Genomic DNA, 144,179 nt, shown 5'->3' on the forward strand with positions numbered 1-144,179 from the left:
TGCGAAAACACCCGTGTGCTTAGATTTAGGTGCACGTTAAAGAACCCCAGGTGGTCGAAATTTCCGGAGTCCCCCACTACGGCGTGCCTCATAATCAGAAAGTGGTTTTGGCACGTTAAACCCCATAATTTAATTTTTGAAAAGCACCACAAAAATATGCGCGTTTTGTTTTTTGCAGGTAGGCGTTGAGTTTATTTTGATGCTGTTTAAATGTAGCCCAATCATCTGAGCTGCACGAACTTATAAACCTTGGAAGAGTTTATCTTTTTCTCTTATCGTCTTTGTACACTCTGTAGTCATCCACGGCTTACACGAATTACACGCGTTCTTTATCTCTTTCCGGGGAAACGATTCGGCATAAGCTTCTGCAAACTTAAGAATAAAAATGTTATACGCCTCAGCTGATGTCTTCGCTCGAGTTACGGTATCCCAATTTATCAAAAACAATCTTTTCCGAAAGTTGTCTAAACTGTGTTAATTAATGTTCTGTACCGTTCTAATGGATCAGCAATAATTAACGCCGCATTTGCGAGGCTTAATGAATAAAAATATTGGAAGGTAATCACTGATATGGGAAGAAATAGCTCCGGCTATAACTGTCCGCTGGCTGGTTGGTTAAAAAAAAGGTCAATCAATGTATTCGTCGATTCTATGGTGCGCGTGGCGTCGTAAATAACATTAGTAAATCCATTTGAGTGTAGAACTGTTTTAAAGTTGTGCGTCATAATTGAGGATTGTAACATGTTTAAACTGAAATCAACCACCTAGAACAAGCATATCCTGTTTTTGGTTTACATAATCAAACAAAGATTCCATTGAGAGAACGAAGTTATCCTAGGCGATAATCTACTGCTAAGTTTTTGGCAGACAAAAGAAGGCATTCGATGTCATCTGTGATACAGGCCATTTCATAGAGCAATTCACATTCAATATTATCTTTCATGTGCATTAAAACACCACCAACATGTCTGATTGTTCTTTTAACATAAAAAAAAAAACATTGTAATTTGCACGTTTGATGACGTCACTATGTTAACATGAGTCGATAAAACGAAAACTTGAATCTATCGAAAAGAGCTCAAAGGTTATCTTCTTTATTTCTAGCTGATTGTGTGTTTAAATGAAAGAACGTCACTCTTTTGACACCATGAGAACTGAATATGTTGTCTACATCATCAGGCAGTATCGCCATTATTTAAAGAAAGACGAAAAAAGTACAGGCTTAATATGCGCGCCAGGTCACACAATGTTATCAATGTCGCGTTCACTTCGAATGTTGATCACATTGGATTGCTCATCTTTCCTTGCAAATATCTTGCCATCACTCGTCCACTCGAACTTACACTTTTGTGCCTTCTTTCTTTCAATGGTCATGCCCAGGAGTCTCTTTAATGCTGGACAAAGATGCTCATTAATTTATATGGAAGAGGAAGATGTGTGGCCGAGGTCTGACATTGATAGGCACATTTTTTTGGCTTTCTTGAGAAAGCTGTCACGATTGGCACGGCTTTTTAACTGAACAATTATGTTGGGAGGCTAAGGATTGTTGCGACCCTTGACCGTATGGCACACTTCGATTTCATCAGGCATCAGCAGTTCATTCACGAGAATGCCAACTTGACAAACAGTCTTTACTAGATCTTCATGATCTGCTTGCAGAATTCCTTTAACCTCCACATTGCACTTTCTGGAATACTGGTCGCTTCGTGTGATTCTCTGCTCCTGATCTTCCAACATCTTTTTCATACTTTTGCATTCGTTTGCTAGAGCAGCGTTTGCTTTCTTTAGCGCACAATATTCTTTTAGGAGTCGTTCATTCGCTTCCTTCCTTTCCTTATACATTTTGTCATAGGAAGAAATACGTTTCTTCATGTCTCTGAGTTCTTTTCTCGTCTCATTGAGTTCCTTTCCTAGGTCTCTTTCAATTTTCCCTTTTAATTCATGCAGTTGTTTCTTAAATTCTTCCCGGAGTCATCTAGACCAGGAACCATTCTACTTCAATCAGTGCAGTCGAACAAGAACATAGATCAGGCACAACATGCACAGATACTGGCGATAGCAAAGACAACAAGGATAAAAACAGAAAGAAAGAGGCTAATACAAGGGCGATCCAAATAGGTCGCGAAGCTTTGAGCGAAAAGCGGTTCAGTACAAATTGTCACCGACATCAGCAAGGGGGGTTATGGGAGCAGCGATTGAAGCGGGGCTAGTTTTGGAGGGAACAAACATTTGGAAAGAAAAAAGCGTTTTTAATTCAAGCGAGACACAGTAAGGTTCATTCAACGAAAATAAAATTCCTGGTAAATTTTACATATTGGTGGCTAGTTAAGAAAATACAAGTTTATTTAATTTTGTTATTATTAATAAATGCATTTCTTTTCAGCGCCCATCGTTACAGGGGGCGTTGACACCACTATCACTCGCAGAGCAATGGACGTCTTGAAATGAGCAGAAAGGCGCGCTCGTAAAGTTGACCTGTAGAAATACGCCCCCCTCATGCATTGTGCTTTTCTGCTTGTCGAAGTTCGTCTGAACTTGGTGACGCTGGTAGCTTCATCGCTTCTTAATCTGTTGTGTCAAAAGTAGTGAGTTACGACCGCCAGGTAATTGTGTATTGTTTTCGTACGACTGCGCTGGCCGACGGCATTGGCATCCGATGATAAAGTCCGCACTCTAGCCTAAAGGTTTCTTCGGCCTCCAAAGGAAGTATGTTCTGTGCAGGGTTGCGATTTCGACAGCTGTACGGCTGTCTTTTTTTTTTTTTCAGCACGGAAAGCATCGCTTTCCGCGCTGAAAGCTCGAAACGCCCATCATATCGAATGGCGGGGCACTTGACTATATAGCTCCAAAGGCAGGCCAACAAAAAAAATTTCGCGCTTTCGAAAACAAAATGACGTCACTTCTGCTTTTAAGGGACAATGCGTCACATTATATTTTTCTTCCGCCGGAAGTGTTCCCACCACATACAGATGGCGCTAAGCCCCATGGACCACCGATGGACCGCCATGTTTTGAACGTATGGGTTCCTATGGAAGCTTCGCTACCAGGTATATTTACCTTGGCTAATATATGTTAAAAAAGTACATCTTGCATAAACAGGTAGATAACTTTAACGAGTGCGCTTTCTCAGTTGCCCTGCTGCTTTCAAGTGGTCTGTCACAGCGATGCACCTTGCTTAAGTAGCCTTTTGACGATCCTTGTACCGACGTAGGCACCTGACGTCACAGTGGCCAGTAGGCAGTTTCCGCTCCGCTGGTGTTGATAGCTGAACAGCTGCTTCGTTGCATGAAAAGGAAGATATATTCCTGAATCACAGCGCTGGACATGCTCAGGAGGTTAATCACGTTACTTAACAAGAACTTTGCTAGGTATCAGGAATTTACTTACCTATGAATCGAGATGCATAGCATGCCAGCTCCACTATTCATCATCATCATCATCATGACAATCAGCATCATCATTAGCCTCTTCATGTTCACTGCAGGATGAAGGCCTCTCCCTGCGATCTCCAATTACACCTGTCCTGCGCCAACTGATTCCAACTTGCACACGCAAATTTCCTACTTGGGAGAGCTTGCCTACTGGTCGTCCTTTGTCGTTTCTCCAGTCTTTCTCACGTTATAATTTCTAATATCACTTATTTTCGCTTTGTTGATCAGCTTTGACAGTTCCGCGAATTCTATCTTATCTCTTGAGTTGGACACGGTTGTTCGTTGTCGTTTCTTTATTAGGTCCTCTGTTACTTTGGAGAGCTTGCCTACTGGTCGTTCTTTGTCGCTTCTTCATTAGGTCCTTTGTTACTTGGGAGAGCTTGGCTACTGGTGGCCTTGGTGCCTTGCCTCCCACTTTAACTGCGTTCTTTGTAGTTTGTTTATTAGGTCCTTTGTTACTTGGGAGAGCTTGCCTACTGGTGGCCTTGGTGCCTTGCCTCCCACTTTAACTGCGTTCTTTGTAGTTTGTTTATTAAGTCCTTTGTTACTTGGGAGAGCTTGCCTACTGGTGGCCTTGGTGCCTTGCCTCCCACTTTAACTGCGTTCTTTGTAGTTTGTTTATTAGGTCCTTTGTTACTTGGGAGAGCTTGCCTACTGGTGGCCTTGGTGCCTTGCCTCCCACTTTAACTGCGTCCTTTGTAGTTTGTTTATTAAGTCCTTTGTTACTTGGGAGAGCTTGCCTACTGGTGGCCTTGGTGCCTTGCCTCCCACTTTAACTGCGTTCTTTGTAGTTTGTTTATTAAGTCCTTTGTTACTTGGGAGAGCTTGCCTACTGGTGGCCTTGGTGCCTTGCCTCCCACTTTAACTGCGTTCTTTGTAGTTTGTTTATTAGGTACTTTGTTACTTGGGAGAGCTTGCCTACTGGTGGCCTTGGTGCCTTGCCTTCCACTTTAACTGCGTTCTTTGTAGTTTGTTTATTAGGTCCTTTGTTACTTGGGAGAGCTTGCCTACTGGTGGCCTTGGTGCCTTGCCTCCCACTTTAACTGCGTTCTTTTTAGTTTGTTTATTACGTCCTTTCTTACTTGGGAGAGCTTGCCTACTGGTGGCCTTGGTGCCTTGCCTCCCACTTTAACTGCGTTCTTTGTAGTTTGTTTATTAGGTCCTTTGTTACTTGGGAGAGCTTGCCTACTGGTGGCCTTGGTGCCTTGCCTCCCACTTTAACTGCGTTCTTTGTAGTTTGTTTATTAGGTACTTTGTTACTTGGGAGAGCTTGCCTACTGGTGGCCTTGGTGCCTTGCCTCCCACTTTAACTGCGTTCTTTGTAGTTTGTTTATTAGGTACTTTGTTACTTGGGAGAGCTTGCCTACTGGTGGCATTGGTGCCTTGCCACCCACTTTAACTGCGTTCTTAGTAGTTTGTTTATTAGGTCCTTTGTTACTTGGGAGAGCTTGCCTACTGGTGGCCTTGGTGCCTTGCCTCCCACTTTAACTGCGTTCTTTGTAGTTTGTTTATTAGGTCCTTTGTTACTTGGGAGAGCTTGCCTACTGGTGGCCTTGGTGCCTTGCCTCCCACTTTAACTGCGTTCTTTGTAGTTTGTTTATTAGGTCCTTTGTTACTTGGGAGAGCTTGCCTACTGGTGGCCTTGGTGCCTTGCCTCCCACTTTAACTGCGTTCTTTGTAGTTTGTTTATTAGGTCCTTTGTTACTTGGGAGAGCTTGCCTACTGGTGGCCTTGGTGCCTTGCCTCCCACTTCAATTGCGCCCTCTGAAGCCAGCCTCGTTATAGTTCCTTTGCCTTTCCTTTCCTTTCCTTTTCAGTGATAACGGTAAGCTCCCAGTCAAGAGCTCAGGATGTCTGCCGTATGAGATCCAACGCATTTTTATTCTTCTGTGAATTTCCTCCTCATGGTCAGGGCTCCCTGTGATTAGTTGACCTAAGTAAACGAACTCCTCCACAGACTCTAGAGGCTGCCTTGCCCGGCTATTGGTCATTATCTTTGTCTTCTGCATATTAGGTTTAAACCGCACTCTTACACTGTCTCTGTTAAGGTCCTCAATCATTTGTTGAAACTCACCTGCATTGTTGCTGAATAGAACAATATCATCTCAAACCGAAGGTTGTTGAGGTATTCGCCGTCGATCTTTACTCCTAAGCCTTCCCAGTTTAATAGCTTGAATATTTCTTCTAAGCACGCAGTGAATAACATTGGAGAGATTGTGCCTCCTTGTCTGACCCCTTTCTTTATATGTATATTTCCATTTTTCTTGTGTAGAACCAAGGTGGCTGTGGAATCTCTGTAGACATTTTGCACGGTATTTATGTAAGCGGTCTGTGCTCCTTGATTACGCAATGCCTCTATGACTGCTGGTATCTCTACTGAATCAAATGCTTTTTTCGTAATCTATGAAAGCCATATAGAGAGGCACATTGTACTCTGCGGATTTCTCAATAACCTGATTGATGACATGAATATGTGATCCATTGCAGAGTAACCTTTCCTGAAGCCCGCCTGTTCCCTTGGTTGACTAAAGTCCAGTGTTGCCCTTATTCTATTGGAGATTATTTTGGTAAATATTTTATATCATACTGGGAGTAAGCTAATGGGCCTATAATTTTTTAGTTCTTGAACAGCGCCCTTTTTGTGGGTTCGTATAATGTGTGCATTCTTCCAATTTTCTGGGACCTTAGCAGTCGATAGACACTTGGTATAGAGAGCCGCCAGTTTTCCTATCATTATCTCTCTTCCATATTTGATTAAATAAACTGTTATTCCATCCTCTCCTGCCGCTTTCCCCCGTTTCCTGCATTGCAAGGCCTTTCTGACCTCATCTCTAGCTATATAAGGAGTTTCAGTATACTGTTCATTATTGTTTCGAATAGAGTGCTCCTGAGTTCACTGGGTACTGTAAAGGTCAGCATAGAATTCTTCCGCTGCATTTACTATATCTTCGAGATTGCTGATGATGATCTTTGAGTGCATACATCCTGGTTTGTCCTATGCCAAGTTTCCTTCTCACTGATTTCAGACTGCGTCCATTGTTAACGGCTTCTCAAGTCTTTCTCACGATATAATTTCTAATATCACTTATTTTTCGCTTTGTTGATCAGTCTTGACCGTTCCGCGAATTTTATCTTATCTCTTGAGTTGGACACAGTCGACAGTCGTTCCTTGTCGTTTATTAGGTCCTTTGTTACTTGGGAGAGCTTGCCTACTGGTGGCCTTGGTACCTTGCCTCCCACTTCAATTGCTCCCTCTGAAGCAAGCCTCGTTATAATTTCATTCATTACCTCTATGTCATCGTCGTCATCTCTCTGTTCTGAGGCTGCAAATTTGTTCGCAAGTACCAGCCTAAATTTGTCTGCTTTTACCCTTACTGCCTCTAAGTTGAGCTGTTATTTCTTGACCAATTTAACTTTCTCTCTTCAAATTGAGGTGAATCCTACCCCTCACTAACCTATGATCAGTGCACTTTACCCTACCTATCACTTCTACATCCAGCAGTATGCTGGGATCAGCTGAAAGTATGAAGTCAATTTCATTTCTTGTTACACCATTAGGGTTTTTCCAGGTCCATTTTCTGTTGCTACATTTCCTGAAGAAAGTGTTCATTATTCTCAGTTTATTCTTTTCTGTGAATTCTACCAGCATCTCTCCTCTATCGTTTCTAGAATTGACACCATAGTTGCCAATTGCCTGTTCGCCCGCCTGCTTTTTCCCCACTTTCTTATTCAAGGGAACAGCAAATTAATATGTCAGCACCCGTAGCAACTTATTTCGTATACGGTCTGGAATATATCTTTTACCGATAGAATCTCTCTGAGAATGAATGAAAGGCTTTGTTCCCTCTGATGCTGTAGAAATCGCGAAGTTGTCCTAAATGCCAACGGGGTGCTCGGTTTATTAGTGGACTGTAGTTTGCTTAATGGAAATCTATTGCAAAGAAGGTATTGCTTACCAGTTTTCTTCCGGAAAAACAGGACGGGTATTCAATGGTTATGGCAGGCGGTTTCTCTGGTTTATCGTCAGCTCGGTAACTTAGGCCGATCCGCGCGACAGACAAAAGTGGGCAATGCACATCCCGTCGCTCGGCACACGTTCCGCGCGGTCACCGGCATCGACATCAAAAATGTCTTAAACCGGGAGCCCCGGTATTTATTGGAATAGTTTGTTGCATCACATCTATTGAAAAACACTATATGCTTTTGTTTTATTTTTACCAGTGCTTTCAATAATGAAAATGTATGAAGTTAGGAAAAGGCTCTCTGGTTAAACAGCCATTGTTGACAATGCGCGGATTAACCAGACTTTGTTTAGGAAATCTTGATGTGTTTAAATATTAATTCGCACCATTCATATAGTAAATAACAGGACATACTTCGTTCGGCTTGATTTCATGACATGTTCTTTTTCCTCAAAATGCGCTTTGAAGTCATTTCTATAAATAGTAGATTCAAAGTTTGTGTGTAGCTTGACAATGTCATGCAGGTATATGAAGGAGAAAGAGAATGCTATTTGTCTAGAATAAAATCAAATAGCTCTTAATAGCTTCTCAGCAGTACTCGAAATTTATAGTTCTATCTTTTCCAATAATATAGTACACTGCATGAGGTCGAAAGCTTCGTTCAATTCAAGTTATATTCTTTGTGTCATCGCAGAATCATTCTGGAGAAGTATTTATTTATTTATTTATTTATTTATTTATTAGTATACCCTCAATGCCCAGGGAGGGTTGCAGAGGGGGTGAGTACAATGTAAATAGAAAACAAAACGATGACAGGGATTGAAAGGAACAACATTACTTTCAACTACGTCAGGAAGTGTTCAGTAACTGCAGACTTGAACAACGCTTGGTCCTATGTGGCAGCTATGGAGTGCGGAAGGCGATTTCACTCTGTACTTGTCTTCGGAAGAAGAGAATGTAAAAAAATCTTTGGGCGGCTAAAGGTATGGCTGCTTCATTTGGGTAGTCCACACGTGATGAAAACTACGCAGGTTTTGAGACAAATTTCTGTTGAAGTGCTTGATTATTAGAGAAGATTTTACGAGAAAGCAAGGCGGGAATCTTTCTTCTCATTACCAGGTCTGGAAGGTCGAGAGTGCATTTTATGAATGTGGCACTGGCCGTACGAGTATAATTATTGAGTATAAATGTAGCTGAATGGTCCTGGACCAATTCTAAGGTGTCAGGTAACGTTCATTGAGTTGAGTCCCATACGACAGATACCTGGATTTTAAAGTGTGCTGGCGCTTGACGAAAGTTTCGGCGAAGGTAACCAGGAGAGCGACTAGCGTTGTCAGTAATGTACGTAATCTGAGAGCGCTAAGATAAATAATTCAATTTATTAACACCAATGTATCTAAGTACTAACCTGTTCTAATTTCGTTCCATTCAATATCATGGTTCTGAAGTGTTCGAAAAAAGCCAAATTTTCATAATTTCACGTTAAGGATTATTAGCGCAGTACTATGCCAGTCTGAGACGCGATTAAAGTCGGCTTTAAGAGGGTAGTTGTCGTTTTCGCTGGTTATTCTACGGTACAGGACGTAGTCGTCTGCAAAGAGTTTTATGAATGACCTTTTGTTACGAGGAAGGTCATGTATATTGCCTCCAGGTGTCACTAGCCAGCACCAAGAAAGAAGCGAAGACTGGGACGCGCACTGCAAGATGCGGGCGCTGAAGAAAGTGGAGAATGAGGACACGGGCCTTGGAGTATCCATGGCATCTTGTCCAGCTGCCTGGCTTGGCGACGCTGTCTACATATTGAAGTGTTGCTTCCTGACAATACATATATAAAAAAAGAGCGAAGTCCTAGGACTGAGCCTTAATGAACGCCAGATTTATCTGCACGGCGATGTCAGGAACAATCCTTAGCAATTACGCACCCATTGCGGTTAGTCAGGAAGCATTCTATCTATTTGACAATATTGGGGTCAATGTTCAGTGTGCTGAGCTTACGTAGTAATAGTTGGTGCGACACTTTATCAGAGTCTTTTGCGAATCATAGAAGCATACAATCAAGCGGATTTTTTTATTTAGTGAGATGACGCGTAAAAGACAGAAGCTGAGCTTCACACGAGTGGTGCTTGCGAAAGCCGTGCTGGAACCTGCTGAAGAATGAGTTTGATTAAAAAAAAATTTAGAATGTTAGAATATATTTCATGCTCGAGCATCTTACAGGGGATACTTGTTAAAGGGATTGGTCGATAGTTTAGCGCAGTGTTGATTACTGAATTTAAAGACGGGAATCACCTTCCAATCAGGTCGCAAAGTGTAGCACTGTAGAGACTGCATGAAAAGGTGCGACAAAATTATGAAAGAGTACACTTCAGTGTTCTTCAGAAATTTCACGTTTATCTCATCAGTGGCGCAGGCAGATGACAGCCTACTATTCCAGATTAAGTTAATAACTCCTTCAAACCCAAACACGAGAAAAACCATCGGTAAATATCCTGCTAGTGCAAAGCTATGACACCGAAACTGCACGTGAATCGAAAAAAAAAAAACATTCCCAAAAACGTCGCTAAGAACGGAACAGCATTCCGCGTTGGGCAATGCACGGCCATCGGAATCTGTAAGTGTTACGGCGGTGCATTTCGTCGGTTTAACTCTTTTCCAAAACTTGGATAGATTAGCAGAGAACAGCGAGGCAAGCGTAGTGGTGAGAGTCCCTCCTGCTGTTTTTGATAGACTAGCGATATGGGGAAAGAGCTTAGCGATAAACGTGCCAACGAGAAACACTGCTGCCGAGCTTTTCAGAACGAAAGAGGTATTTCTTGTTATTCGGAAACCCTTTCAGATCTGTTGTAAACCATGGCGTTCGCTGCTTTTTGAAGCGAAGCTTTGTTTGCTTCTTCCTTCGACTTCCCCGCTGATGCAGCTGCGGCTGTATTGTTCGCCGCGTCATCGGAGGGGTAGTTCAGAGCTTGTATGTACATTGTAGGAGTGTGGCATAGAAGAAAGCAGACGCGAGAAACTCGTTTAAACTTTGCGCCGCGGCGTATATGCGCCATACTCTCTGGAGATCCTTGGACGACACCGCCTTAGCCTCTTAACTGTAATCCGCGACCCCCTCAAAAACATTGAAGAAATTGCCGCGCTTAACTTTCTTCTAACGTGCAAGTCCAGAGGGAAGCTAGATAGAATGGTAGGGAGGAGCGGGGGAGAGGAGGCAGATAATGGGCAGGACCAACGCAGTCGCGAAACGAGTGAATAACAGCCTTACCACTCTCGCAGATCCAAAAAGGGGGGGGGGGTCGCATAGAGAAAAGGTGACGTGAGAAGTATAGGAAACGCTACTACAGTACAATTAGACACGAGAGCTGTTAAGGGGAAAAGGGATAAACATAAGGTTAAGGTACGGTGCGTTCCTGCTATTTCTGAAAAATAAACACCGCGCAACTTTTGCCAGGCGTGCAGAAGCAGAACCACATTAAAGCATGCCGCAAGGTCTCGGCGATGCTACGGAAGTGGGTGCACGTCAAATCGGTACTTCTGCGCTCCGTGGTAACTTTGCGGCAATGTTATTTCTCGAGGTCGCGGATTTCATCCTATCCGCGGTAGCCGTATTTCCACGGGAACGAAATAAAAACGCTCATGCACTCACATTTAGGGACACGTTAGGAGAACACCATGGTGTCAAAATTAATCAGGAGTTCGCTACTACGGAGTGCCTCAAAATCCGATTGTAGTTATGGCAACTATTGCCCCATAATTAAATGAAAGTGTAATAGTTCTGCCACGATGCGATGTGCAATCGGACGAAATGACAATGCTCAACCCTCTCAGAAGTTACGAACTATATGTGGCGCACAACAATGCTTCAAGAAAAGACTTGGCCCTGCGTGTTCTGTGTACTGGCAGACAAAGAACAGTGGTGCACGCAAGGCAACGTTTAAGATCAACTCGCCACTCACCTGTTGGACTGAAGGTTGTAGAAATTAAACATTGGCCGTCAACATCACCGCTAACTATAGTCAATTAAAGCAAACAGCAGAGGAAGCTTCGCTTGGATCGATTTCCACAGTGCGTGGGATCTGCATAATTTGTTGATATAACTTGTTATGGTACGTGCATCGATCAATGAAGCGACCTTTTGTTTAAAGATGCTCCAATTCTGCTTGGATGACTCGCCAGGAAAGCCAGGTGAATAATTAACAATAAATTGTTCAATTTCCTTATCTACTGCTGCATGGTAACATTCCTTGTAGTTTCTTGTTGTCTTAGTAACAGTAGTTCGGGGTGAACGGGTCCACGTTTAAGGTAAATTCAAGGCAGCAGTAGCCGTTAACACCAGGAAAGTCAGTCTTGCATACAGAAGTGTTACACATATTCAATTAGAAGTTTTTACCGAAGTATTGCCTCCTCAAACGGTGGAAGCGACAGCGGTTAAACCGGAAGCTACGTCTACGAATCGAGAAAATAACAGACGAAGCCAGAAATTACGCAAACGAGCTGACGCAGCAAAACTGGGTACAGTTTGGCACCTCGCTCAAGGGTACCCTGAGTACGGCGCAGACGTGGGCCATCCTACGTTGCCTGATCGAGCCCGACAAGGCGAAATCGACAACCAGTCGGACGCTCCTAGAAATCGCTCACAAGTTCCCCGGAAACGACCAGGATCTGATTGACACCCTAAAAACCAGATACCTTGGTAGCGACCCCATACAACCCTGCCTCCTAAAATATGAAGGAGAACCAAGACCAGAACTGGACGCTCCCATCACGGAGGAAGAGGTGTATGCCGCGGCACGAGCCTCACAGCGCAACACTGCTCCCGGAGTTGACAAAATCACCAATGCCATGATTAGAAACCTGAGCCCGATGCACATCCAGGACTTCACCGAATACCTAAACGAGGAACTCTGGAGCAAGGGCCACGTACCGAACGAGTGGAAACACGCGGAAATCGTGACCATTCCCAAACCCGGCAAGAAGCCCGCGATCGACGCCCTGCGTCCCATCTCGCTGACTTCGTGCCTCGGCAAGCTGTACGAGAGGGTCATCGAAACCCGCCTCCAACATTACAGAGGACGGTGACCTCTTCCCGCACACCATGCTTGGCTTCAGGCCGGGACTTTCTACGCAAGATGCGTTCCTAATCCTAAGGGAAGAAGTTCTTAAGGGCATCCCGAAGGGAGGAGAACATCTCCTGCTCGCACTCGACCTAAAAGGGGCCTTCGATAACATCTCTCACGAGGCCATTCTCAAGGGACTGAACGACATCAGCTGCGGGGAGCGCATCTTTAATTACGTTAAATCGTTCTTGACGGGCCGGACGGCAACCATCGGAATAGGCCAGACTCGATCGGATACGATCGACGTGCCGAACAAAGGAACACCGCAAGGGGCGATAATATCCCCGATTCTATTCAACGTCGCGATGCTAGCGCTGACCAAAGAGCTGCGGAAGATCCCCGACCTAGGTTACGCCCTGTACGCAGACGACATCACGCTCTGGGCCACCAAGGGCTCCCTAGCGCGAAAAGAGGCGACCCTTCAAGAGGCCGCGACGGCCGTGGAGAGATTTGCGGCAGCGAGCAGGATGCGTTGTGCGCCAGAAAAGTCCGAGGTGATCCGGGTGCACGGAGGAGGAATCTACAAGTCCCCCGGCCCTATCGACCTCTATCTTGAGGGCCAGAAGATCACGGAAGGCAATAAGACTAGGATTCTGGGTTTTTGGATCCAGAGCAACCTGAAAGCCTCGCACACCATCCAAACCCTAAGGTCTGCCACCAACCAGATCTCGCGGATTATAAAACGAATTACAAGAAGCCGCAAGGGCATGCGAGAAGAGGACACGCTTCGCCTCGTCCAGGCTCTGGTGATCAGCAGAATCACGTATAGCATGCCGTATCACTATCACTCGCTAAACAAACGCGACCGAAACAAGTCGATGCCATCATCAGAGGCGCGTACAAAACGGCCCTGGGTCTCCCTGTCACCACCTCAAACGAGAAGTTAGCTGCCCTCGGGATCCACAACACCTTCGCTGAGCTGTCGGACGCGGTTATGGCTTCGCAAAAGGCCAGACTACAGAACACGGCGGCGGGCAGAGCCATCCTCCACCGGACCGGAACGGCAACGGAGATCCGTGCCCTCGATGGGCAACGATCACTCCTGCCTGAGGTCAGAGGCAAGATCAAGGCGAACCCGATACCGAAGCACATGAGCCATGAACTCCATGAAGGACGACGCAAGGCTCGCGTTGACAGACAGCGCCGACAATTCAAGGGTGACCCCTACGTAACGTACGTGGACGTGGCGGCGTACCCTGTAGGGGGCCTCTTCGCGGTAGCCGCCGTGAACGGGAGAGACAACTCCTTGACTCTCGCGGCCTCCGTAAGGGCAGAGACCCCAGCTGCGGCTGAAACCATAGCTGCGGCGCTGGTAATAAAGCAAGAAGACAGGGTAGGCAGGGAAGTCCATGTCGTTGCCGACTCGCAACAGGCCTGCCGTAACTTTACCAACGGACGAACACCGCTGCTGGCGGCTCAGATTCTAGGCCCGAGGCTGCAAGAATACCATCAAATCACGTGGACGCCGGGCCACGCGGGTCTGGAGGGGAACGAGACGGCGAACGCCCTAGCTCGAGCGCTAATCAACCGAGCGGGGCAAGACGAATCGTCTCATCAATCCCCACCATTTACCTTCATGCCCCTGCCGTCCAATTACTGCGACCGACTCGAGATCCAGCGACTCAACCGCAGGATTTATCCTCCGCCTCACAGAAAGCTCAGCACTGAAGATGCCGTAGCTCTCCGACTTATTCAGACAAACACATTTCCTAACCTACACAAATACAGTAAAATGTTCCCACATACTTATCGCGGCATCTGCCCCTGGTGCGGCGACACACGCCCTACACTCTTCCACATCTCGTGGGGGTGCGGGGGCAAACCTCTACACTTAAAGACGCCTAGCACGTCATTTGAGCGGTGGGAGGTACAGCTGACCGGCGATACCCTGGTGGGACAAGAAGCTCTCGTCCAGCAAGTACGTCGAGCAGCCATGGCCAGTGGAGTCCTGGAATGAGGACACCACCCACTCGACCTCATAGCAACCACCTCGATGGTTCAAATAAATGTTTTTTTCTCTCTCTCTCTTGTTGTCTTAGTAACAGTAGTTCGGGGTGAACGGGTCCACGTTTAAGGTAAATTCAAGGCAGCAGTAGCCGCTAACACCAGGAAAGTCAGTCTTGCATACAGAAGTGTTACACATATTCAATTAGAAGTTTTTACCGAAGTATTGCCTCGATTTTTATTTGTGCACCCGCGAACTAACACGTTTGTCGAGAATACCATTCTTATTGGCTATGGTAAATGATTTTATTGTGTGTAATGGTACGCAAGTGTATAAGAGAAATAGGTCGTAAGCGCCAACGTAAACGTCTGGGACAACAGGGGTTTCCACAACGCAACATCTCTTGAGCAAAGTTTATTCAAAAGCCATTTAGGCAGCATAAAAGTTAAACGTACTCGAACTTTGAAGCATAAGGCTCATTAAAAGGTATTTTGTGAAATACAAAAGCTATACCAAAAGGGAGAATATATTCAAGGGCAGCGCAATCTAGTTCGGCATATTCGCCGCATACGCTTCAATCCTCCAGATGACGAACCACTGTAAGAAGAAAATAAGACGGAATGAGTTGCAACATCAACCTAACAGCCCATTGTGCTAACTAATCAGCAATTACAAATGTTTTTTCAGGCACTCTCTACGAGTAACAGAGCTGCAACAGGGGCTAGTTTGCTAGACAAGCTGCTTGAGTTGTAAAAAATGACTGATGAGGGACGACACAAGAAGACAGAGCAGGCCGATACGAAAAAGCAAAATTCGCCAGAACCGATGTCGTGATGACTGTCACTGGTAATGCGTTCGGCATTGAATAAACTTAGTGAACAAAGTAGCGTTGCCATCGAAACAAATTGTGGATGAGGCGTGTACTACAGAGAGACTCCTCGTTCGTGCTTCGCCACAAACACTCGGCGCCATGCAGCGCCGCCATCCCCAACGCAAAGCCTGTGTGTGGCGTCCAGAATGCATGGCACGCCGGTGCGTACGAATGCCGAGAATCGCGTTAAGGCCACGCTACACATACGCGTGCCAACGCGCTCAAGCTTGCGCCTCACGCATGCGCAAATGGTGCGGGACAGATCGTACGCATCGAAGTGCGTCGCGAGCACAGATATCTAAAGCCCAGGCAAGACGTATACGCCTGCGGACGCGCGCAAGCTGGTACCCACGCGCCCACGCATGCGCACGCGGTGCGGCACCATTCGTACGCGTCGAACCGCGGCGCGATCTCGGTGGACGGCGCCTACCTGTTATCGCGCACTTGGGCTCCCTCGCGTCGGCGCGCCTGTCTACGCAGCTACTGAGCGGGCGTTCAACTCAGTGAAGCAGATTTATATCACGCAAGAAAGTGCTTCTTGTCTTTTTCGGCTGACCATAACAGCTATAAAATATAACAATTACATTTATAGATATCTAATCATTTGGATCACCGTCAATAACAACGTACGAAGTACCGTCTGCCGAGGAACATGTGAGTCACCACAGTGAGCGCGCGCTGTCGCGCGTCTTTGTGCATGCAAACCGCCATTCCTCGCTAGGCGCGGCATGCTCAAGGCGCGTAGAGACGCGAGCTTGCCCGCCTACGCAAGCGTATGTGTGGTCTGGGCTTAACGTTTACGCACGCTAAGAAATAGCATTGTCCAAGATGGCGGCCCCCACTGCTCCCGCTTCAGCTTGAATTCTCGTGATGGCTACGTTCTCGCTCGCGTTGATCGCCATTAACTATTGAAATGAGCTTTGGTTTGCTCTAAACTCACCTGAACCGTTATTTATGAGTGCATAGCGCGTCCAATTTGTGAGATCGTTCTGCGATTCGGGCGCCCGTAGGCAAAACGCGACGCGTCCGCATTGCAGTAACCGGACTATGGCGGCTACAGGCATGGAAGAGTGACTACAGCACAACCCACTGGAACTCCAGACCTGCAAAGATATCCCGCGTCTATCGGAGCCGCTTGCGCCCTCTCTCGTTCAACCGTAGGCCGTTGATAACCTAGACCGTTTATAACCTGTTCCTCTGCTTCGCTGCGGTTGACTGGTGCGGCGTTGGAATTAGAACGGTGGCTGTTGTGTCGCGACGAAATGCTTACATAGCTGATGATATTTATGAGCACAGTGACAGTGACGTCACGTCTTTGAGCGGTCACTTTGCTCCAAAGCTGACTGCTCGAACCTGAAAAATGTCGGTGCGTGCAGTCCGTTGCTCTCCAAGATGGCATTAAATAGCAGCTTCTATTGGCTTTTTCACGCAGTAGCAAACCGCACAGATCTTGCATATTAAGACACATTGTTTATAAAGTTCATAAAGTTCACAACAGTTTTCTTTTATACATTGTAAAGTTCGCTTCAGCGCTCTTTAGATTCTGGAAACCGCCCTATGTTCGACGACAGAATGATTACCACGCATTTTAACTCTTAAAGCTGCGCGTGAGTATGTCGTGAATTGAAAAAGGGAATTGCGCACACCTCTTCACTGCGTTCGTACTGTCGCACCACCGTTGTGCTGCCGCCGCATCACGCAGAAGAGCTAGCTGTGATGTTTGAAAAGAGTTTCGTGAGACGAGGCTTGCAGTGTAGCACGTTTTAAACCACTCGGATCGCTTCTGCAAGCTTTCTACTCATCTAGGCATCCAACAATATTAAAGCAAGCTATGCTCACCGATTCTTGAAATAGACTCGATCAATTTCTTGCGTATATGGGTTACAGGAATGATTTGCGAATACTTTTAACAGATCCTCCGCCTTTCGCTAGAGCACACAGCGGTAAATCCCAATGTGATCTCTGAGATGACAAAATCTGTAATCACTTAAAGAAAAAGCTAGATTTTGATCTGTGATCTGTAGCCTTCGGTTTATGTAATGAGGAGATAAAGGCCTCTGTTATTGCATGTTTACCAGTTTGAAGCTTTGTTTGTTTGAAGCTTTGAAGTTTGTTTACCAGATATATTGAAGCTTCTCCGATGAAAAGGTTAGCGGCATGGTTAGCGGAAGCTCATCTCCGATGGCTAATGAGCTCAGTCTGCACCAGATAGCGGCGGTATTTCTGCTTCAGAGAAGATCAACAAGCACACTTGTTTCTTCGCTCTGAACTATAAATCATCATCATCATCATCAGCATCATCATCAGCATCAACATCATCAGCCTGGCTACGCCCACTGCAGGGCAAAGGCCTCTCCCATACTTCTCCAACTAACCCGGTCACGTGCTAATTGTGGCCATGTTGTCCCTGCAAACTTAATATCATCCGTCCACCTAACACTGCCGCCCCTGCTACGCTTCCCTTCTCTTGGAATCCAGTCCGTAACCCTTAATGAATATCGATTATCTTCCTTCCTCATTACATGCCCTGCCCATGCGCATTTCTTTTTCTTGATTTCAACTAAGGTGTCATTAACTCGCGTTTGCTCCCTCACCCAATCTGCTCTCTTCTTATCCCTTAACGTTACACGCACGATTATTTTTTCCATAGCTCGTTGCGTCGTCCTCAATTTAAGTAGAACCCTTTTAATAAACCTCCAGGTTTCTGCCCCGTACGTGAGTACTGGTAAGACACAGCTGTTATAAACTTTTCTCTTGAGGGATAATGGCAACCTGCTGTTCATGATCTGAGAATGTCTGCCAAATGCACCCCACCCCACTCCATTTTTATTCCTTCTGATTATTTCAATCTCATGATCCGGATTCGCGTTCACTACCTGCCCTAAGTAGATGTATTCCCTTACGACTTCCAGTGCCTCGCTACCTATCGTAAACTGCTGTTCTTTTCCGAGACTGTTAAAATTACTTTAGTTTTTTGCAGATTACTTTTTAGATCTACACTTCTGCTTTGCCTGTCCTGGTCAGTGAGCATGCTTTGCAGTTTGTCCCCTGAGTTACTAAGCAAGGTAATATCAGCGAATCGCAAGTTACTAAGGTATTCTCCATTAACTCATACCCAATTCTTCCCGATCCAGGTCTCTGAATACCTCTTGTAAACATGCTGTGAATAGCATTGGAGAGGTCGTATCTCCTTGCCTGACGCCCTTCTTTATTGGGATTTTGTTACTTTCTTTATGGACGACTACGGTGGAGCCACTATAGACATCTTTCAGTATATTTACATACGGCTCGTCCACACCCTGATTCCGTAATGCCTGCATGACTCCTGAGGTTTCGACTGAATTAAACGCTGTCTTGTAATCAATGAAAGCTGCATATAATGGTTTGGTATATTCCGCACATTTCTCTATCACCTCATTGATAGTGTGAATATGGTCTATTGTTGAGCAGCCTTTACGGAATCCTGCCGGGTCCTTTGGTTGGCAGAAGTCTAAGGTGTTCCTGATTCTATTTGCCATTACCTTAGTAAATACTTTGCAGGCAACGGACAGTAAGCTGATCGGTCTATAATTTTTCAAGTCTTTGGCGTCCCCTTTGTTATGGATTAGGATTATGTTAGCGTTCTTCCAAGATTCCGGTACGCTCGAGGTCATGAGGCATTGCGTATACAGAGTGGCCAGTTTTCTAGAACAATATGCCCACCATCCTTCAACAAGTCTGCTGTTACCTGATCCTCCCTAGCTGCCTTCCCTCTTTGCATAGCTCCCAAGGTTTTCGTTACTTCTTCCGACGTTACTTGTGGGAATATAAATTCCTCTAGACTATTCTCCCCTCCATTATCGTCGTGGGTGCCACTGGTGCGGTATAAATCTCTAAGAACTCCTCAGCGACTTGAACTATTTCATCCATATTAGTAGTGATATTTGCAGCTTTGTCTCTTAGCGCATACATCTGATTCTTGCCTATTCCAAGTTTCTTCTTCACTCTTTTAGGCTTCCTCCGTTCCTGAGAGCATGTTCAATCCTATTCATATTATATTTCCTTATGTCAGCCATCCTACTATTGTTGACCAAGTTGGAAAGTTCTGCCAGTTCATTAGAGGATTTCATACATTGGCGTTTCTTGATCAGATGTTTCGTTTCCTGCGATATCCTACCGGTATCCTGTCTAACGAAGTTGCCCCCGACTTCCATTGCACTCTCCTTAATGATGCCCATAAGATTGTCGTTCATTTATTCAACACTAAGGTCCTCTTCCTGAGTTAAAGCCAAATATCTACTCTGTAGCTTGATCTGGAATGCGTCCATTTTCCCTCTTACCGCTAACTCATCGATCAGCTTCGTATGTATCAGTTCCTTCCGTTCCCTCTTCAAGTCCAGGCTAATTCGACATCTTACCATCCTATGGTCACTGCAGCGCACCTTGCTGAGCACGTCCACATCTTGTATGATGCTAGGGTTAGCGTAGAGTATGAGGTCTATTTCATTTCTAGTCTCGCCATTCGGGCTCCTCCACGTCGACTTTCGGTTATTCCGCTCGCTGAAGAAGGTATTTATTATCGGCAAATTATTCTGTTCTGCAACCTCTACCAATAACTCTCCCCTGCTATTCCTAGAACCCATGCCATATTCCCCACTGACTTGTCTACAGCCTGCTTCTTGCCTACCGTGACACTGAGGTCGCCCATCACTATAGTGTATTTTGCTTTGACTTTACCCATTGCCGATTCCACGTCTTCATAGAAGCTTTCGACTTCCTGGTCATCATGACTGCAGGTAGGCGCGTGGACTTGTACGACCTTCAATTTGTACCTCTGATTAAGTTTCACAACGAGACCTGACACCCTCTCGTTAATGCTATAGAGTTCCTGTATGTTACCAGCTATGTCCTCATTAATCAGCAATTTGACTCCTAGTTCTCGTCTCTCCGGTAAGCCCCGGTAGCGTAGGACGTACCTACTGTTTAGCACTGTATATGCTTCATTTGTCCTCCTAACCTCACTGAGCCCTACTATATCCCATTTAATGCCCGCTAATTCCTCCAATAGGACTGCTAGACTCCCCTCACTAGATAACGTTCTAGCGTTAAACGTTTCCAGGTTCACATTCCAATGGCGGCCTGTGCGGATCCACAGATTCTTAGCCCGCTCTGCTGCGTCACTGGTCTGACCGCCGCCGTGGTCAGTTGCTTCGCAGCCGCCGGGGACTGAGGGCTGGGTTTTGATTCTTGTATTCATATTGAAGGTTGTGTCCAAGTACCAGTTGTGGTCACCGTTATCAGGCCGCACTCCTGGCCTGTTTATACAGTTTTATCAACACGCGGAATTTCTTTAATCGGGTGGGAGATTGCGCGGCACCGGGATTCGAGCCACGGTCCTGTTGCACGCGAGGCGGATGCTCTACGTCTATGCCATCGCTGCGCTACTGTAACTATAAATTACGGAGACCTAAAGCAGCACTGTGTTCAGCGCTGACAAAAACAGTAGTGAACACCACCTGTGGGCGAAGGATTCCTTTAGGAACAGTTCCCCAAGCGCGATTTCACCCATGTTGTATGCTAAGAAATGTTTACCAAAGATGCAGTAATGTCGTGCTTCCACTCGTGCATATAGTGTAACACCCGAGAAAATAGGAGAACCAATTTCTTGGGATTGTGCTCAGACAATGTGATTATGACCGCAAACCCTCGGAGAGATTAAAGCACCAAGCCGCCAAAGAACCCTGCGCAAATTGCGATGTCAATATTTCTGTGCCGGCGCTTGCGGAGCTTGTCATCGTGTGCGTGTTGAATCATGCTCGGTCACTTGATCTGGAAGTGGTAGGCTACACGGCTGCTGCATTTTCTCTTTCAGCAAAATTAGTCTTTAATATCACGTTGAGCAAAGCTTCCTTGGGTTTGCGTTCCCGCAGGTTAAGCTAAAGGTCTTGAAGGGGCGCACACCAAAATATCCCGCAAAGATGGTCGCTTTTAATGGCCGCAAACGCTATTACGAAACTGTCTATCTTCCTTAGAAAAATATGGGTGCTCGGGCTACCTCACAAAAGTACGTAACAATGTCTACCAAGGCGAAAATGTGAGTCATGTGGACGCGCGCTGGCGCGCGCCGTGTAGCTTCAAACCACCATTAATCACGAGGCGCGGGAAACGCAAGGCGCGCGGGCGCGAGCTTTCACGCGCCGGCATGCGTACGTGTAGTTGGAACCTTATGCGGCAGCCAGGCTTCTCTCGCTCGAGCCTCTTTCTGGGCATGCTGCGTCATCTAGTGGCGTAGCCAAGAAGTCCGCGCTTGGCATTGAGACGAGAATCGCGGCGCTCCAGTGGATGCGAAGGCTTAGTATTGTTCCCTCGTTTGCCGCGCACGCAGTGTCACATGGACAGTGACCCAAGTTGTCGAGAGGTCCATTAAAAAAAGTTGGGGGTTTTACGTGCCAGAAGCACGATCTGACTATCGGGCACGCCATAGTGGGGGATTTCGGAAATTTGGACCACCTGGGGATCTTTAACGTGCGCCTAAATCTAAGCACACAGGTGTTTTCGCATTGCGGCCCCATCGGAATGCGGCCGCCGTGGCCGGGATGCGATCCCGCGACTTCCTGCTTAGGAGCCCAAGGCAATATCCACTAAGCAACCGGGGCGCGTGGCGAGAGTTTTTTTACATAGCCAGTGTACCATGGCTTAGCTTGCTAAAGAATTGGCATGAAACTGTTGGGCAGCCTGCTAAAGCACATTAAACACATATTTATGACCTTAGTGTTATTTAGAACGGAAGACTAGGATGTTGTGATAAAATTGTGTCAAGCATAATTGATGGCGATGATTTATTGGTATCCGCTTTGAAAAGGAGGGGGGGGGGTGAGAAATAGTCACCTAGCTTGCTTGAGCTTCTCAAACATTCGATACACGTTTTTCATTCCAGAGTTTTTGTATGCATCTCGTTATTTTCTTTTATCGTACTCAAAAATTCTCTTTCTACCTTGTATCGCTACCTACGCCTGCAGCGGATCCGGGCCTATCAATCTCTTCCATGCGTTTTTTCCACAATACTCGAAACGTCTCTTGCTTATCTCGACTGCTATAAACAGTTGATGCTAAAGTCCATGTTAAGTCGAAGCTCTTCTGGAAGGTGTAGGTTGCCTATAGGTGTCACTGCGTGAATCCTTTCGCATTCCCTAAGGATGATCTGTGTGGTCTGCAGATTTTTGCTGCCGCATACACATGCCCCATCTAATTGCGAATGTTTGCTCCGGTATATTTTGTCCTTAGGCAACCAGCCGAGCCTCAAATAGCCACGCACTTCCCCTCATGTTGTCATATAGAGTTTCCCATTTAATTTCTTTATTCTCGTTCTTGTAAACCTCCATGGTGTTCTCGTTTCCATTCGGAGCGTTCGCAGGCGCCGGAGAGCCACGCTTCTCATCTCGGAGGCCACGGCGGACTTCTCGACAGCGTTCGCACGCACCGGCACGCCATGAATTTCGGAAGCCAAGCGCAGGCTTCGCGTTGGCGGCGCTAGATGGCGACGAGTGTTCTTAGGGAAGCGCGAAAAAGGAATCCCGCTGCAGTACACACCATATGCATGGCTCGTTTTAACCACGGCAATAGCTTGTGTCGCTTTGCTGGTTGAAGCACATTACCGTCGACAGTCATCGTTAAATAGGTTGCACTTCCTTTGTTATTTGCATCTAGAATACGGTGCACCATAACGTTCGTGACGCCTTGGCATAGTGGAACGGTCTTAGACCCCTATTCTTTGTTCACTGTCGACCTAATTCTAACCTCTGACAATGCACGAGATGAAGTATGCCTGAAGGGCAATCCGCGAACGGGCGGTGACTGCACAGAGTGCATAAAATATCACGTATAACGGTAACGTGTCAGATAAAGAGAATCTTCTCCCGTGCTAGACCTACAGTTAAAAAAAACAGAACTGTACGCACTTACGGCTTATCTTTGCCTGAAACCGTATATACCTATATCTTGCGCGCTTTCGTTTCTATAAAGCTTCGCTCTCACATTTTTCCTGTCAATAATGCCACGTAACGCTATTACGCCTACGCGGTTCATGACATGAATGTAGTGGGCGTGCCGTGGTAAAGAAGGACACGCTAAATTATGGCTATTTTTCGGGGACTAGATCAGCTCTGAAAGGTGCAAACTTCTTTTTGCGTGTACAGGCTGCATCACCTTGCCGTCGCACACGGCTGAGATGTGCGCGAGAGTGAGAGAAATAGAATGCACATTGATGTGCCGCATCATTCTCGCATTGATCTATCCCGGATATTCTACGCAATTTTGCTGCAGTACTCAGTATAATCTCTGCTGGAAACAAGAAAGTTGTGCTGGTTTGTGATATCACTAATAATTTATCGGACACGTACAACAACAGCACAATAACATATAGTGATTGATTTCTTGGTTTCGAGCTTGAGGCTCTAATTTCATCGCCTACGCCATTTTCACCCAATAAAAATGGTACTCTTCTTGACCACGCTTTAAGCAGTATCACACCAACACGACGCGCAGGCGTCATTGATGTGCTTATCACTGATCATCTTCCGGTACTTGTAATGCTCGCCTCAAAACTACCTCACTATAACACGTGCTATTTAATTCTAGGTTAAATCAGGGCAACTTTGTGAATATAATTGATAATACTGACTGGGCTTCCATTGGGAGTTTGCGTGATCCTGAAAGAGGACTAGAGAATTTCTGCTCCTTGTTGCTTAAAGCGGTGTAAGCTAACACTAAAACTCCCAAATGCAAAAAAAATGTTAAAATTACCGCATCATCCGTGGTTAACAAAAGGTTTGTTAAGTAGCATGCGAAAGGAAGATAATCTATACAGGAAAACTAAAAAAAAACAGCCATTCAATATGGGTCTAAAACATATGTATAAGAAATATAGTAAGCTCTTGAATAACCTTGTAAAACATCGAAGCGACTTTATTAAGAAAAACATTTTGTAAGACAAAAAAATAATAAGAAAAAATGGAAACTTTTCAATGACTTTCTGAATAGACCGCAGGTTAGTAGAATAATTTATAAAATAAATTATAAACCATAAAACTACAGTGGGGCATCTGGCATTGCTAACTCGTTTAGTGATTACTTCTATGAGATATACAATATTAAGCCTGCACCTTCATCGTATCCTCTTATTCGTTGTAACCACACATTTCTTTTCTCTTTCCTGTCACTTCTGACGAAGTGTGTTCTACAATTCTGCAACTATAAAAACTCTATCGTCGGGCTAGCTAACGTTTCTGCTTATCACTTAAAGCTCGTTGCTTCAAATATTGCGGAAGTATTAGGCAATATAATTAATCTCATATTAAAATGTGGTAGCTTCCCGTGCTCACTTAAGAAGGCCAAGTTAATCACAGTGCATAAAAAAGGTGATATTACAGAGGTCCAGAACTATCGCCCTACCTCTAGTCGGCCCTAAATTAGCAAAATTATTGAAAAATTATTTCTGGAATGTAATAACGAGTCCCTAGACAAATTTAAGTTACTAAAGCCTTGTCAATTTGGTTTTCGTGCAGGTAGTTCAACCAACTTAGCTTTAGTATCATAAGTCGTTTTCTTTAAGCCTTCCATCAACAACGGCGACTTCGCCGGTTCTGTATTTCTTGATTCTACTAAAGCTTTTGACACCGTTAATCATAACATTTTATTTACTAGACCAGAATCATTGGGTATAACTGGTCCACCTTTAACTTTTTCAAAAGATTACTTACATGATGGCGAACAATCAGTCTGCATACGTGGCATTTACTCAAATGTTAACGTCATTATGCAAGGGGTACCGCAGGGCTCAATACTTGGGCCTTCATTGTTTTGCATCTTCATTAATGTCTTACCCGATTGCACTAATCTTCCTAACATTGTCCTTTACGCTCGTGATACCACCATTTCCATCCCACATAAATTGTTAACAACGCTAATCACTAAAATGAACAACGAATTGACCAAAGTTATTCAATGGTGTTCTTTAAACAACCTTATTTTGAACCCGCTTAAAACTCTGTTCATGATTTTTAAATCATCTCAAAAAGTTCTCCCTTATCTACCGCAAGTATACACAGGCCATCATTTAATCTGAGCGACCAATTGTGTAACTTTCTTCGGCATAAAATTAGGCCTTAACTTGAAGATTAATAATCATGTTGCTTATGTTAGGCAAAAACTGTTTTTGTTGTAAGAGCTTTCAATAAATCTCGTCTATTTTCTTTTTCTGTTCACCCCTTATTGTCTTCATACTTTGCCTTCATCCATAGTCACCTTACATATTGCATAACTTCGTGGGGAATTACATATAACTGTCACCTCTCCTCCGTACAGCACATTCAGAACCAGGCCATTCGCAATATTACCAAGAGGTCTTTTTACCCTAATGCTGCTCCGTTCCTTCAGGCTAACTTCAGTCTTCCTATATGTGGCTTGTTGAAATTTCATTTACTTACCAGTCTATTTAAATTACTTAACAAACAGCTTGAGTTTAAATGAATAGACTCTAGGCTGTTCACAAATACCAATAGCACTAGGTTTGCCGATAATCACAACTTTCTATGACCTAAATGCAACACGACTTATGGCAAAATGAATTCCTCCTTCTCAGCGATTCAACTGCGGAATGACTTACCCCATGCTCTTATATAATCATCATCTTTGCATGCATTCACATATGAACTTAAAAATTCCATTCTGTATTACTAGTTGTCCTGATTAACTTACTTTGAATATAAAGTGCGTACTTCATTTGTTAAATTGGTTATAACAATTTACATTGTTAATGTGTGAGCATTTTTTCATTTCTTATGCATGACTCCTTGCATAAAAATTGAATGTATTCCTTTTCACTAGTTCGTTGACTTTTTATGTACTTATATATTACATAATTTTACATTGCTGTATTGATTAATTATTTTGTACCAATCATTTTGTTAACCGAAGGTCCCACTGCAGTCGTTTGACTTTGGCACCCCCTCCTGTATACTGTTAACAGCCAACTATGTATCTTGATAAAATAATGAACTGAAACTGAAACAGAGGAGCCCACTGGTTCGCGCCTCTCCAATACTTGTGGCCGCTATATCAGCTATCGCTGGTCCTGGGAGTCTGAGCTGGTCAGCGCAGTCTCCGAAGAGGAAGGTGAGCATGAAGAAATAGGGGGTTGGCCCATTGGCTATGGGCATTTCTAGGTGCAGTGATATACCGTGGGCTTTGCTTCGCAGTACCGACAGTGTGAGCGATACCATTTGCGGTGGAAGAGGTAAACATAAAGAGACGGGGAAATAATCTGTGGCTGTCGCAACGTTGGGCATGCCAACGTTAGCATCGTAACCTGTTGCTTGGTAAGCGCAGCCATTATCGCGAGGGTAAGCACATGACATCCCAAAAAACCCGCCGCTCGCGAGCTGCGTATACGCCTCTAGGAATGTGTTTCGCGCTACGTTGCTGTATGACTATACACACTCACAGGCTTCACAGCACGAAAGACCTGCGGGCGCTATTCTGTGCCTATTCTGTGCCTAAATGCACTATTTGTTTTCTAATACCGGTGTCACACGTAGATTTTAGATCGCGATCGGCATGATACGGATCGAAACTCTCGACTGCGACTGGCTTCTCGCGCATTTTGGGCAAAGAAGCCAATCGCGACCGCGAAATTCGATCCGGATCGGTCTTGATCGCGATCAAAAGTGCGCCATGTGACACCCGTATAAGTTGGACGCGACCTAAGTATGAGGAACGAAGTGTCATGGCACAGGGTAAAACCTACGCTGATAGTGCCTCTGAGTATTAGGAGGCGGTGGAGTTAGCACCGTTTATGAGCACACTGAAACATCAGCACGTCTGCACTCAGTACTCTACTTCAGAAAAGGTCACCCGTTTCAAGTGCGGGAGAGTCGTACGTTCCAGGGAAATGTGGGTCACTGCTCATATAGAGCGCAGCTACGCAAAATGGAAATCATCCATTGTCGAAATTACTAGGACAATATTAGTTTGAGCGCATGCTTACTTTGTAGGAGACTTCGATGAGCAGCACCATCAACATGATGGCCAATGCCATCTGCGAAAATACGAAACGGCAGTGTGTTTCTCAGCAAAACAAGCCTTGGATTCTCACATTAAGTTTTTCTTCATCCGTTCAATATTAGACCGCCTTTCTTTCCAGCAATATTAAAGCCAAGTGATTTTAGAAGTGGGGTCAAAGCCATCGCCGTGTAAATCGCCCCTATTGTGCGAAATTGACTCAGAGCGACAGGAAGTATCGGTACCATTATAGATAGATAGACGTCTGCGTCAAGCTCTCACTGTAAAAGTAAAGCATAAAAATATAAAAATAATTAAACAATCCGCATATCGAGATGTCAGCGCTGCGCCCTTAGCGATCAACACGATCGGTCGGGGACGCAGAGGCACATGGCTTGGTAGCCATGCTTCAGTGTTTGCATCCGGTGAGTGTTTATTGATATATTTGAAGTACTCTCAACGGCTCACGTCATTACAAATGGGAGTGAGCTTACAAGTACTTTAATAACATGCTGAACAGGGAACTGGGAAAAGATTAATAATCACGATCGTTAGACAAAAAGTGGTTTCATTCTGGCAGGGATGAAAGGCAAGAAAGATTTATTGCGCAACCTAGCACACGTACACTGAAATGCCTGGGTGCCACTGGTACCCATAGTTTCACAGAAACGTTGCTTTGCACGTGGGAAGACACGACACATAAAACAGCATCATGTAGCACATACCAGAACTCTCTCATTGTGCATTGTTAGTTTGTTACATCCGTAAATATCTGGACCGCAATTTGCCGAAATCCTTCGGCAAAGAACCATCATATGACTCTACCGCAAATGCCTCTTAGTACAAGAGCATAGATTGCGTTCAACGTAATTGTAGCAAACAAGGTCGTCGCTGCGGGTGAGCGTGTACTGAAGAAGCACACGAAGGGAAGATTCGAGAAGTGAACTGCACGTCGTTGACTTGTATTTTGGGTGAGAAAGGCAGCCGCAAGATAACAGAAGGAGAACAACCTAACGTTGGTGCCGAATTGCAATCCGGCACGCTAAGAGTGAATCAGAAGCCTCTTTTAACGCATTTCTGTTCGTAATAAAGCCAGAACACTGAGGCGTAAGCAGAAACAAAAATAGTGAAGCTCCCCGCATAACTTGGAGCAAAAAAATGTTCCGCAAATGATAAGGCCGAGTGCAACACCGAAGCCCAGTAACGGCATCTTAGATTCCGCACACAATATCTTTTAAAATCATAGTAGCCGATACACATTTACCAGGATCTGCTCCTTAGAATGCGGCCCCCTTTCCTTTTCTCCCAAGAAGGTAGCCTTCTTATTTAAAAGTAAAAGATTTTCTCCCCCAGTTAACACAGGCGTGGTGACTATTACTGAGTTTGCTTTAAATGTGAACGCACTTTCTATTATACTATTTTGTGCCCGTAATTCATGAACCTGGAAATCTCGCAGCCAGCATGTGTAGCGAATTGTGACAACAGGTTGAGAGGAGGGTGCACCACAGCACGTCTGCACCAGCGTTGCAACCGCTGCTGCTGGATTAGTGATATGGTGAATGGTATCAATGAAACGGTAAATGACTAGGCTGGCGCAGCGGTGTATTTTCACGTTTCTCAAAGCAAGAAGTAAACGCTCAAAACGCCGATTGTGTGATCTCTTTAAACAGCGGCCTTCACATTAGAGTTATAATGCCTGAAGCGGAAACGCGTAATGCATATTGTCGCTACGCTCCTTCGCAGGTATTATGTTCGATCTCACGTAAAAAGTAATTTCTTCCGTCACGTCGCTACGTGTAGGACTACAACCAAAGAAACTTACGACCCATTTGCTAGCTCGTTATACTGCTCGCAGAAATGCTCCTGTGCGCGGTGTCGTTTCTTCTGTTTGTTTACATACTTATCGTTTCACCCGGTAACGTCTCCATATATGAGTAAACCGGAGAGACATAATGTCTGTACTTCTCACAGACCCGTGGCCGTATGCATTGTTGAACACCTCCTACGAAGCCATGTTCAACTTTCAGCCCCGAATTCAGCTCCTATCCCTGCATGGCAACAAATCTTCTGCCCCACTTCCCTCCTCTTCCTTTCCCTCCATCACTGCCGACACAGACTGAAAGGCTTTAAGGCTAATGAAAGTACTATCGTTTTTACTTCGTCGATCATTTCGTCTCACGGGCTAAAATGAGCTATAGCTGACAAACTGCTCGAGTGCTATGAGCAGTCAGCATTCGCCATAGTAGTCACACTGCTGCTGCGGTGGAGGAGCGTGAATTTTGGCGGTCGTATGCGTAATATTTCCACAATCATGTGGGATGAGTCCACGGTGCCATTTTATTGTTTTATTTTAAGCATTCAGGAAACATTTGCGACCGCCATGACAGCTCACACGTTGCCCTCGCATTGGCTACGTAGTGACAGTGCCACAATAAATGCAGTTTTCATAGTAGTACTATAATAGCGGTTCCTCTATTTTAAATGTTCACTGAAGTTCCGTATACAGTAAAAAAGAAGATTGCTGATCTCACGCACTGTGGGAATCCATGTAAGCAAAGCTTTCTGTCCTGTTTGCTTTGATTCAGGATAATTAGCGGTGACGTTGGCAGCAAATGTGTAATTTCCTCAGCGTTCAATCTAATACAAGGTGGTTAAACGTTACTTTGCGTGCACCACTACTTTTTGTCTGCGTAGTCGACAGAATAAACAAGGAGACGTCCTTGCTTGAGGCGTTGTGCGTCATTTTACACAATATCTGAGAGGGTTAAGCATTATCGTTGCCTCCAATGGCACATGGCATCATCACAGAAGTGTTAAACTTCAATGGAATTATGCGGCTCTGCGTATTTCAATTAATTATTGTAAAATTGCATGATACATTCGCGGTCTGCGCTACGTTTCATTGCGTAGCAAAGACACTCCTGTTCCGCGAAATGCTTCTTTCGGTCCTGGGTGTCCTCGACGCTGAGCGCACGCTTTTGAGCCACTTTGCTGGCGCGTATTTCCGTGCTCCTTGTGTATACGCGACCAGCAGGCTGTTGAGACCCAGGTCCAAGCACTAGCTGTCTTCAGGCTATGGAGGATTGTAATTTTTACGCTAACACAGACGAGCACGCGAGCTCCACAGCTCAGCACCTTCATTTTTGTCGCATAGGAAAGCAAGCACAACACGTATCATACGCACAAACTACGCATCTCGGCCCGCAACTGCGCCGGCCGGGATACGCAGAGAGCATATATGCAAGCCCTGTAACAGCGCTTGCATGTAGGCTCCCTAGGGATGGATGGATGGATGGATGTTATGAGCGTCCCCTTTCGAACGGCGCAGTGGGTTGCGCCACCAAGCTCTTCCTATTATACTGCCTGATGTCCTACCTAGGTTAAACAATAAAAAATAAAAAAAAACGCTATGAACTCCCACAACCAAATTTTCTGATCCCCTATTGCGAACTGTGCTTTCGTACGTCTCCGTTTTCTGTCGTTTCCCTACTTTTTTTCCACCAGTCCCCCAATCGCCTGTTACTTAGGAATGCGCGGAGGCGAGCGCCATCTGCTGGCGTTACAAGCAACAAAGCGGCAAGACCATCGCAGCAGAGCCTGGAAAGTCGGGAGAAGAGTCAGCGAAAGCTTCGCTTTAATACATCTGAACTGCGTCATTTCATTGAAGGCTACTGAATGACTACTACTCGCAGTCACCGTACTTTATAGATAACCTTAGTGAGCACAACTGGAAAAATGAAACTTGTTTCACGAAATTACAACACGCCAACGATGGGCCAGAGCTTGTGCCAGTGCCTACGAGCTCACGGTACATTCAGACAATTGCTGTAACACAGCCTGGTTCTTTTAAGTCGTTAGCTGCAACGCTTAGCACAACCGTATAATTGGTTATTAGAGTAAGTGCAGGCTCAACCAATATGCGCCATCAATTAGCAAGGACCTGCGAACTTTAAACGTGTATAGAACAAGCACACACATATGCATTAAAGCGCGGTTAGCCATCAAATAGAATTAAGAAATCAATAAATATATAATCAGCGCTAAAATGTGCATCTACTTAACACAGAATGGATAACGTAATGCAAATCTTTAACTTACCGACAGAGCAAGCATTTCGACCAGAAGGTCAACCTGCAATGGAACAAACAATGAATAATATTAATCTCTAGAATTGCCTATACCAATAATAAGAGTAAAAAATTCACTATCATCATTGCATAAAGCTCAATACTGAACCGAGCAGTAATACTACTAAACTAATTGCACTGTCAACTTTGTGCCACTGCGCTGGCATCTCGCCTCGCCCTCTTTACCATCACCACTTAATTAAACCAACCATGAACGAGAACAATTTCTTGCTGCATGAAGCCTTTAAACTATTTTTCAATACTGCAACGACAAACTGTGCAAGAATGATTTTTAGTGCGAAATATGAAAAAAAATAGGTCAGTTCATCATATTACCATGGTATTTTAGCTAAACTTTGGCCTATTGGAAAAGTGAGGTTTAGTAATACAGTTGAAGACAAATGATGAGAAAACCGGCTATGAAGAATACGAAGTACAAAATATTTTTTTCATAAATACGAGTAGCATATGTAAGTGGAAGTGAGTACAGCATGCCTGTACTGGGTGTCACTAATATCATGCACCTAGTATGAAAGAAAGGGGACATTATTGTGCGCGAATAAAGCCTAGTGTATGTTGCTTACAAGCTTGTTGAGAAACCACCAGAATTTTTGTCGCAGTCATTAAATGAATAAATAAAGGCAAATCTTTGTTTTTTCCTGCGTTGTTTTACCTGTTCATCATCATCATAATCGTCATCACCATCATCAGCCTATTTTATGTCCACTGCAGGACGAAGACCTCTATCTGTGATCTCCAATTGCCCCTGTCCGGTGCCAACCGATTCCAGGTAGCGCCTGCGAATTTTTAAAATTTCGTCGCCCCACATACTCTTCTGCCATCCTCGACTCACTTCCCTTCTTTTGGCACCCATTCTGTAACCCTAATAGGCCACCGGTTATCTAACATATGCATTACATGAGCTGCCCAGCTCCATTTCTTTCTCTTAAAGTCAATTAGAATATCGGCAACCCCAGCTTACTACCTCATACACACCGCTCTCTTCCTGTCTCTTAACGTTATGTGCAACATTCTTCGTTCCATCGCTCTTTGCGCAGTCCTTAACTTGTTTTCGAGCTTCTTTGTCCGTCTCGAAGTTCCTGCCCCATATGTGAGCCCCATCGAAATGCATTGATTGTACATCTTTCTTTTTAATGATTGTGGTAAGCTTCTAGTCAGGATCAGAAAATCTCTGCCCAATGCGCTCCAACCCATTTTTATTCTTCTGTAAGTTTCCTTCTCATGATCAGGGTCCCCTGTTAGTGATTGACCTAGGTAAACGTACTCCTTCACAGACTGTAGAGGCTGACTGGCGATCCTGAACTCTTGTTCCCTCGCCTGGCTTTTAATCGTTATCTTTGTGTTCTGCATAATTATCTTCAACGTCTCTCTTAAGGCATCAATTGAACAGGGCTGGGCAGCATCGGAGATACATGGATCCAAGAAACTATCTTAGCAGGAAGCTTTACCTCGGGGGCTTCTATATAAATATATGGGAAATGAGAAATTGTTTTACTCTGCAACCACTGCACCAGATTTGCTGAGGTTTGTTGCATTTAAAAGAAAGAGGTAAAATCTAGTGAGTGCTGGTAGCGGTTATTTAGGCCGTCAAGATTTTAACAAGCGATGTCCAAAATTTTACATCTTATTAAAACAAAACTTTCAAGTTTGCAGCTTGGTAACTGAGCCATCAAAAATATATCACAACTCCGGAAGATCCATGAAGTAGTACATCTAAAACGAACAAACTGTATGTATTATACAAGGCTCTCGAATGTACCACTGATATGTAAACATGACTTTTTCGAAACCCTTGTAAACAATGTCAATAATTCACTTCAGGTCTGGATTGGTATATCACCCTTGCCCGCATAGTATGCTTTAGAGGATGCAGTGTACTGATCAGAGATATCTGTTCTTGGTGCAAAGCAACGGATTTGTAAACTTCTTGCTTCTATCGTTGTGAATCTTACTAGGATATGAAAATTCATGTTATAAAATTTCACCGACAAGTACGGTACTCTCTAATGAGAAATTTAAGCGCAGCTCTATACGTGTTTTCATTTCGCGAAATACTGAGGCAAATCATTTGAAAGAGACGTCTAGCAGAGTCGGCAATCGTCGAAAATCTGATCAATGGGTCACGCGCGTCGGATTTCTGCATGACTCGTCGAAGGTTCCAGTATAATCGCTGGTGCCGCTTGGCTTCCAGAAATAACTACAGAATTCGCGTCGCGCATTCAATGAGATTACAAAACAATCGCATACCATGACAATAGAAAAATGCGCGAACGAGACCAAACCAGCCCATCCAAACAAGCGCGAGCGAGGGCTGACGCGAGCAGACGATACTATGAAACAAGCGGTTCGGCTGAAACCAGATATCAGTACGCATATAGCGGTCGGGCGGGTCCTCATCAAACCAGTTTCCCGCGCGCACGTCACCGAAGGGGCCGCTGTCATTATTGTTCGCCGTTCGTGGCTCGCGTGTTTCATCTGTCGATCCGCGTTCGCTCTTTCATGCTTCGCTGTTGTGCTCGTTACCTCAGTTACTCCGTCGCTGATGCTCGGCCCAGGAACGGCCCATAAAGAGCTGCGCTCTAAAAATTCAGCCATTAAATCGAAATTCCGCTCCGAACAGTGACTAGGGTTTAATTTTTTTCTCACAAGTGCAAGGAATTTAATTAAACTAACCAAATGGTTCTCTCAGTAAAGAGTTTCTGCGTTTTAAGTGTATTTGAATTGGCGGAATTGGAATTGGGCCTGAGCTAAAGCTTCCTCTCAATACACTGTTTGCGTATGCATCTTGTAACTGCATATGTGGGTTCCAACAATTGTCTTCAGTGCTCTGAACCGTCATAAAGCGTCTCTATATTGGTTTCATTCTGTGCTGTTCTATATTGTCACGTGGTGGGGACGTTGAAGAACACAGTAGAACACTGTGAACGACTAAACTAAATTTTATTGGCACAAAACAGGCTACACTTATAGCATAACGATAGCGGCGAACACAGTCGGCGATCGTCGAAAATCTGATCAGCGGGTCAAGCGCGTCGGCTTTTATACAGCAGTCGTCGAATGTTCCAGACTAATCGTTCGGACCCCCGTGCCTTCCACAAAGTTCTACACCATTCGTGTCACGCGATGAAATGAGATAACTCAAGGTTCAGCAACAGCAGACAGCAGGGTAGAAGCATCGATAACTTTCCAGAAACTTCAGATACATGCAGGCGCGTCCCGCGCTTTGCGATTACATTCGTTGGGCGGCGAAACGTGGTCGCCTGATAAAGATAAGTACACGCGTCCTTACCCCCCTCTTAAAAAGCATCGACCCGATACTGCAAACAAACGAAAGTAATAAAGAAAAAGCACTGGTAGCAACGAAAACAACAAAAGAAGTTCGTCAGCGTTCGTAAAAGGGTTTAAGACGCACCACGTGGACCACTTCAGATCGTGCGCGGCGCCGCTGTGAATGCGAAATGCCGTCTGGACTCTCCATTTCGGCCGTTGCTGATTGTATGCAGCTGTACGAGCGAGGAGGAGACGAGTAGCCCTCGCCAATCATAGTCCAGTGCGCCAATACGTCGGATGACCTTGTAGGGTCCGAAATAGCGGCGCAATAGTTTCTCACTCAGTCCTCGTCGGCGTATCGGGGTCCAAACCCAAACACGGTCGCCGGGCTGGTACTCGACGAAGTGTCGTCGCAGGTTGTACATACATTCATTACATTATGGGGTTTTACGTGCCAAAACCACTTTCTGATTATTAGGCACGCCGTAGTGGAGGGCTCCGGAAATTTCGACCACCTGGGGTTCTTTAACGTGCACCTAAATCTAAGCACACGAGTGTTTTCGCATTTCGCCCCCATCGAAATGCGGCCGCCGTGGCCGGGATTCGATCCCGCGACCTCGTGCTCAGCAGCCTAACACCATAGCCACTGAGCAACCACGGCGGGTGTCGCAGGTTGTAGTGTCGGCTGTCGGTCCTCTGTTGGTTCTTGATCCGTAGGCGGGCGAGCTGTCGGGCTTCTTCGGCGCGCTGGAGATAGCTAGCGACGTCAACATTCTCTTCGTCAGTGACGTGGGGCAGCATGGCGTCAAGCGTCGTCGTCGGGTTCCTGCCGTAAACCAGCTTAAACGGCATGATCTGTGTAGTTTCTTGCACCGCCGTGTTGTAAGCGAAGGTTACATATGGCAGGACCGCGTCCCACGTCTTGTGCTCGACGTCGACGTACATTGCTAGCATGTCGGCGAGGGTCTTGTTCAGGCGTTCCGTGAGACCATTCGTCTGCGGATGGTAGGCAGTTGTCCTCCTGTGGCTTGTCTGGCTGTACTGCAGAATGGCTTGGACGAGCTCTGCTGTAAAAGCCGTTCCTCTGTCGGTGATGAGGACTTCTGGGGCACCATGTCGCAGCAGAATTTCGCCACTTCGGCTGCGCTGCCTTTTGGTAGAGCTTTAGTTTCAGCAAAGCGGGTGAGATAGTCCGTCGCCACGACGATCTACTTATTCCCGGATGTTGACATCGGAAACGGCCCCAACAAATCCATCCCAATCTGCTGGAATGGTCGGCGAGGACGTTCGATCGGCTGTAGTAATCCTGCTGGCCTTGTCGGTGGTGTCTTGCGTCGCTGACACTCTCGGCATGTCTTGACGTAATGGGCGACATCGGCGGTCAGACGCGGCCAGTAATACCTTTCCTGTATTCTCGACAGCGTCCGGGAGAATCCGAGGTGCCCAGCGGTGTGATCGTCGTGTAGGGCGTGCAGTATTTCTGGGCGCAGCGCTGACGGTACAACAAGAAGGTAGCTGGCGCAGACTGGTGAGAAGTTCTTCTTCACGAGCAGGTTGTTTTGTAGCGTGAACGAAGACAATCCACGCTTAAATGCCCTAGGGACAACGTCGGTGTGGCCTTGCAAATACTCGACTAGGGCTTTTAGCTCCGGGTCTCCTCGTTGCTGTTTGGCGAAGTCTTCCGCGCTTATTATTCCAAGGAAGGAGTCGTCATCCTCGTCATCTTGCGGCGGCGGGTCAATGGGGGCGCATGATAGGCAATCAGCATCTGAGTGTTTACGTCCAGACTTGTATGTTACAGTGATGTCGTATTCTCGTAGTCTGAGGCTCCACCGTGCCAGCCGTCCTGAAGGGTCCTTTAAGTTAGCTAGCCAACACAACGCGTGATGGTCGCTGACCACTTTGAATTGCCTGCCATATAGGTAAGGGCGAAATTTAGCTGTAGCCCAAACGATGGCGAGGCATTCTTTTTCGGTTGTAGAATAATTGCCTTCCGCTTTTGACAACGACCGGCTAGCGTAAGCTATCACGTGTTCATGACCATCTTTTCTCTGGACTAGGACGGCACCGAGGCCTAGGCTACTGGCGTCAGTGCGGATTTCGGTATCGGCGTGCTCGTCGAAGTGCGCAAGTACGGGCGGCGACTGCATGCGTCTTTTTAGTTCTTGAAACGCGTCGACCTGCGGCGTTTCCCATTTGAACTCGACGTCACATTTACTTAGCTGTGTCAGCGGCTCAGCGATGCGTGAAAAGTCCTTGACAAATCACCTGTAGTAGGCACACATGCCAAGAAATCTACGCACTGCCTTCTTGTCGGTGGGTTGCGGGAACTTTGCGATGGCAGCTGTCTTCTGCGGGTCAGGGCGGACTCCAGACTTGCTGATGACGTGGCTTGGAACAGAAGCTCATCGTAAGCGAAGCGGCACTTTTCTGGTTTCAGAGTGAGCCCTGATGACTTGATGGCCTCTAGTGCTGTGGCAAGCCGCCTAAGGGGATCGTCGAAATTTTTGGCGAATACAACGACGTCATCCAAGTAAACGTTCCATATGTTTCTTCCACTCTATCGCCGCTCTTCAGTATGTAGTTTCTCCATCCCAGGTTTTGTGCTTAACAGCCGTCCCTCTCTTGCTTTCGACGCGTTCATTAACGTAGTATTTAGTTTTTAGTTTCACTGGACAGTGCCACGCTTTCTACACGGTGAGTCCACCTTTTTCGAAAGTGGCTAACGTTTTTTTTTTTGTGTTTTCCCAATGCCCTCTGACGAGAATGTGAAAGACGAGTATGCTGTAAAATTTAAGCGATTAATCTTCCTGACCCGTTTGTGAGCAAATTTTTTGGAAACATTTACTGAAGAGCTGAGCGCTGCTAATAATAGCCGGCAGGTAATCTCATGTGGTGCTCTATCTGCGGTTACGTCATCTAACTTTTATTTGTATGACGGGCCCAAGGTGAAATCACGACGCGCGTTTTGCAAGACCGTTATCAGCACGTTCCACGTACTGTCCCACGTTGAATTTCAACCTTCACCTAAAGGGACACTAAAGAGAAGGATCATTTCCAATTTACTAGTAAATTAACAGTCTACATTACCAAAAACGCTCCTTTTATCTTGAAAAGAGGCTTGGCAAGATAGAAAATGCAAAGGAAAAAAGAAGCGAAAAACGAATCGTAACGTCGCCTTCAAGTTTCTGCACGGGATCACCGTGACGTCATGGGTTTTGACGGCGTCTGCAGGACCTATGTTGTTCAATAAAATCGGAATATATTGTGTTCTAAAGGCGCCATAGATTGAACATGGCAAGTTTCGGGGCCGTTTACTAGGTGAACGTACTCCAAATGCGAAAAAAAAAATACTTTGACACCCGTAGCATCGGAATAACGTATAAGCGCATAACTTTCTGTGGAAATTATTAAAAATTAAACGTCGGTCTTCATTTTCACTTTGAATAATCAACCTGTTATTGCGAAATTGAAGACCATGAAGGTTCCAAAGAATAATTGATCAGTGAACTGATTAATGTTTCTCGTTAGTGTCCGTTTAAAGTTAGGCGCACGTTGAGAACTGGTTGAACACTTCTGCAGAAAACCAAAGTAATGTTTAACAGTCTCGGAAGAGAACAACAGTTTACGATAGGTAGCGAGGCACTAGAAGTGGTAAGGCAATAGACGTCTACTTAGAGCAGGTGGTGACCGCCGATCCGGATCATGAGACAGAAATAATCAGATGAATAAGAATGGGCTGGGGTGTGTTTGGCAGGCATTCTCAGATCATGAACAGCAGGTTGCCATTATCCCTCAAGAGAAAAGTGTATAACAGCTGTGTCTTACCAGTAATCACCTACGGGACAGAAACCTGGAGGCTTACGAAAAGTGTTCTACTTAAATTGAGGACGACGCAACGAGCTATGGAAAGAAGAATGATGGGTGTAACGTTAAGGGATAAGAAAAGAGCAGATTGGGTGAGGGAACAAACGCGAGCTAATGACATCTTAGTTGAAATCAAGAAAAAGAAATGGGCATGGGCAGGACATGTAATGAGGAGGGAAGATAACCGATGTTCATTAAGGGTTACGGACTGGATTTCAAGAGAAGGGAAGCGTAGCAGGGGTTGGCAGAATGTTAGTTGGGTGGATGAGATTAAAAAGTTTGCAGGGACAACATGGCCACAATTAGTACATGACCGGGCTAGTTGGAGAAGTAAGGGAGAGGCCTTTGCCCTGCAGTGGGCGTAGCAAGGCTGATGATGATGATAATGATGATGATGAACACTTGTATAAACAGACTCTGGCGTTGTCAGGATGATGATGAATTGGTCATGGGAGTAACCCTTGCGAAAATCAGTGGCAGCCTATGACACATAGCTGGTTCTTTTATGTTTCCGTTATGTTGAAGTCTTTAGCACATTTATGCCTTGAGCTACATTTACTGCCGTTTACCGACGCCTGGGAGCAAAAAGTATATGGCGCAAAGTCTTGTTTATAAATATTCTTGTCCATAGGTCACGTGCAACCTGTTCAATACGCAATATGCAGACTAGGCACGGAAGTCTAATGTGGGACAATTACGAAACTATACAATCGAACACTTACCAGCGTAATACACTGAGTGCGTTGTATTAAAGATAAAGGTGGCATGAAAGAAAATTACTGACTGCGCAACGTATTTGCTTTGGTTTCTGCTGCACGTCCGGCCGACTCCACATAATATGGCGGAGTTGGGTTACGGGGCGGGGGGTATTCTGTGGGAGTCCACCTAGTGGACTCTCCATTTCGGCCGTTGCTGATTGTATGCAGCTGTACGAGCGAGGAGGAGACGAGTAGCCCTAGCCAATCAGCAGCGGCCGAAATGGACAGTCGACTAGGTGGACTCTTACAGAACACCCCCCGTGTACTGTGCTAGCACACCGAAAACAATTGTACGAGTGTGTAGAGCAAGCTTGAATGGACAGAGGTCTGCTGGCGGGAGATAAAAAAAATTTGCAAATAATCACCTGTAAGTTTGCAGCGGCCGCTGCAGCGCAGGTATAATGAGGAACTAACGAATGCATTAAGTATCTTACAATAGAAATGGCAAGTATCATGTGGGATACAATTAACCCACTGGTATGTTGTAACGGCATCTAAATGACTTATCGGTTCAGTATCTTGTATCAGTATCTTGTATCCCAAAACGGCAATGCGCCTTCCTTGGGACTCCCCACGAGGCAGCCCTTTCAACAGCAGCCGCCTAGACGGCGACGAGGCCCACTACCGACTGTGACGAGTAAAAAAAGAAGCTCATTTCGAGATGACGAGAAACGCCGCCCTCTCTGGAACTGGTAACATCCGCGAAGTCTAGTGCCATAACCCTGACAAGTTGACCCTCACGAGAGCAAGGAACCAGTGTCGAAGGCTTTCGTGGAAGGAGCGTCTGTGCCAGTTTCCAGATTGCCGCGTCCTTGCTTCGAAGGTTGAACATCAGAGGCAAAGTCGAACAAGGTGGTATGACCATGGGCGGAGTTCTGTGAAGAGTACGACCCCTCTAATTGGACGCATAAGGCCATCTGATTCCCCTGTGTAGTGAACTAGGGAAAATAACTGCTTGAAAAGTGTACACATCTGGTGCATTGAGGTGTGTGCTGATGTGTGGGGTCAGACATGAAGTGAGCTCAGACACCCAAATTGCCCACACCTGGATGGTGCTCCTATATCTGGAACCAGTTGGTAAATATGTAAAATAATACAATTTCTCATTTACTTCCACTTCCCGACTTCGTGTCTTCAGCAAGAGGCAACTCTCGGGGATACATACGACAACGGTGTGTTCCCGCTTAGCCAGCCGAAGGCGACACTCCGGTATAGCGCAGGAGAGCTACCATATTTTAAGCGGCCTGAAGGCATAGGCAAGCGATCCTCTGAGTGACACTCGAGTTTTAACCACGAACTCTAGAACTGTATCGCAACAGCACATGCACGCGTGGTCATACTGTAGCTAAATCTTCGCATAAAGATTCACAATTATAAGTATCGCTTGTCCCGTCCATCTATTCAACCTTTGGAGGCGCGTATTGCGCTTCACCGTTGTCAAATATACTTCACAAGCTAGTCCAAAAGTCAACTCTTTCAAATCTCCGATATGAATAGCTTGTCGAGGAAGTGTGCCACTCTGCCTAGTTGCGATATCACTGAGAAAATGTATGAACTATTACTAATTTTGTTTTTTTCCATATAAGAAGCTCGCCATTAATCCGTGAAATTGAATAATCGATTAGGACAAATAATGTTTTTTTCCGGTATAGATTTGCCAAGTAAACGCGATGATAGCCCCGAAAGTCTAGTCAATATCTACACGAAAACAGGTTGTCAGTCGGATTCAAACGCTCGTCTTATATATTACGGCGAGCACCAAGTGGTCGTATTAATTCAGTTTTCAAGTGGGGCTTTTTAGCCCCAGTTGTAATGTGACTTCATCATCATCATCATCATATCATCATCATCAGCCTGGTTACGCCCACTGCAGGGCAAAGGCCTCTCTTATACTTCTCCAACTACGCAAGTCATGTACTAATTGTGGCCATGTTGTCCCTGCAGACTTCTTAATCTCATCCGGCCAACTAACTTTCTGCCGCCTACTGCTACGCTTCCCTTCCCTTGGAATCCAGTCCGTAACACCTAATGACCATCGGTTATCTTCCCTCCTCATGACATGTCCTGCCCGTGCTCATTTCATTTTCTTAATTTCAACTAAGATGCCATTAACTCGCGTTTGTTCCCTCACCCAAACTGCTCTTTTTTATCTCTTAACTTTACACCCATCATTTTTATCCATAGCTCGTTGCGTCGTCCTCAATTTAAGTAGAACCCTTTTCATAAGCCTCCAGGTTTGTGCCCCGTACGTTAGTGTTGGCAAGACACAGCGGTTATACACTTCTTTCTTGAGGGATAATGGCAACCTGCTGTTCATGATCTGAGAATGCCTGCCAAACGCAGCCCAGCCCATTCTTATTCTTCTGATTATTTCAGTCTCATGATCAGATCCGCGGTCACTACCTGCCCTAAGTAGATGCATTCCCTTACCACTTCCAGGGCCTCGCTACTTATCGTAAACTGCTGTTCTCTCCCCCCCCCCCCCTCCCCGAGACTCTTAAGCATTAATTTAGCTTTCTGCAGATTAATTTGTCGACCAACCCTTCTGCTTTGCCTTTCGAGGTCAGTGAGCATGCATTGCAGTTGGTCGCCTGAGTTACTAAGCAAGGCAATATCATCCGTGTGACCTCGCCGCCAGGCAAAGTAAAAAAAAAAAAATTGGCAATTTTAAGCGTAAGGTCATAAGTCATTGTAGGTGCTAGCAATATTAGGAGTAGAAAATTGTTTGCTGTGCCAGGATGCAAAAGGAGTGCCCTAAAGACGTGATCGAGCCTTCCAAATGCGATAAAATAAGGTACCGAAAAATCGCAGGACATCCAAGCCCTCGTGAGATGTGAGTGCGAAAGCACTCAGTCCAATTAAACGCAGCTGGGCGCTTTTTCGAGTTTCGCGCTGGGAGTAACATTTTTGGAGTTTCGCTTCTGAGCATGTTATCGAATTTTGCGATTAAACTGGTGCGGTTTGTTTTTTTTCCATAGTTTCTGCGTCAGCATGCTGGCTGTAGACCGGAATCATTTTGACGATACTGCTCAGAAATCAACTGCATCGCTACTGCCGAGGTTGCGGCTGCCGACGATGTAGATGCTTCAGCTTCCGTAGCTATACGTGCTGCCCAAGCCAGTAAGCAGAAACCGCCTGCGGTGGCAATGCCGCATGCAGCTGATGTCGTGCGCGACAAGAGACCGAGGAAGCACCAGCTGCCAGCAACGACGGCAGGCGCGCGCACCAGCTAAGCCCAATAGGAGGTGAGAAAGAGAGACACGGACTTCGCACCGGCATCGCCGGCGAGAACCCGCCTCACTCCGGGGCCTCGTGCCCTGGTGACGTGATGTCGCACCGATGCCCTGTACCCTTACGTAACACCGGGCTCTCTAATTATGCATCAGGTGTTCCGTTCAGCCCTCTCTCTGCTCCGTCGAGGAACGCTCGTGAGGTGGCGTCGCAGCCGATGGGAATTAAAGTGCATGTAGCTGCTACAGACGCCGGCTTTTTCGCTCAATGGGCCATTTGAGCTTGCAGATCAAAAATTAGATATGTGGCTTTACGTGCCAAAACCACCATATGACCATGAGGCACGCCGTAGTGCGGGACTCCGGATTAATTTGGCAAGCTGGGTTTCGTTGAAGTGCACCCAATGCATGGTGCACAGCCGTTTGAATTCGTTAACATTCTTTGGGTCCTTCGCGCACTTCTCGGGGGTTCTGTTTGTATCTATCTTTCTAGCTAACCTTTTCTCCATTTTCCTGGGCTACTGGGTGGCTTGGTCGGATGGGTAGGGCATGGGGCTGCTGTGCTGAGGGAACAGCGTTCAAAACCAACCATCGGATTAACTTGAGTCACAGAGTACCTGGCAATGTGTACATACGTGCCACTCTTCAACAAACCTCTTTCATGCCGACATCGGTCACCGTAGATGCAGGACTGCGTAGGTTTGAAGAAACTCTTTGACGCCGACTTGGAGCGCTGGGTTCGGCCCACTTGAATGTCTAGCGTTACGTCACTGGGAATGTGCCGTTATATAATTGCTAAAAAAGATCCCGTAAATATGTGCTATACCGAGAGGAATCAAAGGAACGTCAGAAGAGTTGCTCAAGTACAGCCACCCGACACATTAGCCTAATGGGCCACAAATGCACTCGGTATGTTCCAGTTTTCAACGAACACTTTCACGCCATCGCTTTAGCGAGCTGCGCCATGAATGCACTGGGTATGTGCCACTCTTCAACAAATCTCTATCTACCGCACATGGAGATTTCATATTCTGCAGGCAGACACTCAATAACATCGCGAGCTCTGGGCACTACGTAGTAAGCAACAAAGAGCGCATATGTAAATTGTAAGACCAAAATAGCGAGAACGTGAAGAAAATTCACGAACACAAGCCATTTATGCGGAAATTATACAAGTGCTAAGATGATAGTATATATCCTTTCTTGCTTCCTGCTCGATGAACGCACTTTGGGAGATTTCTCTGAAACTCGGAAGCGAAACACCCCACAAGGCCATGCGGAAATACCCCCCGCGACATTCTAGTAAATAAACACTAGAGGGTCTCCTCTGAAGCCTAGTGACGGCTTCGGCCAGTGCACTGAAGAACTATAATCTCATAAAGTGGGGAACTGAAAGTTTCTTGAAGTGATTGCAAATAAGTGGTCACAGGCTTCGACTCTTCCACTTCCAACGACGGTCCTTTATGCCTCCCAAGTAAATGTAGGCCAGCACGCTTAAGAGGCCAGGATAACTTCAATTATGTTTTGCCATAATGGGAAGCAGGAATAAGAATGAGGTAATAGGAGAACATATATCGCATGTATTGCTTAAGTTTATCTCTTGAGAGTGTTTTGTTACATTTGGTACAAAACTCCAGCCAGCATGCTCAAGAAGGTCCGGTGGGTTTGAAGATGCTAGCAGGTGCGTAGTTCACATAGTGGGCAAGCTAGGTGTTGTGGTTTAGTCGGTTTCTGCTAACAGAACTATGTTCCTGCAATTCGGTACTTTGCGCAGCATTCGCGCCTTGGACTTTGAAGAGGTCTAGGAAGCTAGCGTTAATAAAGAAAACAACGCGGGGTCTGCTGCACTAGTGACACCCTGTGATCAGTAGGCTATTTTATTGTAGTGCAAATTGTTTATAAGCAGCGTTATACTTACTCCAGTTGTGGTAGTGTTCCGGCTATCGCCCGCCCCAACCTTTGATTCTTCTGATGGGAACTCCAGATTGGAACCAGTAGCCTGGAATGAACCAGTTTGCGATTACGATATAGCCACTGAACAGTTGCAAAAAGTTTAAGGAGCCGCACGAGTGGGCATGGTGTCTAACCTAACCTGAACTTAACCGAGAACTGGAGCTGTACCATTATGTTCTGCCGAATCGCGACCAGTGACCACCAATATATTCTAGTCCATCTTGGAACCAACCCCTACCTGGGATTTTTTCGCAGAACAGCTTCGAACTGGTTCAGCTGAACTGGTTCAGGCTGAGCACGGGGTCGTTGGTGAAGTTTTCCGAGAATAGACGGCGCTGTGCGAAGTAAGTTTGCTCGGAAGCACTCAAGTGGCTTGCCACAGCGATATCATCGGCTCACTAATCTCTGTGCGTGATCGGCATGCATTGCTGATGTATAGTAGGGAAAAATGCTGGTTGTGCTCAGGACATCTGGGAGGGGGAGGGGCTGTGTTTAGGCACAGTATACAGCGCACTGGTTGCTGGTTGTGCTGTCCGATAGACGGGTTGCTGTTTGCACTTCGGCCATCCGTGGTGTTTCTGCGGTAGGACTGAAGATTCGCGGAAATTTCCCGTGGCGTAGCGCAGAGGTGGTGCCTCAATGGATAAAGAGAAAGAGCGGGCGTTGATTTCCTCGCCAATTATTATGCGGCATCGCGGATTTATATTACAGTTGGCTCACTCTGCAGCGTTTAGATGACATTACTTTTAGTTTGTGAGTTAATTTGTGCCAACGCTTCGCAAAAAGAGTGGATGAAGATGTATCGTTATGGAGCGGCAAAAAGTTGCATTAGCCCGCAAGGTCCTGTCATCCCGTAAAAAAAATGTCTGGAAGTCTACCATATTCTGCTCGCTGTCCGCGCTACATACTTATCTAATTGTTTTTAGACGGCTTAAGGACATTTTATAATATTTTAACACAAATGAACTCCTTATTCTTCTAACTTTGGCTATGGCTGCGCACCTTAGGTAAATTATGTATGCGTTGAGTTGTTTCACGGCGAAGTTTATTTGTTCTCTCCAAATACTGCAGCAAGAAATTCATGTATTCCTCAAGGTGATGCGGGAAGTATTTGTAAAGTTGCGTTCCTTACTGCTCACTTTCGCGAAATGATGTTACGCGTTCACTTAGAACTTGGAGATTTACTTCACTTCTGCAAGAAAACGAGAACATAAGGCATATTATATCGTTTTCTAAAGGGCCAACATGTACCGGGAGCGCGGGAACGTTTGGCGGAATGCTGACGTAAATTTTTTTCCGTCCTCCTTATGTGGCTCTAATAGATAGATGCTGACCCCGAAGCTTTAATATCAAGTCTGATGTATTCGATCGTGCCAGAAATCCCTAACTAAATCCTCTTTTATTGTGACCTGTTGAAAACTTACGATAAAAGGAGCCCGGATTCAGGGTACTGAATTTGTTCACGAGGACTCCTCTACACGTCAAGAAAATCACATGTAGTAGTCACATGGTATGAGAAACTTCTGGGGCATGCGCCAGTAAGCCTGGTGAAGTGGTTGTAAACGACACAATAAATGTACCGCCCAAAACAGCTCGCACGCCACATAGGACATTTTTCCCTATATTTTACTTTCCACATTTTTCATTCGACACTCGATCCTCTGTACTGGATTCTTTCAAAATGCGCCAGCACCTTTTTTCTCAAATTCTCTCATTTACAGTATTCGGCCGTCTAAAGCTTTGAATGGGGTTTCGTGCGTTGAGTCGACCTGCGCATCAGTTGTACCACAAGAGCACCACACCCTTGCTTTCATGACATCTAGAAGGGCCTTTGCGAACAAACCCCACACCGAGAAGGGGCCTCTATTTGACTCTTTTCGAATTATACAAAGTACGTTCGATAAATGGAGGCGTTATAGCATAATTACATGACCACAGGCTATTGAACAAAACAAAAGTTGGAAGGCAATTTAACCTTCAGTTTAAGTGGATAAAAGCGAGTGTCTTCGTGGGCAAAGCTAGGGGTGAGAATGGGGTGTATGAGCCATATAATTTATTGTGAGTACCAGGCCGTAGCGACAAAGGCTGATCGGCGTCAAATAGAAGTTGATGAATAGAGTCCTCCTACCTTTTTGTCATCGCTTATCAACGCCAGCGTCATCCTCACAATTATCATCATCATACTATACTCCAGCAGCAGCAGCAGCAGCATTGCCATAATCAGCATCATCATATTCGTGATCATCATTATCCAGTCATCATTATCACCACAATCACTATCGGCACGACTTTCATAAGAAATTGTATGGTTCATCCTTATCTTGAGTTTTGCTTTATTTTGCAGACAATATCTTCATTGGGGAGTTACGGTTTGTCATCAGCAGCAGCAATCATTATGAGTTGGGTCACATTTTTAGACTGCACTTACGGTAGGGATCAGCCCACGAAATGGGCACAAGCTAGAAACAAACATACGTGATTCCGAAAAGCGGTTGTAGCACGCCAAGGTAGACATTGGATGCAATAAGATAAAACTATTCAAAACATTTGTGTTTTAATTCTGCAATAAGCCCTCCGCGATTGCTGAAAAATTTTTAGAGCCACCACCCACTGCGCCTGTCATTCCTGCGACGTCAAAAAAAGTCGCACTTTCGCCCGAAAAGCGAAGCATTGCTTGCGATAGGAAATTAGTACATACCTATACGAAGTAAGGCTAGCAGTTTTATCAGCTGTATAAACTTGTAGACATTCGCTTACTAACTAAATTAACAAATATAGAATGTGTAAGTGCCACTGAACGAGGACGTATAAAGAAAAAGACACACAGAGACAGCGCTGTCGCTGCGTGTCTATATCATGGATTCATACGAACTAGCAAGTCAACGTGTTTTAACTAAATGAACAAGCACGGTGTCACGGGTGCACAGGTGAACATGAACACATCTCGCTCGATGAGCGCGGAAACCCGCTTTCAAAATGCTGGAGTGAGGAATCGGGCGGCGGCAGTGGTCGAATTCACCTTCGTGCATCTCTTGCTTCAACGCAAATGAAACGTCAGAACACAGCTCATATAAAGCTACCGGCACTACGCCCACTTAGCAAACATCGCAGAGGGCTTTGAAGATGACGCCCGTGCGGGCGCGCACTTTGGTCACGTCGCAGATCGCTTTCAAGATACGGCGCCAGCACGGCCTCGCCCTACAGCAGCAGCCGTAGAGGAGTGCCCCCCCCCCCACCTCTCCGTCATCTCCCCCCCCCCCCCCGTGCCTCGTGCGCGACAGGAGAGGGTGCGTTTCAGGCCCGCCTTCCTCGCTGGAACACGCGAGATTGAGCCGAATTCGCCGGCTGACCCTCCCACGCTTTCACTCGCACGTACAACGTACGGCGAGCATCATCATCAGCATCATCAGCCTGGTTATGCCCATTGCAGGGCAAAGGCCTCTCCCATACTTCTCCAACTACGTAGAGCGTAGAGGTAGAACACCCGCCTCGCGTGCAAGAGGTCCGTGGTTTGAAAACCGGTGCCGCGCAATTTTCCACCGGATTAAAAGAAATCCGCGTGTTGATAAAATTGCATAAACAGGCCAGGAGTGTGGCCTGATCCCGGTGACCAGAACCGGTAACGCACTCCCTCACCAGAGCAGGATTGGCCACCCTGGTGCAGTACTTGGCCACAACCTCCTATATGAACACAACAATCAAACCCCGGCCCTCAGTCCCCAGCAGCTGCGAAGCAACTGACCACGGCGGCGCTGCAGAGGGTGCTAAGAATCTCTGGCTCAGGAGAGGCCGCCATTGGAATATGAACCTGGCAACGTTTAACGCTAGAACGTTATCTAGTGAGGCGAGTCTAGCAGTGCTATTGGAGGAATTAGAGGGCAGTAAATGGGATATAACAGGGCTCAGTGAAGTTAGGAGGCCAAAAGAAGCATATACAGTGCTAAAAAGCGGGCACGTCCTGTGCTACCGGCGCTTAGCGGAGAGACGAGAACTAGGAGTCGGATTCCTGATTAACAAGAACATAGCTGGTAACATACAGGAATTCTATAGCATTAACGAGAGAGTGGCAGGTCTTGTTGTGAACCTTAATAAGAGGTACAAAATGAAGGTTGTACAGGTCTACGCCCCTACATCCAGTCATGATGACCAGGAAGTCGAAAGCTTCTATGAAGACGTGGAATCGGCGTTGGGTAAAGTCAAAACAAAATACAGTATACTGAAGGGCGACTTCAATGCCAAGGTAGGCAAGAAGCAGGCTGGAGACAAGGCAGTAGGGGAATATGGCATAGGCACTAGGAATAGCAGGGGAGAGTTATTAGTAGAGTACGGTGAGCAGCGACAATTTTATTGCCCTTGATCTACCTCACGGCGACGGCAACGGCGACAGCAACGCCGACGGCAGAAATGCGCCTGGAGTGTTCGCATATTTACTATCGCTATTGTTCTTCATGGACTGGAGACCACTGGCCTTGGCGTTGCCGTGCTGGCGGAAAAGCTTCGCGCCCTTGTATTGGGTGGCTTGATGCTGTCGCTACAGTGGCCCCCCCTCTCACGTAGGCATCCAGGGCAGCGATGAGGCTGACGCCGTGGCAAAGGCTGCACAACATGCCACTGTACCAGTCAGTACCACTGTAACGGCCTTCGACTATGCAAGGCACACATTGCAGCGGGGCCCAACGCTCTCCCTCCCCTCCCACTTCCTGACCGCGGCCTCATAAGGCAGGAGCGGTCTCTCTTGCTGCGCCTGCGAATCGGCTGCTCCTTGACGGCATCCCGGAGGTACACCGAAACCCTGGATTCATCCGCGGCCTGCTCAGCATGCGGCGAGGATGAAATAATCTATCATTTACTTTGTTCCTGGCCCGCCTTCTCCAAAGAGAGGACTTCTGTTTACGTATCATTCCGACGCCTTGGACTACCGTCGGTCTCGATATCCAAGCTACTGTTTTCCGACAGGCATCACGGCTGCGTCTTCAGGCACTTTCATACGTCCCTGGAGGTTACGGGGTTGTCGTGTAAATTGTGAATGCACGGCATGCTTACCGCTGACAGCGGTACCTCACGGTACCACGCTGTGCTATCGCCATACCTTTTCTCGCTGTTCTGTCTTTTCTTTCTTTTTTATGTCCCCCTCCCCTTCCCCACGGCGCTGAGTCGTGCTCCCTAAAGGTGTAAGGAAAATAGTACCGCTTCCTATTCGCAATCACACCCTATGCGTTAGCCCGCACACCCTCGAATGCATTCACTCGCACGTGCAGCATACGGCGCGCTGCGACGATGTTATCGTCCTTGGTCTTTGTACGAAACCTCACCGCCACGGTGACGGCAACGCCGACGTCAGACAGGGCTTGTAGTGTCCATATAATTGCTATCGCAAAAACACCGCGAAAACGCCATATCTGTTATCAACACGTGTATTTGTTTACCGAATGACCGTGTTTCATCGTCTAGCAAATGTTATCGTTCAGCGCCGGACGTGCCTGCATGATCGGAAATTTCTGGAATGTTATCGATGATTTTACCCCAGTCTGTTGTCACCGAACCTTGTGTAATCTGATTGCATGCATGCGCGACGCGAGTTGTGTAGAACGTTCTGGAAGACACGCGGGCACCAGCGATTACTCTAGAACGTTCGATGGCTTATGTGTAAAAGCTGATGCGCTTGACCCGTTGAGCAGATTTTCGACGATTGCCGACTGTGTTCGGCGCTATCGCTGTGCTTTGAGTTTAGCCTATTTACGAGGGCAGTGGTTCGTCAAATAAAACACTAGTTTCGCCATTCACAGTTTTGCGACTTTCTTCACGGTCCCTACCACGTGACATCTGGTGGAGGTGCTAGTTCGTTTATGTACCGGACGCCCCCTACAAGCCGTGATCCAAGCCCATACCGCAAAGACAAAACCAACGTCGACCCGGATCACCGAGCAAGCCGCCGACTGCAGCAGCTGCCCGCGGAGCACGGACTTCTACCTGAGTCGACCAAGAAGATCATGTCCAAGACAATCCCAATGGCTGCCCCAGCATCGCCCATTCTGCTGCAGCAACCTCAGTTCCCGCCAACCTCCCATTGATCATGGACTGAAGATCCAGAATCCTGGTTGGAAACCTACAAACTAGTCGCGACTTTCAATACCTGGGACTCCGACGACAAGCTGCTCTATGTATACTTCGCCTTAGAAGACGCCGCCAGAACATGGTTTGCGAACCAGGAGTCAATGCTGACAACATGAAACCTGTTCCGTGGCGGCTTCCTGCGGACCTTTACCGTCGTGGGCAAGGATATGCCTGAGGAGAAGAAATTCGGTTCCTCATACGTAGGGTAAAACAGGAGCTCCTTCGCCGGGCTGACACACAACCCACCCAGGGCTGTTGCTGAATTTGTTTCCGAAGCCACCACCATTGAGAAGATGATTGATATAAAGACAAGGCAATATAACCGCCGAAACTATACCGATGTTCAAGCACTCGGCAGTGACGACGTGCGAGAGACAATCAGAGCGGTTGTTTGCAAAGAACTGCAGAAGCCCTTATCAAGGTCGCAGCCTCCAGTGACCTCAATCACCGATATCGCCAAAGAAGAGGTCCAGCGATCACTTGGGGTTACTGAAGTGCAACCACCATTGCCACAGCCCCAGCCGGAAGCGATTACATACCCCGCCGTCGCCCGTCACCAGATACCCCCTCGGCGCCTGCGCCAGGGCCCCATGACTCCACGATTCCATCGCCAGACGCCGCCGCCGCCGCCGCCACCCCGCCCACCTATCGACGAGCGAAACGCCTCGAGGAAGACAGACATTTGGCGCGCCCCCGACCATTGCTACCAATGCGGGGAAGCCAGTCACGTGTACCGCCGATGCCCATACGCGCCGCATCCACAGCTTGGGGAGCACCCTCGTGACAACGCGGATGACCTCGCCGCCACTCAGATGCCTCTCGACGACCGTCCCGTTCGGCATCACCAGGCCGCTACCTGTCGCCGCAACGACGACCATACGCTGGCCCAGCCAGGGGCCGATCTGCGAGCCCATATCCGGAATACTAAAAGTAGCAACCGATGGAGCTGTGGTTGCTGTTCGTCGAACTGACGAAGACCCTCCACCGCCGACAAAGACATATCAACGATACGCCGCCATCTCGGCGAATCCTAGAAGCAAAGAATGCGCAGACAAAAGAAGACCTGACGACGCGACGCTCCAGCCACACGTCAACACGACGCAGCCGTGAACCGACGCCGAGACCTAACCGCAACACAAGATTCGACGCGCTACTCGACGGCCACTGAATCACCGCCTTAGTGCACACAGCAGACGACTACTTCGTCATGAGTGGACCCATCGCCACCCAGTTGCATAAAGTTAAGACTGCATGAGAAGGCCTTCAAATTTGGACTGCTGGAGGACACCTCATTACGCCACCTGGAATCTGCATGGCAAGAATTACCATTCATGACCGTACCTACCCTTCCACCTTCGTTATCCTTTAACAGTGTTCACGAGACGCCATTTTCGGCATTGACTTCCTGAACCAACACGGCACAACAATGACCAGAAGTCAAAGTCAATAACGCTATCGAAGGTCAAGTGATACCGCCGGAGAGCGCTCGTAGTCACCGTGTCCTGCGTGTACTTGAGGACCAAGTCAGCATCGAGCCTCGCACCAGCATTGTCATCTTCGGCAGCGAAACACCCGCAGACGTAAAAGGCGTCATCGAAGGCGACCAAAGTCTACTGCGCCACCGTGAAATTTGCGTCGCAAGTGGGATCGCTTGGCTGCACAGAGGGAAAGCGAAAGTGATGTTGACGAACTTCAGCCAGCAGTTCAAGCACATCGACAAGGGCACTACGATCGCATACATCGAGGAAATTGAGGAAAGCAGCACTGCGTTTGCTCTCTCGGATTCTGCTGCATTTACCCCGATGACCATAGTTTCCGAACCAGCATTTGACATAAATCCAAGTCTTCACCTGAGTAAGCAGCCACTGCTCAGAATTCTTCTGCCGCGATACAACGACTGTAATTCGACGTCATCGAAGACTCGACAACACCAATTGCAAAGCATCGCTTAATAACTGAAGAGTGCGCTCGACCACTCCACCAGAGCCCTTACGGAGTTTCAACATGAGAACATGAAGCTATAAGTCAGCAGGTCGACGAAATGCTGCAAGACAACATCATCCAGCTGTCGAAAAGCCCACGGGGATCTCCTGTGGTCTGGGTGAAGGAAAAGGATGGAACCTTACGTTTCCGCGTTGATTATCGTCGACTCAACGAGATCACCAAGGAAGACTTAGGCCCCCTCCCACTGGTAGACGACGCACTGGATAGGCCTTGCAACGCAAACTACTTCTCGTGGATAGGTCTTAAGACTGGCTACTAGCAAATACAAGTCGATGAAAGAGATAGAGAAAAAACTCCCTCCATCATGCCAGACGGCCTCTACGAGTTCAAGGTTATGCCATTGTTCTGTGCTCGGCGCCCGCAACGTTCCAGCGCATGAGGGACGTGGTGTTAGCAGGGTTCAAGTGGCAGAACTGTCTTGTCTACTTGGATGTCGTCGTGCTCGCCCGGATTTTTGACGATCACTTTAAGCCGCTTGCCACAGTACTAGAGGTCATCAAGTCATCAGGACTCACTCTGAAGCTAGAAAAGTGCCGCTTCACTTAAGATGAGCTTCTATTCCTGGGCCACGTCATCAGCACCACTGGAGTCCACCCCGCCCAGCAGAAGACAGCTGCCTTCGCAAAGTTCCCGCAGCCCATCGACAACAAGGCAGTGCGTAGATTCCTTGGCATGTGTGCCTACTGCACGTGTTTGTAAAGGATTTTTCACGCATCGCTGAGCCGCTGACGCATGTAACTAAATCTGGTGTCGAGTTTCAAGTGGCAAACGCCGCAGGCCGACTCATTTCAAGAACTCAAACGACGCAGGCTGTCGTCACCGGTACTTGCGCACTCTGACGAGAAAGCCGATACAGAAAACCATACTGACGACAGTAGCCTAGGCCTCGGTGCCGTCCTAGTCCCGAGAAAAGAAGGACTTGAACGGGTGATGGCTGTCAAGAGCGGAAGGCAATTTTTCTACAACCGAGAAAGAATGCCTCGCCATCATTTGGGCTACAACAAAATTCCGCCATCACCTATATGGCGGGTCATTCAAAGTCGTCAGCGACCACCGGCATTGTGTTGGCTAGCGAATTTAAAGGACCCTTCAGGACACCTAGAGCGGTGGGGCCTCAGACTGCAAGAACATGACATCACTGCAATCTACAAGTCCGGACGAAACGCTCTGATGCCGGCTGCCTATCACCCGCCCCCATTGACTCGCCGCCGAAAGATGACGAGGATGACGACGCCTTCCTTGGAACATTAAGCGCGGAAGACTTCGTTGAACAGCAGCGAGCAGACCTGGAGTTAAAAAACCTCGTCGAGTATTTGGAAGGGCACACCGACGTTGTCCCTAGGGCATTTAAGCGAGGATTGTCTTCGTTCTCTCTTGAAAACAACCTACTCGTAAAGCATAACTTCCTACCAATCCGCGCCAACTATCTCCTTGTTGTTCCGTCGGCGCTGCGTCGAGAAGTACTGCACGCCCTGCATGACGATGCGACCGCTGGATACCTCGGATTCTCCCGGACACTATCGAGGATACAGGAAAAGTATTACTGGCCGCGCCTGACCACCGACGTCGCCCGTTACGCCAAGACATGCCGAGACTGTCAGCGACGCAATACACCACCGACAAGGCCAGCGGGATTACTACAGCCAATCGAGCCTCCTTGCCGACCATTTCTGCAGATCGGGTTGATCTTGTTGCGACCCTTCCCGATGCCAACAACCGGAAATATGTGGATCGTCGTGGCTACGGAATACTTCACCGGATTCGCTGAAACGAAAGCTCTGCCAAAAGATAGCGCAGCCGAAGTGGCGAAATTCTTCGTCGAGAACATCCTGCTGCGACGTGGCGCCCCAGAAGTTCTCGTCACCGACAGAGGAACGGCCTTTACAGCGGAGCTAACCCAAGCCATTCTACAGTACTGTCAGACAAGCCACAGGAGGACAACAACTGCCTATCACCCAAAGATGAATGGTCTTACAGAGCGCCTGAATGAGTCCTTCACCGACATGGTAGCAATAAACGTCCACGTTGAACACAAGACCTGGGATGCCGTCCTGACGTACGTAACCTTCTCTTAGAACACGGCGGTGCAAGAAACAACACAGATCACGCCGTTCAAGATAGTTTACGGCAGGAACCCGATGGCGACTCTCAATACCATGCTGCCGCACGTCAACGACTAAGAGAATCTTGACATCGCCACATATCTCCAGCGCGCCGAAGAAGCCGGACAGCTCGCCCACCTACGGATGAAGAATCAGCAGCTTACTGACAGCCGACACTACAACCTCCGGCGATGCTACGTCGAGTACCTGCGCTGCGACCGTGTTTAGGTTTGGCCCCCATACGCCGACGAGGAGTCAGTGAGAAATTATTGCGACGCTATTACGGACCTTACAAGATCATCCGACGTATTGGCGAATTGGACTATGAGGTCGTGCCAGATGGCATTTGGCTACCACAGTGCAGTCGTTCATGACCTGAAATACGAGCGTAGTCCATGTTGTGCGACTTAAGCCATTCTACCAGTGCTAAGACACTTTGGGACTTTCCATAGCTGAGCTTTGGCTTCCTTTGAACTTTGTTTCCTTGGACTTTGTTTCTTTGTTGTATTCTTACTTTTTCTTAGCAAGTGTTGCTCTCTGTTTGGCTCTCCTTTTATGCAGCTTAACCCAACAAAATCGGTTTTCATGACCACCTCTAAAAAAGAATATCTTAAATTTCTCATAAAGTATTAACGGTCATGAACTTGCTCGAGTTAAACAATATAGATACCTAGGTCTTATATTTACACCCGACATGCGTTGGAATCTTCATGCAAATGAACTTTGTGCAAAAGCTAATAAAGTATTGTGGGGGCTGAGACGTAACCTGCACTGTGCCTCCCCTGAAATTAACCCCTGAAATTAAAATTTTAGCTTACAAAACCTTGCTAAGACCCATAATTGAGTACGCAAAAATAGTATGGGATCCCTACACCCAAAGTAGCTGTACTAAACTAGACAAGGTTCAGCGCCTTACTTCTAAGTTTATATTTATTAAATACCGCCGTTTTCACTCTCCAACTGAATTATGTAAACTTACAGAGCTCCCATCTCTGCAAAAACGTACGGAGTATGAAAGGCTTAAATTCCTGTTCTTAGTAATTCATAACCATGTGAAAATAGGATACGACAAGTACTTCCAAATCAAGACACAGGTACACTGCTTCAGGTACAGTTTCAGACACATGACTGCTTCAGGTACAGTTTTCCAAGGGCAATTCAGCAGTGGAATTCCTTGCCTGATTCAATTCTTCAAATAAAATCAGTTAATGCATTATTGGAAGCAATACGTTGCCTTATTTATCCTGATGTAGCCTGGTGTTCTGTGCTAATATTGTGATATAATAAGTCAAAATGTGCTGTGTAATTATATTGTTAATGTGTTTCATATCAGCAGTGCTATTTCATTTTCCTTTTTCTTCTGTTTAGTGCATTGTTCAAGCGCACTAATGCACTTCTCTGTTTGTGTATGTTAAATCTACTCCTGTAATAGCCCGTCACGGGCTGACAGTATCATGAAATATTGAATAAATAATAATTCATTACTTTACGCCACATATTTCAACGTACGAGTTGTAGCCGAAGAGTTCGAGCGGCATATACACTTGGAACGGCACCAGCTTCGAGATAATCTTCAAAGTGTCCGTCGAAATGAATTGGTGTTTCAGTTATTTTGTGCTTGAATGCATAAAACAGGTTTCTAAAAAAGTAACTAGAACGGCAATGCATTTCGTCGCACACCTTGAAAATTAATATCCCTCTACTGGTGCTCTCCACAGTATTCGTTCTAAGTGGTTGCGCCGTTCGAACTCAGCGGCTATAATTGGTAGAGTGAAATGTGTGGCGTGAATAATTAAGGGGAAATTTAATTAGCATAGTTACTTTATTGTTCAATTGAACACTTTGATTTCTCATAGAAGTAATGGCCGCCTCATCCAGTAATTTAGGCCGAGGTTTAGGATTGTGCTATCTGCCATAGGCAATCTAAAAAGAATGTGGTGCAGCTAAAAGGCAAAAGAAAAGTCGTATATGCGACAGTGCATGGCCTCAAATTTTTGGGATATTTTTTCAGCTGAAAGGACTCTAAACAGAAAAAGTTCTCACCTGTAAGAGTAAGTTACACATCTAGAATACCGAAAACACAGCGCGAGAAGAGGCGTGTAGTACCAGTAAAGGCGCGGAAAAGAAATACTAGTGTCGGCGCCGCCTTATAAATACGCGCAGCAGGTCGTCATTGGCGCGATAAAATTTATAGGGTGCCTATTCGGGCCTATTCAATTCTTCATCAATAAACATTAACTACACTGCGCTCGAAAAGATCCAGCGATTGAAAATGGCTGGTTTTTTGAACCTGTACTTACACAAAGAGGCCAAAATACAAAAAAAAGTGCTTTGCATTTCGTGACGCAATGCTGGCCTAGCGGTACTGGAAAAAAAATAGAACTTCAGCCTTTATATTATTTTCTAGTAATCAGAATATCACGAAATTTATAAAAGTTAAGCTTTTAGGCAACGCTTTATGAAGCAGAAGTGGCTTAGTGTGTCCATTTAGTGTCGCTTTATTGCCCATAAAAAGAAAAGACGGCTTGCAGCAGCTCCACGCAATAGCCATGCGAACCGTGTCCCATGCTTGTTTCCGGAAAACGGAGCATATTTGATCGCGATTGAACCGTTTCAGTAACGTCCGAAATCGTTTGAATTTTTATAAATTTTGCTGCGGACCTGAACCTAACCCGAACGGAAATAAATTCAGTTCGACCCCTTTGGGCGGAAAGCTAACGTTATTTAAAAGAAAAAACAAAAAAAATTTCCCTTGAAGGTTTCTGTAAGTCCTGTTAGGCTTGACTAAATTCAGAAAAGAAAATTCGACGCAACAATGGACACTAAACAATAAGTATTGATTTTTGTATCTCATCGCTTGTTTGGAGAAATTTGCACATTAAGCAAAAGAAACTGCTCCGGTTTTCCAAGGCAAGTTATAAATGGAAGAACCTCACGCTGAAACGCGGGAATGCTACAATATTGTCACGTGGTGGTGACGTTAAGAACACAGTGGCAATACTGTGAAATGCAAAACTAGATTTTATTGGGCGAACCTGTGCCCACAAAACAGGCTACACTTATAGCACAACGAAAGCGGCGAACACAGTCGGCGATCGTCGAAAATCTGATCAGCGGGTCAAGCGCGTCGGCTTTTATACAGAATCGTCGAATGTTCCAGACTAATCGTTGGGACCCGCGTGCCTTCCACAAAGTTCTACACCATTCGCGTCAGGCGAATAAATCAGATAACACAAGGTTCCGCGACAACAGACTGCGGATAGAAGCATCGATAACTTTCCAGAAACTTCGGATACATGCAAGCGCGTCCCGCGCTGTGCGATAAGATTTGTTAGACGGCGAAACGTGGTCGCCCGATAAATATAAGTACACGTGTCAATACCCCCCTCTTAAAAAGCATCGTCCCGATGCTACAAATATAAGAGCGAAACACAAAAGGACACTTATTAAACATAATTAACAAAAGAACGAAAATAAAGCAAGTCCAAAGGTCAGTTACGCGAAGTCCCAAAGTTCGTCAACGCTGGTGGTACGGCTTGAGTCGCACAACGTGGACAACTTCAGGTCGTGAGCGGCGTCGCTGTGACAGCGAAATGCCGTCTGGCACGACCTCATAGTCCAGTGCGCCAATACGTCGGATGATCTTGTACGGTCCGAAATAGCGACGCAAGAGCTTCTCGCTCAGTCCTCGTCGGCGTATAGGGGTCCAAACCCAAACGCGGTCACCGGGCTGGTACTCGACAAAGCGTCGTCGGAGGTTGTAGTGTCGGCTGTCGGTCCTCTGCTTGTTCTTGATCCGCAGGCGGGCGAGCTGTCGGGCTTCTTCGGCGCGCTGGAGATAGCTAGCGACGTCAAGATTTTCCTCGTCAGTGACGTGCGGCAGCATGGCGTCGAGCGTCGTCGTCGGATTCCTGCCGTAAACCAGCTTAAACGGCGTGATCTGTGTTGTTTCTTGCACCGCCGTGTTGTAAGCGAATGTTACGTACGGCAGGACGGCATCCCAGGTCTTGTGTTCGACGTCGACGTACATTGCTAGCATGTCGGCGAGGGTCTTGTTCAGGCGCTCCGTGAGACCATTCGTCTGCGGATGGTAGGCAGTTGTCCTCCTATGACTTGTCTGGCTGTACTGCAGAATGGCTTGGGTGAGCTCTGCTGTAAAAGCCGTTCCTCTGTCGGTGATGAGGATTTCTGGGGCACCATGTCGCAGCAGGATGTTCTCGACGAAAAATTTCGCCACTTCGGCTGCGCTGCCTTTCGGTAGAGCTTTAGTTTCAGCAAAGCGGGTGAGATAGTCCGTCGCCACGACGATCCACTTATTCCCGGATGTTGACGTCGGAAACGGCCCCAACAAATCCATCCCAATCTGCTGGAATGGTCGATGAGGAGGTTCGATCGGCTGTAGTAACCCTGCTGGCCTTGTCGGTGGTGTCTTGCGCCGCTGACAGTCTCGGCACGTCTTGACGTAACGGGCGACGTCGGCGGTCAGACGCGGCCAGTAATACCTTTCCTGTATCCTCGACAGCGTCCGGGAGAATCCGAGGTGCCCAGCGGTTGGGTCGTCGTGTAGGGCGTGCAGTACTTCTGGACGCAGCGCTGAGGGTACAACAAGAAGGTAGCTGGCGCGGACTGGTGAGAAGTTCTTCTTCACGAGCAGGTTGTTTTGTAGCGTGAACGAAGACAACCCGCGCTTAAATGCCCTAGGGACAACGTCGGTGTTCCCTTCCAAGTATTCGACGAGGCCTTTTAACTCCGGGTCTGCTCGCTGCTGTTTAGTGAAGTCTTCCGCGCTTATTATTCCAAGAAAGGCGTCGTCGTCCTCGTCGTCTTGCGGCGGGGGATCGATGGGGGCACGTGATAAGCAGTCGGCGTCGGAGTGTTTTCTTCCGGACTTGTATATTACCGTGACGTCATATTCTTGTAGTCTGAGGCTCCACCGGGCCAGCCATCCTGAAGGGTCCTTTAAGTTAGCTAACCAACACAACGCGTGATGGTCGCTGACGACTTTGAATGGCCTGCCATAGAGGTAAGGGCGAAATTTTGCTGTAGCCCAAATGATGGCGAGGCATTCCTTTTCAGTCGTAGAATAATTGCCTTCCGCTTTTGACAACGACCGGCTAGCGTAAGCTATCACGTGTTCATGACCATCTTTTCTCTGGACTAGCACGGCACCGAGGCCTAGGCTACTGGCGTCAGTGTGGATTTCGGTATCGGCGTGCTCGTCGAAGTGCGCAAGTACGGGCGGCGACTGCATGCGTCGTTTGAGTTCTTGAAATGCGTCGGCCTGCGGCGTTTCCCACTTGAACTCGACGTCACATTTAGTTAGCTGTGTCAGTGGCTCAGCGATACGTGAAAAGTCCTTGACAAAGCGCCTATAGTAGGCACACATGCCAAGGAATCTGCGCACTGCCTTCTTGTCGAGTGGCTGCGGGAACTTTGCGATGGCAGCTGTCTTCTGCGGGTCAGGGCGTACTCCAGATTTGCTGATGACGTGGCCTAGGAATAGAAGCTCATCGTAAGCGAAACGACACTTTTCCGGCTTCAGAGTGAGCCCTGATGACTTGATGGCCTCTAATACCGTCGCGAGCCGCTTAAGGTGATCGTCGAAATTTCCGGCGAAGACAACGACGTCATCCAAGTAAACAAGACACGTCTGCCACTTCAATCCTGCTAACACCGTGTCCATCACGCGCTGGAACGTTGCAGGCGCCGAGCACAGTCCAAATGGCATAACCTTGAATTCATAGAGGCCGTCTGGCGTGATGAAGGCGGTCTTTTCGCGATCCCTTTCGTCGACTTCTATTTGCCAGTAGCCAGACTTGAGGTCCATCGATGAGAAGTATTTAGCATTGCAGAGCCGATCCAATGCGTCGTCTATCCGTGGGAGGGGGTATACGTCTTTCTTCGTGATTTTGTTCAGTCGACAATAATCGACGCAGAAGCGTAGGGTTCCGTCCTTTTTTTTTCACTAAAACAACTGGAGACGCCCACGGGCTTTTCGACGGCTGGATGATGTCGTCGCGCAGCATTTCGTCGACTTGTTGTCGTATAGCTTCGCGTTCTCGCGTCGAAACTCGGTAAGGGCTCTGGCGTAGTGGTCGAGCGCACTCTTCGGTTATTATGCGATGCTTTGCGACTGGTGTTTGTCGAATCCTCGATGACGTCGAAAAGCAGTCTTTGTATCGTCGAAGCAGACTTCTGAGCTGTTGCTGCTTAATCACGGGGAGACTTGGATTTATGTCGAAGTCTGGCTCGGGAACCACGGTCGTCGGGGTAGATGCAACAGAATCCGAGATGACAAAGGCATCGCTGGTTTCCTGAATTTCCTCGATGTATGCGATCGCCGTGCCCTTGTTGATGTGCTTGAACTCCTGGCTGAAGTTTGTCAGCAACACTTTCGTGTTTCCTCCGTGCAGGCGAGCGATCCCTCTTGCGACGCAAATTTCACGGTCGAGCAGCAAACGTTGGTCGCCTTCGATGACGCCTTCTACGTCAGTGGGTGTTTCGGTGCCGACCGAAATAACAATGCTGGAGCGAGGCGGGATGCTCACTTGATCTTCGAGCACACTCAAGGCGTGGTGACTACGAGGGCTCTCCGGCGGTATCGCTTGATCTTCCGACAGCGTTATTGACTTCGACTTCAGGTCGATGATTGCGCCGTGTTGGTTCAGGAAGTCCATGCCGAGAATGACGTCTCGTGAACACTGTTGCAGGATAACGAAGGTGGCGGGGTAAGTCCGGTCATGAATGGTAATTCTTGCCGTGCAGATTCCACTCGGCGTGATGAGGTGTCCTCCAGCGGTCCGAATTAACGGGCCTTCCCATGCAGTCTTAACTTTCTTCAATTGGGCTGCGATGGGTCCACTCATGACGGAGTAATCGGCTCCTGTGTCTACTAAGGCGGTAACTGCGTGGCCGTCGAGAAGCACGTCGAGGTCGGTGGTTCTTTGTCTTGCGTTACAGTTAGGCCTCAGCGTCGGATCACGGCTGCGTCGAGTTGACCTGTGGTTGGTACGTGGCGTCGTCAAGTGGTCTTTCGTCGGCGTGTTCTTTCCTGCCAGACTTCGTCGGGACGGCGGTGTGACGTTGTTATGTCGTCGAGGTAGTCTTTTCGGCGTCTTCGTCGGCGGCGGAGGATCTTCGTCAGTTCGACGAACAGCAACCGCACCTCCATCGGTTGCTGCTTTTAGTTTTCCGGATATGGGCTGACGGACCGACCCCGGGCTGGGCCAGTGTATGGTCGGCGCTGTGGCGACAGGTAGCGGCCTGGTGACGGCGAACGGGACGGTCGTCGAGGGCTCCACTGAGTAGCGGCGAGGTAGTCGGCGATGTCACGAGGGCGTTGACCTTCCCGAGGGCGCGGTGCGTCGACGGCGAACCCTCGCAATCCCAGGTCGCGGTATGGGCATCGGCGGTACACATGGCCGGCTTCTCCGCAGTGATAGCAGAGCGGGCGGTGGTCGGGGGCTCGCCAAATGTCCGTCTTCCTCGCGTAGGTACGCTGGGCGACGGGTGGGCGTGCTGGCGGCGGCGGCGGCGGACGACGGAATTGCGTCGTTGCAGGGCCCTGGCGTGATCGCGGAGGGGGACCTTGACGGCGTGCGACGGCGGCGTATGTCATCGCTTCTGGCTGGGGCTGCGGTAATTGTGGTTGCAGCTCGGGAACTCCAAGCGATCGGTGCACCTCTTCTTTGACGATGTCGGCGATCGAAGCCACTTGGGGCTGCGACGAAGGCAGGACCTTGCGCAGTTCTTCGCGCACAATGGCCCTGATGGTCTCCTGAAGGTCGCCGGAATCCAGTCCTTGGATGGCGTACTGCGGCGTGAGCCCCTGGCGGTTATATTGCCGGGTGCGCATCTCCAGAGTTTTCTCGATCGTCGATGCCTCTGCCGAAAACTCAGCTACGGTCTTCGGCGGGTTACGAATAAGTCCTGCGAAAAGTTCTTGCTTGACGCCCCGCATCAGGAAGCGGACTTTTTTCTCTTCTGACATTTCCGGGTCGGCGTGCCGGAAAAGACGGGCCATCTCTTCCGTGAAGATCGCGATAGTCTCGTTTGGCAGCTGCACTCTGGTTTCTAGTAGTGCTTGGGCTCGCTCTTTTCGCACGACGCTTGTAAACGTTTGCAAGAAGCCGCTTCGGAACAGGTCCCACGTCGTTAAGGTGGCTTCTCGATTTTCGAACCAGGTCCTGGCGGCGTCTTCCAGTGCGAAATAGACATGCCGCAGCTTGTCGTCGCTGTCCCAACTGTTAAACCTAGCGACCCTCTCATACGTCTCGAGCCAGGTTTCCGGGTCCTCAAATGTTGATCCGCGAAACGTCGGAGGTTCCCTGGGCTGCTGCAGCACGATGGGGGACGCTGGGGCTGCCATTGGGGTTGCCTTGTCCACAATCTTCTTGGTCTTCTCAGGTAGAAGTCCGTGCTCCGGGGGCAGCTGTTGAAGACGGCGGCTTGCTCGATGCTCCGGGACTACGTTGGTGTGCTCTTTGCGGTCCGGGCTTGGATCACGGCTTGTCGGGGGCGTCCGGTACATGAACGAAAAGCACCTCCACCAGATGTCACGTGGTGGTGACGTTAAGAACACAGTGGCAATACTGTGAAAGGCAAAACTAGATTTTATTGGGCGAACCTGTGCCCACAAAACAGGCTACACTTATAGCACAACGAAAGCGGCGAACACAGTCGGCGATCGTCGAAAATCTGATCAGCGGGTCAAGCGCGTCGGCTTTTATACAGAATCGTCGAATGTTCCAGACTAATCGTTGGGACCCGCGTGCCTTCCACAAAGTTCTACACCATTCGCGTCAGGCGAATAAATCAGATAACACAAGGTTCCGCGACAACAGACTGCGGATAGAAGCATCGATAACTTTCCAGAAACTTCGGATACATGCAAGCGCGTCCCGCGCTGTGCGATAAGATTTGTTAGACGGCGAAACGTGGTCGCCCGATAAATATAAGTACACGTGTCAATATCATCTGCATAGCAACCGCGATATCTGCATACGTGATATTGCAACGTGTAGGTAGTGGGTCGCGGGCGAGAGCGGGTCAAGCCCCAAAAAACAAAGAGTATGCGTCCCTTCCCTGCGCGCAAGCGAGCCTCCCCCCCCCCCCCCCCCCCCCACGGACGCGTTTTTGAGGGGCCAGATGCTCTGGGGGTCATTACTAAACGCCCAAGAGTTCTCCTGAGGGCTCTGATTATTTGTTTGCGCCGCAGCTAAAAGAAATACCAACCTATTTATCAATAGCATGGGAAGCTTTCCTACGTTGTAATCTTCAGCACTGCCATAAAAAGTAGGCGAGTTATGCGTAAGCTTGCTTTGACGTGTCGCGCAAGAGCAGTGTGCTACATTCTATATGGCAAAATACGTTGTAGTACCCTCTGCTGAAAGCATAAAATAGACATCAGATTTATAGGTCCGAGTATCTTCTACCCCGATACCTTCAAAAAATTTAAAAATATGTATATGCACAAGAAAAAGCCACTTTATCCGTATAAAACCGCAACTTACGAAGCAAAATATCAGAATTTTCCAAACTAGGTCAACGGTAGCTCTTATCTTTGCAGCTTGAATGTACCTGAGGACGTGGGCTTTGTTTCCCTAAAGAAACAGAAAACAGAAAATGCAGTTCTGTTAGCAACTGGACTTTGTTGACCGCATACATATGATTGTCTGTTGAGTGACAATCCGGCAAGCGCCTAAGTATCACAGACATATTCCAAAAAGCTTTTGTTGCTATTTCCACTTCAACTCTCCATTGTAACAAAGTGTGCAATGACATGATCAACGACGCAAATAACGTAGATCGAAAAAGTAACCGCAATTTCAGCAAAGTGTCTTACTTTCAAGGAACAGAACCAAGCATGTCGAGGCTACGCAGGAACTTGCGATACTAATTCAGCCAAACCGGATCTCGTTACTACGTGCTATGTCTCCGGCAAGAAAAAAAATGCTCCAGTCCACGTTGTGAAGGTGGTTGGTCAGCGAAGCTGTCGTATTACATCATCCGATAGACTAATTTGACTAGGCTTCAACTGGGTCCTGCCTATCCTGAGCACGACGCCGTTGTGCATTGTAAGAGTTGTCGGACGATCCCACCTTTCTCAACCAGGTGTAGGAGTCGTCGGACGATCTCGCCGCTGCCGCCATTTGAAGGAGATGAAGGTCGTAGAGAGGAACTCGGTGAACAGGATTTATGTACATTATTTACATCTACGACAATACATTCATCGACAGTCTAGCGTGACTCCCAAATGGATCCCGCAAGACGACGCATACAGCAAACAGCTTACGAGCACACAGCTCACTAGTACATTTCGAGCATGACAACGAGCACGCAACGAGCACGACACGAGCAACCGGCAATCACTGCTTATAAGCACTCGCCCCCCCCCCCCCCCCCCCCCCCTTGATTCCAAGCGAACGGAAACGTTCCTCCAGTCATCGTTCGACGTCACCGTTCGACGTCACCGAAGATGACCCGCCTTTTTGGAGGAGGCGGGCTCACATACTCGTGTTGCACACACACACACAGGTGTAAAGGTCCGGAGCCGACGTCAGAGAGCTTCGTAGAACTCTGCTCCGTCAAGGGTGGCGCTGCCGAATACCACATTCCTGAGCTGACCCCGCGCCACGCGGCTGCCGGTTATCCGCAGTTCTCTGAAGTGCGCCCCGTCTGGTTGGATTGGAACACGTGCAGCGGGCTGAAATAGCTGGCACGTTGCCACCCCCGTACGGCCATTCCTAACAGCTCCTCCATGGCCCGGAAAATCTCGCCTAGCCAGTGCTGGCAACCGCTGGGCAGGAAGAGAATGGCTGGCGAGCAAGATGATGGCTTTGCTCTCTGCAACCCCTGCGCACTTGGAATGCCTTCAACCATCTCACAACAACTGGCACAGAAGAGTCGACCCGGCAACACAATACCGCCCAGCGTTCAAACGCCCAGAATTAGCTGCTAACCTACCAGGCTTCCTTTCCCAATTTCCATGGAAGTCACTCAACTGGAAATCCCAAATTTTGCCCCAAAATTTCGTGCCGCCAAAGCGAGCGTTCACGTTCCTCTTGAGTCCGACCAAACCCGACTGTCGCGCTGCACAAGAGCAAAAGTTTACGCAGAATTAAAACGAAGGCTCTCAAACACCAATACCCAAACATAACTTAAGCAGCTTAACTTCGCGAACAGCCTGTTCTTATCCTATCACAGTGGCGTACTTATGTACTGCTGCCACTGAACCGTCTGGTCAACTCCGCAGGTACGTAAATACAATCGCGCTAGCTTTGTGGTCTCTATTCAAAACGCGTACTTGTGTCTTACGCAAACGTTTCATTACGCTTACTCACATTTGTTCCTTTAGTCCCCACAGGACACGTTCCTTAAACGAACAACCAAACTTGCGTAACTTACGCAACACAGAGGAACCTTCGAACAAATGTGTCTGCTAAACTCGTTCCCTGCACGGTAACTGCCGAAGTCAGAATACGGCTGCCCTCAACACACACGAGCGACCCAGTCAAAAATCTGCTTCCTTCCGTCCGCACAGAACACGCGCTAATGGAACTAAGAACGCTTCGTGCAAATCACGCACTCACTGAAAACCTACGCGCTTAACCTTAGAAAATAAAAAAAACACATAAAAAAAGAAAGTTAACTAATACACACGCGCGTTACCACAGGCCTCTCAACGATAACCTTTAATCAGGTTACTCGCACACACAAAAATAGAAAGCCTATGTACTCATTAATGAACATCTCGCGAAACTACAGGTTTACTTAAAACGCGTCTTTCAACTCGGAGCTTTTCTAACAAAACACAAACAAAGCTCATACTTTACATATTGAAAGAAATTCTTAGTCTCAAATCACGAAAATTTTCCAATGCTCAAAAAAAAAATAACAAAACACTTCATTTCTACGGAAGCTCTGTTGGCCTCCCGATCCAAACGTTTACAACTGACTCATACTATTTGAGCCGTACTCGAGGTGGTCACGGTTCGAAAGCTATTCTGGTTACCGAGGAACAACAAAAGGGCTGACTCACTATCAGCTCCTCCAAGACGTTACAGTCTCCTGCCAATTTGCGTCCTGGCGCCCCTCTTTCCTCACAAACTCGAGTGACTGCGTCGCGATTCCCCACCTGGTCTCGTCTTGCCACCTTGCGCTCCCTCGCCCTACACGCTGAGCTTTGAAAAGAACGACGGAAGGACGAGCAATTTAACTGCCCCATGCCCTTTGTCCGCGTCCTTGGAGAACATTCTTCTTGGTCTCCTTTTGACCTGTGGCTCGAACGCTCTTGATGCGCACACGTCGTCAATGACGACCGCACCTTTCTTTTCTTCGAGCCCTGCCCTCTTCGGTCTCTCGCCGTCTTTAGCGGCGCTACATTAGTCAACGCATTCCGATCTTTAGCGCGCTTCTTTCTGCGGCGCTTTTTCTTTGAACTCTTTATCATGTCGCCTTCTCGCGTCTCGTGCTGGTCGGTACACATTTCGTCGGCCCGGATCGGTCTCTTACCCGCACAGTCTGATTGATTGTCATTTAAATCAACAATCTCTCTGCCTCGACTGGCGGACAGCTCAACCGACTCTTGAACAATGCAGCAGGCTTTACTCGAGTTATGCAACTCGCACTCTTGCGAACTGCCCTCTACTGCATTGCCCAGCTCACGCTGTGCATCGGCACACAGCCAGTCGGTATCGATCGCTGTCTCACGCGCACAGTCCGAATGATTAATAACTGAATCATCCCAATCTAGGCTACCTAGACTGGCGGAGAGCCGCACCGATCCCTGAACAATGCAGTTGTCTTCTCTTGAGCTACGTAGCTCGCAATCCTGAGAACTACCCTCAACTGCATCGTCCAGCTGGCACTTCACTTCGGCACGCAGATCTGACTCGACATGGGTGCTCGCGTCTGTCGGGTCAACAGTACTCTTTACATCGCCAGCAACCTCGCTAACATTACAAGCGACGCACACGCGCGGTAACTGTGCCAATTTGTTCGCAGCTGGCCTAGCTGTCTCTACAGTCCTCTGTTGGCACAGAACCTCGTCGCTCTGACTCTGGCCTTTAACGGCCTCTGCTGTCACTAAGGCATTGTTAGCTGCTAGCACTTCTAGTTCACTTATGAACGTGCTGCTAATCTCGCAGGTGCTACTCCTTCTCTCGGCTTTCGACTGAAATCTGCTGTCGACTTCCTGCCACTTTCGCTGCGTCCAGCCTACACATTTCTCCAGCCGCTGTTGACTTTGCTCGATTAACTGCTCAAAACCTTGAATCTCATTGTGCAATGCAGCAACGTACTGACTCGTTACTTCTGTTAGGCCTTCTTCCTGAGAAATTCTTTTCAGTTCCTGCCTAGCTTTTTCCTGTTCTTGCTTAAATTCTTCCTGCTCGTGCCTAATTGCTTCCTGTTCCCGTTTTTTGTTTATAATTCGTTTACTCATTTGTTCTATGATTTTTGAATCATTGTTACTTTCTAGAATTGTCTTACAAATTTCTGCTTCCGTCAAGTCTTCCTCTACGTCCACCTCGATCTCTTCACACAACCACAACAGGTCAGCTCTCGTCAAACACATTAGGACCATGGTCGCTACTTTGAGCTTTGGCTCTGCTGTCACACATTACTTGTTGCGATACCCACGCAAATCAGAATACAAGTAAAAGATCGCCAGGGAATCAAATCCAAAAACACAGAGAAATTGAAGCCTGGTAAATCTTGCAGTCAAAACCAAACGCTTACCCACTGAAGTAGCACCATATCACCAGTCCTTCTCCGCCGTACCCAGTCAGTTGCAAAAGGTGGTCAATTCCAAATCTCCTCCAACTTGATCAGGATACCGGTCGGTCACCATGTGCCAACGTCCGTCAGCTGCCGTTGCTGTCTCCGAGTCGTAGGCCGATCTAGAAGCCGTAGGACGATCTCACCGCTGCCATTCAGTTGTAGGAGTTTGGAGCGGTCGTAGTTGTAGGGAGGATCTTGGGGCGACAGGGCTAGGCGAGCAGGGTTTATTTGCAGTATTGACATTTTAAAACAAGATACATCGACAGTCTAGCGTGACTCCCAAATGGTGCCCGCAAGACGACGCATACAGCAAACAGCTTACGAGCACACAGCTCACTAGTACATTTCGAGCATGACAACGAGCACGCAACGAGCACGACACCAGCAGCCGGCAATCGCTGCTTATAGGCACTCGCCCCCCCCCCCCCCCCCTTGATTCCAAACGAACGGAAACGTTCGTCCAGTCATCGTTCGACGTCACCGTTCGACTTCACCGAAGATGACCCGCCCTTTTGGAGGAGGCGGGCTCGCATACTCCTGTTGCACACACACACAGGTGTAAAGGTCCGGAGCCAACGTCAGAGGGCTTCGTAGAACTCCGCTCCGTCAAGGGTGGCGCTGCCGAGTACCACATTCCTGAGCTGACCCCGCGCCACGTGCCTGCCGGTTATCCGCAGTTCTCTGAAGTGCGCCCCGTCTGGTTGGATTGGAACACGTGCAGCGGGCTGAAATAGCTGGCACGTTGCCACCCCGTACGGCCATTCCTAACAGCATTTTGATATTGCTGTTCCTTTCGTCGCTCATCATATTGGCGCTGCTCCTGAGGCGTCGAAACTATGTGCGACTTGTTTTAGGGAGGTACCGCTGCATCTTGCCTGTCATGACACGGCGCCGTTGTGAATATCGACTTTGCTGTTCCTTTCGTCGCTTATCGTATTCAGGCTGCTCTTCAGGCGTCCTAACTGTACGTCACTTGCTTTGGGCAGGAGCCACGGCGTCGTTCCTATCCTGAGCGCGACGCCATGGTGCACATTGACTTTGCTGTTCCTTTCGTCACTTATCGCACTCGCTCTGCACTTCAGGAGTCCTAATATTGCGTGGATTGCTTTGGGCAAGAGCCACTGCGTCATGCCTATCCCGAGCACAACGCCGTTCTGCATATTGACGTTGCTGTTCCTTTCGTGGCTCATCGTACTCGCTCTGCTCTTCAGCCGTCCTAACCGTGCGTTTCTTGCTTTGGGCATGAGCCAGTGCATCGTGCCTATCCTGAGCACGACGCCGTTGTGCATAGTGACTTTGCTGTTCCTTTCGTCTCTTATCGTACTCACTCCGCACTTCAGGAGTTCTAACATTGCTTGGATTGCTTTGAGCAGGAGCCACTGCGTCATGCCTGTCCCGAGGACAACGCCGTTCTGCATATTGACTTTGCTGTTCCTTTCGTCGCTCATCGCACTCGCTCAGCACTTCAGGAGTCCTAACATTGCGTGGATTGCTTTGGGCAGGAACCACTGCACCGTGCCTATTCTAAGCACGATGCCGTTGTGAATATTGACTTCGCTGTTCCTTTTGTCGCTCATCGTATTCGCTCTGCTCTTCAGCCGTCCCAACCGTGCGTCGCTTACTTTGTGCGGGTGCAACTGCATGGTTCCTATCCTGAGCACGACGCCGTTGTGCATATTGACTTTGCTGTTCCTTTCGTCGCTCATCGTACTCGCTGTTCACTTCAGGAGTCCTAACATTGCGTGGATTGCTTTGGGCAGGAGCCACTGCGTCGTGCCTATCCCGAGCACAACGCTGTTCTGCATATGGACGTTGCTGTTTCTTTCGTAGCACATCGTATTCGCACTGCCCTTCAGACGTCCTAACTGTGCGTCACTTGCTTTGGGCAGGAGCCACTGCATCGTGCCTATCTTGAGCACAACGCCGTTGCCTATAATGACTTTGCTGTTCCTTTCGTCACTTATCGTACTCCCTCTGCACTTCAGGAGTCCTGACATTGCGTGGATTGCTTTGGGCAGGAGCCACTGCGTTGTGCCTGTCCTGAGCAGGATGCCGTTGAACATATTGACTTTGCTGTTCCTTTCGTCGCTCATCGTACTCGCTCTGCTCTTCAGTCGTCCTAACCGTGCGTCGCTTACATTGGGCGCGTGCCATTGCATCGTCCCTATCTTGAGCACGACGCCGTTGCGCATACTGACTATGCTGTTGCCTTTGTCGCTCGTCGTGTTCGCGCTGCTTTTCGGCCGCCTTAACTGTGCGTCGCTTACTTTAGGTGGGAGCCGCTGCGCCCTAGCTAGCCTTTGCACGACGCCGTTGTGCATGTAGATGGAGCGGCGCCTTGTTGGAGCAGTTGTCTAGTGTAGTCACCGCCTAGGCTTCCGGAGGCCGTGGAATGGATTCTCACCACTGCCGCGTACCTACTGGTTCAAATGGGCACAATTGTAGCCCGGCCTGGCGTTCCGCTTGCTTCAGGGGTGATATGCTCGGGAATGGAGACTCCGCCATAAATTCCCATTAAAACACTCGTGAGCATTAAAAAATATGCCTCGAGCGACTTGGCTCGTGGCAATTCTGTGTGTATTCGCGGGCTGCTTTCACGGTAGACACCACAATTTATGTAGCGCGTATTGAGCAATAGAAATCTGTATCGAGCTCTTTTCATGTTGCTTTACAATTTTCTCATTGGCACTTTTCATAAGAATAAAGCATTTGAGAAGTTGATTGATTAATTAAGACTAATTAAGTAATTAGACTAAATGCAAAAAATAAACTGAGTATCTCCAAGCGAAGCCAAACAACATTATATGCGTTCTGTCTAGCTAGATGGCATTTGCACATCTTAACTTGATAGGGCTAAGGGCGCCGTTTCGTAGAAAATTCGGCGTCAGCGTGCCACGGCCAGCGTCGACCGCCTTTTCGCGAAGTGCCATTCCGAACCAGTTTTACCCAACCACTCTTGTATCACCAAAGTGGCTCATTATTTTCAATGTTATTCCTCATAATTTAAAGAATGACAGCCTGTAAACAAACGAAAAGGGGGTTAACCGAGAGGCCCGATTTTTGTTAGTCATATCATAAGCGAATAAACACTGACACCGAGAACAACATAGGGGAAATTACTTGTGCTTAATAAATGAAAAAAAGAAGCGATAAATTAATGGAAATGAAAGTAGATGAAAAAGCAATTTGCCGCAGGTAGGGAACGATCCCACGACCTTCGCATTTCGCGTGCGATGCTCTACCAATTGAGCTACCGCGGAGCCTATAAACAAACGTCATGAATAGAAACACTGGCGGCGCTTACCTTTCATGTTAGATCTCCTCAGACGGAAATATTAAAACTGCAAAACAATAACAGGATATCGGTAGAGGCAAAAGGCTGCGTTTCTATAAGAAAACCTCGCCTTCGTGCATAGCTTTCGCCGCCAGTGTTCGCAGTAAATATTACGCTTACATAAGCTGCAGTTACCGGGAAGCGTGAAAAGCCGTAATTGACCTTTGAATGCTATCACGTTTCACTCCTAAAGGCGAAGCTTAAGCTTCCTGCACGTTTTGAAATCTGGGTCCACGATAGTTGAGACACCCCGTACATTTAGGATAAATGATCTTGCCTGAACAATGCCAATTATCAGGACCACCGCCATGCCCACTGAGACAGCGTAGTAGATGCAGTTGCACAGAGCCTCTGTGCCACCCGGCCCTATAGAAAAAAAAAAGCAGCATTTTACAGACTTTCACTTTAGGATAGCGCTAGCACCATCACCGACGCTGCAAGCGGCCGCACAGGAACAATATTTCTACATGAAGAGGTAACTGAATTTGGTGACAAATCAATTCATGAGTTTTGTGACCAAAATTTCGTGATCTTGCACATGCGCTACCTAATTTTCAGCGGCCTTATTTCAATTGAGCGGTTGCCTTAACAAGTGCTTTGGCTTGTAATTGTACTACACGCCACAAAAGTGTTGAATTGCTTTTAACTGATGACATTTAGTCATAAGCACTTTTATAAGTGATTTACTGCAAATAGCTCAGTTAACGCATAGGTTCTTGGCTTCACCTGTTTATGATACAGTAGCTCGCCGCATCTCACGCAAGCATAAACAATCGGCCCGTCTCCTTACACAAAGGACACCAGGGAAAGCTACTGCGCGCCACGTATAAGGATGAAAATGGGGAGAGAATAGGCTGTGTGCTTTTCTGAAAAACACGCCGTTAATAAAGAAGCTTTGCACTCTTGCCACACATTAACCGTAACTTGCCCTTAATGCCACCAAATCTGAGCTTTGTGACGTACAATATGGCAGAAGAGGGGGAACATTACAGGTAACTGCTGTATAATCGGCAAAAGCACACAAATACGTAATCCAGTTGAAAAGTCGTTATTTCCTCATATGCATCCAAATTTGTAGAAATTTCAGCGATCATGTTCTCTAACTTTAAAAAATATGACCTCGCGGACAGTTATAGTCCTTAAGATGACAACCTGCTATTTATTCGCTGTTCCTAAAGCTCACGTATTACGCTTGGCCGCGCTTGAGTCAAGCATTTAGTGCAATGACAGCGATTAAAGCAAAAAATTTAAACATTGCCTGGGCCCTACCCTTACCACACACTGTATTGTCAAATATACGAAATGACTATTTTAGTTCATTTACTATACCGGCAAGACCTACTACCCATGAATGTTGTAGAGCACACAATAATGTAAATAATCAACGAGTATTCAGTGATTACAGGAACTGCTCTGAAATAAAAAAAAACCTTAGTCCCAAAGATACACACCCTTTCGACGGGTCAAGTTGAGTTAGATTTATTGGTGTTTTCAGGAGATGGAGGAGAGTTGAAAATTGATGGTATTGTTTCGGGTCACACGAGAGATCAGTTCTTCATTGGTTCCGCTTGCAGTTTAGTGACGTCAGATAAATTTTTGATGATACGGCCAATTAAGAACGTAGGTGCACGCAGCGCCATACGTGAGGCTCTAAGCGCGGCGTTAGAATATTGGGAAAAGCGCGAACTTTGTCGAGACCTGGTTGTGCACAGGATATACGTTATAGGTGGGAAAATACGGTAATATCACGGAGTCTAGAATTCCCTATATAAAAGTTCAGTTGATGGCATGCGTTTCTGAATTCTTCAAAATTGGGACCAAGCGGATGAAATGGCTGTGGAAAATGAGAGGAAGAATGATGTTATGATCTACGAAACAAAGACAAGTGCACCATTCGAAACAACGAAGTAGCAAACCATCATCCATTGAAAAGTGCCCCGAGGTATCACGTAGGCCAAAAGGCATGACTTTAAACTGGTACAAGCAATGAGGTGTTTTATAGATATCTGCCAGAAGCAACAGCGAAGATGACCGTGAAATATATTTGGTTTTGTACAGACATTTCATGGTGTTGTGAATAAATTGTAGCAGGCGAACTGCTTTTTGCGGGATCGTACTTAAGTGGATGTAGTGGATGCAGATGTGACGCTTGCCAACTTTTATTTTCTGCACGCCGACTACATGGCGGCTAGAAGACAATTTTGCTGAGCATGTTACCCACTGCTGTTTTCATCATTTCATGTTCCCTCTGTAAGACGCCATGAGTATTCCAACAAATAGGGCTGACGTTGGTTGTGTTTATAAGGTGCCCAGTGTTAGTCTTCTGTGAGTGGGAAATGTCTGCAAGAACCTTACCTGTTATGAGACGGCCGAGAGATGCCTTCAGAAGAACAAAATTCTTGATCTGCACCATAAAAACAACCAATTACGAACTTGTAAATCCCTATAGCAGACGTCAGCCTTAGAAAGGACGAGACGCACGTAGCACCTTATTTCGGCTGGTTGATTTGAAAATCACGTGGTTAATGTGCATGCACGACATGTGACCCTTGGTAACGCGCTGTGTATTCATGTGGCGTCCAAGAAAGGTAGTCTATTTTAGTCAACGTCAGAGAAGCTATGCTGCAGACATTTACATCTTTCTTCAGAATACATCATCGCCTCGCAAATATCCTTTGACCGCTGATTGGATCGACAACCTAAAATAGCAGAACTGCCAAATCTGGAATTGCAGGTGCACTTTTTTGGGGGGAAATGAAGAGCCGCACGTCAGTTTTGTCCATTCTTGAAATTACTGTAGTGTTCCATGAAGCGGTCATTCTGGAAGCATCCGAGTTGCCCTTTGTATGTATGTTTCTTTAGGGTGATAAGTACTGAAGCAGGGTTCAGTTAACTTACACTCTCTGTACTGGTTCAGGAACTTGCAGCCTTCACATTTCATCGTAGCGATACTTTAGAGAGGTTGCGCGAGAGTCGATGAATGTACGGTATTATCGGTATTGTTTCCTCGTTTTGTTCTGCCAGAAAGGCTCTTTCCTGATCCTTCTTTCTTCTGCCGCAGTGACCGAAAGTAATGTGCGATCAGTGGAGCATGAAACCTTCAGGCGATCAATTCGTTCAACGAAATACTGCTGCGCAAATCGACGGGCATGAATCAGAAACAGTCTTAAAACCTACATTAGCGATCATCTTTCTGACGAGATTGAACTGAGCCGAGCTAAAAACAATATCTCCTTGCTTGGGCAACAATAATCACCCCAACATATTTGCTGCTTTTGGTAAGCGATATTTAATTATCATACTCTATTTAATTCACAACATTCAGCAAATCTGGCCTAATTAGGTGTGTTCACCGACTAGATGTATTGACGTCTGGTAATCTGAGGTAAAATCTTATTATGGCAGCTAGGGCAGAAGCCACTATATAGTGTACTTTCATGTATACTCTTTCATTTACGTGGTGCACCGACAGAGTTTCATTGCAAGATATATTACTGAATAGAATGCGTTCCCCGATTATGTCCCGTCAGCCTTATGCAGTGTACAGTTTTTGAAACGCTTACCGTGAATTATTTTTGCCGCTAACATCTAAAGCCTTACGTATCCAAAACTGGAGCTCTTTATTTTTCGGAGTTTGTACAGCGCATAGCAAATTAACCTAACCTGGTTCTCGGCTGAGACGTATGGCCTATTCTTTCAGCCGTCTTGTTTTCATACTGTACACGTAGCACCTTCCACTCCTGTAACTGCCCCCTGAAGCCATCTGTATTAACAAATCAAAATAAAATAGACTGTGCGTAAGCGCCGCAGAGGCGAATAATTCATCAACCCAGTTCTATGAGCGCTATGTAAAATTGTCCTGAGAGTCTAAAAAAGAAAAGAGGGAAAAAGACGCCGCCAGATATTTCATTGACAGCACTCGTATCTGTTTGTTAACCATGTCACAACACGTTCGTATAATTTCTGGAAGCAAACTTATCAGACGAATAGGGGCACACTTCCACTGACTGAATTTTTAGGTGTATTGAATTTTGGTGAATCTCGTCGCACTGCCACGCCGCTACGACGTTCATCTATCAAACTTTGTATACATCTTGAGTTTGGTTGTGGAGCAATGATTCCAGAGGAAATATAAATCACTGAAGTAAAGGCGAAGGCGTGTAACACTTTGCTTCTCGTAAATTTATTGTAAATATGGATGCAAATAACGACATGGCTGCCTTTGTTTAAATAAAGAATACCAGTAATGAGCAACAGCCCATTAGCCTAACGGCGTGAAAAAATGAACGCAGCCATTGCTAAGAACTCGCGTTAATCATAGTTTATATAGAGATAATGCTAGTTTTACCAGGGAGCAAATCCCGAGCAGAGTTATCTCAAAGGCTGTCTCGCAGATGCACATGGTGGTACTTGTTGGTCAAACGGCTTGTCCTGAAAGTTCAACGAAAATATAGGGGTCAGAAGAAATACCATAGCCATAAACCAAGAAACCGTTTCGTCTAATGCACGGCGAAATTGTAGTGGCAGCATTTGCAAACAGTGCCACAAAGCATTGCTTGTACCGATTGGCAACAGCTGCGGTAGGCCAGGGGCCACGGCGTCGTACGCTTCAGCTCGAGGTCACGCTTTCAGTCCTCGCTGCTGCGGCCGAATATTTTACGCGGGCAGCATGCAAAACACCCTCGCCTGCTCAGAGTCAGGCGCACACTAAAGGAACCCTATTGGTGAAAATTATTCCATGGTCTTTCTTTCTTCTGCAGCGTGCAACATTATCATACTGCGGCTTTGGGAAGTAGACCTCCACGATTTATTATGGCTGAATGGTTTTAATGATTAATAAGAAAATTTGTTTTGCTAACAACCACCTCAGTGGCACAATGGTTATTCTGAATTGCAGGGAAGAGAAGGTCGGAGATTCAATTTCCGGCCATGGCGAAGGTTTTATGGAATGGTTCAGAAACGTATTGATGGACATATTCTATGGAGCATAACCGAAGGCCATGTTAAATTAGCGGTTTTCCCATTTTTTTCGCGTGCTTTTCAATTATTGATTACTGATCCTTCCTGCTAGAACAGCTTTCATTGTGACACGTAATGTCAGCTTCGGACAGCACTTACTCTTGAAAGTATATGGGGTGGTTCCAACTTAAAAAAAAATAAACTAGCTAAATTTCGGGGTTTTACGTGCCAAAATCACCATTTCATTATGAGGCATGCCGTAGTGGGGGACTCCGGAATAATATTGGCCACGCGGATCTATAACGTGCCGTCAACGCACCGAATACAGGAGTTTTTGCATTTTGTCTACATCGATGTGCGGCCGCCGCGGCCGGGATGTGATTCCGCGACCTCGTGCTCAGCCGCACAAGACCATACACTCTGACACTACGGTTATTATGTATATCTTATATTATTGCACTAATAGCTTAGCCAATGCCTCATAATCGGTATGAGCCACAATTTGTATGAGCTACAGCAACGACGACTCCTCGAACAATGTGGATACTTCATGCAACCGCGACTGATTGGCGCAGTTCGTGCCAATGTGTCGCTAGGCAACTCCTGCGGGGCAGAAGGAACAGCGCCCTTGCAGCTACGAGGCGTTTCTTGCACGCGGGCAATTGTTCAGGGTGTTCTATTCCACCTGTTGATGCAAAGGTGATGCAAAGGCCTAAAGGTTAAAGTATTGGGCCTATGGGCTAGAGGTTCTGTGCTCGAATACGGCTGTCGTATAGCGATATTTAAGATACACCCACATACACAAACACACACACAGGTTTATATATATATAAACAAACCTGCTTGCGTGTGTGCGTTTGTAAACGAGAGAATATATATCGCGTAGCCCCTCACGTGCAGGGAGTAGCAGGTGCGTCGGGCTGCTTAAATTTTTGTGACTGCACAAGCTACGGTATGAGCCCAACTGTTTAGGCTGAAATATCTTTCTGATTGGCCGGCAGTTGACGTTAATAAGGTGTTCATTTATATTAAACCATTTCTTAGGTTTAAAATTCAAAACTACGATCGGATTATGAGTCACGCCGTAGGGGGAGGACAGAACATGCCTGGCGTAATGGTTAGAGTATTGGGTTTCTGTGCGGAATGTACCGTATTCGAATCCAGCCGTCGCACAAGTTTATTTATATATATGTATATATAAAAGATCCCGGCAACCTGTGGCCGTAGGGGCACGTAACCACATGCCCAATGGCATGTACCGGCAAATACGTTTAAAAGGCACAATTTCCGTAAGTGCCCATGAGAAAGGCTACAAACATACCCGATACTGAAAAGCAGGGGTAACGTGCCAAGAAAGATTTGTCTTTAAAATCTCATGCACTTGTTCGTGGACAACTATGTTTGTTATGTCAGCCGCAGAAGTTGTAATGGTGCTGGCGATCGTGCAGTCATTGATTTTGCATTATTTTACCGCGATAGCGAACGCTGTTTATTCCGGCGGATGTACTGAGAATTACTGTCAAGTCAGCGTGTGAAGTTATGGAAAGGACGCGCGGAAATAAATGCCCCTTATGTATTCTGAATGCTCATTTTCATTGGAATAACTACTTTTCATATGATGTAGTTGTTAACTCAGAACATGCCTCGTAACCAAGTATAATCCGAACGTTACGACACGACATGCGCTCAAGGTATGTGCGTGTAGTCGGCCTTTATAATGCCTCACATTCCCAATTATTCATATCTATAGTGCACTGACAAAGCTTTGCCAAAGAAGGCGTGTCATATGTGCTAGACCCCTGACCAAACATAACAGAGCTTGCAGGAAAGAACTCTTACCTTTCTAGGTTTTCCGAGTGGTGCCCGTATGACCTTCTTCGTCGTCTTCTTCCTAGCACCAAATGCTCAAAGTGGCTGAGGTGCCCTCCTACACGACTCCGTCTTTTCTGCCATGGGTTCTTTTACTTTTCATTTTATTTATTTTATTTACAATACTGTCAGTCTCATATCGAGGCCATAGCAGGTGTACATATGATTATGAATCACTACATTCCCTACATACACTACATTCACTACATTCCACATACAGGCTTCCTACGGGGCTTGTCCTAAAAGCGCCTGAAGCCAGGCGAATATCCAAGCGGTGAATGGGATCTAGCTTCTTCAAAGCACTAAGCGCAGCAGAGCTATATAGTATAGCTCCATGGTCGAGGCGCGACCGTATAAGGTTTTTGTAGAGGCTCAAAAGGAATCTCCTGTCACTTCCCCAAGATGTGCGGGACAAGCGCTTCAGCAAATTCATTGTCTTCACACACCTCGCTCTCAGATACCTAAGGTGAGGAGCAAAAGTTAGTTTGGAGTATAAGATAATCCCTAAAAATTATGTTCGTGGAGGAAAGATAGCCGTTGACCATTAACATGGATAGCGAGGTCAGGTAGTATACCTCTCTTTTATAGAACAGAACGCACATGCTTTTCTGAGGGTTTAATTTAAATCCATTGTCGTCAGCCCACATAGACAATCTATTTACGCCAAGCTGTACATGGCGCTCACAGATAGAAATATTACATGATTGAAATCGTATATGTACGTTATCAACAAACACAAAATAAAACGTTGTGCGTGGTGTGACCCTACATAGCAAATTGAGTTTTACAACAAATAGAGTGCATCTGAGCACACCACCTTGTGGTAAACCCGTTTCCTGTATGAATGGACGAGATGACACATTGCCAACCCCGACGCGGAACGTAGACAGAACGCACCCATACCAGCCAGATCACGAAGAATTCCGAAACCCCAAGTTGTGTCGTATGCCTTCTCCATATCTAAAAATACTGATAATAAAGACTGTTTGTGCACGACGGCATCGCGGATATTCGCCTCGATGTGGGCAAGGTGATCTGTTGTGGATCTGCCCTCCTTAACACCACACTGCAACGGGTCTAGTATTTTGTTGCTTTCAACATAATAGATCGAGCGTTTGTTTAAGATTTTCTCGAAGAGTTTGCATAAGCAGCTTGCCACCACCATTGTAGGCCCGTAGCTGCGGGTCGAAGATGGATCCTTCTCCTCTTTGAGAATAGGAATTATGAGTGCTTGCATCCAGGCAGATGGAATATTGCTGGCAGAGAATATGGCGTTAAAAAGTGATAGTAGTGTTTTGTGTGCTTCGGGATGTAAGTGTTCGATCATCTCGTAAACTATTCGGTCATTTCTAGGAGCCGATTTATTGCAAACATTTAGTGCAGTCTGCAATTCCGCCGTGTTAAATGGACAGTTGTAAGGTTCAGTTCCATTTCCTTTCCGATCCAGAGGCTGTCACTCCGTTTGTCCCTGGTATCTCAGGAATGTATCTGTTAGTGGGTTGAACTAGAAATGTAGTGGAAATGGGCCCCTATAAGATCAGCTTCATCCTCAAGGGTGTCTTCTTGTGCATTTAATAAACGTAGAGGATGAGTTTCGAGGCCTTTTATTTTGCTTACCCTCTTCCAAGGTTTTCGTTCGTCTGTATATGAATTGATGTTACTAATGTATTTTCCCCAACTTTCTTGTTTTGCACGGCGGCATGTCTTTCTACCTCGTGACTTTACTTTCTTAAAGTCTATGAAGTTCGGCAGTTGGAGAGTCAGGTGACCCCAAGCCTGGTTTCATTTTCTACGAGCTTTGTTACACGCCGCATTTCACCAGGGAACCGGTCGTTTGGAGGGCGATCTATTTGCTTCGGGGATACATACTGATGCCGCATCAGCAGTAATCGCCGTCAAATATGCCACTGTATCATCGATAGGAAGTGTAGAGATGCCTCTCCAGGTAATGCGCGTGAGTTCTTTGTCGCGCTTCTGGTTGGCTGACTCGACTTTCCAGTGGGGGACGCGTGGAGAGCACTCATCACCATTTGTTAATATTATGATAATCAGAAAATGGTCGCTCCCATATAGATTAGTAATCACGTTTCATACTAAATATGGCACGAGTGTAGCAGATGCAATTCCTAAATCGATAGATGAGAATGCCTTGTTTGCCACGTTATAGAGTGAAGTTTCTTTCTTATTTAGTAAGCTTGCACTTGTAGCGAAGAGGAAGTTTTCCGCTAAGCATCTTCTGGCATTACAGTGACAACGCCCGCAAAGGCCGTTGTGTGCATTAAAATCTCCCACTACAACATAAGGTTCGGACGGTTCATAGATAGCGCTGTGAAATGCTGTTTTTGAAATATGGTAGTTCGGGAGGATGTTAGGGAGGTAATTGCGACTAGTAAATTAGGAAGCACCGCACAGACCGCAACTGCCTCTAGGAGCGTTTTCGGCTTTAATTGCCGGCAAGCAAGCTGTTCTACTACTATGGCGAAACCGCCCGGCAAAGCAAGGGCATTGCTGTGGTCTTTTCGCTAAATGGCGTACTGCCGGAGAAAGTTCATGTGTGAAGGATCAAGGTGTGTTTCCTGGACACACAGCTCCTTTGGACTGTTCTTATGTTGGAGTTCCTTAATGTCTTCTAGACTGTGGATGTGGAGTAGACACCTCACATTCCATTGTAATAACTGTGTATCCATATCATATGGATTTTATGCTCTCTGTCTAAGAGATATAGATAATTTTAGCTCAGCAGACATTTCTAGAGCCTGTGATACGGGATTTCTCTTTCTTCCCGGCACGCTCGAGGAAGTGGCACCGTTCCTTGGGCGTCTGAGACGCCGGAGTTGCGTTCGTTGTATCCGTCACCTCGTCTGAGGCGGTGGATAGTGCGCGCTCGGCGGGCACCTTCGCGGGGTATTTGGACCTATCTACACGGGCTATTGCCCTGGGCCGGCAGGCCCTGGGGTCTAGAGGCCCTCCTTGGCAGGGGGCGGATTAGCGATGGCTGGTCCAGCTGAGGGGGCTGATGGCATGACAGCCGCCACACTCGGTGTGACTTGCGCGGCCGCCGAATTAGGTGGCGCCACTCCCCGGCGCGCCACATGAGTGTATGATGGACTGGGCTGAAACACCTACGTGGCTCTAGGAAAGATAGGTTTAGCTTGATTTTCAGTTCTATGATTTGTTCAGTTTTTTTTCTACGAGGGGCATGATCGCGAGTAGGTGGTGAGCTAGCCTTCACCTTTGGCACAGTGGGTTGCTGAAGTGCAGATGTCTGAAGCTTGTTATGTTGAACTACACTTAGCACAAGTATCACACCCTCTGCAGCTTTGCCACCCATGCACAAACACGCTGACACTTAAAGCATCGACGCGGCTTTGGGATGTATGGTCTGACATGAAGCTTGCAGTAGCCGGTTTTGATTGATTCAGGCAGGTTGCTGGTTCCAAAAGTTATGATTATCTGTTTGGCAGGTGTTTGCCTGCCACCGCGCCTTCGTGTTAGCCTTTGCGCATTGGCTACGTTGTGCTCTTGCCATCCTTCAAGTAGTTCGCTTTCACTGAGCTCGAGAAGGTCATCTTCCAAGATGCCACCACGCACAGTGTCCACCGACCTGTGTGGGCCCCTTGAGACGGGAATTTCTCCAAATGCTAGAAGTTTTGGCGGTTTTTCTTACTGAAGTTTGTCGGCTAATGTGAAAAGAAGACCGCCGCTTCCCGTCTCCTTTACTTGATAGCCGGAATTGATTGCTTCCGTGAGAAATTTAGCTACAAGATATGGCGAGATTATTCTGATTGATTTAGTATCGTTATGACTCTCTGCAACGTGATACTTGAGAAAAGACGGTTTTGGTTGCGCAAAGAACGCGTATGTTTCATCGGTGCGCCTACCCACCTTCAGGATGCCATCAGGTAATGTTGGAAAATCATTTGCCATATAACGTTGGAAAATTCGGCGACCATGGTAGCCACCCACCACCGAGACCACCAAGGGGATGCTACAAGGTTGGAAGAATACCTGCAGATACCAGCAATGCATCGCTGCTGTAGCGTAATATAATATGCACAACGTTGGATAACTACAACAGGTTAACTCGTACCTCACAGAAACTCGGAAGTGAGAAATCAAAAGACAGGAAAGATGAAAACGCGGGAGAGAAAGACGAATATTGGAGAGGAAGACAGGAAAAAGGGGCTGCCATTTGCTCCATGCAAGTGGGTAAGTCTGGAGATGCCGTCTGTCTGAAGAAGAGGCCGAAGAATTATGTTACCTCCGCTGGGGGTGGGGGTGGGGGAGGGGCTTAAAAGTCCGAACACTCGGCAACGGCTCAACCCCAACGTCCCCCCGTTGCCCAGGCACTGCTAAGCCACGCACGGCTACACGCGGCAGAGTTCAAGCCTCATGTGCTCGGGTACGTGGTGTCGCAACATACTGAACACCTGTTAACGCAGACGCCTCTGCGGGCTACATAGACATATATATCCAAGACATATATGTAAAGGGAGAATGATTAAATATTTGAAATGTACTGATTGAAAAATTAAAAACTCCCGTTCGGATATACCGTGTTTCTTTTCAAAGCTGCACCAGCCCCAGGTGAGCCAATCGATTTTCCGAGAAAGGTAATCAAGGCAATTACTCGGACGTTAATAGGAACAAGAGTGTTAGGGAAAAGATATGTTGCCCATGTACTCAGATTGAATCGGGGACTGGGAAGTTTTTAACATTGTAATCTCCGTGGCTTGTCTGGCGATCTCCTCAACGAGCCAGCAGGTGAAATAAAGGCGAAACACTGTCTAATCGAATGGAATTTGCTCTTCAGAGCGTACTCGATTTTAGAATTTACTAATAAAAATTCAGGGAAATTGCACTCTGTGAAGCTGGATGACCAGCGGAGCTGTACATAACTATATATCAATAAAACTAAACAACAAAATAATATAACACAAATGTACACGTTGTTATGTTTGTTTGTATTGATGTTTATCTCGTGATCAGAGTATTTATGACTTTATGGTCGCTATGACAGACGGCCACTGACTCTGTGACGACACTGAAGATGTTCTTAGCGAACGTTAGGTCTATGCACGACCCACTGCCCGTCGTGCAGAGATTGATTGCTCTTGGTGTAACATGAAAGTGGTTCTTGGCGTTTCGCTTGGAAACGCCAAGAACCACTTTCTGTTGTAACGAGACACATCGACGTTAAAGTCACCCACATTTACGATGCGATTTGGATCCATCGGGAGGAATCACGCAAATGTGTCGATCATAAAGTCTTCAAAGTCCCTGTTTGACAATCCGTGATAAATGTTTACGCCTGGCGACAATGATTCGGTTCCCAATCTGTACGGCGCACGCGTCAGCACATTCCACGGCAAGGCTCTCGCCTGTCGTCGGTATGCCTTATAAGGCATAGGGGTCGACGGCGCCGCCGACATCACCCGTTACGTGAATACATGTCGAGAATGCCAGGCATGCAAGGCACCACCGACAAGGCCGGCGGGGTTACTACAGCCGATTGAGCCTCCTCGCAGACCGTTTCAGCAGATTGTTAAAGATTTGTTTGTGTCCTTTCCGACGTCAACATTAGAAAACATGTGGGTCGTCATGTTACGTCATGCTATGCCGAAACGAAAGCTCTGCCTAAAGGCAGTACGGGCGAAGTAGTCAATTTTTTTTGGCGAGAAGATCCTGCTGCGACATGGTGTGCCAGAAGTCCTCATTACTAACAGAGGAACTACTTCTACTGCTGAGCTTAATGAAGCCATACCGCAGTATAGCCAGACAAGTCACCGGAGGACCACGGCCTACTACCCGCAGACGAATGGCCTAACGGAACGACTTAACAAGACGCTCGCCGACATGTTAGCGATGTACGTCGACGCCGAACACAAGACGTCGGATGGCGTGCTTCCGTGCGTAACCTTCGCTTATAACATGGTCGTACAAGAAACAACGCAGATCAGGCGATTCAAACTGGTTTACGGAAGCAACCAGACGATAACTATTGACGCCATGGTGCCGCATGCCACCGCCGAAGAGAACCTCGATGTCGCCACCTATCTCCAGCGCACCGAAGAAGCCCGACAGCTCGGCCGCCTTCACATCAAGAACCAGCAAAGACCGACAGCCCGCAGTGCAATCTTCCACGACGCTACGTCGAATACTAGCCAGGCGACCGTGTTTGGGTTTGGACACCGATACGCCGACGAGGACTCAGTGAGAAACTTTTGCGACGTTATTTCAGGCCCTACAAGATCATTCGACGCATTGGCGCACTCGACTATGAGGCGGTGCAAGACGGCATTTCGCTATCACAGCGACGGCGCTCACGACCTGAAATGAACCATGTTGTGCGACTTAAGCCGTTATACCAGCTTTGACGAAGCTTGGAACTTTACATAGCTGAAATTTAGACTTTCCTCTTAATTTTGATAGCGTTACTTTGGAATTTGTTTCTTTGTTTTGATACTTGCGTTCAATAAGAATCCTTTTGCTCTTCGCTCTCCTGTTTGTAGCATCGTGACGATGCTTTTTGAGAGGGGAGAATCGGCACGTATTCTGGTATATCTTTTTTCCGGTAACAGCTTTTCACCGTCTAACAAATGCTATCGCTCAGCCCGGGACGCGCCCGCATGTATCGGAAGTTGTCTGTTGTCGCCGGAGCTTGTGTATTCTGATTGCATGTGCGACACCAATTGTGAAAGCATTTCTGGAGGACACGCTGGTACTAGCGATTACTCTGGAACATTCTATGACTCATGTGTAAAAGCTGACGCACTTGATTGGCAGATTAGATTTTCGACGATCGCCGACTGTGTTTGCCGCAGTCGTAATCCTTTGAGTGTAGCGTGTTTTTGAGGGCACAGGTTCACCCAATAAAACGCTAGTTTCGTCATTCGCTTTTCTCGCTTTCTTCACCGTCACTACTACGTGACAATGTGTATTCTAAACTATCCACACTTTCCTCTCATGAATTCAATCAGGATTAGTTTTTTGCTGTTTTACTGTTTATCTGGCAAGTATTTTAAAGCAGCGGCTTTTCACATTTCTGACTCAATAAACCTCCTCAGTGCATTCACTCTCCGATGATTTTCTGCGTAATTATTCGAGGGCGTGCTCAGTTCCGATACACTTGTTCTTGCTGAGCACAAGCCTTAAAACGTAGCTGTTTTGTACGTTGTAATACATTGTAGCAAAGATGTCTTATCGCTACTAACTCGCTTACTCTTGTGGACGGTCACGAAATATTTAGCTTCGACCATTTGTATGCTATCGGTGTAGTCCGTCATTTATTGTGCATATATGGCGCGCACATATTAAACCATGCGCCCATTGAGTCGTTGGCACGTTGGCGATAGAGTGGGCGTAAGTTGCCAGTTGGCTTAGCTGTATGTTGATACTGTACACGAAACTTACTACGACAAGAAGCGGCGCTACTCTTGTTCTCATTGTGCGACGAGCGGGACGCACTGTTGACGTTGCAGAACTGAAGCGCTTTCTTAGAAGATTAGGGATGATTGGAGAACAGTGTTTAAGCAAAAACTCAATTGGATTTCGGAGAGCTGATCGCACAGAAGCGAGGTGGAAGCGGTATTGGCTTCGTACTCGTGCGCTGTCGCTGTGGCGTGGCGAGGCGCACAGTCGAAAGCTCCATCTGGATTCTACAGAAGAGTATGCAACAGCCGGTGGACTCACCTGCGCAGCTGAGAAGTCGGAGCTCCTGCTTGTATTAAAAAATGTAATAAGGCCGTTATTCGACCAACCATCACACTGCATCTCAATGGCAACCTTATTCCAATGGTAGACAGGCTACGTGCACTAGGCCTTCACATTCAATACAACGGGAAGGCCACACGTACCCTCCACATACTCCGCAAACAAACCGCGCAAGTAACACACATGATAAAGCGCATTACATACCGCCGAAAAGGACTCGAAGAAAAGAATGTGCGCCGAATCGTGCATGCCCTCATAATTAGCAGATTAATCCTCACCTATTACAACCTGACTCAGACCGAGGCGCACCAGATGGACACGCTCCTCCGTAAGGCACTAAAGGCAGCGCTGGGACTTCCGCAACATGCGTTCACGCAGCTTCTACTACGACTTGAGGCGCACAACACCATCCGCGAACTAGGCGAAGATCAAATGTAACAGTCAATAGCGACGCTTCCATCGAACAATGCAAGAATGCCTCATGGTATTCCGGCTAGGATGCGAAGCACCAAGGAAACCACAACAGGAAGACCGCACACTTCTTGCGCTTAGCATTCGAAACAAAACTCACGTGGGATCACATCCCGGCAAAATGCACCCTCACAGCCATAAAAGTCGAAGACAGGCAAGAGTTCAAGCTCGATTATTTGCCGATGACACATCGGACACACCGGTCCTATACATCGAAGTGGCCCGGTAGCCACAGTGACGTGATCTGTACCTTGTCGTACTAAGTAGTCACTCTGACACTCTCAGACACTCTGAGGCACTCTGACACTCTGAGACACATATAGACACTCTGAGGACTTCGGCCATACTCAGCACTGTGAACAGTGGCACAGCAAAAGAGGCCGCTATCCTCCTAGCCATTGTACACGCTTCAACGATACCGGCACTGGATGGGCCCATCACAGTGGTCACTGATTCACGGAGTGTCCGCAGGAATGTCGCACAAGGGATGGTAACAACCTACGCATCACGAATCCTTACATCATTACATCCCACAGCGTTACTCAGGGTGCGTATCGTCTGGACACCTGCATGCCCCTTTCTCCATGGTAATGAACGCGCTAATGTGGTAGCTCCAGAGCTCGCTAACCGGGCGCCATTGGACGAGCTTTCCAAAGCAGACGACACACCAACAGAACCACTTAACTGCACTGAAACTCAACATTACAAAGATGGCAGGAGACACTTCCCCCCACCACATAATTCCCTTAACACAGAAGGTGCCGGCGCGTGGCCATAGCTTCACACTAATTCATTTTTCTTTCTCTTTCATCATCATGTCTTCCATTGCACCCAATACCCCTCATACTACTGTCCCTACTGTGGAGCAAAGCCCACAGTATATCATTACACTTGGGAATGCCCAGACTCTCCGGGTTACTCTCCTATTTCTTCACTTTCCTCCCTGGAGACTGCGCGGACTAGCTTAGACCGGCAAGAGCAGCGACCGTTGACCTGGCGGGCACGCGGAGAGGTGCGAGCCAATGGGGCACTAAACTAAGGGCACTACCCTATGAGGCATTCTCCCCACCTTATCAGAAATAAATCCTTTTCTCTCTCTCTAGAACAAAATGCTGCGCAAAAGGGGTCATGTTTATCAACAGCAGCAGTCCTGCACGCTCTTGTTCGCACAGTGGAAGGAACATTCTCGATCGTATAACAGATATCGACGCATCTGGGGCCACATGCGAAACTTTCCGCAGGCGATTGCATCCGTGAAGTTGAACGCTGTCATTGCAAAGTGTCAGAAGCCCTCTCGCCCATTCACGCTGACGAATCGAGAGCTATACGGGAAAGTTTGACGTAGTGACTACATCCGCGACAGTGTACAACAAAAAATACCAAACCTGTAAGCCACAGATTTTATGAAATGGGCTTTTTCTTTTACGTCTTGTCGTAACCACACTTCTCGCACAGCGTGCCGACTCGCTGAAGGCTGTCAGGTTGCCGACGTCGAGGTGACTGGACATCGCGACCATTGACGCACTCGCGCTGGAGGAATTCAGTTGCATGCTACAGAGTGTTTTTCTCGTAATCGCAAGCACCCGAAGAAACAGTGCGCAGCACCACCGTTGTCTTGATCAGCTCTCCATACCTAAACTCAGATCAATTTAGGAACAGTAGATCACGCTTGTCGCAACCGCAACTCCGCGACACATTTTTGCTGCGCAGGAGCAGGCAAACGAGATACGGATGCTGAAAGCCAGAAAACGAGAAAGAGCAAGAAATGAAAAATATTTACACTGCAAGCTTTCTTTTTCTTACAAAAAAAGAAATCTTTAAAAAAATAAACAATAATTCGTAGGTTTTGTTTAATGTTATGTAGCCTAGAGGTGTTCACAGTTGCCCACCGTACATGAAGGCGAAGTAGTATTCAATGTACTCTTCAGCTCCGTAGCTTTGGCTGTGCTCTGCAGAGAAAATCGTCTCCGGATATAGCTTAGCCATGTTTGTAGCCTGTTCACATTGAAACAGGAGCGAAATGACTTTGCCCCTCATGTCAGTGTTCATGTCAAAGTAGACGCAACTCGTACGTACACAAGTTATTTCGCAATACTTTAGGCACATGATATTCTTTATTAAGTTAAACACAATCGGTACTGATGACTAGCTTATCTACATTGTTCAGGCGCTGCGACAAAGAGGTAGCACACAATAAGATCATGATCAAGTGCATCCAACCTAATATTCACTCTCCAGCACCCGTCCTGGAAGTTTAAGGCAACTCTCCTAGTTTTTGGATTACCGCAATAACTGGCGATGCTAAAGCTTGCATTCCGTAAGCTTGGATTCTGTAGTCGTTTACTACATCAGGCAAGTCCGGCTCGTCCGGTACCAGAGCCCGCTCGGCTTTCTCATTCACGAGTCCACAGCACCGCCTGTAGTGGTTCACAACAAGTGTGTTCGCCGACACTCGGACGTGTTCACTGTCGTTCGCCGCTTCTAAGACGTAGTGCACGCCGCCTACGATAGTGGCGCTGGTGGAGGCGATGTACTTGGAGCGTACATTATGTTCCCAGGGCGTGCGCTCGCGGACGACTAATACGCGGCTTAGCTTCAGCGGCCTCTCCCACAAAGCGTTTTGTCTTGGTGGGTATTCATAGCAGAAGAACCAGTTTGGAGCAACCAAACTGCCCAACTTCTTTTTCTCTGTAGTGTTTTCCAATTCAAGAACTTTCTGCGCAAGCGTTTTGTTGTCACTCGGAACTAGAAACTCGTCGAAGTCGACGTGAACGGTGTATTCTGAAGTTGTCTTAGAGCGGTAGATGCAGTCTTGAATGGTACCCATTTGTCCATAAAAAGCCACGCGCGATGCGTTTATGTCAACATTCCATAAGTGAAAGCTGATGCTCACATTTGCACTGAACTTGATCAGCTGAAGAAGCGCTGCTACTTCTCTCGGTACATCTGTCAGATAAAGATGAAAGTGCTCTATGCCCATGACGCTATAATAGGCGAAGAACTCGACAATCTGCGACAGTTGATTGTAGCCTTCGTATAAAGGCCCCACGCATAGAGTGAGCAGAACTTTTCGGTCCCCATGCCTGGAACCGTGGTTACGACTAGAATACTGCACATTTAGCCAGCGAAGGTAACTTCTGCTTCCTGTGGTCGCCAAGGCGACCCTGACTGGTACCGACCGAATGTGGGGTGGATAGCGGCACGATATGAACGCGGTACTGTAGCTTGATTCCATGTGTTCAAACACATAACTTAATACGACAGGTGTGGAAATGGTGGAATTTTCGAAGTCAATATAGCAGGTCGTCCGCTCTTGTATCTTGTTGTGTTCTCCCTTGTGTGTGGGAGCTATGCTGATAATGTCTACTTGCCGGACGTCTTTACTCGTGCTGAGAAACGCAGAGTAAGGAAACAAATCGTTCACTGCAGTTTTGGGGAACGTCGAGTTGTCTTCGTATGTGATTGTTCGGTTGTAATGTGCAGTTGTGAGAAGTTTTTCACGGATGAACTGGTCGGAAAGTTTCAAGGCATTGGTCACTTGGCGATCGTACTTGTTTGGGCAAGATCGATTCTTTCGACGGGTTCCTGCAGTAAGCAAATAAAATAATATACTAAGACAGGATTCAAACCCAAGCAGAAAATTGACAACGCAGACGATATCATTTACGGTGACACTTCTAACTGTGTACCAAAATTATCGCGGCAGTTTTCACGCACGTGCTACGTTATCTGTGTGTGTTGTGGCATCGGTTCACTAGGAGTTACATCATGCATGGGTGGGCGTCATGTCCAGAAAACGGCAAGAGTGTTCTCCAGTATCTATGCACTCAGCCACGTTCGTCAAGAAGTGTATAGGACCATAATTCTTATAGGGAATCCCATTTACTATATGCGACCACAGTCAAAATTCAGCATCATTATCGTCTATAATCATCTCATTATATTGTTATGTCCAATGCAGCAGGAAGGCCTCTTAACTTATCTCCGATAACTACTGTCTTCCTCAAGGTGATTCCAGCATGCGCCATCCATTGGCATTCATTCTCCGGTTCACCGATTATCTGCCCTTCAATACACACAACCTGCCCAGCTCTATTTCTTTTTGTCTTAAAGTAAAATATCGGCTATCGCTGTTTCCTTTCTAATCGGCCCATAGCTTCCTGCCTCCTAAAGTTACGCATAACAATTTTCGTTCCATCTTTCTTTGTGCGGTCCCTATCTCATTCTCGAGCTTCTTTGTTAACCTCTAAGTTTCTGCCCCATATGTTAGCACCGGCAGAAAACAATGATTGTACACTTTCTTTTTCAACGACAGTGGTTAGCTCCCAGCGGAATTTTGTAATGCCCGCCGTGTGCACTACAACCAATTTTTATTATGTAAATTTTATTGTCATGGAGCTGGGTCCGTTGTGAGTAATTTATCTGAATAAACGTATTCCTGCACATACTCTAGTATGTGCACATACATATACTCTGTTATCTCCACTGCATCAAATGACTTCACTATGTCTTCATTAGCCTTCGTATAAATAGGAAAACAAAAAAACTTGCAGAACGCTTAAACTTCGCCTTTAGCAGTGGAACACGATAGCACTCAACGACCCCTGACTGCTTCTCACGCTTCCCGGCATTTGCAGCTCATGTAACCTTAATGTTGACCGTGAAACGCTGACAGCGAACGCTGTGCACGAAAGCGAGCTTTCCGGTAGAAGCGCAGCCTCTTGCGTGTGCCACTCTCCGAGGTTGTGCTAAGCCGCTCCAGAAAATTACATCATTTTCAGGTTTCTATTATTGTTTAGCACTTTTAATATTTCACTCTAAGAAGATTTAACAAAGAAGGCGTGTGCTGTCGGTGTTATGTTTTATGACATTAGTTTGCGGGCTATCATTCCCTAAATTCAGCGGAATAACACTGTCACGAATGCAGGATATGAGCAACTTTGTTCACATCATGGTGTGGCAATATAGCCCTTATAAACCGCATGTCATATAGCAACTCGTGGCATATGCATATACCTAAATATATACGAAAAGTTTTGCCCGCGGACAGCACTGCCGACGTCGTATTTTCTGCGACAAGGGCCCCCTAACGCTATCACCGTTAAAATTACGCAACCACAATTCACACTGTGAACAACCTACGTTTTTCACAGTGGGAATACATTCACAATGAATACGTAAGGATGGGGCACTCGAGCAAGCGCATTCCATGCATGGCCCCAAAGATTCGCAACGATGGAACGACTACGATTGGGTGGCGCCGACTGTCTGATGGTTATAAAATGATGACGATGGATTGACGGTGTGACGACACGCGCAGTGTCACAGTGGAAGCAATACTGCTAAATTACAATAGTGAAACGACTGGGATGGCACACTGATGACTCAATCACGAGGACGCATCCCGACAATTGGATGATTACTCTAGAGTGACGGTGGCAGGGGTTCGCACAACATCGTTAAGAAATAACGACGACCGTATGACGACAATGAAATGATGCCTCTGGAATGACCATGGTGCTACGACGACGACAGCTTGACGATGACGTCATGGGAATGCGTTTACACATCTAAAGTGATGACAATGGTTTGACGATAAAGGAGTGACGCAGGCAGCACGATGACAATATGGCGCTGATAAAATGATCAAAATACAATGACAACGACGACATAGCAACTAGCGCATGATGACAATACTATGACAACGCTGGAATCAAGACAACCGTATGACGAGACAACGACCGCGAGGCGTCAACGAAATGACAATGGTGGATGTAAAGGCCATGAATGGAAGATGGAATTACTGCAACCACGAGACGAAGAAAGTGTGTATGGACGTGACGATGAATGAGTTGGCGTCGGAGCTCTTCCCCGCACTTGCGTAGATCACCTGTCGCACGGAGCCGCTTCACTTTGCGCTATATTAAGTTTCGGTCCGCACCTTACACAGGCAGGAAATCGTAGAAGACAGCAACCCGCAGCCAGCATGCCACACATGCCTCGCTTTGTACTATATTGAGTACTTCTCGGTCCTAAACCAGCCAAAGGTTTACACTGCATCCAGGACGACAATCGTAGAAGAGAACAGCCAAAACGGGACATATACCTAATCACACATGCGCATTGTCCGAAGTTGTTGCGTAATGTGCTAGTCAGCAGCAGCCAGCGCCCTATAAGTGGCGAGAGACAATCAATGGGATTTACTTTACAATTTCTTATGAACCCATTTCACGATGAATGTCAAAGTTAACGCAAATATCCGTGAAGTATAGCAGCCGCAGACTGTATTGCAAAGTTCTTCACTTATATGTAGCAGTAACTTCGTTGCCTTAGAATTCTCAGGGTACTTCACGAACTTTCCTAGAGCTATGTGCATATTTGTTTTTACCTATGTATGTTTATATCGAACAGTTTTGCCGCGTGCCTGGGTCACTTGGTAGTCCATGCTCGAATGGGTAGCACATTGGGCTTCTGGCCTAAGGGAACAGGGTTCGGAATCAACCATCCGATCAATTTGAATCACTGAGTATGTGGAAATGTGTACATACATGCCGGGGCTCTTGAACGAACCTCTTTCACCCCGATATGGATCACTGTAGATGCGGGACTCGGTACGCACCGCAGTTCGTAGAACATGTTTGATGCCGACTTGGAGGACTGCATATGTGCCGTTCGGCGTGCGCTATAATTCATCGAACATCTTGATGACGACTTTGAACATTGCATAAGTGGTAGTGCGTGCCGCTCTTCAATGAACGTCTCTGACACCAACTTTGGTAATTCAGACAACGAGGCTTCCTGGGGGACAGCAACCCGGCGCTTTAATAGGCTGCGCCACAATGTGCTGTGTTTGCGTCGCTTTTCAACGAACATCTGCCGCGCCTACGCTTTAGGGAGCTGCGCAATGAATGCACGGGGTATGCGCCGCTCTTCAAACACACTCTCGCCGACTGGGTTTACTGAGTATGCGCCACTGGGTGTGCGACAATCGAGCGAGCACTTCTCCAGCGTTCGCAAGCACCGGCACGCCACGCTTCTCGTCTCGGAGGTCCCGCGCAGACTTCTCTGACGTGAAGACAACGACTTGATGACGACTGTATGAACGCAGTGAGGCGACGAAGGTGGTATGACGACAGCGAAATGAAGAATGTGGAACGATGACCATGGTATTACAGTAGTGGCATAGTCAGGATTAGACGACGACAGCCAGACTGCAGTAGAATGATATGACGTATAAGGAATCTATATAATGAATCGACGAAAGCGGTATGACGACGAAGGGATCACGACAATAGAACAACGTCACTGAAACGATGACGATGGTCAAATGAGTGTGACGAAGATGGTATGATGGGAACGGCATGGCGATCACTTTGTGACGGAGGTGGCTCACCACGATGGCATGACAAGAGTAGGATGTCGAAGTTACATAAACACGATGTAACGATCGCGACAACACGACGACGACAGTACGACAACGGATACATGACGCCTGTAAGACGACCACACAATGACGAGGGTGGCTTGACAATGGCATGAGCACCATATGATAATGACGAGTATATGACTATAATATCGCAGTTCATTGTACCGTAAAATTTGTGTGACGACTTTGCCGTGACGAGGATCGCATGCCGAAAGTCAGATGAAACTGGTGTGAAGAGGATGACAGAACCACGACGGCATGAGGATGAGAGCCTGACAACGGACGCACGACAGCGATTATTTGACAAAGATGACATGGCAAGGCGGCATAATCAGGATTCAGTGGCAACGCTATGATTACGATATGTTGGTAAATAGCCGTTGCCGTTGACAGAATGGCGATGTGGGTATGACGACGACGGCATGACGAGGACTGTTAGAAAGCGATGTAATGACGAGTGTCGGAAGACAAAGCTGGATTGAGCACGACGCAATGCCCACGATGGCTTCACGACTACGCAACGACGAGGATTGCGTGACGATGGCATGAGGACAATGTGGTAATGACGACCACGAGTTAGTGACCCAAACGATTAGACAACTTGCACCACTGGGTTGGAATAGAAAGTACTATAAGAGCATGGTGAGTCAGATAAGGGAGCTAGAATGACGACGATAGCCGATGATGGCGGTGTAAAACGAATGCATAACAACTGTGCCTCGACGGTCGCGTGACGACTACGGCATTGCGAGAAAGCTGGAATGACGATGATGCAACGACCATGACGGCATCACGACCGCAAACCCATGCCTATTTGCCAAACTACTGGAAAACTTCGGACACTCGGTTCAGGATGGAAGGCGTGTCGACAGCCGAATGTCGATAGTCGGATGATAAAGCTGAGAAAACAAGGATGGAATGACCATGGCGGCATCACCGCTAGGAGCACATACCTAGTGGCCCAAGCAAGTATAGAATTTACACCGCTGGGTAGGAATAGAAAGCATGACGACGACAGCTTGACGAGATTCAGGTCATAAAGCTGGAATGACAATCCAATGAATACGTTGCCATCACGATGGTGCTTTGACAAGGAATGCATGGCGACTGTATCAGAACAATGGCGTGGCGACGAATGTATTACGAGAGTCAGATGACAAAGTTGGAATGATGACGGTGAAACGTTCACGACGGAATCACAAGGAGCGCATACCTAGTGCCCATTCCTCGTGACCCAAGTTTCTAGACAACTTGATTCACTGTGTTTGGGGTAGAAGGCGTGACAACAATGGCGTGACGATAGTGAAATCACCAAGCTGAAAGGGTGAAGATGGAACGACCACGTCGCCATCGCTACCAGGAGCACATTACCTAGTTACCGAAACAAGTAGACAACTTGAGCCACGAAGTTAGCTAAAGAAGATATGCAGATATAAAGATAGAGAGAGAGATAGGCTTAAAACAGCTGAAGTATGCAAAGATTACTATTCTTTATTTCTGAATTCGCACTAGTAGGTTTAATATGATGATGATAGCACACCTGCTGGCTTATAACCATTGACCGAAGTTGACATCAAAGAGGCTTATTCAGAAGCAGCATAGACGGAGTCCCGTATACCGAGTGCTCCAAGTCGGTGTCAAAGAGTTGCCTTGACTAGCGACACCTACTAAGTGCCGCATCTACAGTGAGCCGTGCCGGTGCGGAAGAGGTTCGCTGAAGAGCGGCAGGTGTGTACCCATACCTAGTCACCCAAGTTGGCCTGATGGTTGTTTTCGAACCCTGCCCCCTCAGCACAGCAGCCCGATGCGCACGGACAAAGAAGCAGAGAAATAAATGCATAGTCCACAAAAGTGCGTGAACGCCCTGAGAATGCTAACGCATTAAATACTCTTTAGTTACAAACTAGTGAGTGAGCTATGCAGGTGTCTTAAATTTTTAACTATGCCCAAGATATATCAGACTCCTTAGAATCAGCGCCTGCTAGACAGCCGAAGACAAGAAAAGAAAAAAAATGGGGATCTCTATACGCTAGAGAAACTGTCCATAATTGTCCCTGAAGATGTATAATATCACTGCAAAAAACTACTGCGAAGATATACACAAAAATCTTATTGAAAACTTTCGCTCCACTGTTCTTGAACAGAATACACAAATATACTTTTCATAAGGAGAAACAGCTTATGTTCTTCTTATGCTCAAAGACATTGCCCTCATTTCTATAGAGTTAGCCCTTATTTATATTGAAAATAACATCATGAACAGCGTGTACGTATATCTGAAGCGCTATGGTATTGAAGAATTTGTTTACTAATATGTGTTTACATTTGTGTTTACCTTCACCACACTTATAAGTTTATGCAGACACATGTCACATGGGCGTACTTATATTTCTGATAAAAGCAAATGTTGACCGTACCAGTCACTGAGACTTAAAGGGACACTAAAGAGAAAAATGATTTCTTCTGCATCACTAAATTACCGTTCTACAACACCACTCTTACAGCGATAAGACGTTTGGTAAGCCAGAGAAAGCGCAAGAACAAAATACGGGTGGCGACGCCTACTTAGGTTCCCGCACCTGGGGGCTGTGACGTCTTGGATTTTGATGGCATCTTCTAGGGCCTAGTTAATTGTATAGCGGTACAGATTGACTACATTGTGTTTTAAAGGAACGCAATATTAAATATGGGAAGTTTCGGGAACCTTTGCTCAGGTAAAGCGGCCCAAGTGCGAAAACATACTTTGGAATCCCTGACGTCGCACTGACGTACCCTCGTCGGGATTTTGGCGCGAAATTCAAATACGGATACTTCGACCTTCATTTCTCTCATCTAATAATCAAACTGTTATTTTGAAATGACTGCCTGCAGTGTCCTCAAACAATGCTTTATTAGTCCAGACTGATTTTTTGTTTCGCTTTAGTGCCCCTTTCGAGTATCGCGATACACCTGATACTGGTACAGCAGACCCTTCATATGGCAGAAATTGCACGGTGCATGTGGTGAATTTTGTCGTATTTTGCATGTAGCATAGCCTATGCTATGTCTCCACCACACTGTAGCGCTTGTGCAACTTACAAGTAGCTCACCTAGTGTGATGTTACTGAGGAAATCGGTAAATATATTGCTCCATTTCTGTACATGAAGCTGGAAATAAGGCGTATGCGCGTGAAGGGCAAATATGTGCATAAGAAAAAAAAATGCTCAAGAACTGCGAATTGATACGTTACAAAACTAGACAGTTCGTCGAGCACGATTTGATAGACCAGTTGATGCGACACACTGAACAGAAAGAGTAGGCGTGGATGTCGTCTTCTCATTGCTGAATCAAACTACACGTCTATGCCGGCAATTTAACAAAGGATCTCGTTAGCACATGGCTGCAGTGAACAACACCGCTACATTTTTGTCAGCTGCGGTGCAAATGTCGCATGCTACATTCCTTTATGCCGTATAGAAGTGTACGCATGGAAAATAGGTCGTTATGTAAACGAGTGGTTCAAGGAGAAAAATTACAACGGGCACCTTGCTGTTTCAGAATACAGCCACAGTACCACTGTAGGTACTGTGGCTGTAATCTCCAGTTAGATCTTTTAGAAGTCGAGCCCACTCTACAGCTACAGAACGCCTTTACCTCCACCCCTTGCGCTTTTGAATAAGGAACTTTGTTCGTGCGTAGAACGTAATAAACAAACAAACAAATAAGCAAAAATATAATTAAAAAAATAACTAAATAAATCTCACCCGTGTTGTAGCGGACGATGGTACTTCAGAGATGGCATCGCTCATCTTTATTTGTTTTTATTATTCTTTTTTTGCTCAGAATACCTATTTTCGTAGATATATGTATATGTTTGTTGGCAAGCAGTAAAACTTAGTTATTGCAGCGTTCGTGGAGTCAATTTCAAGGTTCTTGTGTGTCTTCGGCACTCCTGCCTTAGTAGTCGGTTAGTTCATGTATCGACACGATTAATGCCCGCAATAAATTTATGAGTATTTAGAGAACCCTGAAAATGTTAACCAAGATTGTGATTTTTTCTCATAATGAATTGAGCTTTACTAGCACTCGGAAAGTGACTAGAACAGAAGCAATTGACTCCCAGTTTGTCATATTTTGCGTGCACGGTTACTTTCACCTTAAGAGTGTAATCATAATGTTCTGTTATCTTTAAAAAAGAATAGGGTGGAAACAAAAAACTTTTGTCACTTAACTTGTGAAACGCATTAATGACAACAAATTTGGAAACCAGTTTTTTGAATTCCAATGTCATTTTGGCAGGCGTTCGTATGACTGACTAAATAAAACGAAAGCCAAGGCAGTTTCTCTAGGTACCTATAAATCAGTCGGTACGAAAATGATCCAGCACGAACTTGTTCTATAAGAATCATGCCGAGATTATACCGGTTTTGTCAACACATCCAAACAAGAAAAAATGGTCAACCACGGCTTTTGGACAATCCAGCGATTTCACCATGTCTGTCGCGGAAGAGCCGCAGGGATGCAACATTTAATCAATTTAGTATGGATCAATTCACCTATATATGGTGTTGCAACTCATTATTTGTTTTTTAGACATATTACGACGCACAGTATACATCCATACATAAGTCTCACGAGATGGCGCTAAAGGCATCAATCTCCATCAATTTGCATCATCATCATCAGCAGCAGCAGTAGCAACAGCGGCGGCGGCGGTGGCGGCAGCGGTAGCTGCCAGTCGTCGACATTACCGCCACTTATCGCTACTTATCGACATTACCGCTAATTATCGTCAATCAAAGCATCCAGCACGGAAAGCTTCGCTTACATCGATTCCGACAGTGCGTAGGATCTGCATCATTTTCATCCACTTTTATTTCAATTAATTTATCATTTCTTCAATTCAATCAGTAAGTACAAGTAATTTTCCCTGTGTTGTCCTTGGTGTGATTCTTTGTTGGCTTCTTATGATATCGTTTAGACTATGTTGTTTTTGGATGAAGCGCCAAACAGTACTCGAAACGAGCTCTTGAAGCACTGCTATGTTTCTATCATTTGTTTTTCTGTACATATTTTGCATTTTTATTTGTTTTAAAATGTTTATGTGAAGAATGAGGAAAAATTCACAGGGTCTCGATGTTATCCTTAAGACAACTTGAAGGCGAAAGCCCAAGTGCCGATGCATCGAAGACGAATGCATGACGTACACATTCCTGTTAATTCGCTTAGTTTACTTTGCTTAGGCGTGCCTCTTAATTCGCTTAGTCATCCCTCTTAATTCCAAAGGTCGAGGGTGCGACTCCCACCATAGGTCAGGGGCTCGTACGGCTTAACTTTACCGTAATTAACTGTGCCTGAATTACCTTCATTCCCAGCATTGCTCGCGGGTTCGGCTCCCACCAGAGGTCGTAGGTCGTGGGTTCAAGTGCCTTAACTCTATCTTAATTAATTCCGCCTTCATTAACAACAAAGGTCTTGGGTTCGCCAACCGCAAATTGTGAGGGTTAGACTCCCACCATAGGTCGAGGGCTAGTAGCCTTTTTATACCCTTCGCGTAGTCGACGCGTTTTCGCTCAAGGTCCAGTGACCAATGAGGCATATAATAAGGCTTTCGCCTCAAGCTTAAGCTCGGGTCATCATCATCATCATCATCAGCCTGGTTACGCCCAGTGCAGGGCAAATACCTCTCCCATACTTCTCCAGCTACCCCGGTCATGTGCTAATTGTGGCCACGTTGTCCCTGCAGAATTTTTCATCTCATCCACCCACCTAACTTTCTGCCGCCCCCTGCTACGCTTCCCTTCCCTGGGAATCCAGTCCGTAACCCTTAATGACCATCGCTTATCTTCCCTCCTCATTACATGTCCTGCCCATGCCCATTTCTTTTTCTTGATGCTGCCGTCTAATTACATGTAGTAAGAGAATTAGTTTTGTTTGGCAACTGCTGCATCAAATTTGATGAGGTTTGTTGCATTAAAGAAACTTAAATTCTAGTGACCCTAGGTTTTGAATTTCCGATTTATATTGTGAACTTTTCTATCAAAAATTGGCAAAAATTGCAAATTTTTCGGGAAACAATTTATCAAGTTTACAACTCTGCCACTCAGAAATTAAAGATGATATCAAAATTCAGTGAATCGCGTCTAATAGTACATCTAAAACGGAGAAAATAGGTATGTTACCCATGAATCTCAAGATATTTAGTAATATGGGAATACAGCTTTTGCAATATCCTTGTACAAAAAGTAACGAATAGATGTAAAATATAAATTGCCCCATCGAATTTGTCCGCTTTGGTTGATATAATGGGTGCACTTTACAGAACTGCGATGTCTGTTCTTGATGCAGAGCTAATAATTTCTAAACTTGGTGCTTCTATTTATTTCGAACTATCGAATTTTGAAAATATTTTTGAACAATATTCAGGCCATGAATTGAAATTCTGCTGCTAGCAGTCATTATAGTTTAAAATTCACTCTCAAATTCAACATATTTTATTAAAATAGGTCTAGGGGATATTTCAGAAAAGCACTTCTGCGTTTTACATGTATTGGAATAGGCCGCATCGCAGTTGTGCCCGAGCTAAACCTTCCTCTTAATAACACAGAATATTAGTAATTGAACACTCATGTCTCAGCACGACACGCCGGAGCAAATAGAGGTAGTGGGCTAGTTCTTAATGCAGAGATCAAGCAAGGAGTGGTTGCCACGTACAATTATGCTCGTTGATTCTATTGTATTTCTGCGACCGTAAGATGCAGTCGTTTCTAACAATTGAGTGCTGGTACAATTTTGAGTAGGAATATCAATGTGAAAGTCACCGATAAGAACAACAGGCACATTCAAAATCCCCCTTTGTTTAAAAATTTCTTCCAGATCTTGCAGAAAAGCGATAATGGAACCAGACGGTAGGCGGTATAAAACTGTAATCAAGAAATTTTTACATTCTAATATTACTGACTCGAAGTCACCACTGATAACGATGAATTTTTCTTGTTGAGTGAATGACAGTCCTTGATTTACATCCAAAGCGATTCTACCCGCTTCTGCGATTTGACTGCTAATGGATACAGATTCATATCCCGGAAACTGAGCAATTATATTGTTGTGATTAAGCCAGGTCTGTGTATATATAATCGCATTGAATTCATAAGATAGAAATCGAGAAAGAAATTTACTCTATAATTTTTCTAAGCTTCTAGCATTAAAGCGAAATATAGACGTGCATGGTTTATCGGGAGCGTGATATGCTGATAGGGTGATATGGTTATTGCCCTTTTAGGTATCTTGTGTAGCGATTAAGTTCATGAATCAAGGAATTTTATCACTTAGACGATTTTAGCAAGGTCATCTGCGTCTGTCTTGGTAGTGCGGCTTCCCTCGCGTTTGCGAACGACTTGCCGTCTTTGCACCTCGAAAACACCACAACATCATCTCACTGATTCTAGCAGAAAGTAAAAATGCCTTTGTCCTGATGGATGGTCGTTCATTACGTTTTTGTCAACAGCTACATGAAAAACATGTAGTGGGCCGTGCTGAATAAGCATCCACTGTTCCACAGAAGTTCAAGACAAACATCCAGACAAGATAATTGTTAATATGACACTAAACAGGTAAGAACTCGCGCGATACGTTGGCTTTCATTTCTTCAGAAAAGATACCTATCATGGTGACTACGGGAATTTGTGAGACATTGCATTTGGTCACCTGGAGTTAGAGCGCGGAAAGTATGACGTATGTAAGGGTGATGTCCTCCACGCAGAATCAGAACGGTGCCTCGGCGAGTCTTCAGCTTGCGGTGAAGGATGAAGGGGATCAGTATGACGCAGACAACAAATCCCAAAGTAGTCAACCGGAACAACTGCATAGAAGAAGAAATACGTGCAGCGTCGCATCCAGGAATAATTTCAACACAAATCAAAAGCTAGTCGCACACAAATTTAAATAGCGTCGCCTCGTGAAAGTTAACTTCTAATCAAATGATAAGCTGCCGTGCCCCCGTATAGTTCTCTTCATCGCAGAAGTGCATTTGCTTGGTCGAATTAGTCACATATACTAGAATTAGCATTATGTCAGGAAAAAAAAAGAGGGACTAGGAAACGCACCCCCACAGAGCGGGTGTTCGCTGCCAACTGATTTTAACCCAGCAGAAAGCTAAGCACCTATTAGCAAACTAATATCAATACATCGTTCGCACTAATACCACCAGAGGAAGAAAATGCGCAGCTCTGAACAACACGTGCATTATAATGTGCGCAAGTGTCCTATGAAAAACGACAATTTATCAATGATAAAAGGCGAACGTTTACTGACAATTGTCAGTGCTCTTTATCCAATGTTCGAAGCCTCCATTGTTTTCTTTTCAGTGCTATCACGGTTTTGCACAGCACATCTCTTGTACTTCCAAAATAAGAAACACGCGAAGCTCATATTACGCAACGCCATCTGGCTACTGTAGCCATACTTCATGTTACTACTGTGGTCACGCGCACTCTCACTGAAGCATTGGTCACTTAGGCCAATGAATGAACATTCCTTTGGTCAGGCTCGAAACGAGAGAAAAGATCCACCATTCGGTCACCTTGGAATTAGCACTTTCATATGGCAGTAGATTTTTACAGGAGCGTGCAATGAACGCCCATCCCATATGCCTTGTTGCGCTTCAAATGATGAATAAAGCCATGTAAACTGAGTTGTCTTTAGCCAAGCAAAACGTTTTAAGCAGTTGAGACGCATGCTAGTCAAAGAAATTGACAGTGCCAATAACATTGCGGCCAGGCTCTTATCCAAAAGCCAAGTAAACAACGGCAAGGCAGCCATCAACATGCCAACAAATGCTCACAACTACACAGTTAGCTATGTGACTCTGAATCCATTTGTCAAAAGGTGATTAAAATATGTTAAAGAAAAATGGCCGCGCTGCCAGCTCGAGCCTTGCTATGTGAGGCCCAAGCGGACGTTTTTGTTGAAGAAAATTTACGCATTGATTTTGGGCTGCCGACTTGGTAGATATACATCAAATTTTCAGTTTACATTTCTGGAACTGTAACGGAACGTCGGTGCCATCAATCATGGCTATGGCGAATAGGCTATTTTCGTCTTAGCAGTGACAGATGGCGCCACCATGCGGCCAAAACATAACAGCGCCGCACCGAAAAGAAATCATAAAAGAATACCCAAGTGTATTTAGGCGCGAGTAACAAGTAATGCTCGAAAACACGGTGAATAGCTGTTTAATGAGAGCTGCTTCAATTGTGCTTCAGCAATCACCTGTAGTACTCGCCGCTGCCGTCGTGGCTTCAGCACTGCTTTCTCTTGAAGGCGCAACAAGTTAAAATTTTTTTTCTTCTCTCGAGCTTTGCGGTTGTGTTTGGAATAGCACTATAGCGTTGCAATACTCAACGGCATAATGCATCTAGAGAAGGCTTTATAAAAACCTAGTGTACAGCTGGCGTCATGTACGTCCGCTGAAGAAATAAGCACCTGAATGGTTGGCGGCAGCCGCAAGCAAAACTGTACTACTGTATGCTATTCCGATGTTGTAATACAGACTGGAGCTTCGCGTTGTTCCATCATATCTTACGGACAAGCTAGAAAACCTTAATATAAGCATAAAGGGGATTTGTGGGAAGACAGATGGCGTGTCTTATTGCCCAATTATATAAAAAAAACATTATGCTTGTAAGATTACGTACTTGAAGGGAATGTGTAAAACTCTGTATTGTAAAGCAGCTGCCACTAGAGTTCAATTGCAGCAAATCAGAACGTGTACCTAAGTGAAAGTCGTGTTTAAAGACGGCAGTACAATGCTCGGTGTGGTGAGAATTGGTAAATTTGGTGCGCAGAACCAGCTAGGGTAGAAAATCTCAGGGGAGTAGCACTTGCATGCTTAGTTCGTTTAAATAGGCTGAATAATCTGATTTTCAACCACACGCGCGTTTGCAGTACCGCGTATTCCTTCTTTTTTTAGTTCGAACATGTGTTTAAAGAATTGCGTGGAGGACAAAGCATTAGTGGAACTGTTGACGTGGTTTACATGAGGAAGTTTAAGTTTCTTCTGCGACAAATGGCAATGTCTAGATGACTAAGTAACATGAACTAACTTTTCAATTAACATAATAGGGCACGTGCTCGAGATGTGCAGATGATGCCCAGAAGACATAAAGGCAGGCCTCCTTAGGAGAAATCATAATACTAGCACCACTTGCCAAATACCAATCATCAAAATAAGGTACAAATCCACTGGCTTCAAAATATAGGAACATTATTCTGAACTGCTTCACGGTTTTCTGATATGGCAAGCTATAAATGAAATGAAACAGCATTTTATTTTCCGACCAACTTTACGGCCCTATATATGACAAATTGTTCTGCTTAACAAGCGTGGATGCTACACTCCTCAGCTTCCATTTTGAAGTTAGCGTGCGTGCTCTGAAACAAATTAATTAACGCTATATAGCGAATGTTGTTTACTAGCTACCTTGACATTTCACATTCGTATTTCTGAAGCAGGTTATTTCTGACTCTTGCATAAATGCGCCTGAAACGACCGGCGCTTAAAAATAATACACCGACTAAAAAAAAAGAAATCAGGCGGTCTTTCCCGTAATAACATCATTTGAAAGTAAACCTGATGAAAGGATGTGCACTGACTAAGTTTCACTAACTGGAGCGAAATTTGGGAAGGCGTGGACAGATTGTCACCTTTCTCATGACGATGGCTTCCGCTGGCCTCTTGGAGGCCTTCTTCCTGTTCCCAGGGTTTTCCTTTGTCTAAAGGAGGAAGGCCAGGCTGGCATAAGCTCAGAAGCTCGTTGAGAGCACAACCAGAAAGTAGCCGAGCGGTGTCGTTGGCCACTCTTTTGAGTCCTGTCTGCAGTCGTGGCCTCCTACAATAATGACCCTCCGAGGAGCGTGTTGTGGCCCCACGTGCTTCTGGTTGAAGCTATCTGAAATATCCGTACTAAAGACACTCGCTGTTCAGCGTAAAATGAAAATGAAAAGCCAGCGCGTTCGTCTTCTTCTTCCTTCAAAATTCTGCTACGTACCCAGGAGCGGAGGATTGGCCGTGGTTCTCAGTGGAAACATAATATAAACGTCTTGCTTCCCCTTAACTTTTTCATCTGTACTATTCATATTTATTTAAATGTGAATATGAATTATTTAACTGTGTTCATTTCTGGAATAGTCGTCATACCAATTTTGACGAAGATGCTATATTACGAAAATAATGCGATTCGGTGCCTGAGCGTTGAACGTGGACATCACATTCCCAGGCACTTCATCCTCTTCCTTTTACAGCAATGAACGACATCACAAATTTGTAAAATGTTTACAAGAATTTCGTTCCATCATGACGCATTTAGTATATCCTAAATAATATGACCAACATAAATGTTCTTGATATTGTGGATTTGTGTGTAAAAGAACGCTGAGTACTGGACATTCGGGACTTGACTGAGAGCCAGAAAGAACGCCGACAGAGGGCAGAGTCCATTCTCCTTTCCTGATTTCTTGCCACCGTTTTCCGAATACTGTTCTACAATTTTAGTCTCTAGAAGCTGTGCAGTATGGCCGCAGCAACAGGGCAATAGTTAACGCGTTTCATAACTTTAAAAGCATCCACCAGCTTATGCTGTTTGGGATTTCATTTCCGTGCGTAGATTTTTTTGTCACGTGCCCTTTTAGTTGATATTGCCGCAATGTCAGACACTCAAAACTAAAAGTACACATCCGCGGAAACAATAATCTGGACCGTCTTTTATTATTGCGCACTAGGGACTTCCTCTTTTTAGTTGTGTTTTCTTCAAGTGCCGATATATGGAGTGTTCCAATTCTGGCCAGCATCGGAGACAGTATCGAGGAAGGAAAAAAACTTGGAGGTAGCGTCACGTGATTCCGCTAGCCCCGGCAATGCAGCCTCCACTGAAGCCGCCCCTCCCGATCACCGGGCCTTGTGCGCAGTACCTTTTAGGCAGGAATAGGCCCACAACGATTAGTGGCTTAGTGGCACCTGCTATCAAATGCACCGAGGCGTGTAGGAAGTGCAACACGTGGGTTTCTGCTACCACGGGCGTCGTCGTTCGCTTCAAATGCGTTGCCTTGAAACGTGCAGAAAGACCGGGGAGCCAGACCCTTGGCTACATAATTTTCAAAGCATCACTTGCGCTTACCACTGAAGTTAGTCGGCGCTCTCACGTCGAAAACCGTCCTGAGTATGCTGGCCCGAGCGTAGTCTATTGTTTCGTCAAATCAGCTCTACGGGTACCTGAAACTCCGGTGCGAATTTTTTTTTGCAAATTTTGTTCCGCTTTCTAGCACCTATGTAGGATGACACGATCTTTCGCCGGATAGTTATTTCTCACGTCTTTTCTTGGTAAACGTTGTGTTGTGCGGCTTTTGTTGTGAAATAAATAAATAGCATTAGCCTGGGGCCCTACAAGGTAAAGCTATTCCAAACTTTTCTTTTCCAATTCTGCAATTAGTCCTCCTTCATTGCTCAAACATTTCCGCGCCACCTCCAATTCGCCTGCCTTTCATGCAACGTGACGAAAACCGCGGAAACGAACCATCTGATAATACGTATGTACACTGATTACGCATCATTAGATTGAAAGAAAAATAATTATTTCTGATTCGACGCGTCATTCGCCATAATACTGTGGTGTTGATCAAGCGTTCTCGGGCTGCGCCGTCTTCGCCTCTCTGTAAAGCGACGTCACTGAACGGGAAAAACTCACCGCGTCAAAGCGACATGTACGCGTTAAAGGCGCATTAATATGGCGAACGAAATTGATTTCTTTTAATAACCGGAGACTGCCGCGTTCCGAAAGGAATAGAAGATCGCTGCCTGCCGATCGCTCCGGCGCTAGCCACTCTGAACGGCCGGGGAGAATGGATTTATTTGCCTATAATAAACAAAAACTTTCGGGGCACTATAAGTAATAGAGCCCTTTCGGCACGTATACGACATCGTTTTGACAAATCTTCTTTGCTGAGGATTCGTTCTAGCCGCATTTGTAACGTTGCATTGCACGCCGACACGATTTTCGACCAGCGACGCAAACCGAAGTAAAGGAAACGGACCAATAGAATACGCTAGCACCACCTTCCTCATTCTGTTATCTATTTTCACTGTGCTGGCTCGGCCCTATCAAACCTTGTCTACCTGAGAGTGCTCCTCACTTCTTTTCAGCCAATTCTACGAGAAAATCTGTAAATGTAGGCAATGTTATTCGCCTCCAAAGAAATGTGACCTTCTATGAACCAGCAGTACCTTTCTTTGACCTTTTCAAACAACGCTGCGGGTTACCGCCCGATGCTTGCATCGCTGGTTACGCAACTTTGACGTCAGACGATTAGAATAAAACATATTGGAATAGTCTTACGTTATAGAGCCTCTGCACTTTGAATGCCAAAGTCGTCGCCGTTCCTTGAGATTTTCGTGCACTATTTTCTCAGATTGTGTGGTGCGACGTCCTTCCGCGGTTGAGACGTGCCTATTGAGTTCTCCGTGGTCTGTTGAGAGGCAGAAGGCACTGAGCAGAACGACAGCATCGACTGGCATCGTCTGCCATAACGGTGGGCCGGCATGACCTCAAATATTGTCGGGGTCCCCGGCTCGCCAGTCCACCGTTGGGTGGCATCGTCGGGACGAATTTTTTTCGCACTGAACAGCAGTCGTCGCAGACCCTGGACGCTCGCTTCAGCTCCTGCACATGTTTGCAGTGGCGAAATACCTCACATTGCTTCTCAAAAGATACCCCCAAACGCTACGAATCGCCGTCGGAAGGGCAGGGCGATTCACACGTTTGCAGGGCGAAAAGTTTCCTCGTTTACCAGAAACCGCCCCGACGCGTGACCAGTCGTCCTTTAGGGGGTCGTCACGGGTTGTTGGGCATAATGACTGCGCCTTCGCTCGCTACTGCATTGACGCCTGTCTGCTGCTTGCTGAAGCAGCGAGCCGCGTGGTGGTTCGGTGCTTTACCTGACTGACATAACACGGAATCGACTGCTTCACACACTTAAATTTCTTCACTCAATCTCGGCGTGTGTTTTCCACGCCGACTATGTGCGCATACTCCGAAACCACCGCAGCGTACGCAATGAAAGCGAGCCGACTAAAGCTACCGCATGCGTATCCCGTGAGGGCCTATTCCCATCATCCCATTCCTCGAAGTTTTTTATGACTAGGCTTCAGAATCGTCACGTGACGCTCCCTCGTATTATTTTACTGCCTCCAGAGCGAACTAGGCAGCCGAGGCAGCTTATGAGGCAAGTAATGAAACGCATGTCGAAGTGTCTAGAAGACGCTGCTGCGAGATTACTTCACCTCGAGGCAACAAGAAATGTTGAGAAATGCACACATTATCTCCGTATTTTAACTCTTTACGTCATCGAAGCTCTGAAAGACACGACTTGACTGACTACGGGCACAGGAAAGCATCACTTCTTTTTCTTCGGCGCAAACGACCTTCACGTTGAGTGTCCAAGTCTGCTGCTAACGTTGCTCGATTCGCGAAGTTGGCAAACTCGCTCGCGGAGCTGACCATCTTCTGTAGCCCATACGAGGATGCTGCTTGCATCGATTGCGACGATGCCACGTAGGATCATGCGTGCTTTGAGTGGAGCAGACGACGCAAGTAGGATGACGCGGGCTCGCAAACGAGCGTTTAGGCTGAAAATAAATATACGAGCTGATTGTTAGCAACATAAATATATAAAAATGACACAGTCTGGGGCCGTATAACGTAAACCTATTCCAATATATTTTTATTCCAATTTCCTAACATCAACTTTGCGCAACCACTGACGCAAGCGTCGGGCGGTGACCAGCAGGGTTTTCTGAACACACCAATCAAACGCTCTCCTCGATTATAGGCCCTCACTTTTGTTTGCTTTAAAAACGAATAATATTACCTACAGTCAGCGGCTTGTCTTATCTAAGTGGCTGACAAGAGGCGAGGACTACGTTCAAGTAGGGAGGCATTCGATGGGTCCGAACCAGTGCACTGAATATCGATAACCGGATGAAGAGGGCGGTGCCGGCGTCTTCGGTTTGTGCGCTTTCCCTTACTTATCGTGAGATGGCTGGTCGAAAATCGCGGCGGCATGCAACGGAAGCTTCAGAATGCCGCTAAAAGGAATGCTCAGCAAAGAAGAGTTGGCAGAGTAAGGTCGTAAACGTGCCGAAAGTGCTCGAAAACGTTACACGGCCATGCAGAAAGCTTTATTGTACGCAAATAAACCCAAGCTCTCCGGCATGTGCGAGCAGCCAGTGGCTGAGCGATCGACGGCAGCCACCTTTGATTCCTTTGGGAACGGGACAGCCTGCAGCTATTCAGAAAAAAAATAAGTTTGTTTCGATATATTAATGCATTTCAATGCGTACACGTCACATTGACGTGGTGAGTTTTCGCGGTTTGGCGACGTCGCGTGACAGGCAGGTGAAGCGGGTGCAGGCAGAAAACTTTTGACCAATAGCCGAAGAATAATGGCGAAAAGGCATCGTATCAGAAATAACTATTCTTTTTTTCGGTCCAATGATGTATAATGAGTGTCTTTACGTCATATCAGACGGGAAGCCATCGCGGGTTTCGTGACGTCGTAGCGTGACAGACAGGCGAAGTGGGGGGATTCATGAAAGTTTTTGTCTAATCGTGGAGGACTGATGGCAGAATTGGAACAGAAAAGTTTGGAATAGCTTTACGTCCTAGCGCCCCTTGTTGATGAATAAATTTGAAATTGGAAAGCAAAAGGCGATTTAAATGGCTACTCTTTTCGAGCAAATCATTGCTTGCTGTCATTTGCTGTTGCCTTTTAGAGAACAGCGGTCCTGCCAAACTGTACTGCGCCAGGATGTTGCAGCGGGTATACATCACCAGCGCCAAAGGAAGAACCGTTGGTGCGACGACACCTTTTAAACCGCCAAAAGACCGTAATATGTTGACTACATGGGAAAATGCTATCCGACGTGAGAACTTCACTCTTACGCGGAAAACCTAGATCGGTGATCTTCACTTTGACCCAGTGCACATGTCCACTCCTTACCACATGTTATAAACAGGCAAAAGTCCTGGATTCCGCTAGGAAGGTGGAGACGGAACAAAGGTGAAGAACCACTGAATTTTTTAACGCTTCTGAACATGACTTGAGTCTAAGTGCAGAAAAAAGTCACAGGTCTGCGCGGCACATGCAGCACAGTCACAGCGTAAGCTGGAGGAGCTGCTCCACAGCCTCCTAAGACCCCTTGTATAATACATGCCACATTACCTTCAACAATAAAATTCAAACAGCGCTACACGACAGGACCAGAATGAGATGAAGACAAACACGGCGCTGCTCCTGTCTGGTCCTGTCGTGTAGCGCCGTTTGAAATTTATTGTTACCATGCAACACCAACTCACCCAATCAGCTGCCCTTCTACATTACCTTCAAGGCTCCTTTTTTTCCAAATTCGCTCATAAGTAAACTGTAAAATGGCTTACTGATATTGTTATCGTCCGCTTTCGAGAAATTTGACACTAAATTGATCTAGACCTCCGTGTCATCCCATATGGTCGAGGCAGCCTTGAGGTGTCCTTTTAAATCGCTTACATTGGGTGAAAATTCCAGATCGCGCAGCAAGATCGCAATGTTCTGCTCGTAGTTCCACCTTCAACTGAGCGTTTAGGCAATCAAATGCTGCTTTTATCGCGAAAAACATGAGATGATGCTGATAGTGAATTTGTTTTCACATGCATGAAGACGCAGCTTTTAGCATCTAACCATCGTATGTAAAATTTAAAGATTGTTTTCACGTCCCTAACACAAAAGCAGGCACTAAAAACCTCCTTTAAAGGGACACTAAAGGTTAATATTAAGTCAACGTGGGCTGGTGAATTATCATCCCAGAAACCTCGAAACGCTTGTTTCATGCGAAGAAGAGACTTATTTTAAGAGAAAATGCGTTCTGAAGCGTCCGCGTAGCTCTAGCACAGTTCAATTCGCCCGCCCTCCGATCGGGGAGTGGTGACGTCATGGTCTCATAGTGACGTTGCGCCCTCGGTGAGTAAAACGGCGTCCGTAGACGGCGCTACGGCTTTCCTGCACAAAACACGAACGCGCGGCCAGAAACAGAGCCAAGACACAGCCGACAGCAGCGCGAAAGGACGCGACGATAAGCTGGTTCTTTATTTTATGACGCCAACTTTGACGCTCGTTACAATGGACGACCGTGACAACGATACATTGGCTCGCGATGCTGGGCTCGACTTCAGCGATGTAAGCCCTGATGAACGTGACCTGCTGCTGAGGGCTCGCGCTGCCGGCGTCGTTGCGTACTACTACGACGGCAACTGTATGTCATATGGATGTACATATTCGCACATTTGTAGCTTTTCCTTCGTGAAACCAAATGCCGCACTCACGGCCCCGTCTTCGACCTGCAGTTGTTCTTGCGCTTTGGAGAATGCAGGCAAGGCCGACGGAACAGCGCTACGGGAAAGCATTGCTTTGAAAGGCACTCCACACGACTTCAGTAAGTCGGCGTTGAACTCGTAATCCTGTAAGTGCAGCGAGCACACTATACGATTTTTCGGCTCTTTGCCAACGCGCTGCGGCAGAGGTACGGCACTTAACCACTTCTATCGGAGAGGTTCACTCGCTGGCACACAGTGATAAGTAACGTCCGATTCACCGCTGCAACTGCCTTTGGCCAAGTTCCGCGGACCGTTCACGCATCCTACGGCATCACATGGACGTGGCATTCTCGCTGCTTGTTCCAAATGGAAGTTTCGCGAGCCAGCAGAACCAGCGCAGCACGATGCGATAACGAAACAACTGAAACTCCAAAGCGCGCGAGGCGCAGTGTCGGGCGAAAACGAAACCTTCCGACCACCCATACTACGGAAGGGTAACGTCAAAACGTCATTTTTTCTTAGAATCGAACAGAAGTAGACAAGTAGCAGTTTCTTCCGTCTTATAACCTAATCAAATGATCTCTTTAATACGAGTAGTTGAGTACTAGCCACATAAATTATGATGAGGAGTGCCTTCGTTATCGGGCTAGTACCGGAATGTCGCTGGGGGGTCTCAAATCGTGTCATGCATTTACCTCAATTTCTCGGTTACTAAAGCTCTGTTCGCGATTATATTGACGTCTTAGACGTTCTACAGCATTGCTTTATCACTTTAACTTGACTTCATAGTAACATTTAGCGTCCCTTTAAGAGTGATTAAGTCCCATAACTGTGTTCCAGTGATAGGAGGACAGGAGCTCTATTTTCGGCTCAACGCATCACATGTACGGTCTTCGCGGTGGTCTTGTTGCGTCGTTTTCACAAGAACGGTCATAACTGTCCGCCTGGCATCGACGGTGAGCTGCAGTTTAGGCTGTGGCTTGTGCTCCTCTCCGTACGGCCGTCTGCTCAGCCCGACGTTGCCTGTTTGACATAGCGGCCGTGGCTCTACAATTCGTTTCTTCAGCACCGGCTCGTAACTTACGAGGAAGCGCCATAACGCGTAAGGAAGAGTAAACACACGTATCCAGAATAGGTGGCGCACATGTCGTATCCCTTGACTCGTGGGCGATAAGATAATGTTGATAATGATCATGATGCTTTATTGGAATAACCGCTGAAACGGGGTGGTCACAAATAATCAGCTAGCCTGTTTGAGTTAACCAGGCACAGCTGCATGTAGCATGCAACTGCTGAATGTCAGAACATGTTGTGGACTATAAGGCAACTGCAATTTAAAATGTACGTAACGATGCTGCACGGTGACCTGAACGTTAGTTATCGTTTGTTATGCGGTTCCAATCGTTATATCGGTATCATAAGAGGCAATATCGTTGGTTAGGTGGTTCCAATCGTTATATGCATGCTGTATGAAGGAAAAATGAAAAGTTTTTGCGTGGCGTAAAATGCCTTTAACTTTGTGTTTGCGGCCAGTACATGGGGAGCGATAAGTGGGTGGCGTGATAAGCTCGATATGCAGTGATCAATCATGGAAGAGCTTATGAAAGAGGCAAAGCGGGAAATAGTTATGACGCAGGGAGAGAGCTTGTTTGACTGCTGTTGCACATGATGTACGATGGTAATTGGAAAGAATTAGATGTGCGGCGCTATTATGGAATAATTCTAGAGCCCTAGTTAAGTTTGCGTGAGGAGGGCCAAGCGGGAGCTTTTTGTTCTAACTTCGAGTGTGTAAGAGTTTTGTGTAGAAGGGTTGTGAAGGGAGTTGGAGCTTCAGTTAAGTGTCGTTAGTACCTCAATGTGCGGTTATCATGTTACTTACTATCACAATGCCATATATATATATATATATATATATATATATATATATATATATATATTGTTACGGAAGGATAAACGAAGAGAGGAAGAAGACGCGAGACGCTGGCTGCTCCGGGTTATTGGCGGTCAGCCACATCTTGTCTGCGCTGACTCATCCTGTATAGATATTGTAAATACAGTCTTTATATACTCCGAACATCCCCGTAACATATTGGTGGGAGGTGCGCGGAAATGAAGCTCACCAGTGGACATCGCATCACCATCCGAACCATGAATGACGGTGAGCACGCGGGATCAACGTCGTTGCCACCTCCAACGTCACCATCGCCACCTCCATCGCTGTCGCCTTCGGTTTTCGTTGTGCAACACAAGGATCCTGGAACTTTCTGCGGGAGCGATGGCGCCGACATTGAAGAGTGGGTGGCTATGTACGAACGCGTGAAGGGAATCAACGGATGGGACCCTACGCTTATGCTAGCCAACCGGTTGTTCTACTTACGAGGCACGGCAAAGGTGCGGTACGAAAACCACGAAGAGGAGCTAACCAGCTCGGACCAATGCAGAGAGAAGTTGAGAGAGTTGTTTGGCAAACCAGCCGGCCGTAAGATTGCCGCAAAGCAGGAACTGGCCTCCCGTGCCCAATGCCCCACGGAGTCCCATGGCTCGTTCATCCAGGACGTGCTGGCACTTTGTCGCAAAGCTGTTCACGACATGACAGAAGCTGAGAAGGTCGGGCGCATGCTTAAGGGCATTGCTGACGACGCCTTTAATCTGCTCATGTGAAAAAGCTGTTCTACAGTTGGTGCCATCATTAAAGAGTGCCGACAATTCGAGCAGGCAAAAAACCGACACATCTTGCAACCATTTGCCAGACTTCCCGATACTGCCGCAACATCGACGTGTGAAGATCGACCCGCACAGCAGCATCATAAGACGTGGTGCGAATCGTTAGACGTGAACTGGGGCCCTATAACGTAAAACTATTCCAATATGTTTCTATTCCAATCTCCTGACGTCAAATTTGCGTAACCACCGACGCAAGCACCGGGCGGTCACCCGCAGGGTTGTTTGAACACACCAATAAAACGCTCTCTTCGTTCATAGGAGGTCACTTTTGTTTGCTTGAAAAACGAATAACATTGCCTACACTGAGCGGATTGTCGTATCTAATTGGCTGACAAGAGGCGAGGAGAACGCTCAAGTGGAGAGGGATTTGATGGGGCAGAGCCAGTGCACTGAAAATCGATAACGGGACGAAGAGGGTGGTGCCGGCGCCTGCGATTGGTCGGCTTTCCTTTACTTAGCTTGCAGTGGTTGGTCGAAAATCGCGGCGGCATGCAACGGAAACCTAAGAATGACGCTAAAAGGGACACTCAGCAAAGAAGAGTTGGCAGAATGAGGTGGTAAACGTGCCGAAAGTGCTCGAAAACGTTACACTGTCACGCAAGAAGTTTTATTATGCGCAAATACACCCATACTCTCCGACAGGTGCGAGTAGCCAGCGCCTGAGCGATCGGCGGCAGCCATCTTTTATTCCTTTCGGAACGGGGCAGCCTGCTGCTATTCAGAAGAAAATTCGGTTTTGTTTGGCATATTAATGCATCTTTAATGTGTATGTACACGTCACTTCGACGCGGTGAGTTTTCGTGGTTTTGTGACGTCGCATGACAGGCAGGTGAAGTGGCTGCAGCTCGAAAACTTTTGACCAATAGCCGGAGGCTAATGGCGAAAAGGCGTTGAATCTGAAATAACTGTTGTTCTTTTTTATGTGAAATCATGCATAATCAGTGTGAACACATCATATCAGATGGGGAGGTATCGCGGTTTTCGTGGCGTCGCGTGACAGACAGGTGAAGTGGGGGTGGTCGAAAAAAGTTTTTGACCAATTGTGGAGGGCTGATAGCAGAATTGGAATAGAAAAGTTTAGAATAGCTTTACGTTATAGCGCCCCTGGATGCGACGGCGCCCGCAGCTTCCTGGTCGCGTAGACCTGATGCTACCACTTTTTAGGTTCCCCTCGTACAAGCCATCGTTCGCCAGCAACTTGAGACCATTGGATTAAATTATGTCTGTGCTGTCGCCAATCCCAGAGCTGACGAACGCCCTTCTACTATTTTCGCTCCACCCTGACGCTTCTCTCCGCGTTATCGCAACCCGACTGAGTAGACAACTGCGGATGACCAGCCGATATGTTCCACCTGTCGCCGTGTTTGTCATGTCGCCCGATGCTGTCGCAACTCGTGGCCCTCAACACCTCGCACGCCGACCAACCTGAGCCGTTTTGATGGAAATGGCCGCAATGTTTCGCCCACTGCCGAGTCTTACAGCGTCGACAACTCTGTTAGGAGCACGTGGTACAGCCGCTAACCATGGCAGCGCCGACACCAGTCTCTTTCACCGCAAACACGTCGCCCATCTTCCCGTTCGCCGCAGCCACGTCGCCTTTCGTCCGCAGTGGCGTTTGGCCCACCCTTTCAGAAAACAAAGAAATGCAGCCCTCGGAGGTGGTGCTGCATTGCCGACTACCGCAGCAAATCCTCTGTCTGTGCCCACAAGAAGAAGTGTAATAGACGTGAAAATAGACGGTGTACCTGTCCAAGCACTCGTCGACACTCGAGCCCACGTTTCTGTGATAAGTGCTAGCCTACATAGACGCTTAAAGAAGGTCCTAACCCCAGCAGCTGCCCGAGTGCTTCGTGTGGCCTACGGCGGCGTGCTGGTTGTTCTTGGAATGTGTACTGAGTGTTTAATTATAGCCGACCGCCCTGCTTCCGTTCTCTTTGCTGTGATCGACAACTGCCCTCATGACGTTATCCTTAGATTGGACTTTTTATCCACTAATGCTGCTCTCATCGACTGTGCGAGCGGCGTTCTTCAATTTGAAATGCCTCAACTCGCCGATGCTCCGAGCACCACCCCACAGAACTTGTGCTCGCTTCACGATGTGCGTCTCACACCCGAGGCAGTCACTTACGTCACTTTGACCGCCCAGCCACAGGTTCCTGACAGTGAATATGTGCTTCGCCCTCATCGTCGACGTGCTTTTGAACCGGATCGTTGCTGTTCCGCATACGTTCGTCACGGTTACTAACAACGGCGTCGTTCTACCGCTTCTGATTTTCAGCCTATGCCCTCAAGTGATTCCGGCCGGCAAGTTCTTGACCAGCGTTTCTAGTGGTTCCGAATTTGACAGTGAAAGTCTGAGTGCCGAGAGTGGCTTATTAGCGCCAATTGCAGCTCACAGCTCTGGTTCTTTAATGAAAGACTTCGCGAAAAAGATTGCAGCTGACCTCACATCTGCACAGGCCACGGGCATACGTCACCTGCTTGAATCGTACAGTGACATCTCTGAATTCGGCGACAGGTCTTTAGGCCAAACACCTGTCGTTCGCCACCGTATAAACACTGGGGACACGTATCCTATTAGTCGGCATCTCTATCGGGTATCGCATGCTGAACGTCGAGTCATTCAAACAGAAGTGGACAAGATGCTCCGCAAAGGGGTCATCGAGCCATCAGCCAGCCTGTCGTCCTTGTGAAAAAGAAAGATGGTACCTGGAGGAGGAGGAGGAGGTAAACTTTATTAAAGAAGAGGTCTTAGGCGGGTGTTGGGGTGACGTTCCCCTCCCCGCGGTGGGCTCCTCTTCTAGGCCGGACGCCAGGTGGCCGACCGACGATGTCGTTCGCCGACCTCTTCGGCCAGCTCCGTGACTCGGAGTTGAGCCTCCGGGTCCGAGCTGAGCAGCGCGGCCTCCCACTCGGATTGGGTAGAGAGCTGCAGACTGTTCGACGGCTTGTCTTGATTACATGAGTATAGGATGTGTGGTGTGTCTGCCTTATGGTGCCCACAGAGAGAAAAGATGGGGCTGAACTGCTCTGGGAACCATGTGGAGTATATGTACGGATTAAGGAAAGTGTCTGTTTGGAGCTGCCGCCAACTGACTTGTTGTGTCTTACTTAGAGATCTATGTGGTTCTGGGAAGATTTGTCTTTCTTTCTCGAAGTGGGTAGTAATTTCTTTGTAGGTCGTCATTCGCTCCTTGGCCGACCTGAGCTCGGGGTAACGCACCTCCCGGTTAACTACGAATCCTCGGGCAAATTGGTGCGCCGCCTCATTTCCAGGATGGCCTGAATGGGCGGGGACCCAGATCAATGTGATCTGGCGGGTATTGGAGATTTTTTGTATTATTTTGATGGCTGCTGAGTGGGCTCTTCCTTTGCAAAAATTTCGCATTGCAGTTTTAGAGTCGCTGATGATGTATTTGGCAGTGGTGGAGGTAATGGCTAAAGCTATGGCAGCTTCTTCGGCCTCCTCCGGAAATTTTGTTTTATCGATTGTCGCCGATGCGAGGGGAGAACCTCGATGATCGACAACTGCCAGGGAAAAGGCGTCTCTGTCCGCATGTTCTGCCACGTCCACATTCGCCGTGTCTTTCTGAACTGAAAATCTTTCGTGAAGTTTTTGTTCTTTCTTCTGTTTGTATCATAGTGTGGATGCATGTTTTTGGGCAGAGGATGGACTATTAAGTGTTCGTGCACGTGTCTTGGAATCGGCAAGGTGTGTGCACGGATTCCTTCATATTGTATTCCTGTCTTCTCTAGGATGAAACGTCCCGTTTCAGTGCCTGATAGCCTTTCGTATTGTGCGGTGAGGTGTGCTTCCATCATTTCCGCTAAGGTGTTATGAATTCCTAACTGTAGTAGTTCTTCATTTGGGGTATGACGAGGGAGGTTGAGCGCGATTTTGTAGGATTGTCGAATTAGAGAATCCACGTCGTCCCTTTCTCTGACTGTGAGGGTGACGTATGGTGTAGAGTAGATGACTCTGCTAAGAACGAAGGCCTGGATTAGTTTCCTGGTCTCGGCTTCTTTAACTCCTCCTCGCCTATTCGCGATGTGTCTCATAAGGAAGGAGATTTGGTTGACGGTGTTTCTCAGCTTCTTAACTAGTGTGTCGTTTTTTTTGGTTTGACTGTATCAGCATTCCCAAGATTCTTAGTGTTTCCACTTCTGGGATAGCTGCCCCTTCCGCGTATATTTTGATCTCAGGCGCTTTATTTTTTCTTTGACGCTTTGGATGTAGGATGAGGAGTTCAGATTTTTGGGAGGAACACGCAAGTCCCGCGGCTTGTGCCTCCTCTACTACTACATCTGCCGCTTGTTGTAGCGTATCTTGTATCGTGCCGATACTCCCCTTGGTTGTCCAAAGGGTGATATCGTTCGCGTACAAGGAGTGTTCTAGGTCTGGGATTTTGGCGAGTTCGTGTGCCATTTTGATGAAGGTTATATTGAATAAGAAGGGGGAGAGGACCGATCCTTGCGGCGTTCCTCTGTCTCCTAAAGTGAAGGTGTCGGATTTGATTGTGCCAATTTGAATTTTAGCCGTTCTATCGGAGAGAAAGTCCTTGATGTAGTTAAACGTTGTTTCGCCTACATTCAACGGTGAAAGAGAATCTAGGATTGCTTTGTGTTTGACGTTATCAAATGCTTTGGTTAAATCTAGAGCTAGGATTGCCCTTGGTGCTCCTTTCTTGCTCCTGAGAAAGGACCTCGTTTGCTAGTCTGAGCATCGTATCCTGTGTTGATAATTGTGGTCTAAAGCCGACCATAGTGTTTGGATATAAATTCTCTTTGTGCATGTGGGACTGCAGTCTGTCTAGTATGACGTGTTCTATCAGTTTTCCTATGCAAGAAGTAAGCGAAATAGGTCTGAGGTTTTTGAGCGCGAGCTTTTTGCCCGGCTTTGGTATGATTTTAACGATGGCATGTTTCCAAGACGCTGGGAGATTTCCTTCCCTCCAACACCCGTTCGCAAAGTCCGTGAGGGCTGTGATGGAAGCATCGTCTAGGTTTCTGAGTGTCTTATTGTTAATGCAGTCCTTTCCCGGAGCGGATGTCGTGCGTAACTTAAGGAGGGCTGCTCTTATTTCCGCCATTGTTATGTCAGCGTCCAGGATGGGGTTAGGTTGTCCTTTATAATCGGGTAGGGACTTCGTCTCTCGAGTTGTGCAGAAGTATTTCTGCTGTAGCGTGTTTATAATATCTTGATCCGTGCCTTGGTCTATGTTTAAAATTTTGGTGATTTCCTTTTGAGTCGTAGCTTTGATTCCGGATCAAGGAGATGCCGCGTCATTATCACCACTTAAACAAGATCACGCGCAAAGACGTCTACCCACTACCACGCATCGATGACGCCTTAGACTGCTTGCATGGAGCTAAATATTTCTCGTCCATCGATCTTCCATCCGGCTACTGACAGATTTCAGTTGATGAAATGGACCGCGAGAAGACGGCCTTCATCACGCCGGATGGCTTACATCAGTTCAAAGTGATGCCCTTTCACGATCCACCGACGGTGAGACATTTTGCAGTTTTGCGTACATACGACCGTGTACGACGCCGGTTCTTCTGGCTGGGTGTCTACCGCTCTGTGCGTCGTTATGTCGCAACTTGCGAATTGTGTCAGCGCCGGAAGAAACCTCCCCTCCCACCTGTCGGCCGACTCCATCCAATTGAAGTTCCGTATGAACTATTCTTTCGCATAAAGGTTGACCTGCTTGGCCCTTTTCCGACGACCACTAGGGGCAATAAGTGGATCGCCGTCGCTACTGATTACGCGACACGCTACGCGATAACAATAGCGTTGCCGACTAGTTGCGCAACAGACGTCGCCGATTTTCTCCTTCATGATGTCATTCTCCAGCACGGTGCACCTCGGCAGTTACTTACAGACGGCGGCCGCTCGTTCTTGTCTCGAGTTGTGGACGACCTCCTCCGCTCTTGTGCCACTGAACACAAGCTGTCCACCACCTACCAGCCACAAACGAACGGTCTTACGGAACGTATCAACCCAACAATCACAGAGATGCTGTCAATGTACGTTTTCAACGATGACCGCGACTGGGACGCCACGCCGGCGTACGTGACATTCGCGTATAACTCGTCCCAACATGATACTTCAGGATATTCACCCTTTTATCTTTTTAATAGTGGCTACCCCACATTGCCATTTGACACCATCTTACCTTCTGTGCCCCGCGTTGCCGCTGAGTACGCTCGCGAAGTCATCGATCGCGCTTACATCGCGTCAAATCGCACGATCTCGCTTATTAGCCTCGCAACATCTGCAGAAAGAGCGTTACGACCGGTGCCATCGCGATGTTCAGTTCACCCTAGGTGCTTGGATGCTGCTTTGGTCACCATGTCGTCGGGTTGGCCTTTCCCAGAAGCTTCTCTCTCGCTATACATGGCCTTATGAAGTCCTACGTCAAGTTAACGACGTCAATTACGAGATCGCGCCGTTTAAGTTTGATCCATCCTCAAGTCCGCCGCCTGTTGACATCGTGCACGTTTCGCGGCTGAAGCCATAGTTCACTCGCAGTTATTCGCCTACCATGCGCCGAGACGGCGCTTCACCACCCGGGGGTCCGATTATGGAAGGATGGACGAAGAGAGGAAGAAGATCGCGAGACCCTGGCTGCTGCAGAGGTTTGGGCGGTCAGCCATCTTGTCTACGCTGACTCATCCTGTATATGCATTGTAAATACAGTCTTTATATACTCCTAACATCCCCGTAACAATATATAACTCTGGCTGAAGTTAGCTGGGACACCCTGTACAGGTAGGGTCCTTCTAAAGGGCAGAAGATATATATATATATATATATATATATATATATATATATATATATATATATATATATATATATATATATATATATATGGGTGTGTGTGTGTGTGTGCATGGACAGAGAGAGAGAGAGAGAGAGAGAGAGAGGCTAAGAATATCCGAATGCCACGCAGTGATGTTTCCCGTCGTTTGGAGATACTCAAATTATTTTTTTTTCATTCCGCCAAACAGAATAATTAGTCCTAATAAACAATTCACTTCTCAAATATTCTAATTAACTAAAAAATGTCAATGAGAAAATTGTACGGTGACATGAAAAACTCCCGATACAACTCGCTGTTGCTCAATACGTGCTTCGTAAAACTGTTTTTGTAAGTGCGAAAGAAGCCTGCGAATACATGCAAAGTGCCTCCAACGGCCACTCGTGAATTTTGCGCGCATTTGCACCCTTGTGGGTAAGGGAAGTCAAAGTTGAAAATACGAAGCCCTGCTTTTATAAACAGCGATGCACACGCCTCGTGGTTGCAAGGTCAATTTCGTGCGTAGTCTCCAGCATGCTGTGGTTGGTTCCAGCTAGCATTTCAGCACTAGCTAGCATATTTTCTTTTTTGAGCAGCATGTCATTATGCGGTCAGGCGCGGCAGATAACTTACGATGGAAGCCATGGAGCCGTAATGCCAATGAAACGCCGCAGTTTATACAATTCACCGCCTTTGTACACGTTTGTTTGGTGTCGGCTATCGAATGTTTGACGCATAAAGTGGCTTACCTATTATTTTTATTAAAAGACAGCTGCGTTAAAATGAACTTTCCTGATGCTACTCAAAGAAACAACCACCCCATCCGTAAATATTACCGTCGTACAATTTTAATCGACAAATGGTCCGGTCTGCAATCAGTACCATTGGGCTGTTGCTTATCGCAAGTCAGTGAGGGCTGAAAACCTTTATTCAAGTAATAAAGCACGTACTTTAATAAAAGTAGTCCAATAAAAACAATGGCCTACTTATTTTGTAACAAAAAATTATGATTGCCTACTGTTATGAACTGCAACCTGCCGTATATTTATCGTAATCTTGTGGTTTGTAAGCCTCCCTCCCCCACTGTAATACCTCTGTGGCGCTGTGGGTAATTAATTAATTAATTAATTAATTAATTAATTATAAATACATAAATAAATAACAATGATATTTAACTAGGTTTGTAAGTTTATTTTGTATTGTACTTATGCACAAAATATTTAGTGGAGTTCAGTGCCCCTAGCAAAAAAACACCAAGGCTATGCCGCACTGCGAAGGGGGATTACCAGCTGAGGTGTAAACGTCATGGTAAGAAAACTTTTGCTAAAGAATTCTGTGCATCGCTTATTGTCACTTAGTAACGACGGTCGCAATTACTTTGTGGTCTTTATGATATACACTGACCGGCATGCTCGAAACTGCAGACACATTTGAGAATGTCAAATCGATGCGCGTACGCCGCTGGGTGGTCGGTTTGGCCAGATCGGTATGGCATCGCAACCGATTTGTAGCACGAAACGCGTAAGCCACTCCTTTATCATTCCGGACACATCCACACTGAAATCACCGGCAACGACTACTGGGTTAGTGTCATCGCGACTAACCCACGCAAAGTGAGTAGCCATGAACTTTACGGGGCTATGAGCCATTGCATTTGCTGCATGCTTACGGGGGTAGGAGCAATTCATGTTGCCAGTTGTTGACATGCTGTTCTGTGTGTTGTATGCGTGATTCGAAAGAATGTAAGCTCTATTCACTTCACTTTGCCGAGTGCTTGTAGCCTCTGTCTCATGGGGCTATGAGCCATTGCATTTCTTGCTTGCTTATAAGAGTAAGACTGCTTAAGGCCGATCCACACGAAGGACCAAGTCTGCGGGCCGATCGGTCACGTGATGCGACGTCACGGCCCGCCGCGGTCCGGTCTGGCGCAGAGCACATCCACAAGGCGGACCGCCATAGCAGACGGCAGAGCAGATCAACCAGCTACACTCTCCGCCAGAGCATCATCGTTATCGTTCAGGCTCCAGTCCCACAAAGCCGGGACCTGCTCAACGAGCGATACAACATAAAAAACCTCCTCGTCACTCCAAGATGGCACGGTGTTTAAAAGATATATCTGCTGCACGCACGTGTAGGCGGAACGGCGGACATGAAACGACTGGCATGACTGGCTTTTGCTGAGCTGAAAACTAGATTGGATTTGGCTGAAGACACTCTGTTGCCGGACAACATTTGTTGGCTACGCCAAAATCGCTGCGGTTTGCATGCGGTCCGCCGCCAAAACTGAAGCGGGAAAAGTCTCGCAGATTTGTTGGACCGCGAAGGCCGCGGTCTTGCGCGGGCCAACGGCGGTTAGCAGGAACTGGTGACGTCCTACCACGTGATGCGCGGACCGCGGTCCAAAAGAGCAATTTGGTCCGTCGTGTGGATCGGCCTTTACGGGGGTACGATCCCTTGAGTATGATAGCTTCTGTGTGCGGGCACAAAAATTCTGCGGCACCCTAGCCATATAGAGCTTCGCTGTAAGAATACAAATTAAATCATTCAACTAAATTACATTAGCTCCAGTTACGCGCTTCAGGCCGGTAGTCGCCGCAGTTGATCTTCGCCCTCTGTGGCGATCGCTGGAACTTCACACCGTGCGAGGCCTGGCGCGGTCCGTTCAGCTGCTGCGACTGCGGCGGCACAGGCAATGAGGCGCTTCTGTTCGCTGTGTAAGCTAACCACTGCTAACGCAGCAATGCTGCATCCCCTTGCGGCGTAAACTGCGGCGCTATTGAAATGGAATACCAAATAAAAAAATACTTAGTGATGCTTCGCATTCGTTACCTGAAGGACATCAATTCTACATCATCATCATCAGCCTGGTTACGCCCACTGCAGGGCAAATACCTCTTCCATACTTCTCCAACTACCCCGGTCATGCACTAATTGTGGCCATGTCGTTCCTGCAAACTTCTTAATATCATCCGCCCACCTAACCTTCTGCCTCCCCCTGCTACGCTTCCCGTCCCTTGGAATCCAGTCCGTAACCTTTAATGACCATCGGTTATCTTCGCTCCTCATTATATGTCCTGCCCACGCCCCATTTCTTTTTCTTGATTTCAACTAAGATGTCATGAACTCGAGTTTGTACCCTCACCCAATCTGCTCTTTTCTTATCCCATAACGTTACACCTATCATTCTTCTTTCCATAGCTCGTTGCGTCGTCCTCAACTTAAGTTGAACACTTTTCGTAAGCCTCCAGGTTTCTGCCCCGTACGTGAGTACTGGTAAGACACAACTGTTATGCACTTTCCTCTTGAGGTATAATGGCAACCTGCTATTCATGATCTGAGAATGCCTGCCAAAAGCGCCCCAGCCCATTCTGATTCTTCTGATTATTTCAGTCTCATGATCCGGATCTGCGGTCACTACCTGCCCTAAGTAGATGTGTTACCTTACCACTTCCAGTGCCTCGCTACCTATCGTAAACTGCTGTTCTATTCCGAGACTGTTAAATATTACCTTAGTTTTCTGCAGATTCATTTTTAGACTCACTCTCCTGCTTTGACTCTCCAGGTCAGTGAGCATGCATTGCAATCGGTCCCCTGAGTTACTAAGCAAGGCAATATCATCAGCGAATCGCAAGTTACTAAGGTATTCTCCATTACCTCTTATCCCCAATTCTTCCCAATCCAGGTCTCTAAATACCTCCTGTAAACACGCTGTGAATAGCGTTGGAGAGACCGTATCTCCCTGCCTGACGCCTTTACAGAAATTTTGTTGCTTTCTTTATGGAAGACTACGGTGGCTGTGGTGGCGCTATAGATATCTTTCAGTATTTTTATACACGGATCGTCTACACCCTCATTCCGTAATGCCTCCATGACTGCTGAAGTTTCGACAGAATCAAACGCTTTCTCGTAATCAATGAAAGCTATATATCAGGGTTGGTTATATTCCGGACATTTCTCTATCACCTGATTGATAATGTGAATATGGTCTATTGTTGAGTAGCCTTTACGGAATCCTGCCCGGTCCTTTGCTTGGCAAAACTCTAAGGTATTTATGATTCTATTAGCGATTACCTTAGTAAATATTTTGTAGGCAACGGACAGTAAGCTGATCGGTCTATAATTTTTCAAGTCCTTGGCGTGCCCTTTCTTATGGATTAGGATTATGTTAGCGTTATTCCAAGATTCCGGTACGCTCGAGGTCATGAGGCATTGCGTATACAGGGTGCCCAGTTTTTCTAGAACAATCTGACCCCCATCCTTCAACAAATCTGCTGTTACCTGTTCCTCCCCAGCTGCTTTCCCCCTTTCCATATCTCCCAAGGCTTTCTTTACTTCTTCCGGCGTTACCTGTGGAGTTTCGAATTCCTCTAGACTATTTTCTCTTCCATTATCATCGCTGGTGCCACTGGTACTGTATAAATCTCTATAGAACTCCTCAGCCACTTGAACTATCTCATCCATATTAGTAATGATATTGCCGGGTTTGTCTCTTAACGCATACATCTGATTATTGCCAATTCCTAGTTTCTTCTTGACTGCTTTTAGGCTTCCTCCGTTCCTGAGAGCCTGTTCAATGCTATCCATATTATACTTCCTTATGTCAGCTGTATTACGCTTGTTGATTAACTTGGAAAGTTCTGCCAGTTCTATTCTAGCTGTAGGGTTAGAGGCTTTCATACATTGGCGTTTCTTGATCAGATCTTTTGTCTCCTGCGATGGTTTACTGGTATCCTATATAACGGAGTTACCACCGACTTCTATTGCACACTCCTTAATGATGCCCGTAGGATTGTCGTTCATTGCTTCAACATTAAGGTCCTCTTTCTGAGTTAAAGCCGAATACCTGTTCTGTAGCTTGATACGGAATTCCTCTATTTTCTCTCGTACTGCTAACTCATTCATTGGCTTCTTATGTACCAGTTTCTTCCGATTCCTGCTCACGTCCAGGCTAATTCGAATTCTTACCATCCTGTGGTCACTGCAGCGCACCTTGCCGAGCACGTCCACATCTTGTATGATGCCAGGGTTAGCGCAGACTATAAAGTCTATTTCATTTCTTGTCTCGCCATTCGGGCTCCTCCACGTCCACTTTCGGCTATCGCGCTTGCGGAAGAAGGTATTCATTATCCGCATAGTATTCTGTTCTACAATGTCTACTAATAGCTCTCACCTGCTATTCCTAGTGGCTATGCCATATTCCGCCTCCTGACTTGTCTCCAGCCTGCTTCTTGCCTACCTTGGCATTGAAGTCGCCCATCAGTATAGTGTATTTTGTCTTGACTTTACCCATCGCCAATTCCACGTTTTCACAGAAGCCTTCGACTTCCTGGTCATCATGACTAGATGTAGGGGCGTAGACTTGTACGACCTTCAATTTGTACCTCTTAGTAAGTTTAACAACAACACCTGCCACCCTCTCATTGATGCTATCGAATTCCTCTATGTTACCAGCTATATTCTTATTAATCAGGAATCCGACTACTAGTTCTTGTCTCTGTGCTAAGCCCTGGTAGCACAGGACGTGCCCGCTTTTTAGCACTGTATATGCTTTATTTGTTCTCCTAACTTCACTGAGCCTTATTATATCCCATTTACTGCCCTCTACTTCCTCCAATGGCACTGGTAGACTCGCCTCACTAGATAACGTTCTAGCGTTAAGCGTGGCCAGGTTAAGATTCCAATGGCAGCCTGTCCGGATCCAGGGATTCTTAGCACCCTCTGCTGCGTCACATGTCTGACCGCCGCCGTGGTCAGTTGCTTCGCAGTTGCTGGGGACTGAGGGCCGGGGTTTGATTGTTGTATTCATATGGGAGGTTGATATGATTGTTTTATTTATATAGATAATATACCCAAGAAAATGCAATTACCGGTGCTTCCACAATGCTATCGCCACGTTATAAAAATAGGTTTGTAATATCTTCGACCAAACTATTTGTTGCTTCATTCTTGAGACTTTGCGATAAAAGTAGGTATACTGTTTCGCTTCTACTTAAGAAAAATTATGTTTGACCGATGTGGGAATCGAAAATAAATCGTAGAGAAAAGGAGCCGGGAGCTCTGATAATTAGGCCATGGTCGCTTTTCTTTCTTCATTAATACGACGCATTTTTTTCTATCATTCTTCCCACATTGCGTTAAGTAGATGATTTCCTGCCTGGCTTTATACAAAATCAAGGAATCTGTGACCTATGGTGGAATCTAACGTCGGCCGTGGAGTACGGCAGCCCGATTCCTCAAATAAACCACGATCGCTGTATTCGATTTATTCTTATTTCAGAACTTGTTCTGGGTTGCAGCTGTTCTCATTTAATGATAGTGTGACATAAATGAAAATTGAGGATTGGTGCAGCTTTTTCTGCATGTTTTATGCTGATGACCGTTTGCTACATCCTAGAATCTCCTCTCAGCTTCTGTAACATCATGAGGAAGTGAATTCGCTGAGCTTATTTTTCATCAGCGTACTGTTTATCAGTTACAAGCAGTCGTACATTATTCCTATTGCCCGGCGCTTGTTATGCCCACAGGAGACATCAGTGGCTGTTCAGAAGTAACAGAAGACTGCTGTTAGACGCAGGCTCACAAGCACGAGGGAATGTCTGTTGCGAACGGCAAATATAAATTTTAATGTGCTTGGACTAGTAAGCGATGCCCTAGGGCTTAGTTTTGAAGTTTTTCAGACAAAAATTGTGCTTGCAGTTGTGGAGCACAGCTTCCCGTTGAGCGTCAATTCTAGATTTTTACCTGGAAACTGCTCAATTAGATATACGTTTCTTCGTTAGTCTCTAATGCCATCCCCGTAAACACAGCGCTTCCCTAATTCAAACGCTTAGCCGCTGTAAATTGGTGACGTATTGCAAACTCCGCCAAATATACCACCCGTTATCGGATCGGAAAACATTTATTGGGCTCTAGAAAAGAGATCTTCGCGGCTTCAGACGGCCTCTTCCATCTTCTGATGGATTCTTCAGTCTGCAATCACAGGGTTGGTGCCCTAGTCCAAGGCTCCACTGAGTATGGCCAACCCGCGAGCTCGCTCTACTAGGCGCTTTTGGCCGTTCAAGCTTACGCTGGAAAGCATACTCTCCCACTGTTCCGCACTGAGGTTTTTAATTTTATAGATAGTTGGGGACTCAATATTTTGACAGGCCCATGATATGTGGTACAGATCTGGTTTCTCTCCGCACCATGGGCACTTAGCCTCATATTGCATCGGGAAAATTTTATTCAGAAGGTTTAAATTCGGGAAAGTACCCGTCTGCAGTTGTCGCCATGCAACAGCATCCTCTCTGCTTAAATCCTTATCCGGGGGTGGGTACTTCAATCTGACTCCTTTATAATAATTTAGGATATCTGAGTAGCCCATGGGTACTGACTCGGGTTCCTCAAGGCTGGATGTGTCGGACGCCCGGTTGGTATGCCCTCGAGCTATCCTATCCGCCTCTTGGTTCCCTGTTATGCCAGTGTGCCCTGGTACCCAGATTATGGTATGCTGAACTTTGTTTCCCGGGTCGCATGAGCAGAGTATGTGGCGTGCTCTGCGCCCAATTCTGCCGTTTGTATAATTACGGCATGCTGCTTGAGAGTCTGTTATTATTGTTAGGGACCTGCCAGATCGATAGCCCTCCAGTGCTGCCAGAGCCACAGCTGCCTCTTCGGCCTCGACTACCGTGCAGTCCTGTAGTGATGCGCTGGTGATCTCCTTGAGGTCCGAATTAACCACCGACGCCACTGCTCTGCTGTTGTGTCTTCCGTCTTTGACGAACGTTGCCGCGTCCGTATACCTTGTGTTGTCCTTGTTCGCCAATGTTCTCTGCACGTACTCCGCTCTTGCTTCTCTACGCGCCTTGTGCAGGTTCCGGTCCACATTCTTGGGTATCGGTGCGACTCGCAGTGTACTGCGATACTTGTCCGGTATGGCCTCGGTACGCTCGATCTCTTGGATCATGTTGCCGCCGCCATATCTTCGCAGGAGCCCCCTTCCCGTGGGTGTCTGCATCAACCTACGTGCCTGAGAGCATAGTAGTGCTTCTCTTAGTTCACTGAAGGTATTGTGCAGTCCCAGGGCCAGCAGTTTCTCGGTCGATGTGCGCTGCGGCAGGTGAAGCGCAGTTTTGTACGCCTTTCGCAGTATGGCGTCCGCTTGTTCTTCTTCTTGCTTGATGCATTTGTGGTAGGGAAGGCTATACACCACTCTGCTAACCACGAGGCTCGTGACTAGCCTAAGGGTGTCGCTCTCCTTCATGCCGTGTCTCTTGCTAGATACTCTGTTGATCATACGGGCTACCTGCATGGTGGCAGTCTTCAGCAGTGTCAGAGTATGATTGCACCGTTGATTGGACTGAAGCCACATCCCCAGGATCCGAATGGTGGTCTTCTCCGGAATGCGTTGTCCCGCGAGGTATACGTTGAGGCTGAGCTCATCGCTTGTAGGGACCGTTCGATTTTGTTTGCCTCGCCACACCCTTAGGAGCTCGGACTTCTCCGTCGAGCAGGTGAGGCCCCTGGCCCTAACGTAGGTTTCTACGCAGGTGGCCGCTTTTTGCAGGCACTCTTCTTTTTCGCTGAGCGATCCCCGGTTCACCCATACCGTGATGTCGTCAGCGTAAATGGCGTGCCGTATGCCTTCAAGTTGTTCGAGTTGTCTTGCTAGCCCGATCATTGTGACGTTGAAGAGGATGGGGGAGATGACCGACCCTTGAGGAGTTCCCTTGTTTGGGGTGCGAAACTTCTCTGATCTGACTGCTCCCAGGCCGATTGTTGCTGTCCGGTTAGAGAGGAAGGCCTTGACGTAGCCATGAATCCTTCTGCCACAGTTCATGCTGTCCATTCCTGTGAGTATGGCTTCGTGGCTGACATTGTCGAAGGCTCCTTTAATGTCCAGTGCCATGATGACGTGTTCGCTGTTTCGTGGGACGTTGCTGAGCACCTCCTCCTTGAGCTGGAGGAGCACTTCTTGCGTCGATAATTTAGCGCAGAATCCAAACATGCTGGGGGGGTACAGCTCGTTGTCCTCCATATAATTTTGTAGCCTCATTGTAACCACCCGCTCGTACAGCTTGCCTAAGCATGACGTGAGAGAGATTGGTCTAAGATTTTCTACTTGCAGTTTTTTGCCAGGTTTTGGAATCATCACTACCTCCGAATGCTTCCACTGCTCGGGTACTGTCTCCTCCGCCCAGTGCTTGTTGAGGTAGTCAGTAAGCTCGACTACCAGCTCATCACTGAGGTTGCGAATCAGCGCGTTTTTTATCTTGTCTGCGCCTGCAGCCGTATTCCTAGGGGTATTTCTTATTGCTGCGTATACTTCCTCTTTGGTTATAGGCCTGTCCAGATCAGAATTGTCTTTCCCCTTGTAGCACTCCGTGTAGGCTGCTGGGTCACCGTCCCCGAAGCACTTGTGCCTTACTCTTTCTATGAGCTCATACTCTGAGCCCTGAAACTGGTGAACCAGCCTCTGTATGGCCTTGTTGTTCTCCGACTTGGTTTTAGTCGAGTCGAGGAGTGCCTTGAGTATGCTCCACGTTCGGGCGGTACTCAGGGTTCCGCTTAAGGAATTGCTAAATTGCTGCCAATTTGCTGTCGCCAATTGTTCCGCATACTCTTCTGTCTTTTGCGTAATTTCCGCAATCTTCAGTTTTAGCTTCCTATTAAACTTCTGTCTCCTCCACCTTTTGGTCAGGCTCTGTCTTGCCTCCCATAGCCGAAGCAGTCTAGAGTCAGCCTCCGGTATTTGCTCTGTGCGGTCAATCTCCTTGGTGTACTCGCTTTGCTTTTCCTTCAGCATATTCCCCCATTCCTCGATTGACAGTATCGCGCCCAGCGGACGTTCATCACAGGCTTGTTTAAAGGCAACCCAATCCGTTATTTTTGCTGTACCTATCCGACGCTTTACGTGAGCCATTCCGATTTGCGTCTTGATGATGTAATGATCACTACCCAGGCTTTCCAGCATATTTTCCCAGACCGCCTGTCTCGCTCTTCTTACGAAGGTGAGGTCAGGGCTTGTGTCCTCCTGGACGCTGTTTCCCATCCTGGTGGGGACCTCTGGGTCCGTTAAGAGTTGGCAGTTTAGGTTGTCAGCCGCCTCCTCCAGATATCCCGAGATAGGATCCTTGGCGTTGAAGTCTCCAACGATTACGAGCGTGTTGTTTTCAGCCAACCTGCTCACACCGTGGAAGAGGTGAGTGAATTTGCCCTTCTTCTGCTTTGGAGGACTGTATACGTTTACAATAAAAGTACTTCCCCCGTTCTTCTTTTTCGGTATAATTTCGGTAATATCATGATCTATGTCTGTGTCAGCAATCTTGTCGTGTGCTATGGCGGCAAGGGTGTTGCTGATCAGAATCAGGGTGTTGCTGACCCGTTAAAAATTTTTCACTAGCACAACACTGACTGATATCGCACTAGGTGTAATCCTCGAGCGCTATTACAGGATTGCCAGTAGATATACTCAAAAAAGAACGCATTTTTAATTAACTACGTACATTTATTGTGTGTTACGGAATCCTTTCCTTTTCAGGAGCATTTACTTTCTTCACTCCAATGTACGTGACGCATTATTATTTCATTCACTTCTTTTCTCAAGGTAGAGCCTTAAGAATGCAGAGAACTTTGTCATAGTGAAAGCGGAATTGCTTATGCATGTATTTTATTAAAATATATGGGTTGTTTCAAAAACTGAGAAAAAATAATGCAGAAATAGCGGCGCACGAAAGCAAAGGATGAGCTGTTTAGCATGAAAGGAGAGAATAAAATAAGTAGCTGTGGCGCAAGGCCTAATGAATTTACTTGAACAAACACAGTTCTTCAGGGAAGAATGCCTTTTCTAATCAACAACCATAAAGAAGAGCCCATTGATTTGGGTTTGCGCAGGGAGTGCTTCTTAACAACGGCGCCATGGTACGGGGCATTGTTTGACATTGGCACCCAAAAGTGTCTGCACAAAAACAAAATCTTCTCAGTGCTAGATTCTGCCACTTCCGAACAAAGGATCCTCCTTCTCTTGCAATGAGAGCATATTGCTTTCCTAAAAATGACGTTGCTTAGTAGCTCACGCCCCCTATGGTTTTGTTTTGTCACAACAGAGGCGGTGACAGAAGGCGTGTTCATGTCCGCGATCAAAGCATTGCGACGTTTGACTTTGCTTGGTTACCACTTCCATTGAAGTACCACTCTTTGCTGCACCGGATATCGCGCAACACATGCGTTCTGTATCAAGAAGTGTATTGCAATTTTTCCTCACTTGGCTGCTAAGTCAGCAAATGGATAATATACTGCCTGCATGTTGCGGGTGCTGTCGTGCATAGTCGAATCAGCGTGAGCGCTGTCAGTTTATCTGTAACGTACTATTATAGATGTGGAAACTGTGGCTGAATTTGCAGAAAGTGGCGCGATTCAAAGATCACAGGCCGCGGTTGTACCTATTGTATGCATTACGTTGTCCTTCTATGTAGCCTCGCGTTCGTGAACTGTTCAGTATCTTCAATTGCTGCTATGCGCTAGTTTTTCAGCTCGTGTTGCTTTCATACCTTCTAATACTACATATGTGGGCTGAACTAGACCAGTTGAACACGGTAAATCACGCTTTTAATCATCGTAATACAGCAGAGTCCTCAATGGAAGCGCATTATGCACCAAGAGGTTATAAGCTTGTCTCGCACAAAGCCGAGGCCTTTGCTGCTCAACGAGCGATGGCCTGAAGGAAACCTTAAACTCACAGCCATGGTCGTGAATGACTCGGGCTAATACTAACACAGGAAACGTGTGAGTATTCACGATATTTGCTGATAATTACTTGTGCGAGAACTGAAAATCATTATACTTATGTTTCGTCAACCGCTGGAAAGTTTGACATGTCTACTGGAAGAACTAAATTTGGCTCTGATTACAATTTCATATAAGTCGCGTCCAAGAACGTTACTAAAGATCAAATTCAGGGTATGTACGTGTCAAAACCAGGGCACGTTTATGAGGCACGCCGTAGTGAGTGACACCGAAATAATTTTGGCCACTTATGTGCAGTGAACGCACGGTGCGCAGGTTATCTTGCATTTCGTCCGCATGAAAATACAATCGCCCTGGTCGTAATTCGCTCCCGCACCCTTGGGCTTAACGTTATGGCTGATGTGTATGCGAAGTTGGAAGTGCGTGTGCATGGATTAATTACAGGTTTTGTAGTCAATTACTTAAGCAACGTTACATAGGTTTCCGCTGTCTCCCGCTTGAACAAAATGCCACAATGCATTTAGAGCGGCGGTCTTCCTTTATTGAAGGACCTTCTATTTTCTTGCACAGTGGAAAGCCTACCAGTTGTCGACACGTGCAATGGTACCTCTGGAAAGCGCGTAAAAGTTTTTTAAAACCATTTTTTAATCTGCGTATTCTCTTCTTAGACCTGTGTACGGACGCCGGCAACATTGATTACTGGACGCGCTAGCAACCTCGGAGCTCCTGCATTAATGGGCCATACGGTTCAAGTGACTCCATTGCTTTGCACAAGGCGGCGCCACTTTTCCACACGCACTCGCTGAAAACTAAATAAATTACACTTTCGCGCAAGTAAAAGTTAACCGAAGAGCACGAAATACAAAATCATGCAATACAATAAAGTATCCAAGCAAAATATATCTCTACGTATATAAAAACGTATAGTAGCAAAGCGTAAAACCAACAATGGAAAAAATGACATCCTCGTTTTCAGTGTTGCAAATATGGAATGACCTACTACATTCACTTAACAGTTATTGACTTGGAATGCATTCAGACATTAATTGAAATGATTTCTTTTGTGTAAACAGTTTCAGGCCCGATAATGTGCGCTGCTCTATAGTTGTGTTGCTTGATATACAGGATGTTTCAGCGGACACCTTCAAACATTTTTAAAGGCTGCCTGTGGCAGACAGACCAATTCTTGTTAATGAGCTGGTCTACACAGAGGCGGGCATAAGTGCAAAAAAAGTGCAATGGCTCGGCCCCATCAAATCCCTCTCCACTTGAGCGTGCTCCTCGCCTCTTGTCAGCCAATTAGAAAAGATAAGCCGCTCAGCGTAGGCAATGTTATTCGTTTTTCAAGCAAACAAAAGTGGCCTTCTATGAACGAGGGGCGCGTTTGATTGGTCTGTTCAGACAACCCTGTGGGTGGCCGCCTGATGCTTGCGTCGGCGGTTACACAAATTTGATGTCGAGAGATTTGAATAAACACATTTTGGGATAATTTTACGTTATAGGGCCTCAGGCACCCTGAACCCAGTAGTACAATGCTTTTTTCATTAGGTCATGGACTACTCAGTGATCCAAGTTGGCGGGAAAACCGCTAGAGACACAGACGCAGAACACACAGGCAGTAGCCTAGACCCCAGACAGTGCGTGAAGTATCCTAAATATCAGAATGGCGGCAAAACTCAACGCGGGGCCCTATAACGTAAAACTATGCGAATCTTCTTTTATTGCCATCTCGTGACGTCAAATTTGTGTGACCGCTGACGCAAGCATCGGGTGGTGACCCGCAGAGTTGTCTGAACAGCCCAATAAAGTGCACTCCTCCTCTATAGGAGGTCACCTTTGTTTGTTTTCAGCACTAATAACATTGCCTACATTGAGCGGTTTTTGTTGCGTAATTGGCTGACAAGAGGCAATGAGCACGCTCAAGCGAAGGTCTCTTAGGGGCCGGGCCAGACCAGTGAAAATAGATAAACGGATGAAGAGGTCGTGACATCGGCATCTACGATCGGTCCACTTCCACTTCTTTTGCTTGCGGTGGCTGTTACAAAATTGCGGCAGCGTTCAGCGGAAGGTTAAGAATGCCGGTAAAACGGATGCTGAGCAAAAAGGAGTAGGTAGAGCGATACAGTAAACGTGCCGAAAGGGATAGATCATGTTATACTGCCACGCGCAAACTTTTATTGCACGTAAATAAATCCATCCTCTTTGGCAGGTATGAGTAGCCAGTGCCTGAGCGATCGGCGAGCAGCCATCTTCTATTCCTTTCGGAACTGGGCAGTCTTCGACAGTTCAAAAGATAAGAAAATTCAGTTTTGTTCAGCATATTATTACATCTTTACCGCATACACGGGCCCTATAACGTAAAACTATTCGAATATGTTTTTATTCCAATCGCCCGACGCCAAAATTACGTAACCAATGACGCAAGCATCGGGCGGTGACGCGCAGCGTTGTTTGAAAAACCCAATAAAACGCTCTTCTCGCTTATAGGATGTCACTTTCTGTTGCTTTTATAGCGAAAAGCATTGCCTGCATTAGGCAGTTTTTCTCGTCTAACTGGCTGAGAAGAGGCGCAGAGCACGCTCATGGAGAGAGTTACGATGGGGCCGAGCCAGCACAGTGAAAGTAGATAACCGGACGAGAAGGGTGGTGCCGGCGTCAGCAATTGATCCCCTTCTACTTACTTAGCTTACCCTGACTGGTAGAAACCGCGGCGGCGTGCAGCGAAAGGTCAAAATGCCACTAAAACGGATCCTCAGCACAGTAGAATTGGCCGTGCAGTGTCATATTGACACGTGTACTTATCTTTATCGGGCGACCACGTTTCGCCGACTGACAAATGTTATCGCACAGCGCGGGACGCGCCTGCATGTATCCGAAGTTTCTGGAAAGTTACCGATGCTTCCATCCGCTGTCTGTTGTCGCCGAACCTTATGTTATCTGATTTCATCGCCTGACGCGAATGGTGTAGAACTTTGTGGAAGGCACGCGGGTCCCAACGATTAGTCTGGAACATTCGACGACTGCTGTATAAAAGCCGACGCGCTTGACCCGCTCAGATTTTCGACGACCGCCGACCGTGTTCGCCGCTATCGTTGTGTTATAAGTGTAGCCTGTTTTGTGGGCACAGGTTCGCCCAATAAAGGTTAGTTTTGTCGTTCACAGTATTGCTGCTGTGTTCTTCAACGTCACCACCACGTGACATCTGGTGGAGGTGCTTGTGCGTTCATGCACCGAATGCCCCCGCAAAGCCGCGATCCAAGCCCGAAGCCCGAGGACAAAACCGACATCGCGCAAGACCAGCGTGCTAGCCGCCGACTGCAGGGGCTGCCCCCAGAGCACGGACTTCTACCTGAGACGAGCAGGAAGATTGCCACCAAGTCCACCCCAATGGCAGCGCCAGCGTCCCCCCTCGTGCTGCAGCAGCCCAGGGAGCCTCCGACGTTCCGCGGTTCATCATTCGAGGACCGGGAAACCTGGCTAGAGACGTATGAGAGGGTCGCTGCATTTAACAGCTGGAGCAGCGACGACAAACTGCGACATGTCTTCTTCGTATTGAAAGACGCTGCCAGGACGTGGTTCGAGAAAAGAGAAGCCACCTTAACGACCTGGGACCTTTTCCGAAGCGGCTTCCTGCACACATTCACAAGCGTCGTACGCCGAGAACGAGCACAAGCACTACTAGAAACCCGAGTGCAGCTGCCTAATGATACCACCGCGATTTTTACAGAAGAAATGAACCGCCTATTCCGCCACGCCGACCCGGAAGTGTCCGAGGAAAAGAAAGTCCGGCTACTGATGCGCGGTGTAAAGGAGGAACTATTCGCCGGTATGGTACGAAGCCCACCGAAGACTGTCGGCGAGTTTCTTCGTTAGGCCACTAGCATCGAGAAGACACTGGAAATGCGGAACCGGCAATTCAACCGCCGCACGAATTCGACAAGCTACGCCGGAGTTAAGTCACTGGCCACCGACGACCTGCGCGAGACTATCCGAGCGGTCGTGCGGGAGGAGCTACAAAAGCTGTTCCCGTCATCACAGCCTCAAGTGGCTTCGATTGCCGACGTCGTACATGAGGAGCTCCAACAATAACTTGGAGTAGCCCCTGAATCGCCGCAGCCTCAGCCGCAAGCGATGACGTACGCCGCCGTCGCCCGCCGTCAAGGTCCCCCTCCACGACAACGCCGGGGCCCTGTAACGCCGCAATTCCGTCGACCACCGCCGCCGTCGCCAGCACGCCCACCCGTCGCCCAGCGCAGCTACCCGAGGAAGACAGACGTTTGGCACGCTTCTGACCACCGTCCGTTCTGCTATCACTGCGGATAAGCCGGGCACATCTACCGCCGATGCCCATACCGGTAGATGCGACTCCGAGGGTTCGCCGTTAACGCGCCGCGACCACATATTGGCGAACGACCTCGCGATATTGCCGACTATACCTCGCCGCCACTCAGTGGAACCCTCGACGACCGTCTCGTTCGCCGTCACCAGGCCGCTACCTGTCACTGGAGCGCCGACCATACACCGGCCCAGCCCGGAGCCGCTCTGCGAGCCCATATCCGGAAAACTAAAAGCAAGAATGGGTGGAGGTGCGGTTGCTGTTCATCGAACTGACGAAGATCCTCCGCCGCCAACAAAGACGACAAAACACGCAAGAACAAACCAGGAGATTAAGACCTGTAGTCGTACCGTACTCTTACCGCGTAGCCCACAGCCTGAAAAAGGTCGCGAGTAAATTCAAAGTCCCGGTTGTTTTCTCAGCCCCTTCAAAACTTGCTACATTGTGCGCCCGCGTTAACAACCAAAAAACAGAACGCGCGACCTGCGGAACCCAGCATACCAATCCACTTGTCAGTTGCAAGGAAGGGGTAGTTTATCAAATTCCGCTCTCATGCAAAAAGGTTTACATAGGACAAACGGGGCGGTGTCTAAATGAAAGGCTAAAAGAACACGAAAGGTCACAGGAAAAAAGGAACTGGTTCCAATATGGCCATCCATTGCAAAGAGTGCGGGTGCAAGCCTCTCCTAAGAGAGACCATCATTCTGGACAGAAGTCGAGACAGCGTGGCCCGTGAGCTGAAGGAAGCCTTCCACATTAAAGGGAAGGGCCTTGAATGCGTAAGCGAACCATCAAAAATTCTGTATAAAAGTGAGATGTAATTTTTAGAAGCCCATAGTTAAAACTGAGCATGTTGCTGCGCCGCCTGCGCCTGGTGAATATTCCTAATCTTTTAGTATTTTTATGGGGTACTCCCTTACGGCGGTGTTTGTGTATCGCGTAACCATTTTCATTTATAGTCATTTGGCCCTGTACACCACGTGTCATCTTCACGAACGTCACCTTCACAATCGTTCTATCACCTTTTGCCTAGTTACCATGTGATGTTTTGACAATGCGCGAGTTGCGCCGCCAAATTTGCGTATATATATTTTGTGTTTCCGTCATTAAAGCATCAGTTGTTAGTAAGCGCTCGTCCGTGTCTCTTCTTCTTGTGTCGTCTGTTTGGCGCTATAGTACTTCAGTAATATGCATCAACTAGCCCAACAAAAAGTTCTGCTGGAATAGAATAGTTCAGAACAGTCTTATGTTATAGCGTCCATCGACAAAGATATCTGGCAGCAGAAATTTAATAATTCTGAATAATTGAATTTTTCGTTGCTGTGTGCTCTGTCTTAAAGATATGTTTGGCAAATATGTATGTGAATGATATGTCGTGCTGCCTTGAACTGTAGGGGCGCAGAGGCTTTGTCAGGCATTTTGCCTTAACCTCTGCTCCCTACAGGGAGAGAATACGTGAAACAAACAATAAATACTTCTAATCCCACACCCAGCGTTGCCTTTGTAAAGTTAATGAAAAATCTCAGTAACTGTCTCAAATAGTAGGGGACAACACCACTACTGGGGAATAGGTTTGGCAAAGAATGAAGGCTAGAAGAAGAACACTAAAATGTACGCGTAGCCAGCTCAACGACAGTAAAGATAACGAGCGGGAAGTGTTAATGTTTTTCGAGCGTCGTGCTTTAATGTGAGCCTACCTGTCCTGTTGACCTAGACTCAGGTGGTTAGGCCGGTGTCCTCCAGAAAGTACAGTAAAATGTGAACAACACAGCTACGCCGGGCCCATGGCTCGGAAGAAAACAGATCCAGAAGGATTGCCGTACGGAAATTGAGGCGCCAGAAAGAAGACACGATACAGTGGGCGCCGTTTGTTGGGTGTGAATTAGGTGCATATTATAAGAGCATCAAGTGTTGCCAGAAAGATGCGTTAGAAGTGTTTTCAGTGTCCTTTTGGGTGGTCATAGTTATCGCCTCACGGACTTCCTTCTTTATTTTACGAAGTCTCCCGCCATCGTCACTGCTCATCGAAATGGAGAATGCAGCTATATTATTTGGTGATCCTTGAAGTTAATATTCTTACGAGTTATATTTGCTTGTCACCAGACTAGTGTTCAATGTCCACATGTAAGCGTTCCGGCGTTATAACGGAATCTAGTAAGGTCAAAAAATACTGTGGTGTTCAACCAGTTCAACTTCGAATAAAGAAAAAAAAAAGTGAAGTGACGCTTCACATTCCGTGTATTGTGGCTCTTCGAATAATCGCGGGACTCAAAGCAGAAACAAGACTGGCCGCACATGTGATGGCAGTCCCTGCCTAATAACTGGCGTTTGCAATAAAGCTCTGTGTATAGCCTCTGTCCCCAACTCACGGAGAGTGCGGGTGGCAAAATTTATCTAACGGGAAACTACGACAAAAACGAATGCCATTCCCGGCACACGAGTACACCTTCTATTCCCTGCATACTATTAGGGAAAATTTCTTCGGACATTTCACTAACATACTCACCGTTACGGGTGTCAGAGCAGTACGTTGAGTAAGACTTCGGCAAAAAAATAGGAAAATGTACCAATTCGAAAGCAGCCTCACCCAGAGTAGGCGCCTTTTTTTGTAATCGTATGAGCGTTTACCTTTCATGGTAAGGTATTTCTGCAGTGCACAAAATAAAGGCAGGCCTCCTTCCTAAAGGTTCACGAAAGAGATATCTTTAGGAATATGTATATCCACGACACATTCGAATAAGAAATCTAAAATTGTCCTATTTCATTCGGATCGAAAAGTAATAATATGATTTGGTCCTCAAACGAAATAGTCACAATTTCAATATACGAATACATCTCGAATACTTTTTGAACACTGTATGCGACGTTGACTGTGCGTAACAAAATGAAATTGATGCGAGACTGACAGTTTTCATCTCATGCACACTGAATATAAACGTGGTATGATAAAAAACGTATATATGAAAGGAAACATAGTAAACACCACTGCTCGCAATAAAATGATGTGTAGACAGGGAATTCCGCAATAGGTATTGTTTGGCACTATCTAGAGATGCACCACTTATGTCTTTGCATTGAAGTAGATTAAAATACGTTTCATTGGAACATACCTTATCAAATTGTGGCACCATGTGCCGCGACGATTTGCACTAGAGAAAACCAGTTTTTTTTTCACTCTGCCGACATATGTCCTTGCGACGTATACAAAAATACTACATATTCTAGAAGATTACATTGTTAATCTTTAATGATTATGCATAACCGCGTATATTCATGAGAACCCTGAGCCTGCAATCATTGTGCTTAATTATTCATAATGCTCCCTCTGTGCTCTTTATTGATGCATGTGTTGTGATGTGCAATGCAATGACGAAAACTTCCTATTGTTGTGAATACCAGGATGTTCCAAAGTGTTTTAGGGTGAAGATGAAAAGTATTTACAATATTATTACGGGGACGTTGGGAGTATAAGAGTGTATTAGGATGTATATACAAGCAGAGTCAATGGGGTTAAAATGGCTGACTAGTAGCAACACGCAGCAGCCAGCATCTCGCGATCTTCTTCTTCCTCTCTCTTCTTTCGTCCTTCCGTAACAGAACCCCCGGGTGGTGAAGCGCCGCCTCGGTGCATGGTAACCGAAGAACTGCGAGCCAAGTATGGCTTCAGCCGCGAAACGTGCACGACGTCAACAGGCGGCGGACTTGAGGATGGATGAAACTGTAACGGCGTGATCTCGTAATCGACGTCGTTAACTTGACATAGGGCTTCATAAGGCCCTGTGTAGCGAGAGAGAAGCTACTAGGAGAGTCCGACCCGTTGACATAGTGACCAAAGCAGCACCCAAACACCTGGGGCGAACTGAACATCGCGAGGGCACCGGTCGTAACGCTCATTTTGCAGATGCTGTAATGCTGATAAGCGAGATGAGGCGACTTGACGCGCCATGTGAGCGCGATCGATGATTTAACGAGCGTACTCAGTGGCAAAGCGCGGCACAGTCGGTAGGATAGTGTCAAAGGGCAAAGTGGGGTCGCGACCACACAAAACACAAAAGGGCGAATACTCTGCGGTATCATGTCGGGACGAGCTACACGCGAATGTCACGTAGGCCAGCGTGGCGTCCCAGTCGCGGTGATCGTTGGAAACGTATATCGACAGCATCTCTGTGAGTCTTCGGTTGAGACGTTCCGTAAGACCGTTCGTTTGTGGGCCGTAGGCGGTGGACAGCTTGTGCTCAGTGGCACAAGAGTGGAGGAGGTCGTCCACAATCTGAGACAAGCACGAGCGGCGGCGGTGTGTGAGTAACTAATGAGGTGCACCGTGCTGGAGAATGACGTCATGAAGGAGAAATCGGTGACGTCAGTCGCAAAACCAGTCGGTTACGCTTTGTTATCGGGTAGCGTGTCGCGTAATTAGTAGCGACAGCGATCCACTTATTCCCTCTAGTCGTCGTCGGAAAAGGGCCAAGCAGGTCGAGGTCAATGCAAAAGAATGGTTCAGAGGGAACTTCAATTGGATGGAGTCTGCCAACAGGTGGGAGGGGAGGTTTCTTCCGGTGCTGACACAATTCGGAAGTTCCGACATAACGACGCACAGAGTGGTAGACACCCGGCCAGAAGAACTGGCGTCGCACGCGGTCGTATGTACGCAAAACTCCGAGGTGTCCCACCGTCGGGACATCGTGACGTTGTTCGAGAACGACGGATCACAGATGACGAGGAACGACAAGGAGTAACTCAGGGCAGTCAGGGTTGGTATTGCGGCAGTAGAAGATGCCGTCAAGCAGCACAAACATGCGGCACTCCGGCGATGATGGACTGTAAGGAAGCGTCGCGTTGTTGTTCAGTGCGCATGTCCGCATGTCGCAGCCGTCACGCAGGTCACCGGATCATGCGCAACAGGATCGGGACCATACACGGGGTGACGCGAGAGGCTGTCAGCGTCCTTGTGCAGACGTCTAGACTTATAGTTGACAACAAATGAAAATTCCTGGAGCCGCAAAGCACAGAGACCAAGCCGTCCTGTGGGGTCCCGGAGGGAAGACAGCCAGCAGAGGGCGTGGTGGTCTGTAACGACTGAAAACGTGCGGCCATACAAATATGACTGAAACTCGGCGACAGCCCAAGGTAAAGCCAAGCACTCCCACTCGGTGATGGAGTAAAATCTCTCAGCAGATGACAGCAGGCGGCTGGCGTAAGCTATCAGGCACCATGCTGCTGTTGGGCGAGAATGGCGCCGATGCCGTGGCCGCTTGCGTCAGCGTGGACTTCGGTCCGTGCAGATGGATCAAAGTGGACAAATATTGAAGGGGTGGTCAGAAACCGGATAAGAGCTGCGAACGCGTGAGCTTTCTCAGGGCCCCATGAGAACGGCGTATTCTTCTTTAGAAGATCTGTCAAAGGCCGAGCAACATCGGCGAAGTTTTTGACGAAAGTAAGAACACAGGCCGACGAAGCAGCTCACGTCAGAAGCAGAACGTGGCACAGGGAAACTGCGTAGGGCGCTAACTTTTTCAGGATCTGGTTGGACACTGGATGCGTCAACGAGGTGTCCCAACACAGTAATCTGACAGCGCCCGAACTGACCCTTCATGGAGTTCAGTTGGAGGCCGGCTTTCCGGATAACCGCAACAATGGCAGCGAGTCGGGTAATGTGGCTGCCGAACGTGGGAGAAAAAAACAATAACGTTGTCAAGGTAACAGAGACAGGTGGTCCATTTGTAGCCTCGCAGAAGAGACTCCATCATACGCTTAAATGTCGCAGGAGCATTGCATAGGCCAAACGGCATGCATTTGAACTGATATAAGCCATCCGGCGTGATGAAGGCCGTGTCCTCGCGGTCGATTTCATCAACTGAAATCTGCCAGTAGCCGGATCGAATATCGATGGACGAGAAGTATTTAGCTCCATGAAAGCAGTCCAACGCGTCTTCGATGCGTGGTAGTGGGCAGACGTCTTTTCCCGTGTTCTTGTTTAAATGGTGATAATCGACGCAAGAGCGCCAGGTAACACCTTTTATTTTTCACAAAGACGACAGGCAATGCCCAAGGGCTTGCCGATGGTTCGATGACCCATTGCGGGGCATTTTGTCCACTTCTGATTGGTAGACTCGACGTTCAGCATGCGATTCACGATAGGGACGCGAACGAATGGGATTCGTGTCTCTAGGGTTGATACGGTGGTGAACAACAGATGTTTGTCCTAAAAGCTTGTCGCCAAAATTAAAGATATCAAGGTGCGATTCTAGGAGGAGACGTGTGTCCGTGGCCTGTGCAGAGGTGAGGTCAGGTGCAATCATCTTCGCCAAGTCATCCGTTAGGGAACGAGGCCTGTGAGCCGCAATCGGTGTTAAGAAACCGCTCTCGGCATTCAGACTTTCAATGTCAAATTTGGAAGTGTTAGAAACGCTGCCCAAGAACATGCCGGCTGGAAGCACTTGAGGGCACAGGCTGAAATTCAGAAGTGGAAGAACGACGTTGTTATTCGTAATCGTCACAAGCGCATGCGGAAGAGCAACGTTACGGTTCAAAAGCACGTCGATGATGGGGCGAAGGACATATTCACCATCGAGAATCTGTGGTTATGGTGTCAAAGCGTCTTAAGTGACTACCTCAGGTGACAGACGCACATCTTGAAGCGAACACAAGTGTAGTGAAGCGCTGCTCGGAGCATCGGCGACTTGAGGCAGTTCTAACTGAAGAACGCCGGTTGCGCAGTCGATGAGAGTGGTATAATGAGAAAAAGTCCAATCCAAGGTTAACAATTTGAGGGCAGTCGTCGATCACAGCCAAGAGAACAGAAGTAGGGCGGCCGGCTGTACTTATAGGCGCAGTACACATTCCGAGTGCAACCA

General features: G+C 46.9%; 2 long non-coding RNA genes across 2 annotated transcripts; both read right to left on the minus strand.

Moving 5' to 3' along the window:
- Positions 1–14,851: 14,851 nt before the first annotated feature.
- LOC129386845 (uncharacterized) lies at positions 14,852–64,499 on the minus strand. Its single transcript, XR_011889843.1, has 5 exons — positions 64,318–64,499; positions 44,551–44,631; positions 31,458–31,490; positions 27,346–27,396; positions 14,852–15,049 (listed from the first exon to the last, which is right to left on the minus strand). It is a non-coding gene; the product is annotated as an uncharacterized lncRNA (long non-coding RNA).
- Positions 64,500–72,200: 7,701 nt separating this feature from the next.
- Positions 72,201–75,664, minus strand: LOC129386853 (uncharacterized). Its single transcript, XR_011889844.1, has 3 exons — positions 75,585–75,664; positions 74,277–74,325; positions 72,201–72,287 (listed from the first exon to the last, which is right to left on the minus strand). It is a non-coding gene; the product is annotated as an uncharacterized lncRNA (long non-coding RNA).
- Between the last annotated feature and the right edge of the window lie 68,515 nt (positions 75,665–144,179).

Source organism: Dermacentor andersoni, chromosome 8, assembly GCF_023375885.2.
Source record: "Dermacentor andersoni chromosome 8, qqDerAnde1_hic_scaffold, whole genome shotgun sequence".
Classification (NCBI taxonomy): domain Eukaryota; kingdom Metazoa; phylum Arthropoda; class Arachnida; order Ixodida; family Ixodidae; genus Dermacentor; species Dermacentor andersoni.